General features: G+C 40.8%; 1 protein-coding gene and 1 long non-coding RNA gene across 4 annotated transcripts; one reads left to right on the top strand and one right to left on the bottom strand.

Moving 5' to 3' along the window:
- Positions 1 to 11,641: 11,641 nt before the first annotated feature.
- meis1b (Meis homeobox 1 b) lies at positions 11,642 to 88,976 on the bottom strand. Its single transcript, XM_026189899.1, has 13 exons — positions 88,253 to 88,976; positions 86,307 to 86,527; positions 85,082 to 85,223; positions 84,717 to 84,767; positions 84,101 to 84,151; positions 82,813 to 82,956; positions 73,802 to 73,913; positions 53,249 to 53,394; positions 35,192 to 35,268; positions 21,052 to 21,110; positions 19,184 to 19,273; positions 18,446 to 18,543; positions 11,642 to 13,583 (listed from the first exon to the last, which is right to left on the bottom strand). Exons 1-12 carry the CDS (start codon positions 88,262 to 88,264, stop codon positions 18,485 to 18,487), a joined length of 1,164 nt encoding a protein of 387 aa, XP_026045684.1. The 5' UTR covers positions 88,265 to 88,976; the 3' UTR covers positions 11,642 to 13,583; positions 18,446 to 18,484.
- Positions 82,916 to 97,114, top strand: LOC113034828 (uncharacterized). 3 transcript variants are annotated; one of them, XR_003274236.1, is made up of 4 exons: positions 82,916 to 82,979; positions 83,308 to 83,440; positions 90,843 to 91,136; positions 93,859 to 97,114. It is a non-coding gene; the product is annotated as an uncharacterized LOC113034828 (long non-coding RNA). The 3 variants fall into 3 exon arrangements; XR_003274237.1 differs by having other exon boundaries at positions 82,963 to 83,226; XR_003274238.1 differs by lacking the exons at positions 82,916 to 82,979; positions 83,308 to 83,440 and adding an exon at positions 89,075 to 89,278.
- Positions 97,115 to 144,179: the final 47,065 nt, after the last annotated feature.

Below are 144,179 nucleotides of genomic sequence, written 5' to 3' on the forward strand. Positions count from 1 at the left end.
ATAGCAGATCATTATAGAAAAAGTTCCATCAAAGCTGGTATTACAAACATTAGACATATACATCCAGACAGGAGCTACATTTCCGTTTCTGGAAATGTTTATAGAAGACTAAGTCTGGACTAAGTCCTGCTTTTCCTTCACAATGTAAGTTAGTCTCTCCGGAACAATACAACATGAAACCTGTCATGTCCATGTTTTCAACAGTGGTGCACATATACTGTCCCAACACAGTCCAGTAATAGTTTGGTCTGTTTTGATGTTACTGTGAAGTCATTTGAATATATTCCACATAAAGGGATTTCCATATGAACCATCTCTGACAAACATTTCATGTGCTTCCAAAATATTTTTATTTCTTTGGAAATTGCCACAGACAATTAAATAAAGTACCTTTTTTCATCCAGGCACTTAGCAGACACATCTGGAATATTAGCACACATATGATGTAGTTTAACTCATCTGAAATCTTGTATTTACCATCTGTGTTTATACTTTAAAACAGGCACAATTCCAGTCTGTGTCAGTGATATCTTCTTCCAAGTACTTAACTTATCATGTGATGATTAATTAAAATATCTAACTAATATTCCATAATATGTAGACACATCCTCTCCTTTCTAAACTTTAAAGACTCATTTGTTGATAAAGGTGGCATGTGCATTTTCTGTTTATTCTTTGAGGATATGCAGTTTTTTAAAACTGTGGAACAGTTTAAATCAATATTTCTGAGGCAACTGTTAAAAAAAAGTTAAACTTCATCTGATAAAGGTCCATTATTTTCTGAATCCCCGTTGTTTTTCCTTAAATTCTCCCTCGTTTGTGCCACATATTACCCCAGATAAGTGTAACATGACACAGTGAAGGTGCATCGCTTATATTTTTCTGTCCAATCTGCCAAATTGTAATTTTATGAAAGGATTCCCAGTACATTTCTTTAGTGTCTTAACAAGAATAGAGTTATAAATGTAATGGTGCTATTGTATGAAAATAGTGTGATGCTGAAAGCCCGACTCTCTTATAAAGCAAGTATAAGGGCCTAAGGTGGAGTCTATCAATCTGTATAAACCAACTAAATGATCTGTCAAGCTTATCACAGGGCATTTTGACAGAGGCAGTGGGATTGTTTAAAAATATTGCAGGAATTAGAAAATGGAGCAAACCGGTGTAAGTATGCCCTTTAGTTTATCTGTCACATAGGTGACTTTTACAAGAGCCATCCTTGCACAGATGTAACGCCAGCGAACATGCTTTTGAAAGCATCAAATGTCCCATGCTGAAGAGTTCGGGCTTTGCATTCTTTGAAGGGCACTTCTACATTCTACATGTTCCCAAATGGCATGAGAAGACGTGTTATTGAATCATGGGAGTATGCAGCGTTTTTAACTGAAGTCTTCACTGCACTTGATTACCCATTCTGTGGAGATAGGAGATGGAATGTCATGATTCATCACGTTTTAGTGCAAAAACTTGTTTACAAAATCATGTGAGTTGGGATTTCATTTTTTCCACACTGATTACGCTGGCACTGATACGTTCCTTCTTGTTTCTGAGCAAAGATGATAATGATAGTTTTCAGTTGTAGAAAGCTTGTAGCCTCTTTCGTTTAATGGTTTTCTAGCTGCAAATACAAAGTAAATATTAATTATTTCCTTTTTCTCTTTAATTTTGAATTTCCTGAAAGCCACATAATACAACTGAGGAGTTTAAATCTGTGCATTATATGCATAATAACTGTAAGGAATTAACCCCGCCTTGCTTATTATTACTTAGTGCACTTAGTGCTAAAGAGGCAGAGTTTAAACTGATTTTCATGAAACTGTTGGGAGGTGGAACACAGGCAAAGTAAGACACCATTAACTTGAGATTCACATGTGACCACCCAGTATATTTAAAAAGATAATACATTGTTACAAAACAGGAAAATGGCCTTGCTGGCGGTGTATCATTATGATATACATATGCTTTAAATTATTGTAAGACAGTATGTCACCCATGTTAAAACTTTCCCCTACACACAGCTGTATAAATGGCATATTATTTTTTTAACTAATGTTCACATTTTGATATGCTTGAAAATAATATTGTTACCTCCTCAAACAAGCATTTCATATTTGCCTTAAAAGTGTACATCACTGAATATCATTTGGAGCTGATGACGATCTTTATCCATACCCTAATAAATTCAGCTGTTTTACCGCTAACATGCCTCTGCTTCATCCATCATGGAGCATAACAATAGCCATGTCTTCAGCTCCTTCTGCACAGCTAAAAGCTTTTCATGTGAAGCCTGCAGACCTGCTGTGTGTGTGCTCTAGTGTGTATGTGTTCATGTGGTAAATCTTGAGTGTATGTTTGCTTTTGTGTCTGAGTGTGTGTGTGTGTGTGTGTGTGTGTGTATCATAGGGCCTGCAGCTCTCTTTTATACCTCTTATCAGATGGATGTGTTTGATATCTCCGCTACCAAGAATTTCCTACATATACATAAACAGCCCTCAGCCACTAGCAGGTTGAACTGAAACACTTAAATGTTTAGGAGTTCTGTTTCAGTCCTCTTGCTTTTCTGTTCCATCTCACCCCTTAAACTTCTTTTAGGCAACATAAAACCAGTTGGTGAAAAATGGCCTAATATATAGATTTGTCTCTCTCACTGACACCAGTGCTGGTTTATTTAAAAGCCACACAATGGTTGAATGGAGGAGCGTGTGATCAGCGACTTCTTGATTGATGTCAAGATAGCTAGCAGTATGGCTGGTCAGTGTCTCAAGGGGCTGCATCAACCATTTGCATAACAAGCCAGCCTGCTGACACCAACGCCTCGACAGATGTCAGGCTTGAGAGCAAAGTTTCTCTTTCCATCATTTTGAAGCTTTTTGCCAATTTTGTTTCAGCTTCGTTTTTGCAACAACTGTTATTTTGAGGTGAACCTTGTCTCATCAAGGTCTTGTTGCAATCGTCAGGGTTTGAGAGGTGACTTTACAGTCATGGATATCACATGACGGAATAATATGCAAGACTTTTTTTTGTTTCATGTTTCACTGGAATAAAAGAAATGTTTTAATTTGAGTTCAGAAAACAACTCACGGGGATGAAAATGTCATTATGATGATATGTGTAGGTAAAGCTGCATCTTCAACTAATATACACCTCTCACAGTATAGCTTGGAAAGTACAGATTTTTTTTACTCCTTTTTCTGATTCTGTGCTAGACAAGCACAAGATTCAAACATTTTTTTTTACAAATCCAACTGATTTTGCATTAGAAAATCACATCCCCATTGCACTGTTTGTAGGTCAAATAAGACTTGCAGCGTTGTGGTAATAAATACCGTGTGGTAGAAAAAGTCTTTGATAGTGACAGCAGATACTGGTGGTGCCTGTGGGGTTTTTATATGCTTGAATTGGGCTTGCACCTGTGTTCTTACACCGTAACTTTGCTGTATGATAAATAAACTATCCATGTCCTGATCTTTTCAGTTATTTAACTTTTCAGTTATTTTACTACTTGGCCTAAATGTTGCTGAAGATTTCATTTAGATACTAAACTGAGGGAACAGCCAAAATCTCCAGAGTCTGAAAATCTTAACATCTCATGTAAGGCTCAAAAGACTGGGAGGAAAAAAAAAACAAAAAAAACATGGCAGCTCACAGCTACTACTTCATATTTGGTTGGAAGAGTAAGTGGCCATTGGTGCTTCCTGCTGTTTTACGTCACGAGGGAAACATCTTTATCATGAAGTATATTATTCCAAAACACAGCTTCCTGCATGGCAACGATCCCCCCTGTCCTCAGTTCGCCTGCCTCTCTGATAGACTGCATTGCTTCTTATAAACTGTCCATGGTCCATAAATTGTGCCGCGTCGAACATAACACTGCACTGTGTCGGGACATGCACGTTCAGGGCCCCTGCCTCTTCGTTCTCTCTATGCGCTGGCTGAGTGAGATTTGCTTTGTAAATTGTGCAATGAGATCTCAAGGTTTAGAGAAAAGGCAGGGATAGCTTGGTGTGGAGAAATTTTGTAAACATGCCATTTCGCTGTGAGTGAGTGATAAATGAGTCTACAGTCTTACACTTCTGCAGAGAAGTGTAAGACTGTAGTTTTCAGTGAAAAATCTACTGTATATCTTTAGTGTTGATAAATAGAGTCTAAGCTTTAGTTCATGATTAACAAACAGGGTTCGGTAGTTCTGTGACGCATTAGTAGTAGTTTGATTATTTTCCACATTATAGTTTGTAGCCGCATTTCCATGAAAAGTATTTTTGCACAATACCACAACTTCTAAAGAGTCCTTTTTTTTTTTTAATTCGACTACATATGTATACTTTATTTTAATATATTTCTCTTAAGTATGCTCAGCCTCTCGTCAGAATCAAGTAAATATTTCTGTGAAGCTGTTTCCATTTTAAATAAACTCTGCTGCTTGACATGTTGAAAAACCTTATGCGATTGTTATAGTTGCTCATCTGCCAGTATGCAAGCATTTACTTTGGTGGAATTGCATCCATTTTTTTATTTATTTATTTTATCAGACTGTAAATGCATTTGTTGTGACCATGGAGTCTTGTACTTGTCCATGTCCACAGCTGTCCTTGTGGGCGTACACATGCAATATAATCCTACACATACGGTAATTCCAATTTATCTGGAATTACAAGGAGAGAGGTGTACAGTCACAGGTGGGGGAGGACGCTGTGGTGGTTGGACGAGTTGATAAAGCACTGCTGGCTTTTAGCCATTATTGTTCCATAACATTAAGTGTGTCTTATTATTTTAAACATCAACTGAACATGAACATTCTATGAAACTAGATGTTGCACTTTAACCCAAACCATGACTTTTGTATTCAAAGTGTTAGAGGACCTGTTGCTACATTTCAACTTTGAGTAGGTGTGTGGCTTTTATTTTTCTCTTAGAACTGCATGGATTCAAACACACTTGAATGATACTGAAAGATGCAGTTCCAACATTTAAAACCCCATATTTTAAAAGTTTGCCATATGAATAATTTCTTTTCTCTTTTCTTTCTTTCTTTTTTGACAGAATATATTTAAAGAAGCTCTATAAAAGACTTCTTGTTGAAAATCAACATGCTTTTTTTTCTGGAAGTGTGTAATCTGAACCAAATCAATGATTAACATCATGACTAAAGCTATGAAGAACCAAGGCCAAAGAAAAAAAGTGATGAATGTCTAAATTCGAGCACATGAGTTTGAGCTTGCTGAAAGTATTACAGCAATTAAAGTTTTACTTAACAGAGAAAAGTTTAAAGAAAGCTGAATCACAAGGGACACAGAGAAAAAAATGGCCTGCTGCAGAAGATTGAAGGTTTTTTGTTTTTTTTAACTGGCAGTATAGATTACTTATAGCAATGTGTCCATCTTGACATATTAAATCTAAATTGTTTAGGTTAAGGCAGCTTTCATTCTAAATGCTGCTCATATGTGCACACACACACTCACAGACTAATACACACACATTTGAGGCTGCATTTCTAGCAGGCAGAGAAACAGACAAAATAACAGTGAAGATGAAGACGCACATTGTCACAGTTGGAGGGTGGAAATCGGTTGACAGGGTGAGAGCGTGCAGAGCTGGCATTTTTCTTTACCCATCACTGATGTGAGACTGATGAATATGTGAGACGGCTAGCACATTCACAGCTTTGCATCCATCAGCTACTACAGTGAGAATGGTGAGGAACAAGTTTTTTTTAACTATTTCACTTTAGAGCTTTGTTAGACCAGATATTACGTGCAGATGTCCTGGTTTATAGTATGACTCCAATCTCAACATAAGAGATGTTTGGTTTTTTTAATGAAAAGCACCTCTTGTGCCTCTTTTGAAACGGTAGCATCTATGCCAACTGTGTCTGGCAGCAATATTAAATTTTTTTTTACTGTATCTTTTCTTATCAGTATGACAGTAAGAGAATCCACATCTCTACCATTTTCCTGCGCTGCACTTTTAAGTAGCAGAAAACCTTAAAGACGAACTGAACATCCATTTTTGTACATAATCAAGTCTACTATTTTTCAAAAAGTATTTTATCTAGCCCCCAAAAGCCTTTAAAAAACACTTGCTACCACAACAACCGCCCAAAACACATCTTGAGATTAGAGCGCAGATTGGTTTGTGTGATGTATGCTGGAGCGGCCTCAATATATAAGTAAACTAATAAGAGAAGTGGCTTGGGGCCAGTACTTTATCAGTATTGCGTTGAAGCTGGAATTCAGCCCCACTGTCCTGTCTGGACTCGCTTCCTCACTGTTTACCTTTAGAGGCCAAGCAGTCAGCGCCTGCAGCCACTCAGTCCTGTGCAGAGAGGCAGAGCAGCACGTTGAAAAACAACAGAATTAAAACTCGTCCATGCAGTCATGCGCGGGCTTATTAATGAGGGCGACTTCGCAACAAAAATGCAACGATGCACAGTTGTGCAATACTGCTACCGTTATTGATAAGAATATTAATAATAATTCGATAATAATTTTCTTTAGATTTTTCAAATTAGGCCAGTGGTGGGGTGCTTTTTGACACCCATCCAAAAACAGTGTTTTATCCTGACACCGCGTACCATTTACTGTGTCCAAGTCTCTTCTTTCGGTGACTCGAACTTCCAGATGAAGGGCTCACGGTTTCGTGTTTCAGGGGATCAAAATTCTGGGAAAATATTTAATTAACTATTGAATTGGTGGAAAAGATAAGAAGAAAGAAAGGAACGTGTTGAGTTTAATGCAGTACTTTACAGGCAGTAAACGGATGGTTTCAAAGTATTTGCTCTGTTCTGTGTCAGAGACCGCATGGGCAATGGAGGGCGTGTGCTTGAGGAGCGGCAGGTCGCATTATTAGATCAGACCGCACCAGGTGAACTTTGAGGAGTCGACACTCCCCACCTGCCAACCCAGTGCTCCTCTGGCTCATCTGACCTGCCCTGCCGGATGCTGCTAAGGTGACCTTCCAAACAGAGATGGAGAGAGAGGGGGGCGAGGGGAGGAGGTGAGTATTGAGAAAGGTGCTGACAGAAACATCTCTGGTTATGAACTAGTCGCGGTTTGCTTCCCTGGAAGCAAACCGCGACTAGTTCCGCTGGAAAGGTGTGCTGCCAGCGGCCTCTCCTTCCCCGCAGCCGGAGCACCTAGCGGGGAACACACGGAGGCCAAAAACATGATATCCAAAGCACCGGATGTCTCTGGTAATAAGCTGCAGAGAAGAGAAACACACCACACAGCCACAAGAGATCCAGAACTTAAGATTCCTGGTCTGAATGAGCTGTGTAGTTTCTCCGCAAACCAGTAGCTTAAGTATTTACCTTGTATCTCTCTGCGCCAGGCTCTCTGTCACTGCCTGTGTCTAGCACACTCTAGCACGCATGTCTCTAATTCTTGGCTCACATATCCACACTCATACCTGCTGACAAGCCCTCCCTGTGCGCCATGACGCGCAGCGCGTTCACTACAAGATTGCAGAACTTCATCCAGCAGTCGCAGCTGTCACGTCTTCCACAGAAACCAAACTAGGACGTTTACAACGAGCCTGGAAAATGATATGTATATTTCTGTTGTAAGCCAGTGAAATATTCAAAAGAAGCGAAGCAAGCTTTACATTCATGCTTGAGTCATTTCCAATTTTCTCCAGATACTTTTAACGTGTGACTGTATATGTGCGACAGCTGAAGATATAGAAAACTTTCGACAACTTTCGTACTTCAGTGCGTCTTTTTTCATAATTTTTTAGTTACTTTTCCCTCTGAACAGGTGATTTATTTTTCAGATGAAAACCTCTAAATGTTTTCTCTACAAATATAATCAAAACATTTTTAAAAGTTGTCTTAAATCGGGCTTATTTGGAAAATCAAAATGAGCTTTTTAACAGAATTTGCCTATGCTCTTTATTAACTACGATGCACGTAATAGCAAATTTGCTTGCCATGTGCGTGAAGGTGGGAGCCACGCCAGTTCTTCACGTCATAGTAATTATGTCGGTATTCCTTAAGGTTGTTTGGAAAAGGTTAGTATCGCATTTTGTTTGACGCAGGGGCCTCAGTCGGGCTCTGAAACCGGATCTCATGACTTCCCCCCCCCCCCCCCCGACAAGAACCTCTGCTAAAGGCATCGTCTGAACCGAAGCTAGTGCGAGATCTCAAACTTTATAATACCAAAGTCATGATTTCTGACCACGGAGCAAACAGCACTTCATCATCAGCTACATTATGCAGCCTGAAATAACTTTTCATTTGTTTCTTGCACGCGCTTTAGGTCGATTTGAACGCTCAAACCAAGAGAGCAGATTGTTATAGATAAGTTTAATCACCAAAACTTATATGACTATTAAAGACTGATGCCCAAAAGCCCAGAGCTGTGCGCTTAAATTCAGAGTCTCGTTTGTCAGATGTAATGGAACTGATAACAAAAGGCTTAATCGCGTTACTTTCCCTCTCCTTTCTCTCCTTTGCATTTATATTTATTTATTTCTTTTTTCTGCTGTGGCTTAGGGTTAAACAAATGAAACGCGCAGTTTCTCCCCTCCTCTTCTTCCTCGCTGCTATGTAAAACCTCAGAGGGGAGCAGACGAGAACGTTACTTATTCTGAAAGCAGAGAGGCTGCAGATAATGAGAGCCTGGTTGCATTAAATGGACAAACAGCAATCCGGCATCTCCTGACCCCTCGATGCTCCTCTCGGCTCCATTGATCATCCCCCCTTATGAGATAATGCAATTACAAACATCAATAAGGAGCTGCGAGGGGAATCATTATGTGGTGACAGTGATAAATGATGCTGCAGAAAATAGCGGGCTCCTCTCAAACAATCCGTGCGCCCAAGGGGCTTTTGAGGGCCGGGGCCCCGTCGCCAAGGAGACAGATGACATCCAAAATGGCCCCTGCTCAACAGTCATCCTCTCTTCTTTTTCCTGTCTCGCTCTCTTTCTCCCACCAACCAACAGATTTTTCTTTTCTCTCCCCCCTTTTTCTTCCTTCTTTTGTTTCCAAACCAGCTGCCACGCGACGTTTGCAAGTGGAGGTTTTTTTTTTTTCTTTTGGTTTGGTGTTGTGTTTTTTTTTCGGAGGGGGTGTTGGAAAGTTTGGAAACTGCGGTGCAATTTGTGTTCTTGTTCATATTGATTTCATTAAGTAGCTAGATATTGACACATCACCGCAGCTATATATGTATTTCCTGTGCAACGATTTTCGCTTTGGAAACTATAGAAAATTGATTGATGCAGTATTGCATTGCTGGGAGCTCATGTCATATCTATTCTTTAAGCTTTTCCCTTCGAATTGGGACCTGTGCTTGTGAGAGACGACGGTAATAAAGGGCACTTAATTAATCAGCATTTAAAAACCTGGTTCGCGTAAAGAAAGAGAAAAATAAAATAACGTGCAGTGTTTTAATTTTAAGCAAGTACTTTTAGTCTTATGGCTTCAAGGCCTAAGTTGTTATTTTATTTGTTTTATTATTTTTAAAAGATACATTTATTTAAAAAGAAAACCTCAAGACTTGTGTTATTTTTAGAACCAAATTTCCACAAACATTCCAGTAATTTCCAGTTCGTGTACACGCTTTAAATGAAGAAATTTAGAATGAAATAAAAATAAAATTAGTTCCATCTCATTAGGTATCGAGAAATGCAGTTTGACAAGGTCGTCGTTTAGGAATAAGTGACTAAAAGGTGTTTTTGGGTGAAAAACACACACTGCCGCCGAGATTTGTCATGGCTTGTATCGTAACACGGAACAAGAGGCACAGGGTTGCTTGTTCCCTGCTTCAAACATAAAGACACATAAATGTTTGCGTTGTGGGAGGAAGACAGGCCTGCCCGGACACCTCATGCTCTGGAACATATTTCTGCTCCATTCATTACTCTGACGATTCACTTCGCGGTCAGACTGTGTTTGTAAGACAGAGAGGAGTGGTTAGGCCTAAAATCATCATTAGCTACCAATTACGTTATAAATTCACAGTTTTTGAAATTAACACAGGCGAAAATTCGCGTGGTTTCATGAGTAAAAAAAAGTGACAGCAGGTCAGTCAGAAGGCGTTTTGCATTAAAATCTCAAGAGTTTGATATATAGGTCAGGTGTGAAAAAATTATTCAGAGAGACCCTGAATCTCTTTAATGTAAAGGCGTTTTGCACTTCCTAAAAAAAGGGAACAAATTTAGGCTATTAGTGCGCACAGTGGAGAAACATATTTCTGGATACCTTTATGCAAACACGTTTATATCACGTCAAGCACCGAGTCTTCTAAATATTTACAAATGTTAAAATGTCAACAGGGTGTAAGAAAAGCTAAAAAAATATTTCAATAATTGGATCAAAAATATTTATGATTAATCAGACGTTACTTGTCTGTTTTTAAGACAACTGTATTCTTTATATATAAATACTGGTATTAAATTCAGGGATGATTGTCAGCGACAGTTATTTCTGTCACCTGGTATTTATACTTATACTTATTCATATAATAAGAAACATCTGATTTTCCCATTAAACATAGGGATGGCACGGTATTGATTCATTCAAAACAAATTTATTTTGAATGCACTTTTGCTGTGCTCTCTTTTGATGCAGCCACGCGCTCCCTGTAACCTGTCTTTGATTTTCTACTTTTATCACGTGGCCAAAAAGTGTTTTGGTACACTTTGCGTCCGTGCGTAAAAGGAGATGTGGTACTGTGCGCCATCTCCAAACGTCCCTGCCCCAGACAGTTACCAGGCCTCCCTAAAGAGGGCAGTCAAGCATGGGCTTTCTCCTCTTGTCTCCACAGCTCCCAGCGGCTACAGGCTTAGGAATTCACATTTCACAGCCTCGGATTTTCCAGCCATGGTGGAGAGGCGAAGCAATTAAAACGTCGCCCGGGTTTTTTAAGAGCGTGTCTTTTTTCCCTTTTCCCTTCTTTAGTGTAAATAGCGTTCACTTCGGCAAAGGCAGTAAAAACACAATAGTTGCTCGGAGGAGTGATAGAGAGAAAGAAGGGTAGAGTATTGATTTATACGCACATATTGTTATGGATAAAACAGACTCTCTCTTGTTCGCGGGTATGAGGGGGGGAGGGGGGGGGGGGGGAGACATTGACTTTGGGATGCAGGGCTGCTCTCTGAAATGTATCAATTAGAAAAAGAACTCGCTCGGCTCTTACGCGCTCGCCTGCTCAATCGGCTCAGCCTTTTTCTCCTGAAGCGCGTAGTATCCCGGAGACAACCTCGGCTGCAGAGCGCCGGGCTTCATGCGGAGCCCTTTGACTGCGGGCAACAAGGCATGAGGGAGAACTAATCACCCCATTTACACGTTTGTAGCAATTTTACCTAAATGAATTTTAATGCTAAATGAAGGATAATTCGCTTTCTTATCGAGACCCTCTTTCCTCTCTTCTCTTCTGTGTGAGAAAATTACAGCATAACGCATGCATTAGCTGCACATTATCCGCAGCAATGGGAGGAGGGTTGACTTAAGTGCATGTTCTTTAAGTATAAATGATCCTCTACCTTTCTTTAGTGGGCATTTGACATGTTTGTGACTAATCTAGTTTAACAAAAATCAGTTGAGGTTATTTGCTTTTTTTTTGTTAAAACTCCTAAACGACTAATAATGTGTTTTATATGTCATACCTGTGTATCGGAAGATAATTTGAGACTATAGTTAGGAATTCTGTTATTTGACAAAAAGTATTTATTTACAACACAGATGTACATATACACCCTTCAAAGGAAAAGCATACGAAACATGTCTTCAAATGAATCTTAAAGATGTGCATAATACATGTATGAAGCAATGGATAATGGAAGCATTGATAGCACACACACACACTCATTCTCATACATGCACGGTACCGCTCACATGCATCCTGACACGCACAGTGACTTTTACATTCTCTCCTGTCTGTTGATCAGCATTACATCATCTGGTTAAATCAAAATGAATGGACTGTGGCATAAATGGTGTTTCCCCATAGCCTTTGCCTCTCCCTGTTATCAGGCTGCATCAAACGAAAAGGGGAAGAGAATCCATTGGCCATGCGAGTGTTCAACCATGTGACATAAACATCACTAAAACACTGCAAATAGACTTCCAGAAGCCCTCAATCACAGACACACATGGAGAAAAACAGGAAACAACATGTTTGTGGGACACATACTTGTAGTTTCATATCCACAATGATTTTTTTAGATTGTTTGTGAGCATAAACAGGAGTTGTGTATCATGTCTGTTCCCCATCTTTACAATTACACTGTTTCTTTATAAAACAAACCAACAACAACAAAAAAAAAACACAGCATAGTGGCAACCAGATTAAAAATCTTGTTTGTCCAAAATGTTGGCTACTAGAAATTTTGTGTAGCTCGAGTTCACTGAGGTTGGATATTAAATGAGCTTGATTACCCCAAACATCATCAGAATTTTTTTTATACTAATAGAAACAGTCCACCAGTAGAGGAGGGTATAATAAATTGATATGAAAATAATATTAATTTTAAAAAAATATGGAGTGACAAGGTGTAGACAATGTAACATAAATACAATTAGCTGCACCAGCTTTTGCTGTGTTCCATGAAAGGGCTGTGTGTCCTATGCAGAGGAAAAAAGATCTGTCAGTATTGTACTCCAAGCAATCCAAATAAAGGCCCTTCAAGAAATGACGGATTGATCGAATTGTTCATTTATTTACTTTTTTCTTTTAAAACTGCAGTGTGATTGAGTAGGGAGAGGGGACAGGAGGTCAAATTTGATGGAGAGACGGCGCTCACACACAGTGTGGAAAAGAAACAGAAAAAAAGAGAAAAAAAAGAGAAAAAAGTTCACATCCTTTTTTAAAAAAATCTATTAGAAACAACATAATATGCAGAACAATACAATAGCATTTACAATACTTAAATTCCCAGTTCTTGTGAGAGTCCAGCGTAATTTTACAACAGTATACAGTATATTTTCTTTCTCCACTTGCTTCCCATACTAGGGGTTGATATAGTTATACTTTTAATTTCATTACTCTTGCTTTCCCTCCTTCCAGGTTTCAATCCACTATATTATTTAAAGGGCACCTCTTTTGCTTTGTTAGTGTCTTATCAGATACAGACATTGGCTTCTCTTTGGTCCAATTCCATCGTCCCAAAGAGTGGAGTGCTCCTCACAGGAAGTCTCTTTTGTTTGCCAAAGAGTCAAGACTAAATCAACAGGTGCCACATTCACCAAGGGTACAGGCAAATAGCCCAGCATGTCTTGTGGGTCATGTACGTTTGCAATCACAATCACTTTAATGGAGGAATCCATGTTAACTGGGTGGGCAGCAGCAGGGTGGGCGAGGTCTGGTGCCCTCCAGAGAAGAAGCAGGAGTCTGTCAGGACAGGGGTTCATCTGACTGGAGTGAAGTTTGGTTTTCTGTGTATCACCTTTGCTAGATATATAGACGAGGATTGTTGGCAGTCATGGAAGTTCCCATGCTGCAGATACCAGCCAAATAAAATGTGTTGGATCTTGGAGGTGAACAGAGGGACTGCCATTTGTTGTCCCCATCAGGAAGTCCGGAAGTCCCCCTCCATAGCTCTATAGGCCTCTGTGAGACACAAGATCCCCTGGTTTGCCCTGCGCGTCTATGGAAAGAGAAGATGAAAATGGTTAATGGTTTTCCACTAAAAAATGTCTTCTGTATGAAGTTTTTTTTAAAAACTCCACTTTATTAGGAAATGTTAGTCAGGTCATAAAAATATTAAGACTGGAGCGAGTTAGCATACTGCCTGCACCACATGGGCAGAAAATATTTAACTACAAAATACATGAAATTGACATTAACTGTTCATTTAATACAACACTGGATCACATAATACTTGCTCTCACGTTACACTTATAGTATGTGAACACTGAAACAGTATAGTATGTCGCAACTACTGCAAACTCAAAGTAGTGTTAATCTGGGTCAGAAAAAGACCAAACTGTGGCCTTCACTGACACTGTGTGGCTGTATGAGTGAGAGGGAGCGCATTGGAAGGTTTAGTGAGTTAATCCTACACCAGCAGTAATGCTTCTTTAACAGTAGGAGAGGGCTTAGAAACCAAACACACATGATCGACTTGAAGTGATACCAAGGCCTGTGCTTAGCATTTCCTGGATAATCTCTTTAACTGAACTCTGAGAAAACTTAAAATTACCTTTTGATTGTTCGCCAGTCAACATTTGATTAATGATGACTACATAAGACTATTTCAGGTCAGTACTAACATGGCATGCAGTTTAATCTTGCTTTAAAGTGTAATATGCCTGGACAAGACTTGTTTGTGTCACATATTAACCAAAACAACTTAAACTGGTGCAACCTGCTGCACACCATCAAACCTGCTCATACAATAGAAAAACTATGTAAAGAAAACCATCTTTACTGGCACCTCTCACTGCATTCCTCTCTTTAAAGCCAACAAAAGCAGTAATCTATCTTTGCAAGTGGAAAGTCACCATTGAGGATCTACGGCCATTGTAGTCAAAAACCAAAGGAGAGGTGAGGCTCGCAGTCGCCTGTCACCTGAGTATGCCCCGGGCCTGTCCACGTGTTCACCACACAAATGAGAGGACCACTACAGATGACACAAAGGAAGGCAGGGAACAGGACAAGGAGGTGCAGCGGGAGTAGGACAATAGAGAAGTGAACGCAAGGGCCCTCGATTGTTATTCCCCTCATACATCATTTTTCACCTGAAGAGAAAAGGCGCCACTTGCGTAAGGGAAGGGTGAGCTATTATGTTAGCTGTGTTAGATTCATTTACCTTGTTTTCAAGGGAGGGGGTGGTAGGAGTTATTCAGCCAGTGGCATCCAGCCTGTAACCTTTCTATTTTGAAACATAACCTGTGGCACTACCATAAATCAAACTATTATGGATGCGACTTTAAAAGCAGCACAGGCCAGTGTTAAGGAAATGATCTATGAAATTTCCCTAATATTAAATATCTACGATGCAGTTTTTGGAAAAGGGTAGTAGAAATCAGAAAGCATGCTGTATGTCTAATAACCACAGGACAACAATCCATTCATCTGTTGATTCTCGCCCTTAGTTTGTTTGGCTTTCTTACAGTTTCTCCCCCTGGTTAACAAGATTGTCCTCATTACTGCGGTAAATACATGTCAAGGGTCTAATAAATGGTATGCGTGCTTGAGAGAGAGCACACATTGCTAATAAGGTTTTTCAGTTAATAAGCCAATCAATACATTGAGCTGGAACCCTCATTTCTTAGCCTCTGAGAAGGATTCCAGAAGGGCCAAATCAACAGTGACACACATTCACATGGACAATACAAGGGGGCGCAAAATCCCCATTGGGACCTGTTTTTTTTCTCTTTTTTCCCCCCAGTGTTCGTTTATAGTAAAAGTTCATCCAGCAGAAAAATAAGTTTAGGGTGGGGTGGAGGGGGTGACAGTGGGAAGGTTTGTGGTAGTTGATGGGATGAGGGAAGGGATCTTGACCTCTGCGTAGAAGGTTAACAAATTTGTGCTTAATGATTGGAGCAATGAATCCTGGGACAAAGGGTCTCCAGCCAAGACTGGCAGCAAAGGGGTTACAGACAGCGTTCACTCAAGCATTCTGCCCGACATTTTGGGAAAAGCTCCAAGTGGGCAGGCCCAGAAAAATTCCATACGCTCTGTGCTATAATTAATTGTCATGAAACTAAAAATTACAGTTTTCCGGGGCTACCCCTGGCTAATTTTGTGGAAGAGAAAAAGCAAGGGGGAGGAAGAAGGGAAAGGGGGTAAGGGTCATCTGAGAGTCACTCTTGTCACTATCAAAGGCTCAGTTCACTTCTGCTTCAGTTGCTGGACTTCATCTCTGCTGACAGGTGTATTGTTTCGCAAGGGGATAGAAGCTCTGTAATCATCATTGGGTGGAAAGCATAATGCTCTTCACTAAGCAGGACTAATTGGCTTTAGTTTTAACTAATGTTGCAATGTGACTGCTAGGCACACCTTCTGTATCAACGCTCAGCACTCCTCAGCACAATAACCGCTCAATTTAGCCCCGCGGAAACAAAATCTCAACTCTGCTAATGAAAATTGCTTATAAAATATAATGAACCTGTGCTCTCTTAATCAAATAAGATAACCCCCCCCCCCCCCCCCCCCCATGTAATAACCTATTAATTTAATTGGTCATGAAAGAATATAACACATCACTTACATTTAATTGACCTAGAAAGGAAAATAGCAATATTTGACAGAGACAAGCTAGAAGCTAGTAATGGCTAGCTGATGAAGCTGTAAAGAAACGTTCCGTTTGTGAAGAAAAGTAGAAATATTTCTGTCACCATCCCTCTCCCATCTACTCTCTTCTTCCCTCCCTCATTCCTTCCTTCCTCCCTTTACCCCTCCCCTCTTTTCATTTACTCTTTTCTCTCTCGCCATCTCTTTATTCGCCCCTCCCTCTTTCTCCCTCTTTTTTTCCTTCCTCTGTCTACTCGTCTTCTATGTGCTTTGCCTGTCTCACGGAGGATTCCTCTGGTGGCCCAATTACGAGATTCAGCAGGCAAATTGAGGCTGTTTAAAGCAAGGTCTGCTGGGAAGGCTAGCAGCTGCTTGAAAGAGGCTGCTTGGACACAGCGAACCAGCCCTGATGTTTACACACTTGCACATAAACAGGCACACATGTCTCATTCTGAGGCATACTCTTTCTATTACAGTGTCTTCCAGCTTTTCAAACCTGGAATATGCCATTTGACGCAAGAATGTCTGCTATTGTTTCAGTTGTGGACATTTGTGACAGAAACAAGGGTGATATATTTTCACTATAGCACACACAAGCACACGCGTTGTGTGGAGGGTTAATGGTCTCTATTTTTGTAAACTGAATAAGTCAAATCCATTGGTCACACCTCTAGTGATGGCATATTTAATTTGGATCTAGTCAATTAGGCCCAGCTAAGCTCCATACCCTGCTGGCTACCTCCTCCATTTTTGCACTAGTTTGTGTCCCCTCCCTGTGCCAGGAGTAATCCTATTACCATACACACACATGCACATACATGCACACAGTTATAAACACCCACATTCAGCACATGTTTGTGTATAGTATCCATGTAGCCAGAAAGGCTGGTACACACAGGTATGCGCACATATGGCGTACAAACGGGCTAATTCGTACACATACACACATATAACAATGATGTTTACTACGATTGGACCCATAGCCACTTTATACACACTGTGCACTGTGACAACACCAAGCCTGTATACATCCAGAATTATGTGGGAGTCTGTTTGGCCCTGGGGCGAAAGAGAGAAGGAAGGAAAGAGAAGGAAGGAAAGAGAAGGGGGATTGGGGGGGAGGGGGGTGGGAGAAAGAGAAAGAAAGAGAGAGAGAGGGCAAGAGAATTAGAGAGAAAGAGAGAAACAGAGAAAAAGGTGTTGTGTGAAAGAGATGGAGGAGCAAAATTGACAGTGAGAAAAACCACAAAGAGGGAGTGAGACAGAGCAAGCATTAGAAAGACAGAGGGAATGGAAGGGTTGGGTTGGGGGTGGGGGTGGGGGTGGCACGGGGGGTGTGGGGGGGGGGGGGGCTCCTCTAGCTGGTTAGTGTGTGTATTAATGTGGCTCATGCATCAACAGCAACCCGGCAGATTTATGACACTTAAGGGGCGCTCACTTCTCGCTCTCTTTCTCTCTCCCTCTCCTTGCACCACAACTGCTTACATTTTTGCCAATCAGTCTGTTGCCATAGCAACGTCGTACCTGCCCCCCAATTTCCCCCACCCCATCGCACCACCAACTCCCTGTCCCAACCCATCCCCGCCTTCCTTCCTCCTCATCACCCCTCTCTCCTCCTCTGCCCCATGTTTAATAAAAAAAAAATGTGGACAAAACAGTTCATATAGAATAGAATTTTTTGTAATCAGTGAATATTGCATGACAGCTTTTCACCTGCCTTCCTTTCTCTCATTCTTTTTTTCCCCCCCTTAAACCTTCTTCTCTTAACTCCCCTGCCTGACATTAAAAAAAAAAGGTCTTGTAGGTTTTGGATATGTGAGAAAGTGAAGCAGCTACACGCACATGCACAGGCATTACATACACAAAGAGTTACAAGGTTGTGATCAAAGGCTCTTATCACCAGACCAAGGGGTGGGAGAGTTAGACAGAGAGTAACAGAGAAAAATCAGCCTGGGAAGAAAAGGAGTCTGTTTGTAACAAAAACCCATTTGCTTAAAAAAAAAAAAAAAAGCCTAAATATATCAGTTTGGAAAATAGCCATTTTCCAAACAGTGACCTTTGACATCTCACAGACACTCCCATTGTACTTATATTTTTGTAATTATCTTGTGGGAGAATATTTCTACAAGATGAACATCTTACTGTAAATTGCACCCTCCATACTTCCTCGTGGTGAACTGTATTTTAATAATATACTCCAAGTCCAAAAAAGTCTTGGGCAAGAAAGCCTGTGTGTTTGTGTGTGTGTGACAAAGTGAGCATATTACTTACATCCCCCTGTGTGTTGTGATTGGTCGCACTGGAGTAGGGCTACATGTAGTGCCACTGACCTTCCATGCCCATGTTCATGCCCATTCCACCCATTGGTCCTAAGAAACAGAGATAAGTTGTTAATTTTTTATTTATTTAATCCAAGTGTAACTAGGAAATGGTTTGCAGACACCGAGCGAAATAATATGATGGTTTAACTGTGACAGACAACATGCTGGATCTGCCGTGGTGAGGTGTGTGAAGGTGATGGGGAGGAGTGAGGGGTGGTTAAGTAGCCTGGCAGTTTATCCAAACCTGCTGACTTTGAGTGGAGGGTGCGATAGGGTTAGGGACTTGGGAGAATCCCAGAAAACAGGGGATAGAGGAGGAGGAGAGGAGCTTAAGGACAAACTCTGGGATTAAACCTGATGGCGTGAGAGAGAGGGACTGTGTGAGAAGGAGTAGGAGTGAGGAAGGAGATGGTTGTGTAATGTGATTGACCACACCTGTTCTGGTGTATTCGGGGAGGGCTAGATAACAGTGTGTTTGTGTATGTAGTGCGTGTATCCTCATTCTGGTGTAGGAGCATTGCACAGCATAAACTTAAAATACTAAACAGCAAACAGAGACAAAAAAAGTCAAGAATGACGCTGGTAACATAAGAATCGAGAAGACAAAGGCAAGAAGATGAGCTGAGAAAGGAAAGATGGGAAGAGCAAGAGAGGAAAGAAAGGGACAGACACGCTGCGCAAGCCTTACCAGGTGGTCTGATTCCCATGTGCTGCTGGCCGTCCATGACGAAACCCCCCATCGGCTGGCCATCTGGATTGTAGGGAGCTCCTTGACTTACTGTGGATGGAAGAGAAGACAGGGAGGAAGGGAACAGAGTGGTCAATTAGTGCTTTTAATTAAGGCTCAGTGGCCGAGGCGGGATCATCTGTTGACTGGTGCACGCACGGGAAGCCGCTGTTGTCTTTCAACGTCATTCTACTCCATGTCTCTGCAACTGAGTCTCCACTGTAAGCCCCTGGTAGACTTTAATACGTCTAAATGTTCTAAAAGGGATTGGACTGGGTGTTTAGCGCACATATGCAAGGACTGTTGTTTCAAGACTAGATTTAGACCATCTGGAAGAGTTGAGGAGCTGCTTTTATAGACTGACTAATTATGAACCAGTGTAACATATTAGCATGACTCAACTGGGCTAGTGCAAATAAAAATTACTCTTAAATTTTAGGCCATAACATACGGTTGTTTCGTCTTTTTACCGCGCTTTGCTCTCTGGGGATCGTCTAAAGGTTTGTTTTTGTGCATTTGATGTTTACATTCATAACATGGGAATAACTTTAATTTCTAGTATGTTATGTTATATATTTATGGAAAATTCAGACTGATATATTTGGCGTGTTTGGAAACTGGTATCTTCACTGGAATTTTAGAAGTCAAAGTTTTGAGCTCAAACCAATGGCTAAGTTTTAAGGGGTAGAACATTTGTGGTTAGGAACTGTGGAATCCAGAAAAGACATAAAAATACTGCCGGTGATTTTTAATACTAAAGTACTGAACAGTTTAGACTCAAAGGTCTCAAACTAATTGTATGCTTCTCTAAGTAATTTTGACACTTAACACTGCAATGTTTGCAGCGCATTGTTACTGTGCACATACATTTAAAGAACGAAAAAGCGCTCTAATCAGTTTTCCTTTGGAACAATAGAAAGTCATTCTTGCTGAATAATGCCCAAACATTGCCTCTGCCTAGGGAGGAATGACAAGTGAAACCTGATAGGGTTCCTACTTTTTGCTCACTTCTATTGTCCCAGTTTCATAGAAATCCACTTACCTTCGATTTAGCCTGTTAGGGGGTCAGTCAAGCAAAAGCAAGACCTCGGCCCCGCTGAATGTCTTTGAACTTTACTGCGCCCCTACTGCCACCCTGACCTTTGACCCCTATTACAGGTAATAAAGTTTACGGCAGCCCAAACCAAGCCATGCACCAGAGGAACCGCTCACTCACTCCCCTCGCTGCCTGGACCAGCCACAAATAGGGTAGAGGGAGGGTGTTGAGAGGAGCGAGAGGGGTGTGTGTGCGTGGGTAAAAACAGGTCTGGAGCCAAAAAGCCAAACAACGGTCACCCAAAAAAAGAAAGGGGTGTAGTTGTCTCTCGGTTTGAGCCAGGGACGAAGGGCCGAGTGTTTTTTTCCCCTTCCTCAACTCCTTCGGCTCACTGGAAAAAAACAAAAAGTTGGCGGTGGGATGGGTGGGGGGGACTGGTTAAGAGCAAGGCTTACCAAGAACACAGCTAGTTTTGTTTGGACGATAAAAGGAAAAATAAATCCACTCATCATTAACTTGCTTTCAGCCAAATTATATTTTATAATTAACAAATAGCTTTCACTCCAAATGCCATGTCATAGTTGATTAATGATTGCTGTTAATGTTGTAACATTTTGGTTTTGATTTTAGTGCTCAGTCACAACAGTGAGGGGGGGGGGAGCCCCTGGATCTTTTGGACATTCCAGGGTCGGGGCATCAGTCCTGTATTTACCAGATGAGGGGCCTCCGGGTGCATGGAGTGTGGATGGTTTTTGCCTGCGCGACTTGAATACAGTAACTATAGAAGACTTGCCTGCACGGTTTGACTGGTCGATCATGGGCTGCACTATTCTCCTCCTCGCATTAATGAACCTGAAGTAGATGAAGAGTAGGGAGGAAAAGGGCAATAAAGGAAGAAGGGACAAAGACAGAAACAAAGTTAGTGTATTTTTCAAGACAAGATCAGGCAAAAATGCTGACTAATACCTAGAAATCATGGCACACAGCACGAAAACAAACATATTGCCAAATCAGCCTCTCTTTCTTAGCTAACCATAATAATGATATGGAGTAATTACTCTCCCATAAGCATCTCTGATCCCTGGTAAAGCCCCACTAGAGGCACAGCGAAAGTCACATCTTAACAACCTTAATAATCAAGGCAGCTGTCTTTGAAAATGCAGAACTCTACAACTTGTACAAACTTGCACAGCCTCGGCATATACGCAGACATCAGCCTGAACACTGGGGTCTTTGTGGGGCGAGGCTTGGCCACGATTTTTTTCCCTGCCTCTGAAACATTTTAACCCATCTTGCCTTGTTGGAGATGTTCCACCTCACAACGAGCTGAGATTGCTGACTGTTTAACACACTTGGCTTCGCGTGTAGCAGTGTGGGAAGTATTGCTGACAGAAACATGTCATGTTGCCACCAGTGAGAAGCACTGTTTTGGGTGATACTGTGTTAAGACAGGTGACCATTTGTTACTCTGTGACAGCAGGAGGTGTGTGTGTGTGTGTGTGTGTGTGTGTGTGTGTGTGTATAGTCTTAGACTAAAATCTTTTATACTTCATTACATCCTACAAAAGCAAGTAGGCCATTTATTGTGTACACACAAGCACTGTTACTTACTCACACACTCTTAATCCCTCTCTCACTCCTAACATTTATTCACATACATTCGCACCCACACACACACTTATAGGTGGCGCTCCGGCCTTGGTCATCTTAAACTCTTGTGAAATGAACCTTTGACCCTCGGTGACCCAAAGGACAGAGGACTCTTGGGGCTTCTGACTTGATTTATGTGTTCCTGCTGTTACCCCACCGGACTCTTCCATTTCATCTCTGAAAGGGGAGCATTCACTGAACTTTAAGGAAACAATAGTCCTGCTACACTTCTAAAGCTGGAACACAGTGCAGTTAAGAGCTTTGGGAAGGGACAGCAGGGGAACAGAAGCAAAACGACACTAGGATGCTGCGTCTGTTAATTAGTGAATGGAAGCCTCTCGCCTTATATGTATCCTGCATTATCTTGTAAGGACAGCGCTGTAGGGAAATAAACAAACAGAAGGTGGCAAAGGCAGATACCAAGAGAAAAATGAAATGATTAACAGCCTAATTGCTCCATTATATTTTGCAAGCTGCTTTAGAAAAACTGTTCGCTTTGGCAGGGATGCAGGCAGAGCTTCCTGTGAAGTGAAATTTTTTTTACATTGGGAAAAAAAAAGTTGCAGAGATTCTGTCAACCTTTGAACTTGAAGCTTTGGGGCATTTTTTCTGTATTTGTTACAATAAAGTATACAACCTTGGAATTTCAAGGGGTAGAAAGAAATAGAAGGAGGTAGGGAGGAATGCAAGAATGCACTGACATGGCAGAGAACCATCAAATGAGGGAACGTCTGGAGTTTTATCACCACCACCACCCCCCCTCTCTCTTCCTCCCCCACTGCCCTGTTTTGTTGGGGGAGATATGAGAGGAGGAGCAAGGGAGAGGGCGAGGAGGGTTGAGGAGGCCTGAGCATTCCTTTAACTTTGCTCTCCTCTCCTCTGCTCTCCAAACCCTTTACAAGGTTAACTGGAGGCCAGTGCAAGCTCACTGTTGATCTCTCCCTCCTCTTGTCATCCATAGCTGTCTTATTGTCACCATTTTTATTCTTTGACTCTTTTCTGTCTCTTTGTTTTCCTTTTCCAACATGGCTTCTACCTCTTTTAAACATACACTGATGCAACAAAGGAGGATTTTTCAGCAATAGGTGTACACTTCTTAGAAAGTCAGGTATTCATTCCTTGCGCAATAGGGCTTAAGGCATATGTGGACTTCAAACTTGATGTGAAATATGGCAAAAAGAATTTATTTACTCTAAGGATTAAACAGGCAATGTATTAATGAAATAATAATCCTACTCCTACTGCTGCTACTAGACCTACAGGTGATGTTATTATTGTGACTCCTAAAAAAACAACAGTGTCCATGCCTCTCTTTCTTGTATCTGTTTCCTTCTCCAGCTTGCTCCCTTCTTATCACTCCTTCCCTGTATGGTGGAAACTGGCAGCCCACCTCACAGCAACAAATCTACAGTCTAACCCACCAAATCCCCTCCTCCTTTCAAAAACTCTTGCCGGTTTCCTGTCCCTGTCGTCCCTATATCTGAGGCCAGATGCACCATGGGGGCTGGAACAAAGGATAAAATGCTTCTCATAATAGCAGCCAGGGGAACGGAGCGATGGAGAGCGGGAGAATGGAAGGGAAGGAGGAGTGAGAGAATCAGAAAAAAAAAAAGCAAGGGGATCTGGTCTGCAAACCAGACACTCTTGCTGTGACCGTTAATAAGCAGACAGAGAGAAAGACTGGGGGGGTGGTTGGTGGGGTTAGGGTGAGGGAGATGGAGAGAAAGGAGGGAAAGGAAGATGGATGAAATAAGAGAGAGACACAACTCTGAGAGAGATGGAATGATGGAGAGAGAGAAAAGAAAAAGAGAAACAGAGAAGAGAAAAAATGGAGCGGGGCTTCACCTTTTCACGACCCCTGGGTGCTATAGGGCCTGTGTGTTATGGCCTGTTCATTCCCCTGGCTCCCATCACAACACAATGAGCTGCACTATTCAGCTCCACTCAGTACAACAATAGCTGGGCTATTTTGGCGTGACACACCACTGGTGGTACGCCTAAAGTTGGGCAAAGGAAAGAACACGACTTGAAATAAAATTTGTTGGAATCCAACATGAACACCGTCAGGATGTGAGCTGGATTCACACCAAGAGCACACATGTTTGACATATGCATGCACCCATGACACAGTGGATCAAGACGCATGTCGGCCACGTGTTATGCCAGAGTTGAAGGCACTAAAGTCATTTAAGGAGACAGAGTTTTATTGTTTTTTTTTTTTGTTTCTTTCTTTTTTGTCGGATCCATTTCTCCTTCTGAGATTGCTCATGTCTGGATTAATCCTCCTACCCCTCTCCCTCCTCCTCTAGAAAGAGTGGAACTGATTGCGACGGCGTCTGCCAAGCCCTTGCTAATGTCCTATTCTCATTACGTGCGACACACACACACATACACAGACATACTGAGCCGAGTCAGCTGCACACAGGTGTACACGAAGCACACGTGAAATGCCCAATTAAAAGCAAGAAATTGTCTTTTTCATCAGCTGCCTTTGTTGCGTGACCAATTAGGGGATAATTTAATAACGAGCAGTGGAAAGATGCAGATTGGATATACAAAAGGTTACTCCACAAGCTCATTGATTTAAATTCATGTGGAGTTCTCAATATCTGTGGCACACATACTCACACATGCATATCTCCTGAGCCAACTACCGATATTATATTAGTAATATGAGACGCACAGAAACACACAAATACGCACATACAGCGCACACATCCACCCCGCGTTCTCAACACTCACTTACATACTATTACATTAGTAATCTGAGAGAATTTTGCACACGCGGCCTGCACACATCTCATATTTTTACACCGCTGGATATTTCAGCATCACATACATTCATCAGGATCCAGCGGTGTATTTCTGCGCACGCCGACAGAGGTTTACATGCATATTCAAATCTGACAGCCACTTAAAATAACTCTGCAACCACACATTCCTCTTAGCTGCCAATCAATGTGATTTAGACGCAGTAAAAGAAAGCAAGCTTTGACGGGTAGAATCATGTAGCTTATCATCAGGCTGTCACTGCATGGATACCATTGATTGTCTCCTGCTCCACCACAATTAACGCATGGCCCATATATCCTTCAGATACACACTGATGGTGTGCCCGCGCGCTCTTTCTCTCTCTCATTCACCCATGTAATGTAAAAAAATAATCTCTCTTTTTTAACTCTTTATTTGTTTACTCAAAACTTGCTGTTTTTAAAAAAGTGACTTTAACACATTACTCTTGCTTAATATTATCCAAAATAATAATTGCACATTTTCACACACATAAATTCAGTAACAGTTATCCCAGCCTAAGCCAAGCCACACATTTATTTCTGCAGAACTTTATTATCCCGTCCTATGTCCCAGAACATCACCATCTTCTTAAGTAATTAGTTATTTTATTATACAGCTCACATATTCTCTTATGCACAGCCGGGGGTGGCAGGGCATTCCCGTGCTTGTACCTGCACTGTATGTGTGTATGTGTGTGAGTATACTGCATGTGGGTGTGCAAGGGAATTACAGTTATGAGTTTTTCCTTTTGTTCTCCTCGGTTGATGACTTAACTCATAAATCACCTCCTTCTCATTTCCCCATACTCTATCTCCATCCCGCCTTCTCTTTCTCTCCTCCTCTGTGTCGTTTTCAGGTCAGATGCTTGGATTAGATGCTTCAGATTAGTTTAAATAAACTATCGGAGCTGCTTGCAAAATGCCTAGTTGCAACACAAACAGTTACAGCATGGGAACAGTTTTAAACAAGACTAATTCAAATATGACTCAGCTTTATTTGTTGTGTTTACATGACTTTTTTATGGACTAATGCCCCTAAATAAGCACAGACGGTACTTAATGAAGGGTGAATTTCATTAATCCCCAGAGTAGTGGCACAGGTTAAGTTTGGGTAAATATTAAAGTTCATTGAGAAAAATTGTCTTATTAAAAATTTGCAGAAAAAAAAGGTAAAAAAACCCAAAACTATTTAATAATTACAATTATATTATTTTTGTACTTGTGATGCCTTAAAATAATGTTTCCTTGTAGGAATAGAGACATATTCACAAAGCAGTGATGCATTTAGGATCATCATGTTGTTTTCTCTCTTATCCCATCAGTCTTGCAGTCATCTCAGCTGCATCTGAGACCACTTGCAGGGAACCAGGACTGGTGCAGTTTATCTTGGGAAGTATGGTTTTGAGCTAAGCTCTAGACTGTGCCAAAAGGAAAAAAGGCTACTGCAACTATCTATGTGTAAGCCTTATATTGTGCAAAATTACTGGATTTGTCTTAATTGTCTACGCAGCTTTCAGCAAGTACAAACACTCACATGAGTACAAACAGTTAATGCATAGCAATACTTGCCCTGCATGTGCCCACTTGCCAGTTCAAAGCACCGTTGTCTTATTTGCACCATTTTTCCTAATGCTGCTCAGACAGATCAACCAGCAAAATATACCTATGACAACCTGCAGCCAGATGACGACATGTGTATTTCATTTAAATGTCCAAACTGAAGAGGAAAACAACAAAGGCACATCACTGCTGGCGAGCAGAAATGTTAATGCAGACCCTTCAGAAAACACAGTCAAAGCACCTCCGTGTGGTGGCATGAACTACTAACAAGATGAGAGACCCACAAACAAAAATGCACAGGTGTCCAAACTGAATAATGCTGCTAAGACAATGTGAGCCAAGCAGAGGGGCAAAACTCTGGGATGCTGTCACTCAGTATGCTACATGTGCAGCAAGCATTTTGTCACTGATTATTCAAATATCCATAGGTCACTATTAGGCTACTCTATTTCTTTAAGTTAAGCTAAAACAGCATGCGTCTGGTATTGTAGTGGATTGTGCATCATTCAGAGAACTCTGAAAAGCTAAAACATTGCAACCACCTAACTACAGCAGTTTGCAAACAAATAGCTAATATTAGCTTTCTAATGTTGCTTACATTTGGAAAGCAAAAGGTGTTTTTTGAGTTTCGAGACCTGCGTTGCTTGTTGTGGGGGCCAATGTTTTCTTCTTTAGAGACAGTGTAATGATTATATTACACTGTCTCTAAAGGCCCTACGCACTGGGTCTGTAGAGAAGATGTGTTAACCTTGGGGTTAGCTGTGACACTACGATGAACATGGAGCTATAAAAACAATATAGAAAACAGCCTACAAGTAGGGTTGAAGTAAGGTCATGCAGGAGTAATGTGATCAGATTGTTTGTCTGTAGCTTTCTTGTTATTAATTATGAGGCCTGTATTTCAATTTAGCTTAACATAAGTATTTACCAGGAGCCAGTCTCCAAATGCATGCACAGCTATTTACAGACACACCCACTGAAAAACATACACATTAAGTAAATGCAGGTCTGCAAATATAGCCCCTAATAACACGAGGTGGATTAGCAGGATCCAGCGCCGCATATGGAGGAAAACTTAAGAAAACAGTGTGAAATTTAAAAGGAGCTTTAGACTGAGAACAACCACGGGGTCACTTAATCCCCATTACGGCACACACATAAAATACAAGCATGTAAGGATACACGCACACATACACACACTCCCTGTTGCTCTCCTCCCCAAGAGCCCAGTGTCCATTAAGAGAGCCATGAATCTAGCACTAAAGCTGGTTTTACAGAGTGGAGCAACAGGACGGGTAACCATTCACACACAAACTGGAGAGGAGCGCTGTGTGTGTTTAGTGTGTTATGTGTGTGTGTGTCCATGACAACCAGGTGCCTCTCAGATGTATATGGAGGAAATGTTGGCCACTTGAAAAACATACATGAACTCACTGGCTCTGACTTTGCTGGCTTTGCAATTCCTGTCGACTTCTATATAGGACTTGCCAAAAAGCAAAATCTAAATAGAGGGTGGGAGAAACAGGATAAAGAAAAAAAGTGCTCACAATACCAGAAGACAAAAAAACAAGACAAAGACAGAGAAAAGAAATTAAAAGGGAGTCTGCAGCTGTCACACGTGACCCCAGTCCCTCTCTTTATCTCTGTTCCTGCTTCCCTTCACACACATTCAGACAGTCTTGGACTCAGTGAGCCAGTCATCCATCAATGCCAAAGAGAGGGTATGGCTTGAAGCCTGGCTTTACCCAGAAACAACATGGCTGTCCTGCACACTGCCCACTCCGCAAACACCAGTGGACAGAGCATGTGTCCTTTAGCCTTTGGGCTTAGATCGAAATGTGTTTATGTGTTTATGTGTGTGTGTGTGTGTGTGTGTGAGTCTCTGCGTGTTGCTCTTTGTGAATGTGCAACTCTCTGTTAGCAGCACTCCACTTTTCTGTGTTTATGAAGGTTTCATGGGCAAGGTTGCATATGTATTTGCTTTAAAAAAAAAACAAATACAGTGTGTGTTTTTCTTCCCCGTGTACACAAACACACCAACTTAACATGCACACACAAACACACAAAAATCTCAGTCAGAGAGAGATGACCACCGTGTCACACAGAGACAGTATTGCTGACAGGGCTTGCAGTGGGGACTGTTGCAAACACACAGTGGTTGACCTAAATCCCCCCATACTGCCCGTGTCATATCCTGTCTCTGCGCGTGTCACTTCCACCCGCTGGCTCACAGCGGCTATCGCTATGGGGATCCCTCTGAGTGCCCAGAAACTAGCAGCAGACATCTACAGTCAGCAAATACAAAAGAAGGAGTGAAAGTAAAGAAAAGGAGCAATATTTTGACATGACAGCTTCTAATGCATTTTTAAAATTTACATATTGACATTTCAATTTACCTTTTTAATGTCAGCTTACCTACTTTAGTAAATGCATATACAATTTCAGGATTTAATTAAAAAAAAAATCCAGTTGCTAGAACATTTTACCACTACTGTAATAATCATTAAACACGGGTGTCCGATCCAGTTCATCTCACCAACACTGGCTGGCAACTGCCACGTGTGTCAGTGCCGGCAGAAACATTCTCATTTTATGCTTTGTCAACAAATCCCCTACATGGAACCGTCACATATTTTAATTGCATAAAATCACTGTCAGTCCTCTGTCTGTTAATTGTGGGAGAAGCTGTCCTATTTTCCTCGATATTTAACTTTGGCACGCAGCACTTGATCGCCGTCCTGCTGGTTCACTTCACAGTAGTGTTTGATCAACATGAGAAAACATTAGCGTGAGAACAACAACAACTGACTAATGGTGGCGAGTACGACAGCGACCATGTGTGCTTCAACACAGATCCCGGGCATTCACATTGCGCCGCCTTTCATGTTTTGGACTACCCCCTCCTCTACAACAAAAGGAGGTTTAAAAAGCAAGAGAGAGGAGTGGGGATAAAAAGAGGAAGAGAGTAAAAAAAAGAAAGGGAGAGGGGCGAATGAAGGGAAATGCAGGTTTGGCCTAGGGCAGCGTGCTGTGATGTAAGAGAAATAGAGAAAGTGAGGGGAAGAAAGAGGGCAGTAGGGGTGAGGAGAAATGGTGTTATTTGTAGTCAGTCATTGCACATGGACACCTATTTGAGTGTGCAGACACACACACGCGCGTGTGTCTGCACACACTTTTGTTGACATAATACAGTAAAGACAGGGTTGTGTCTGCACAGGCTAAAGTTTCCTGTATGGAACTATTGTTAGCAACAGACTTCAAACCAAGGGAAGAAAATATTGTTCTTGAAATTATTTTCACATTTTTCCTCAGTGTTGAAAACTTAGGCTGAGGTCACATCTAGTGAAAAGTGTGCAAGTGCGTGTGTGTCTTTTGGGGGGGGGGTTCCTGTAATGTCAAGGAGTTTCAGGCTGAAGCAACTTGACACAGCTGCAGTGTACGAAACGAGCTTCGGGGCATAGACTGAAACTTGGCCTGCTAATTCCAAAACACACAAACACACACCTCAGAAGACTTTCTGTGAACAAGTTCTAGCATCTCTCTCTTAAGCCTGTCAGCTTGCAGAACACTGAAACATGTTGTCATCTGCTCTCATTATTTCAACTGTTTAACACAGTTTATTATTCTTGCAATAGGTGGATCTTTTTTAGTAATCAACTCTTCCAGATATTAAAACATTTCCTTCAAAGTGAGTCCTTTCGTGTGTGTTTGTGTATGTATTTGTGTATTTGATGACAACGTTTGCCAGATGCATTAATGACATTTTTAACTACTTTAAGTAGTGACAAAACAGACTGGACACACAATATGAATGCCTTATTGAGCAGGAAATATGCATGGCAAATAGAGGAGGTAAGATTTAAACCTAGATTTTCCTTCATATGCTTCAGAGGCCTTCACACCACCTAACCTGACATTCTTGTTCTTCCAATAACGTTTTTTGTGGTCTAACCACATCTCAGTTCCAGAGCAACATTACTGTAACTCGAAAACAAACCAAAAACAAAATTAGATCTTCAACCTAAGTTGAATTAACCAATTTATTAGGTAAAAATTATAAACAGCAAGTGCTTCTTGTCATTCTTCTTTGCATGTTTTTCCTCTCACCTTGCTCCACTTATCTGTCCTCCCTTACTTGCTCCCCTTCCCTTCTTTCACCTCTTCCTCTATGTTCCCCCTGCCTGTGCTTTCAGAAACCCGATAAGCAGCATATGTATGTGCCATGCCCCCCTTTCCTAAGTAGCCCGAACGTCCGTCCACTCTGCCCTTTTAAATACTACCTCTCTTTCTCATTCTCTCTCCCTCACTCTCACTCTGTGCATGCTTTTAAGACGTTCGTAAAAGGAGGTCTTATTGACAAAACAATTGCTCGGCGGGGCTTAAACACTGCCTTTAAAGGGGTATTATTAAATTGCAGGCAGGAAGGGGAGGGGCAGCCAACAAGGGAAACCTGATGACCTCGCCATCGATTTTTACATCACTGGAGCGTTAGGAGAACTTAGCACAGAGATACTGACTGTATCCAGAGAAACAGAGAGTAGAGAGATTGAGAGAGAGAGAAAAAAAAAAGACATTTTATATGTTACGCATGGAGCTTTTAGCTCCTGGCTCAGTCCAGAATGATGTAATTGTTCGAGCAGGTAAAAGGTTGTATTGTGAAAGAACATGTCCATACTATGGTTGCCGACAGATATAAACACGGGTCTATCGGCAGATCTAAATCGAATTATTCCTCGACTTCTTTCTTTACCAATCAACTGATACAGCTATTTTTATATCGCATGCTGAGGAGAGGTCAGTTATGAATTCGTCTCCTTGAGACATGAGAATTCTTTCCCCCTATTGCTCCATCCCAGGATTGCTTTTGTTTTGTTGACATGCCTCTGAAAAACATAACCAAACAGTTTGGACAGTGTAATCCAGCTCTCACTTAGTGGAACATATGCACTTGTGTTCCTAAAGTACATGCACTCGAAGGAACAAAAGAACTTCTCCTTTTGGAGATCCTTTTGAATTTTTTTTCAGTATCATAATTGCAATGCAAATAAAAGCCTGAAAGATTTGTTTGATTTTGCACACAGATTGTATCTTTTCTGTCACGCTGTTTGCTTTTGTCATGCAACACCAGGCCTGTGAGGTGGCAGCAGTTTGTGTGTAAGTTTTACAGCTCAGTGAAATAAGATGAGATAAAAAGCAAAAACTTTTTGTAGCCCAAAATTATTAGAAGACTAAAATAATACAGGAACAAAAAACAGATTAAATTTACTTTGTTTTTTTAAACAACACAACATAATGCATACTATAAACTACTAAAAACTATAAAAAAAAAATACTTTCTTTGTGGTTGATTTATTCTTTAGAATTTACAGTACAGGTTTGTTAATGAACTTTTAACGTCATAAGCATTCACATGGGTGAGTGCTCTTTGTGACATACTATACTGCTCTATAAAGTCTATGGGAGACTTTGCACTTATGTTTTAATGTACATCATTCTGTTACTCGTTTATGCCAGAGGGCGTGAGAAATTTCCGTTTGCTATAGAATATTCTTAAATTCTCTGTATATGATTCTGCTTTGTAAATGTGAACATGTATTGCCACACACACACACGCACACTTTTGCCATTCAAATTGAGATTCCCTGGTGCAGCGTATTTCTGCCAATAATTCATGAGTGATCTGCGCCCCTTGCCGGCCTTTAGCATTTTTATTTAATCTGCTGAGCCCTACCGCGTGCTCACTCATCAATAATGCACACCAACATGTGTGTTAACACATCTATGGTGCGGGAGACAGAGGGAGAGTATATGGTTATATTGCAGTGTGCGATTATGCAATATATGTGAGGTAACACACATTGTACAGTACAATAAAGAGATTGTATGTGTCTATGTTGATGCAGGGGAAGAAAGGAAGAGTGTGTGTTCTTAATGTTCTGACAAGAGTTTTTCTTTGTCAGTTGTTAAGTCATCCCCTGTTGGGACAATAAGCACGGATCATGGATGACCCCGGTACATCCTGAGCTGTTTAACATGAATTCATTGCCCATGGCCTGCATGTGACTGTGAAACACACTCCCACTAGGTGTTTTATACTTTCGGAAGTCTTCTTTTGCACCCATTTTGCAAGCGAACACACGAGATGTGAAGCGCGTTTGTGTACTCATTTGTATATATGTCTGTGAGTACGGTTTTCCAAAGCACTGACAAACAGAATCACATCTAGGAAAATTGACTTCACTAAATCAGTAGGTCAGGAGGTAACATCACTGGGGGTTGCTATGGAGACACCCAATGACGGGGCTTCCCAACCAGCACAACAACATGACTGTGAAATGGCAGTTCCCCTAACGTAACCCCTCGCTCTCTATTACTCTGTCATTGTCTTTCTTTCGTTTGTTTCTATCATCTTTTTCCCCCTCTTCCATTTCTGCTTATCCTCCTTTTCTCTTCTCTCTTTTTTTGGTCAGTTTCTTTGTCTTTATCTCTTTGTCACTCCATGTTTTCACTTTATTGTTTTCCTTGATCGCCCTTCCATGCCACACTGTACTGCTCGCTTGCTCAAACAACCGAACCATGCATGGAAATATGCCTGTGGACAAGCGTGTACACACATACACACGCACGTATACAACAAAATGTGAGGGGGCAGCGGGATCCCAGCATGGAGGGTTTAACAGCTAATACCCCTTAGATTAACCACCCCCGGTCCCTCTCTTTTAAACACACACACAGACACACACATCTTCTACAAACCAAGATTAACCTCCTACGATTTACACAGTGTGTGTTGGTATTGCACAAATACACATGCATACACACCTTCGGGGTGTGTTGCTATTCCCCTACCAATAAATATAACAAACAGATTGAGAACACACAGTCAGTATTAAGTGACCAAGCTACTGTTCATGTGACTGTCTGTGACTCACACACAGACACAGGCGTGTGTGCAGACAGAGTTTGGCTTTATCTCAGCTGTAAGGATTGATCCCCATGGATTTCAGAGGGGTCACGTGATCTGATAACCTCTAGGATTCCCCCTGGTCCGGAGACCTTTTTTCACCAGTATGTGTGTGTATTGTTTTTGGCCTGGTATAAAATGAATTCTCCAAAGACTGATACATCATACCCTAATCTAACGTCTGTCTGTCTCTGAGGTCTCAGATTAAACAATGGCTGGGAATAATGTTAACATCATTAGGCCACTGGTAATGGGGAGTTATCATGTCTCATCTCCTTTTCTTCCCTTCTCCCTTTCTCCTTCTCTTCATCTATTTTTCACTGTCTGCCTCTTCAACTCTCACTCCTCCTCTTTGCTTTTTCTGCAGTCTCCACTTTCATGCTCCTACCAAGCAAACTCACTGATACTTTCAAGGATTATTTTAAGGGCTGCTTAGATCAAAAACCCTCTGCAAGGGCCCTGCCTTGGTTACCCAGACTTGAGCCCCTTTAATTAGACATGGCTAATAACACTAAGCATGTGCTGATAGCCATCTCTCTGATAAGACTAGCCGCAAAAGGACACAGGGCCTCCTTTTACCTTTTACAGTATTACCTAAGGTTAAAATGGATACTTAGCAACCTTATTTTATGGCTCAGTCCATGCCCAATTAACAGGCCAGTTGGCACTTACAGAGCAGTAATTTGCAGAGGCTAGTTAGCAATCAGCCTGTCCGTTAATATGCTAGGCTCCTTGCTAACAAGGACATCTTCAAATGCCTTGTTAAAAAATAAGTACTAAATAATAACAATAATATATGGTCATTTTGTTCTCTGACTGACTTTCGTTCACTTTGTACTCTGACTGCAGGCTTTTGGTTCCCAGAGTTTGCAAAAGTAATTGGATGCAGTTCCTTTGGCTATCACGCTGTTCTCCCATAGAATCAGCTCCCAGTTTAAATTCAGAAGACAGGCCTTAAAATTTTCCCTTTTTAATCACAGGGCTGGAGCAGGTGACCCTGCCCATGCCTTAGTATGCTGATGCGGGTTTGGGCTGCTGGGGACTTCCCATCTTCTCCACTCCCTTATTTTCACTCTTGATGCATTTATATGCCACTATTGGATCATTAACCTTTATCTACTCTCTTCCATAGTTTGTGCTTTATCTTTGTCTCTTTGGACTCTTTTCCCCCTTTTCTTTTACTCCTCACCTTCATGTTAAAAGAGAGTTTGTCTGGTCTCTGGTATTTTCTGTCTAATATTGTTGGATCCATACCTTAGTATATAAAGCACCTTAAGGTGACCATTGTTGGGATTTGGAACTACACAGATACATTTGTATTGGACTGAACTGAGTTGTTAAGACAAAGGTAACTAAGCTTCTTAGAGGATTTTTTTTAATCCAAATCAGAATATACAGTGTTTCCTGTTCATATTTTACTTTTCAAATAATATGCAGTACTACAGACTTCAGGATAATTTGCAAAAGAAAAAAAGAGGAAAATTGTATAAACTGAATAAATGTATGTTTTAAAAATTTACAAAGAGCAGATGAATGTTAAATGATGTTCTCCAAGTGTTTAAAACAAATGCTAATCACAGTTAAAGGTAAGCCTACAAAAAGCCGCAAACCCCAAAATAAGACAACCAAAGTAAAACCCTATAATTAGTCTCAGAGCAGTAATCATTCTTTTATAAGTTGTGCATCTTGGATGATTTTATTGGATGTTTTCAGATAGTAGTTTGATTCTTAATTAACATGGATTCTCATGTTTGGGCCGAGTTAGGCTGTTGGTTTGGAAAATCACTCCAGGCCATATCTCTTTAGATGGATTGATCTAGGTGAGGATGATTCAGTAAATGGTGTGTGCGTGTGCGTGATGAAAATAGAGGTGGAGTGGAGGCATTAATTCTAATCATCAAGAACTGGGATAGCCTGGGGGGTCAAACTCCTGAAATCGACTGCATGTAAACTCTGAAATGACTTACCAGTTGTTCACTTGTAGGATCGTGAGTCCTGTGTCCTGCGCCAGCTGTTTCTTCTGTTCTTCCGATGGGTAGGGATGCTGCAGGAGACAGAGACACTTTGAGAAAAGGCTGACCACAAATTGTTTAATGAAGCTTCTTGTGTTTTTAAAAGGGCTTTGATGTGTCTTTTAGCAGGGAAAGAGATGTTGCAGGGCACAGGTTGCACATACACAGTCGCACATACAAAACCATGCGCTGTAATGAGACCTAGAAAATGAGATGTGTGCTCATGCTCATTGGTGCATAGGTGTCAGTATGTGCCTGTGTGTATGTCTATGTATACTGTAAGTACATCTGAGTGTGTGCACATTAATGTGCCACCCCCTCCGATCATTAATGGAATATGAAATCTTGTAATTAATGGCAGCCAAAAAGGCAAGCCAATTAGAAAGTTAAGTGAAGTGGAGAACCAGCTCTAGTAATTAGGCAGCCTCTTACACAAATATATTCGCGTCAATGGCCCCCCTTTCACCCCGCTGCATATGTAATCAGAGAGTGGGGAATATGTAACATTAAGCCGATGGAATAGAGACAAGAGGATGTAAAACTCACGTCTTTATTGCTGCTGGTTTCTTTTATCCTTATTACAGTGTGTACAATAACATGACTCTGTTAAGTTTGTCTTTTTGTTGCAATTATTTCTATGGCTTAACTGCACAATATGATCCCTATCCCCAAAATTAAAGAATGCCACCAAAACATATCATTCAATGCTGTGTCGAGTCTTATATCGGGTGGAGGGCGAAGAAGTTATACGCATACACCCAATAAACTTTCATTTTTCGTAACTCTTAATATGTTTTAATCAAACTGCATCACCTTGATTTTAGAAGACATCCCTTTTTCACTCATTTGTGCAACAATAATATTAACAGGTAAAAGATAAAAGATCCTTCCTCCTTATTCGAGGATCCAAATTGGAATCTGAATGATTTTTTATTCATCTGAAGACTAACGAATGCATCATGGACACGAAAAGCCCGAAGTGACTTCTAAAGTCAATGTTTAAATATAAACCAGTGACTGTGACCCCTCCTATCAAGAAGCCAGCTGAGAACAGTTAAATTTGAGCCACCTGTTTAAATATATAGAATGAATAAATGGGATAAATGCGAACTTGGGGAGTGTGTTGATTTATATTGGAGTAGGGGGTATCACAGTTGCACGGAGCCTTGTTCATGGAGTACAATGTGCTGTTCATGACTCAGACAAGACATGGACTGTGCAGTACGGCATAGGCAGGCCGTAACAGAGGAGAAGAGGAGGGAGGGGAAAGGGAGCGATGGAGAGAATAGATTGTTGAAAGGCTAGCACAAACTGGAGGACTATCTATAATCCAAAAGCTGTGTATACATTTACAGAAGGGATACATCAAAAACTAAACAGCATAAGGATAATCTGGCTTAATGATCCAGTCAGCACTATTTTAGAGCACTGCTTTTCAATGATTAAGTAGTAGTATTTAACAATGACTGTCTAAAAACTTAGAAAATCTTATGCTACTGACTTTAAAGAACAAATTCAAATATTTTTAGGTTAATTTGCTCTCTTAAAAATAGGCCGAGTCGAGCTTAGAGTTACTCGCTTCGATAAAAATCCCAAGTTATTGTGTTCAAAAACAGGCACCACACATATGGCTGCTGTATGATATTTGCAGTACATCTATCAAGGGTATGTCTCCTTGTTAGTCAATCAGATGTGCAAAATTAGTGCGGCGCCAGCTTTTTCATTTTTTCATTAAAGCTTTTTCAGTGCATAATGAACAGGATTGTGTTTAATGCTGGAACCACCCGGCACAGCGAGGGGAGACAGATTTTTTCCCAGTCTTCCCTTGTCCATGTGATTGGTTGCAGGGAATGGGAACACAAGGAGGCTAATTTCATGCACAAAGTTATAATTGCATGTCGCCTCTGGCCAAATTTGTGTCCAGTTCTTTTTTTACAACCATTTTTGTTCGCCTGTACGTGTGTGTGTTAGTGTGCATATATGCATGTGAACTGCCCATACATATGCACACACATATACACACAGTGCTGTTTCAGTGTGCGTGCAAGTTGCCTCCATATTTTTGCCCAATCAGATAAAAACCAAAGGAAAATAACTGCAGAAAATCTGAGGCAGCACTTGCCTTCCTCTGTGGGTGAAAGTGAGAAAACATTATTCTTACGGCTTGTGTCATCCGATGCCCTGATGCATTGCTTTATATATCATATCTACACATACACTTCTGACATTTTAATCTCAGCTAATCATGTGAAAAACATGTCTCTCTTTGCAACAAAAAAGATGATTGAACATGAAAAGATCAATGTGTCTATTCTGCTTGTCACAGATCTGTGGAGTGTCTGCCTCGTGATATCAGGGGGATGCAGCCATGCCAGAGGCCACAATACAGCACAAATACACCCTGTTTCAATGTTTCCCTTCCTTCTAGCTTACCAGCACAGATACGCACTTACACAGACAGATGCATAAATAAAATACACAAACAGACAGTGTGTGTGACTATCTCGGTCTCAGCCTACAGTACTGGAAGAAAAATGTTCTTACAGCATTTCATTTGACACAAATCCTGCTAGTGGTAGAATGTAATAAGTACATTTACTTAAGAATAAACATAAGCATAAGGTTGAGGTTCTTTTAATTTTTATACAATAATTAAATTAAATATATAAAGAAATGGTTAAAAGAAATCAGTCAGAAATAACGTAATTTATTCATTTATTCAGTGTCAATTAAAAAAAAAGAAAAAAAAAAGAGTATTTTTATTGTTTACAGTTAAACGCATATTATGCTGATAACACAACTTCCAGGACAATCACTAGAACTTCAGTATGTGAGCACTGAGACTTCTACTTTACATAAGCAAACTCCTTTACAAGTTTTCACATACAAAAAAGTCCTCACTTAATTTAAGAGTTTAGAGGAAGAGATAGCCATGAAGCCAGAACATTAAAACTGTTTTTCTCCTCCTTTTTTCCCTAAACCTCCAAATTAGCTCCTATCTGTCAAAACACTGTGATTTAGTTTCTTGCTGAGCAACAAGTCGGCCAGTTTTAATATTGTCTGTGAGCGATTCTGGTGTCTTAACGGCCTTTGGCTCAGGTTCAGCGGGTTGAGAGAGAGAGAGAAAGAGAGAGAGAGGCCTTTAGTGAGAAAAGCAATAACATGTTCTTTAAAAGAGCAGATGGAAAGTTTCTGCGCATCCTTCCCTCCCTTCCCTCTTTCCTCCGCCTATCTTAATGATATGTCTTCTCCAAATATACAGCTCCTTTCATGAGAATTTCCACCCTGCTCTCCACTGGGCTCTGAGCATGTGGGTGCCAGGAGGGGTGTGCGTTTTTGCTTCCTTCTCTTCTTCATGTCTTATCAATCTGAGTATGTAAGAGTATGGGTGTACATTTCCGTTGTACATTTTGTTTGTCCGATAGAGTCAAAGATTTTACTTTGCTTTGCCCTGCAAGTTAATATGTGCACAGAATTGAATATGTTTCCTTGTTCTTATTTGAGCCACTGAGCTTGCATGGTTTACAAGTAAGTTTAGCTGTGCATGGTCTGAATATGGTGTGTGTATGTATCTTTGCGTGCAGATCTGTGTGTGGGGGTGAGTAACAGAGCATCAGTAACATCCCCTCCCTGTCTGACCGTCTTCCTCTCTGACCTCCTCAGACAAGAACAAGAGCGGGTTAGATAGAAGAAAGAAAGAGGAAGAGGGAAGGGGGAGGCAGGAGAGGAGACATGGAAATGGATATCTGGAGCCCCAGGGTTTAAAAAAGAGATAAGAGCATGAATATTCTGTAGGCCCCCTTTTTACTCCCCCGTTCCAACCATAACCCAAGAGAAAACTATTCTAGGCATGACGGTAGAAAAAAAAAGTGAACTGCTACAGTTAACAATTAAACATACAACAAAATAGGAATTATATTACTTTTTCCAGATTTGTAAAAATATATTAAATAATTTTTAAAAAAAACACTTGAAATAAAGTATCATCAGTTTGAGCTGGTAATAAGGCTCTGAACACATACCACTGAAGTAAAATTTTAATTTCGTGAGGACTCGCATAGAAAAACTCCACGGATCTAAAAGTGACTTAAAGTAGCCATAATAAATTACTTAAGATATTATGAAAGGGATGAAAAGTTGTTCTGTTAAAGACTAACATTTTTAAAGTTACCCGACCTAAGCTTCACACTAGCTACCCTGGTAAAAGTCTGATTTCATGTCCCGCATGTTTATTTAGTTATAAGAAACATTAAGTTATGGTAGCTTAGTATATGGGAACAAGCATTTGCTTGGTGTCATTCCCTAGTTCCCTTCATGATGACTGAACTTTTGACCTTTACAGCACAAAGTGTCTCTTGATCTCATCTGCTGGAGTAAAAATTCTGATAAACTTTGACACAAAAAAAAAGAACAGAATTCCTAAAAGGTCACAGCTCCCCAATTCTTGTTTTGTGCCGTGCAAGTCTCACCTGAATGTGTTGGTAGTAATAAATGGGCAAAAGGAAAAAGTAGTCTCTTTTGCTGGGGAAGCACTATATGACCATGAAAGGTGGAACATTTTAAAAATGTCTTTATCGTGCTGTTGTTCTTCTCTCTTTATCTTGCCTCCTCAACAAAAACAATTCTTTGTTATTATCTCTGTCTCGCTGCCTTTTCCTCTTCTGTATAAAAACATTTTCTTTCCTTGTTTTACTTTTGATGGAAATTTGATGGAAATTTGTCTACAATTGTTTCCATTTTCTATATATAGCTTAAAATCAGCATCTTTACTAAACATGTGTGATTACACTTTTATAACCAGTTTCACTGTGGCCACACTTCTCTGTGTTTCTTCTTTAGCCATTTGCATTAGGGTGTTATCATTGCATATATTTCTATTTAAAGCTACACTTCCCAAACCTCTGCGCTTCCCATTAAAAAGGCTTGACACGCCACATTAGCTTTATAAAACTGCAACCATGAAACAGGATGGAGAGAGGAAGAGGAGAGAGGAAAATCATATGTTGTCACAGCCATGTGACGTCCCCTCAAAAAAGAGGCCATGACACTGCACAATCTGTGGATAACAGACATGGGTCAGTGGTATTTTCAGTTAGCTTATTTTAACACCAGATGGTTGCAGAAGGCCACAAGGCACAAAGATGTTAGCAAATGCAATGATAACAGTAAACAAATTGGTAATATGCAACACTTTCCCCTAGTGCACCACTGTAACCAACAAGATACCCTTGGAAATATTTGTAAGCAGGCTTGTGAAAGTAGCATAACTCTCCTGACCTGAAACCAAGCAAGTTAAACACCAACAAAATAATGGACGGTAACCGACTTGCATGTACCACTTAAGGTAAAAAGTAAACAGCCTTGACTTGGCCAGATCTCTTCCCCTCACTGTTCCCAGGTCAAATCTCTGTGGAAACCGAGCTGCCTATCAGGAATGCCTGACGGCTAATCCGGAGGCCTTTTTGGCTAGAAGGGCATCACTGTATCAAACCAAACTGTCTTCCACAAACATGTATGCACACATGCACACTCTAAAACATAGGGTTTACTGGAAGTGTGGCCTTGCTCCTGACAGACGAGCATGAGATTACCTTAAATATTTGGAGAGCCGAGCACATTGTTATGCTAACAACAAATACCCTGAACCCTGCGCACGAGCAGACTTTAAAACAAGCGTTCCAAACTGTAAGCCTGTTCTATCTCATACAGCAAGCTTCCAATTTCTCAGTTTTATTTTATTTTATAATTTTTTTTTTCTCATAGAGTCAAAGTTTCATCTACACTGTTTGTGTGTGTGTGTGTGTGTGTGTGTGTGTGTGTGTGTGTGTGTGTGTGTGTGTGTGTGTGTGTTCATGCTGTGCTGTGAGAGCTACGCCATTTCAAATTCCTTTCTGTGTAGGTGGCATCGACTGACATCCCTTTGACTTCATTAGGGAGCAGGGACCCAGCAACAAAGCTGGCTCTGGGAGAAAGGGGGGATTAAAGAAAAAAAGAAAAGGGAGTGAGAGTGAACAAAACAACAACAGAAGAAAAACAAAGCACCCCTAACCTAATTTCCTCTGATTCAGGCTGCTCCGACGCAAAATAACTAAACAGTGCAAAAACAGATCTTTTGAGAAACTCAAAATGAACCAACTACGAGATGAGAGATGCAGAGTCTCTTCTGTCTGAAAAGCCTGTGCAAAATTAAATGTCCCCTTCTTAGCGCTACCCAAAAAAAGCAGGAACAGCCTTTTTTATCATACTGGTCTTCAGTAAACTAGCTCAAAGCTTGTATGAATAATTCATAAACCTTTTTTTCTGTTTTTTTTTTTTTTGGGGGGGGGGGTCTCGATATATGCACCATAAATTGCAAAGAAACCCCCTTTCAAACTGTTTTTGTCATCAAATCTCTCCATCTCTTTTCGGGATGAAAAAGAAATGTGGAAAAGCAGATGTTCTTGGGTTTTTTATTCATTAATGAGCATTGCCCTCTCAAAAAACAGCTTTTGTTGATTTAGGGAAATCTCACAGCGCTCTTGCCTATGGGAATGAGATAAATCTAGTTAGCTGGTGACGCAAAGGGTGAAAAGTATGTCATTAAAGCTCCGGTACAAAGTGGATTAGACAATGTACAGCATTGCCAGCTTCCACAGAATGATAATTGATGATTAGAATCATCCATCACTCTCAGGGCACAATGCAGGACAGCAGCCACTGTGTTGCAATATAACTGGGTGTTAAAAACCTACAACAACTGTGTGCTGTGTACAGTAGGGTGTGTCTCTAATGTATGTGTAGACTTAAGCTTATAGCATGTAGGTACATGACAAGTCTTTAGAAAGTGCCATATATACGTATAATATAAAGGGTGAGGTCTGTTGGTGCTGATGGAAAGAATCGTGTGTGTGTGTGTGTGTGTGTGTGTGTGTGTGTGTGTGTGTGTGTGTGTGTGTGTGTGTGTGTGTGTGTGTGTGTGTGTGTGTGTACTTTCTGGTTGTTTTCACTATGAAGGCGTGCTTCATTAGTCCTCCCTATTCCAGCACAGGGAAGGCTAAATTTATTAAGGGGGCCGGATGTTGCACAACACCTGCTGCTGTGCTTCCCTCTGTGCAATAAAGAGAAGGGAGTGCAGCATGCTAGCTAATGCTAGTGGTAAGCACTGCTCGTTGGACTGAGGCTGATGAGCTGAGGCTAATTCAAGGGGTGATTATGTAGTTTGCTGGACCACTAAACCTCTTTAAGCCCGTAATTACCGCCTATTTGAGCGAGGGGAGGCACTCCAAAGCAATCGGCACTTGCACCAAGCAGTGCAGAGAACGGCAGCCACAGCTGGAGGTGGGCTGCCTCAGGGCTGCCTGGGAATGAGGGGGTGTGTAAATAGGGAGTAACAGGGATCCAAAAAAGCATCATCCTAGTAAGGTACCATAGAAAGCTGAGAGAAACCAGTGGGATGCCCCTTGGAGCACAAGCATGCTAGCTCCAAGCTACAGTGCTCGGAGCTACCATTCTAGCACTGATCTCTAAGCTTGCAAACAAATGTTCTCTTGTTATACGCAACTACAATACATGGAAGTTTTTACACAGGGCTGTAAGAAACTATGAGCTATTACTGGTGAGTTCAAAGAAAGAAAACAAAAACTACTGCACTAAAACGTAGACTTTCTAAACACATAAACCCTCAGTATAGACTAAGGATGAAGGTAAGAGGAGAACAGAGACATGTCATTGTGGTGAGAAACTGTAAAGCTTTTTTTAGACTCATGTCCATGACATACAAGAGGGAATCAGATTCTCAGATTGCACTTCGACCATGGGGGAATACATTTCATTTCACCTGACTTTCAAGGAAATTTGACTTTACGTAATGCAACTGAAATCTGATCTCTCAGAGGAAGCAATTTGGGGACCACGGCACATTCTAATAACCCCGGCGATATTATTATGTTATTATCATAATTACCCTTTTGCCCCCAACGTTTTAATTAGAAACTCACCACTGGCCCCTAGGGGGGTGAAAAGAACCTGGATTGGGGGGAATACTGAAACTAGGTAAAGGTATTTCACAATTGCTCCCTTATGCTCTTTAAAGCAGGTAGCAGATAGAGGAAGGTTACAGCCACTGTTATTATAAGATGAAGCTTTCACATTCACCTCCTCTTTCTCCCTCTGACATCTCTGTCATTCAGAGTGCACCTACACCCCTCTCTCCTTCCTCTCCGAGTCCCTCTAGTTTCCTATCCTTTTCACCCGTCACCGCCCCCTCCATCCCTCTGTTCTATATTTAGCTTTTTCCTTAACTATCTGGGGCTGCCTCTGTTTCTACCTTCTTTTCTCCCACCTTCATTTAACTTTTCCCTTTACAATTAGCTCCCATCTTTTCTGTCTTCTCTTTCTCCTTTGTGAAATGCCTCCTCCCCCCTCCCCAATTTCCTCCTTCTGCTTCATTCATCTCTCTCTACCTCCACATCTTCAGCAGCAGAGGGCCTTCACCATCAGTGCACCGCTTTTGCAAATCAATGACTTAATCTGTCGTAACAAACAAGTGAGCAGCATCCTCAGTCCTGTCCACGTTCTGCTAACAATATAGACAGCCTCGGAAAGAGTGAAATGAGCAATTAGAGAAGAAAGCCGGCAAATATAGTGTGAAATATGCTGCCTATAAATAAAAGGATGACTTTAAAGACAAGAGTACAGAAATACATGAGGATCTTACTCTGTGTTACAAATATGTTTGGAGAAGACGTAAAAGAAAGACAAGTCAGTGGAAAAGTGAGAAAAATGACAGGGTATGTGCATTGGTATAGGTTTTCCCAACACATCTTCTCTGCCAGCCCTCAGCTCTGCTCGACTCCTCTACCATGAGTTATTGCCTGTCTGCATTCACCACCTGGTTCACTAGCTATGATTTCCCTCACTCCAATGGACACACAAATACACATAAACGTACACATGCATGCTTGTTTGTGTGGGTGTGTGCGTCACAGATGAGCGTACAACACACACCTGATTGAGGCACCCTGGATCAGCTGGTCAATAGTACACTACCAACCTATAGCCATACTATCCATGCCACCTGCCGCTAATGGATCATAATCCTGACAGGGGTTATTTTTCTCCCCAATGTAAAAATATGAAAAAAAAAAACCTTTATCACAGGATTATGAGACAAGTGATTAGGATATCACCAGATCTCATCTATAAATCATGGTTCTCTCCCCTGTGCTCTTGTGCCATTTCCCCTTTGAAACAGCACAAGAGCACCAATATTTCCATGACATCGGGGTTCAAGACCATTAAAATGTAAGGAAACACAGCTGTACATTATAGAAAAAAAAGGAAGTAAAAAGGGAGTGAAGAAAGGAGGAGAAGGAGGGAGAAGTCAGGGAGGCAGAAGGCATGCATAAAAGATAGGAAACCCTTATGGTTTTTCAGAAAGAAGTGTTTTGTCAGAAAGGGACACAGAGTGTGGGGGAAAGAGAGAGGGTTCACGCATGGGAGAGAATACAAGTGGGAGGAACTGAATTGATAAATTAGTTCAGCCAACGCGCAAACTGATTACCACAATGGCAAAGCCACAACGTCTATCGAGCACACGCATGGAATGAGACACAAAGGCATGCACACATTCACTCGGCATTTACAAAAGAGACATGAGGCTGACAGATACAAATAATTGCACAACTGCATATGCAATCACACACAGGCGTGCGCGCGCACACACACACGCACATCCACACCAAATGTATCTAGGGCAAGCTGCAGCAGTTGCTGTAAGTAAAAGGTATTGAGCTGCTGACTCCAGCCAGAAAATATCCCACAATCCTCTGGATCACCAAACACAGCCTAATGGATAATGGCTAACAGCTAGCGCTAATGTGATTTCACACTTAGCAGAGTTAATATATCACTGGCTAGACAAAATCATGCTACACAGAGCCTATGCTAAACTCAGTTACTTGAAGGGCGGTGAACATTTTTCTGCCAAAAGTCTCATTTGAGGAGTTTTAAACAAAAAAGCCACTCGGAGGTTATGCATTTGCTTAGAGAGTGCATGAGAGGATAGCTTTGCTAATCTCTTGCAAAGCAATGGATAGAAGCATTTCATCAAGTTAACCACAGATTTATGACAATATTTTTCCCTGACTCTTCCATATGTCAACTTGCCACTCACTCTCCAATAAATACCACAGTGATGGTGGGGAACTCCACACCCTACCCAGCTACTGACGTCATGGATGTGGTCCTATGTAAAAGAGTGTGCAACTTGAGTGTGTCTGTGTGCGACTTAGAGCTGAGAGCGAACCTCTTCTCTGGATTTACAGATCACTGTAAACTGATTAGTGGGTACCAAACCAAGAATGGTTTCACATATCTGAGTTACTGGGCCTGTATCCACCCAGCACACACACAAACACTCTTCACATGCAGGTGATAATGAAAAAAAGAACTAGCGTGAAGCACAGGTTCAGTATGAAGCCATCAATCATCGTGACATGCAACAATGAAACCACACACTGAACTGTTTCATAGTTTCCCAACTATGAAATTATATGAGAGTTGGAGGGAGGAGAAAAAAAAAGCAGAAGGTTTAGCCAAAAGAAAAGAACAGATGGTAGATAGTAATAACAGTAATGATGTATAAAGGCTCAAATTAAATATTCAATTAAACTTGATATTTAATGTCATTGACATAAATATTGCATTTTAATACACTGAAAAACACCCACTGATATGTTGTTCAGTGAGAATGAGTTTCTATATATAGGATAAAAAGCTTTAATTGCAACTTATAAACATTTTTGAATTTCCCCTCCAAAAAAATCTAATCTAATGCTAAACTAAAAAAGAAGCTGGAACAGTTTAAGCAGATGATTCTGTGCGTGTTTGCGTGCATGTGTGTGCATTTAGTCCTGCAGCCACGCTGGGGCTCTGAGGCTCGTGATCTCCTTCACTGCTACTGACCGACCTTGAGGGTCTGTAAAGTTCTCACGTTCTCAAGGAAACACACTGACCCGCCCCTTGACTGAAGCCAGATCAACACACGCACACACATAAGCGTGGTTTTGGTCTAGATCTATGGCAGACATTTTAGAAAAGATCAAAGGTGACATGAATTAAAAGTTAACTGCCCTTGAGGGCTTTTAAATAGAGGAGTAAAACGATACAAGAAGCAGTTGGGAGAAAATGGGAGGAAAGGTACACCTAAAGTATTGTCAGAAATGTAAATGGACTTTGACCCAAGGCAGGTCCTAGTTCATATAAGTATTTCCAAAAAAATTCTTCAGCCTGCTTAGAGTATGGGAATAATGTGAATATCCTTAGATGACAATTTTTAAAAAGAAGGATTGTCTAACTGGATTCTTTCCTATATTCCTATATCACTTCTCAGCAAAAGGGTCACGCTTCTGTGATATAAATGCAAACTGTATTTTGATTTGTAACAGGTTTATGACATTATATGTGAGAAAACATGACCCACTCAAATGTAAAGAATGAAAGATATGCTGCCAAGATTGAACCTATGTGGAGATCTGATTTTCTGAACCTTCAAAGAATGCATCCCAGCATAGGATTATTGCTATTAGTGATGGTAAAATTCATGTGGAAATGGATGATATTTTAGTATATATATGTTTCAAGCTGCCAAGATGAACCATGTGTCAGTCTTTTTGATAGATACTGTATCCATCTGTTCATCTGCTCATCCATCCATCAATCATGACACAGATGGCCTTTCAGGAGTCCATGTCAGGACTGATGCCTTTCCTTTGCCCTAGCCATACCACTACCCCCACCTCGCTCCCACACAACACCCTCCCTAGCCTCCCACATAACACACATACTCACACCTCCTGCCCCCCTGCACCTCCACCAGATGGACTGGTCTCGCTATTTCCAGCTCCCAAAACCCACTATCTACTTGGCAAAGATGGGTCATATCATTAGCCTATCACCTTTTAATAAAACAGATAAACAGATAAATAAATAAACATCTAAAATTCTGACGTGTCCTTCCTGAAATGGTCGCAAAGTGTAAGTGTTGTGTGCAACAAATCTATTTGTCTGTAAGGGTCAGTCCACAAAGAGAAGCCCCAAAAGAGAGCTGTCTGCCTTTGGTCCCTGGGGCCTGTCAAGAGGGATAATTGATGATGTTTTCATTACAAGGTGTGGGGTAATGTGGGGGTTGGGGCACAGTATGTGTGTGCATGTGTGTGTGAATGTGTAGTGGGGGTAGGCAGGTTGACTCAGCTGCCTCCCTCTTTGACACCAACCACTCTTGGATTGGTACGGACAAGTCATTGCTTCCAAATGCCCTCGTACAAACACACACCAGCGCAATCACACACCCACATTTACACAAACATAGGTCCTCGCAGACAAATGCACACACAAACACACAGCCCAAAGCCAATTCCATTCCCAGAGATAGAGTATCTGAAACTGAATAAAACCGCTGAGAATAAGCCTAACTTGTTCTCTTGTTTTCCTCTGCTACCCTGTCTCGTCACAGTGTCACGCCAGGCCTTTGGCAGATCTGTCCATCTGTCTGTCGTCTCTTAGGACCTCTTTGAAATCCCAATGCAGTGGCGCCTAAGATTCTGACTGCCGCTAAGATTGAATTAAGACCTAATCGGAGACACCAGGCCACATAGGCCACTATATTACTTTATAGTATCAAGATGGACATCATGCCTTTGTTGTAGTTTATGAATAAATGAATGAAAACACATAAAAAGTCAGCTGATGTCTTCCTTTTTAGCTTGCTTCCTGATGTCTTTTCAAAACCATTAACAAGGCGTCTTGGTGGCTTCAATGGTTAATTGAAATTATTTTTCATGAGAAGCTTAAGTTGTGCAAGATATAACTAAGACAAACAAGTGTAATGATAATCATGAGACCCCCATAACCATAAATATGAAAAAGTCCATGTCAGTGTCGGTTTCCTGAATTTAATTCAAAGGTGTACCTTCGTCATACTGTATTTCTTGCTATTCTGCATTTTCTTATCACTATAACGGTATAAAAAGTATGAAGTATGACTGAACTAGAAGGAAAAAAATACCATCCCAGCAATGGGCTGCTGCGGTGGGTCAGGGCTGCAGCGGGTGACCAGGGTGCTGACATATTCAGGCTCCAGCAATAAACAGACGAAGAATAATGGCATCTGAGGCAAGGGCGAACTCTGACCTCAAACGCTTTTCCCTCCCTTGCCTTCTGTTGTTTAGATGAGGCTTTGAGTATCTGGTTTGTGTTCTCTTAGGTGAGAAGTTCAGGAACTGCAAAGTGTTTAGTTTACAGAGCGCTGTGAATTTAAATATTAATTCTAAATGTTGGTTATGCACAACTCTGCCCTGTTGTTTGGTTCAATCGCAACCCGAACGAGGAGTTGCGATTGAGACGAGGAGGAAATTATCTTGCTTCTAATGAGTAGTGTAGCTAGCCATCCATGTATCCATCCACTCCTCTCACTCGCCTCCCATTCTGCACACCCAGTCTAGATTACTCCACCACCCAGGGCCCACGACAGCAAGGCTCCTGGCCTCCTCTGCCAGCACAGAAATGAATTATATCGCTTTTCACACCTGTTTCTGCTCAAACCCCCACTGCATGCTGCTGTGTTGAGGGTAAAAAAGCATTTCCAAGGAGGTGGGGGGGCAGCACTCCCCAAGCTAAGCTACATCTGCGTACGCAAGTGGTTAAATTGGACTCTAATTGTATTAACGGCGGATTATGCCTTCAAGTTGGATTTTTTTATACGCGCTCTCTCTCTGCATTTTACACATTTTAAGAGGAGAAAGGAGGAGGGGGAGAAAGGCAGCTCATTGAGGGTTTGCGGGTTGGCTTCTTTTATGAGCTGCGATCATGGCTGCCCCTCGTTACACTGCATCTGTGTACAAATAGGAGGGGAGGAGAGCCAGAATGAGAGGGCGTTAGCGATAATGTGTGTGAGAGTGTGTGTCCCACTCTGTGAATATACCAATATGAACACTAAAAATACCAAAACCCTCTGCCCTTTCTTTTTACACACACACACACACACACACACACACACACACACACACACACACACACACACACACACACACACACACACACACACACACCTACTTCAGTTTAGCACAGCAGCAGTCTAAATGGGAATATGGGTAGTGTGTATAGTGGGGAGGCGGGGGTGAATTCCATCTAATTACTCTATCACATAATTTCACAAATTGCCTTTTCATAAGGGAGTGGAGAGCAGAGCACAGGGCGCGTTGGGGATTTGAGGCTTGAGCTTTCATTTACTACTCATTTCTTGTTAAATTAAACAAGAAAATACCATTTGTGTGGAGGGGAGGGTACGGGCGGGATGTGGGTGTATTCCAACCACACAATGGGAGGGTTGGAAGAAAGAGAGATTGGAGAGAAGCTTTTTCTTTATTTCAAGATTTGTCTCTTACATAAAGCAATCAGGCAGCTCAGCCGGTTATGAGTTTAGAATTGATTCTGCAATTATTTTCTTAAACACAGTTTATAGTTATTTCCAGGGAAAAGTCATTAGCACACTTCAGAGTTATATCTACATCTTTAAACACATCCTTATTGATGTCAAACACATCTAGAAAGAGAGAAAGCAGGTTACGCTTACAAATATCCCGTTTAGTTTAGTCAGTAAAACCAACAGAGAGCTAGTAGCCGCAACATATGTTTAATTAAGGATGTCAAATGCAAACAAACATCAAAATGAGATGAGGACACAAGTGGAAAATCCCTCCCCTCTCCTTTATTTTGGTTCCCTACCAAGTTTACAGCTGCATGTCAAGCTGGCAGCGACTTTGGTCATTGGTGACAGGCGGTAAACGCTAATGTTTTGTAGTCGCTCCAAGTCAGCACAGCCAAATTCTTCCGATGAACTTGTCTCACAAGCATCGTCAACAACATATGAGCTCATTGGGTGTGTTGGAGAGAACTCGGTGAGCTGCAACTGTTGTCATCATCACAAATTCAATGCCCACTCTCTATCCCTTACTCTACACCTCACACTGTACATACCTCTTGTCACCATGCATATACCCAAAAACACTGTGGCTTAGACCCATCTAACAACACCAGCAAACTTGGGAATTAGAAGTTTTCCAAATGTTACCCTTTCCACATGGAACAAGACATAAGAAATTAGCATCCTTGATGGATAAGGAAGCAGACATGCATAAAAGTCTTCAAAAAAACCCTGTAAGAACAGCTGTATCAATGCCACCTACCAGCTACCCTGCTGGTGTACTCACAGCCTCACTGCGCCACCCACCTTCCTTTCCGCTTCAGTACAATGAGAACTCCCAAGGGTCTAAGTGTGAGGGCGAATAACAGAAGGGATTACAGAACACTAAGGTTGGGTGTCTTCTACTATAATTCATTCTTAATTCACCATATTCTGTTTTGTGGTCTGTCTGCACCTGTGTCAAATACTTTTAGATGTATTATTCTTAAGAAAAGCAAGCCCTGATTGGCTTTTTAAAGACTGTGTAGCGCTACAGCAGCCCTTCATATATTGTGTATATGTCTATGTGTTCATCTCTGAGGGGGTCAGGCACATCTTTCATCCTCTTTCTTTGAAACAAAGAGTCAAGCCGTGATGAAATGTGGATCAGCTATCCATGCTTATATTGCTATCAGCAGAGGCAGAGAAGCATACTACCAGTGTGAGAAAAACTGTAAATGTTTTTGCATTATAGGTGCTATGTGTAGCATTCGTAAACATTGACATATGGTGAATAAATTAATGGTGACACTGAAGAGTAAGCAGATGAAACCACAGCAAGCATTTATCTGACACCAGCGGTATTGTTAATGCCAGTGTTTCCCAAAATTAAGACCACATTTCCCATAAACAAAGAAAATGTTGGCTCCTCTCTGCCTGGGTTTCATTTCTGTTTGGCTTCATTGAAGAGAATAAACAAATTGGAAGTGATTTTTCCATCAACCTTTCAGTTTACTTCAGTTTCAGGCTGAACTGAAGGAGCTTCTTTTGTGTAATAAGGTAAAATGGCCACATGTCCAATTGTATGCCTGCATGTTTTTGCTCTTCTTTCCATTTTGTTCTGGAAAAGAAAAAGACTGATGAATCCTCCTTATCCCTGTCTTCACCTCCTCACCTTCTTCTCCTTTCCTTTGCTCCCATGGCACTCACTTATATCCTTCTCACTGTTTGAGATCTAACAGAGTAGGAGCTTCCCATAAGTCGTGCTCACAGTGTAATATGACACAGGAGGTGTGTTGCCGGGTGTGTGTTTTCACTAGGCATTTGTGTGTTGAACTGTATTTCCACAGACAGGATGTGTGTATGTTTCAAACACCTTTCCTCTGTGGCCCCGAAGGTTTTGGGAGTGTATGGGTTGAGGTCAGGGAGTTGGAGTATGTGTGTATGATGTGTGTTTGCAGGGTGATGGAGAACTGGTGGTATATGAAAGATGGTGATAGTCAGATGGGAAGCAGGGAGTACAAAGGAAAAAAGTCTTGAGAGTATATAGAGTCTGTGTACGCACACACAATGTTGCCTACATACCTGCAGACAATTGGACACGGTAAAAAAGTTCCTCTGATTTTCCGGTAACTGTTGAAAACCAACAAATGCACTGAGCGATGAATACCATCGACATCAAAGACAAGCTACAAATAAATAAAAAGTTGAGCCCATGCAATAGCCATCATCCAACAACCAAATTGCTTTCGTTAACATCATCACTGTTGTGCAATTCAAACCAACACCCACAAAGCCAGAGCGTATCAAGTTCTCCACAAACTCCTGACATAGGCAGAATGTGTGTGACGCAAGGTTTTCCCCTAGCGTAGCTGTGTATGCTGAAATGAAAAATGTAACGAAAGACTTCATCTGTCACACAAAAAAGCTGTTTCACTTACTGTATTTTTTATATTTTTAAAAGGTTAGCGGTACAGTGTAGGACTATCTTAATATTAATTCCGGGTGGCCATATTGTGCCCTGTTCATACTTTATCTGAATCAATACAAAAACAGATGTGAGAGGTGAGGTCTCAAACCAACGTTAAGGAAAATGTATTAACTATTTGTTGACTGAAAACATATCAGATCTTTTTAAAAAAAATACCATTTAAAACTATAATAAAAACAGCAAAGCTTCTCATTCTTGGCAATGATTATTGCAGATACTAGCTGTGTAATATGCACTCATAGGGACTAAGGAGACTATAATCACTCTGAGTTAGTAAGCTGTACCAACACTGAAGCTCAAGCAGGGCATAAGTGACTCTTTATGGGGTAAAAAAAATAAATAAATAAATAAAACACTGAAGAATTTCATTTCATGACAGACCATGTAAACTATCGTACACTGTTCTTTAACTAGACATCTTTAATAAGTCGAATGATTCGGCTTGAACGGAATCAAAATTGTGTTGGCCAAGGGAGCATTCAGCTCACTGTTGGTTCCATCCCAGCAGTCACATTGGCACCCTCCATTGCCTAAATACATTTTTCCCCACAAAGTATCTGTGATGCAGTCAGATGGTGTTAACGGCATTTGTATTCTCTGCTATAATTGAGGAAAAATGGAGCCAAACCACAGGCCTTTGCAGCATCCCCGGCATCTGTTAAATAATGACAGATTTGTTTTTAATAAGGTTCATCTATGTATCTGCAGTTATGGCCAGGGGCATCTCTCCTTGGCTTCAACCTTATTCAGTTTCAGCAGATGAGAAGTGAGAACGCAGGCTGCAGAGATCGCCAGCAGATTACACAGGCCTCCGTCTTTGAAGTGTGCACCGTACGAACAAGGATACACTATGAAGAAGAGGGGCTGTGGTGTGTGTGTGTGTGTGTGTGAGAGAGTGTGTGAGAGAGAGAGAGAAAGAGTGGCTCAGTGTGTTCTTTTGAGTAGTACAGAAAGACAGAGCGTATCTGTGTGTCTATGTGCAAGTATAACAGTACAGACAGCCCGTGGCTGTAAAATGAAGTTGAGTGTGCACTCGTGATATGAAACTGAGAGTGAACGAATAATGTTTGGCTCAACTCACCGTTAGGTGCTGGAAGAGCCATGCTCTCATGATGTTGGTGGCCACCTTAGGGAAAATCCCTCTCTTCTTGTTGTGTTTCTTTTCTTTATCCGGGTCATCGTCATCCCCTGTGCTCGGCGAAGCCACACTGTTGTCCAGACCATCACCTGTCACATGACAAGAAACAGGAAGAGACAGTGGAGATCAGACACACAGTTTGTTTACTTCCTGCATTTGCTGCGCCTCTGTGTTCAAAGGGAATAAATACGATTTCGAGGGAATTCTGGAGGGCTTTGTATGCACAGAAGGATGGATATAGAGACACAACAATGGCAAGAAGAGAATGGCTGGAAAACAGCACCTCATAAATGCATTCATTTTTAATACATTTATAAATAACCCTCCCTTTCATTTTGCTCCCCCCGTCACTTGAAAACAGAGCAAGCGCTTGCATCTTCCTGGGAGAAAGACAGGGAGAAGGGGAGCACAAAGGACTTGTAAGGTCGCATTTCCCCACTCTCCCATCCAAGCCCACGCAGAATTGAAAATGACAGAGAGATTTAGTCTTTATTATCCTGAGGGGAAAATAGTTATTGAAGCGTTGCCCCAGCGCATTCTGCCATTTTACCTGAGGTGGAAAGAGTAACACGGCACTACAAAAGGCAAGGTTGCAAGGAGGGGGAAGGCAGAAAATAAAAGGAAAATAGGTAGAAAAAAGGAAGTCAGAGGCACATACAGAGCTAACAAAGCTAACTGCTTTTCATAACAATGGCGTCATGGCTGCTTACAGCAACCTGTAGGGCTTCGATAAGACTCTATTAAGGCCAGTTAACCTCACCTAAGGGGAACACTGAGAAAGCTCAGCGTATTTGAGCACTGAGAGAAAGAGAGAAAGGAAGGCGCTCCACGGGCCTTTTCTCTGCATTCAGACTCAACAACATGAACCCATACTCACACTCACACACACGCAGCACATATTCAAAACCATCCAATTATGGTACGTTTTCTATACAGCTCCAGTGGAGAGAAAGGGCCTCTTCCCATCCGTGGCTGTGAAAAGCCTAATTGTTATTATCATTATTCAAAAATGTGAGCCACCCTCAATGAAGATGATAATCATAAAAGAAACATGAGGCGAGGTAAACAAGTGGCACCTTCACTGCTAAACATTTCAGAGGCAAATAACTGACTTTTGTCCTGTATTGCCTCTCTCGACTGGAAGTGAGGGGAAATAAAAATGTGAGAAAAAAGCAAAACAAAAAACAAAAAAACCCCACTAAAGCAGTGCACACAATTGGATCCAGTTATTTATTGATTACACACAAAGCACTTCTAAAGCTTCTAGGTCTATTCACTGTGGCAGGGATAGATAACTGCAATGAAATGGGCCTGCGTTCCACTAACTTGCAGAGGGCGACACCCAGCACCTAGCTAAACCCTAAGCCCCGATTCATCGATAATTAATAGGCATGTTGGCGCTAATCCGGTTGGAGATGACTTTTTTCCAGCCTGCCACATCAATGGAATAATCAAGGGCCTAAAACCCAGGCCTTTGCTCCCCATTACCTCAGGCAAAAGAATTCCTGAAAGCATGCCTGGAGGGCACCTGAATTATATACACCATTAGGAGAGAGAGAGAGCCTCAACGATCCATACGAAACAACGCTCTCAGCTAGCTCTCACTCTCTCGCTCTGTTCTAGCAGAAGGAGATACATATGCACACATATTGAAGGGTTTTTAATGAACCTCATGTGAAAGTGGAGGGGATGCTATCGAGGGTGAAGAAGGGATAAAACAAGAGACAGCTTATTATAGATGGCCTGACAGTGATGCAAACACCTGCCATTGTGAGGCAGGTAAACCAGCTGGTTGAACTGTACTGTCACATCACCAAAATGTAATGGTTGAGCTACTAGTCACTGGATGATGTTATGGACTGGATAAAAGGATGAAAATCTGCTATAAAGAAAGAATTAGTAAAAATGCTCACAAATGTTCCAGAGCTTAAATAATATTACATTTGTGTGTTTCCACAGCACAAAATCCATATATATTTAATTTACAATGATGTAAAACAAACACACATCAAACCAGAACTAAATAATCTTTACCCAATTAATCACTTATGGCCAATCCATTAATTGATTAACAGACTAACCACGCAAGCGCCATTAAACGTAGCTTCTCTTCCTCTCTGTCCTTAAAAAATGCTTTGTTTTGGGTTTTTTTAAATGTGGGCTTTGGTTACATCATTAGTCTGGGACAAATGCAGCCGGAGCTTAACAAGTGAGTTTTTTTCTTCCTACTGTTTCAGGACTAAAATACACCCACCCTTCTGTCTACATCTCTCTGCCTGGTGGAAAAGAGGGGTGAGCCGAGCCGTGGCCCTGTAATCTAAGACCAGATTTTCATTGGAAGCAAATGCTTTCAATCCGTTGTAAAGACCGGCTCATGTTCAGCAAAGCCTACAATAACAAACCCAGGGGCTTGTCCCATGCGAGTTGGGAAAACAGAAGCAAACGGCCAGAGTACCAGCTCAGTGTGGGTGAGCGAGTGAGTATTCATGCAGGTGAGCAAGTGGGAAAGAGTTGGTGTGCATGGAATCTCAGGGAAGAGGTGAGAATCATGAGAAGCATAGAGAACAGGGAAAACAAGGGAGGATACAAAAAGGGGAGCAAATGAAGTACAAAAGTACTAAAAGAGTGTATGCTCAGAAAAACTGCATGATTCTCTGTGTGTTCTTGCTGCAATTTTTTTGTCACCCATCACCCTAAGCCAGGGAAACCTTAACACTTACCAATATTAATCCTCCCCCCCTTATCTCTCGTTGCTTATACCTCTGAGTCTGACCTATACACGCTTATTTTTACCTAGAAGGGGGAAAGGAAAGAGAGCTGGAGAAGGGCTGTCAATTTTATTGGCATTTCCATTTTCAGTGCAATTTGATACCAATCACCTCTACATGGTCTGGGGCTAATTTCTGCTTTTCTTTAACCCCAGCAAGTGAGGAAAGAGTGGGAGGTGGGAAGAGAGAAAAAGGGAGAAAGGAAGGGTGAAACTGGAAAGGTGCTGAAGCTGTGTCTGGCAGCCATGTTGGGGAAATGTCAACTGTGTTACCAGAGCCCGTCGGAGAAAGAGAGGCAAAAACAGGGAGAGACAGTGAGGGAGAGATAGTGAAGGACCATAAGAAAATAGAAGGAGACAGTGTTAGGGGAAATGAAGTGAGAGAGAAAGAGAGAATGAAAAAGTGGAAGACCAAACTCAAGCCACTGACTGGAGCAGTACAGAGCGAGAAAATAATTGGTAAGAAAGGGAAAAGATGCAGTGGTGCACTGGAGTTAATCAGCTGGAAAATAATAATAATGATAATAATACACAGACAGAATTGTCAGCTTTCATAATGCAGATCTATATTTTTCATTTATTGGGTCTTTGAGGTGAAATTTTCAGAAAAAGGTCCTCCAGAGACATTCTGTACCATCCATTTCACTATAAAGAGAGGTGTGATTTAAAATAGATAAAAATTTGGCTTACAGTGAAACAAACATCAGCAGAGTACAGTGTATCATTTGATGCTCGTCAACTGACGTTTGTAGCCCAAGCTGAACATACCACACAGATGCGAGAAGTGAATACTATAAAACTGCCATTTTTCTTGCTGGGAAATATGGTATTGCATTGCCATATCCCGATACATGTCGAGATGTGGCTGGTGTGGAGGCTAACAAAAACACGGGTCTGTTTGTTATGACATGTGGTTACACACTGGTGCATGTCGCCCTCAAAGCAGATGACTCAAGCATCTTGGGCATACTCAATAGACCAAATGCAAACATTTCTGTAGTCTTTTGTGGTGTCAGTATGGATCACTGGTATGCTTGAATGGGCAGAAAACATGGGCTATGCAAGCACTGATTTCAAATTCATCTTCATTAGTATAGAAGTGGCCACAGTGACATCATAATCCGTCCACCACTTAGCCAATAGCCCTTTTGGTGGTCAGTCAGATGGTTGTTCACACCGCTTTTCAGTCACCCACTAAACTATCCAGTCAACTAGTCAGCCTATAAAGCCAGTGAGCAAGTATAACAGTCAGTCATAAAGCAGCCCTGCTTGTCGTGTGCTTTGTCAGTCTGTCAATCAGTTATTTAGAATTCTAGCCATGCAACTAGCTAACCACTCAACCAATGAACAAGCCAGTCATTCTACATACATGGCCTGTGAGCCTTATTAAGAGCATCAGCAGGCTCTAACCCTGCGCTGCATGCATACAGCATGTGGATGCTAGGCTAGCAAGCTCCAGTCTCCCCACAGGCACAACTCAGGGCCTACTGATCGGCCATGACAACATCTTTGTAACTATTGGTGAGGTGGGGGTGCTGGGAAGATGGAGAAGGGTGAATCAATGCAGGACAGTGGGGGTGCATGTTTGTGTGTTAAGAATGTTTGCATGCATGGATGTGCATTTGTCTGTATGTGTGTGTCTATCTTTGCCTTTCTTTATTCATGTGCGTTTCCTGGTGTGTGTGTGTGTGTGTGTGTGTGTGTGTGTGTGTGTGTGTGTGTGTGTGTGTGTGTGTGTGTGTGTGGCAATTAGGAGCAGGCCACTGACTGGAAGGAGCCAGGGGCAGTTGAAATGCCCCGGGGCCAACCAAGGGAAGGAATATTTTATCAGTCCCCTCACACGCTGTATACACAAATACACACTTGCACACGAGCATGCACAGACTCACACACACACTGCAAGCAAACAGATAATGACGTAAAAATTAGGTTAGCTTTCTTTGTGCATTTTCACTAGCTTTGTCAGCGCTAGCTAAACTGACTTAAAGTCTGTTTTATTCAGCTTCGATGGTTTTTATTTAAGTCTTTCTGCCACTCTGTGTTTCATTATTGCATTCCCTCCCCTCCTACTTCATTACCCTTCTTCTTCTTTCTCTCTGTCTGCTGGACTGTGGAGTTTGGATGGGGGATATCTGCACAGTATTTGCTCGATGCAAGACTGAGGCGTTGTTATTTTTCCTTCATTTTTTGCTTTTTTTGTCTTCCTATGCAAATCAAAAGTGTACCGCTTCAAATTCTGGGTAGAAATTAAGCTTCCACTTCTCAGTTTCTTTACTTCCCTCTTTTGTGTCTTTATCGCTCCTCTACATCTGTCTCAAGGCATACCGTGACATTATCAAACAGTATCTAGGCTAATCTGTTATGATCTGATTATAAACCATCTCTCAGCATAGGACAGACACTGGTACTAGCTGCCCCCTGTGCACGGGCACACGTGCCATTCAGAGGTGTCAGCCACTTTTCTGCTGCCTGGCAAATTAACAGCCACAGACTCACCAGTCATTCATCTGCGAATAGCAGTACTGTCAGACGTGTCGCTTCTAGCGCATTGCAAGATAATTATGACATTTAGCTTTCTAATAATTTATTTTTTCTTCGTAGAAGCACCGTTGAGATGAGAAGGGTTATGAATATTAGCTTTGTGCCAGATGTCATGAGTGGGATCCTGTGCGAGGAATGATTCACAGATGGCGAAACGTTTTTGGAACATACTGTGTGATGTTTTTGCTAGGTTTTATAGGCTGTGGATGGACTGAGAAGAAAAGGAGTGGAGACAGGTTTTTGAGTTTATGACACTGCATTTAGTCTAAGGGCTATTGCTTGCAGGAGAGAGTGTCTTTTGCTGAAAGTGTGAGTGACCTGAAGCTGATCTCTCATAGACCAGTCCTAGAGTTTCACACCCCAGAAAGCTCACATGACCCTGGGTTGGTTACCCAGGCAAGGCCCAGGCCTCAGGGACCTGATATCCTGTTCCACATGGGATCCACACATTTCGTACTGGCAGATGAGAAATTCATACATACATACACAAACTCCAAACATGAAACACACACACACAAAGTGCAGACACTCTTGATGTACATTCACAATAGTGCCCTCACTCGTTTTCTCTCTAGCACTCACACACAAGACACTCACACAAATACACATACGTTACATTCCCAGAAATCCTCAGAGGGGTAAAGAAGGGCTTGCAAGAGGGAGGGAGAAAAAGAAAAAAAGCAGCGTTTATTGTATTCAGGCCATTCATAAGCTCTAGACGTGAGGAAGGGGGAGTACAGGGGGGCTTGCAGGCAGTGGGGGGTTCCCTTTGCATGGCTCTGAAGGGCCCCTCCCACCTCCAGATATTCTGAACATGCAGGAATTCCTCGCGACGCAATTAGGGGCACATTTTCAAAAGCATCTCTCCCTTTACCGCACACATACTTGAACATACTCACATGCACCCATTTCCTATGATCTATCATGAGGCATCTTTCCAATAATGACCACTGAAGTATTCTAAACTAACACACACACACACACTTCAGTACAAAACACTCTCTGTGACCAATGCTGCTTCGCCTCCCTTTTATTCCCGAGGAGGAGGAGAGACGGAGAGAAATCCCCATGACTATTCTGCGGATAATGACATGCGCTGTCGACAAAACAATATGGCTAGTCTAGACTTCCCTTCTGCTTTTGCCAGAGAGACTACTGTTTTGGGGTCTTTGCTTTAAAGTCCAGTAATTGAATCTCGATCATAGCACTCTGAAGCATGTATTAATCTGTACAGAACATTCACCAACTTAATATAAGGCCTTATTAGATTAGGCAGACAAAAAAAGTTGCCATTATTACAAACTATAAAAAAAAAAATCAGGCTTTCCAGGTAAATAAAAGGGAGTGGGCTAAGTAATTGCTTCCTGCAATTAAAGACATTTCCATTGAAGTAATTACAGTAAATAATGAGTGCTTTGCAATTACAAAGCCAGTTACTTTGAATGATGACAGTTTTGTGGATCAGCACTGACAGATTCAATAATGACAGTAACTAGTGATTCATTCACAAGGGTGATTTGTAATTAAAACACACTAGAGACTTATTGTTGTGAGATTCCGAGCCAAGTTTGCTGCAATTATTTCGACTGCGGTGATCCAATGAGGAGGGTATCAGTAAGTCAGAGACAGGGAATGTGTTTAACAACAACGAATAAAGCAGCACAGAGCAGTTATCAGAGTAATCAGTTAATTAAAACTGTTTAAACCTCAAGTCTGTGGAGGTTCATGTGGCTTTTTACTGGAGTGTTGCATTATTGGTAATCATACGGAATGTAAGTTTCCATTCATGCTCGCCTTCTCACGTGTTTCATGTTAGCATGTCTACTGATGGAATTGAAAATGTAAAGTTAGACAGAAAGACAAGGTTTGGTCGGTGCACAAAAACAATGTTTATTTCAAATTAGGCAACTGTGTTGGGTATTTCTCGCAGTTTTATGGCGTTTTATAGGCCAAATGATAAACCTTTTCTAATATACTGAATATTAGACCTTTGTTAATGGTCATACTCTCTGTGAAAGTGTTCCTGTGCTTCTGTGTTATAGCTGAGACCCACCCACTGTTGGCTATTGGGGGGGAAGGAGGGATCAGGCCTGTTGACATAGCCATAGGTGATGGCAAAAATGTCAGTGTAAATGTGACTGCTCTCTCTGTGCCATTTTCCCGTACAGGGTCATCACCACAGGCTGCCCGACACGCTGGAAACTGCCTCAAGCACAGGGCAGCGACACGACATTAAACTGCAGTATGCCTCCACGCACAGGAACACACGTCTACGCACACACCGACTGCTTTTTATTCCCACTTCCAGATCAGTTGAGGAAGAAAGAATGAGTGAGAAAGAGACAGACGGTACAAGCTAAAATGAAAGTGTAGGGCGATGAATTCACCCTTTCATGTCGAGCACTTTTGCTGTGTAACTATTGATTTTTCCCTTCTTGCCTTTGTGCTGAAGTTTTCTCTTTTTTTCCCCCTAACCTAGAGATAGAAGGCCAGACTCGGTTCAAATGGGGGCACTTGTAAGGGGGGTCCGCATTCAAGTCGGGGAAGAGAAGTCCTCAAAAACCCACACACAAACACACAAAAGGGTAACATTCCTGAAATTTTGCCTCTTTTTCTTCTTTCTCACTCTTAACACTCACTTCCAATTGTTTCACTGCCTCTCACGTGGCTTTTGACACCTTCGACTCACCGAGCTTCAGTCAAACTCAGCTCACAGTGAACAGCTAGAGAGAAAAGGGGAGAGTCAAATGGACTATGAGAGAGGAGGGGAAGGGGGGAAGGGATTGTAGAGAGGACAAGGACTATAACAAAAGCGAAGAGCACTTAACAGCACAATGGCACGGCAGTCCTTTCCAAAAGTCAGCTGATGTGCTGAAGGGCGTTCAAAAGTCCTTCAATGTATGTGCGGGACAAAGAGAAGGAACCTTTAGCTAATCTCAAGGAAAAACATCCCATTGGACTTTGTTGTGGACTTAAACTCAGTAAATGTATATATATTCTGCAGGAGAAAACCTGTACTCACTAAAGTCTGCTATTAAACCATCAAAATATCCTTTCAATAAACTCAAAGTGACAGTAACTGCATCTTTCTTTCAAGAGTTCTCTACTAAGCTGTAGTATCAAGGTGTAATTTTTAGCCAACATGACTTTCCAGAAAATACATCCTTTCAAATTATATTTTATAAAAAAAGCTACATTTTGCAAAATTATATCTTACTGCAGGGCTAACTTGTTTAACTTCAAGCCATCAGTCTGGAAATATATAATTTCAGCACCAACAACTAGCGTGTTCTGTCTTTAATCTTGTCTTTATGATCAGGGTACAGTTCAACTAACCAAACTGAAGCTTCTCAGTTTATTTATTCAGACTTCCGTGTTTAGCACTTGTTTGCGTCTGCATTTTTCCACATGGTAACTATCTGAATGACACAGCCTCTGATAAACGCTTTTAATACACATGGATTTTCCCACTCATGCTAACCTATCAGCACCAGCCAAACTGCATGTAGTTAGATAATACAGGCACGCTAACCCTGCGGTGGTAAGTGCTAATAATAGCGCATTAGCTTCCAGGGAGGGTTTTTTTTTTTTTTTTTGGAATAACAGACGGTTTCAGTATTATGAGGGAGTATAATATGCTCTTCGCCCACAAGCTCAGGTTACTGAAGGGGTGGTTTTGAAAACAGGATAACTTATTATCCGAGCTACAACCTACTCTATTTAAATTATTTAGGATCTATTTAGGATTTTAGCTTATTTTTTATGAGTAAACAGGGCAAAAGGAGTAGGAGAGATTGAGTGTATGACTTTTTTAATGATAGGATGCCCTCTTAATCACTCCTACATAAAAAAAAATAATAATAAATTTTAAAAAAATGCATTGCAGATTCTTTCTATAAAGGAATGTTACATCCTCACTTCCTACTTCTTGTCATGTCCTTGATAGGGAAAGGATGTGGTGCTATGGGGATGTGGGGGATTTGTAGTCCTATCAGGCGACCCATACACAGCCCTGATAAGACTTCTGGGACAGGGACAGAGGAAGAGGAAGTGAGTGGGTTTACAGCCGCCTACTTCCTGTGGAGCATGGGCCCATGTGGACAGGAGTGATATGCCCCCCGTGGATGCTGGCACTCTCGCCGCACAGTCCCACCAAGTCATTTCCTGAAAGAGGCAGCTCTCTCTGGGGGTGACTTCCTGTAAAAGTATGACCTCTTTGTTGCTTAAGAGTATCTCAGAGGAACAAAGACCTGGGAGAGCCCTTGGGAGCTAATGTGTACAATATATTGGCAGTTTGTGTGTTTAACACCACCATTCATGCTTTTGCTCTAAAGGTTATCACTACTAAGAATCTTTGCCCCAACTCCTGCTCATCTCTTTGAGTTTCACCAGTTTGGAGTAGGAAGGGACGATTGGGTTACGTCTAAATGTATGTGTTCACAAGTGTGTGTACCACAAGTGGGATGCTTTGTGTTGCTTTGCAAACACACTAAGTAAACCCCCGAGTTTCCCTTCAGCCCACCCTGCTGCTCTTGTGCTGCTCTACAACTATTTGTTATCTAGCCTTCTCTTTCCTCCTTCTGTCTCTAAACTCTTAGAAAAGCTTGCTGAGGTCTTTATCTCTCACTCAAATCCCTACAGCAGGTATACATGTCAAAGGGACCAAGGGGAGGAGGTCTCTGGGGGCAGCATGTTTGGTCTAGGTCAGCCTTGGGTCAAGCTTTGGCCTAGCTCTCTCATTCTATACTTCCAGCTTCCCACATGCCAGATTACCTGGACTCACAGCATGCCACCTCAGCCATGGCATTTCACACCTTTATGCTCTTAAACACAATTATCGCCAAAAGTTGAACAAATAATTTAAATTGTAGGTGTTCAATATAACTACAGCAGGAAATACTGTGGCAAAAAGACACAGTAATCAAATCTGTGACCATACAATATGGTGATTTTAGTCACTTTTCCACTTCCAAATGAGTGAATGTTTGTGTGGATACAGGTTTGATAGAAGCATTGCATGTGTCATATGAAGGTTACAAAATGAGCCTCAACAGAAATTAAGGTAGCATCGACCTATATCTAATAATAAAGAACCTCCACAGGGAAGCAGGTTGTGACCACAAATGGCGCTTCACTGGTGTTTCCCTGGCATGAAATTGGCTTTGTGTGGGTGTTGTTGGGAGAGCCGGCTGGTAAATTCTCCCCTTCTTTTGTTAGAAAAGGGGGGGTGAGCTTCATGCATAATGGTCTTAGCCAGGGAGGTCTGGAACTGTCCATAAATTGAATTATTTCAATTTGAGGCAGAGAGCGAGGGAATAATAGAGAGTTGCATTTACATGTGAACATATGAATGTGTGTTGATGGAGAGAGGCTCATTTTTATTCTTCTACAGGCCTCATATTGGCAAGTGAGTATATAAGCCAAGTTGCAGAAGATTACAGTGGAGGCCACATGTTACCTTGCAGCAGGAAGCTATGCTAATGGGGGGGGGGGGGGGGGAGAAAGCTGACTGATGCCAAAATAACCGTTTCCCTTGTGAATATTACAGTTTGTCATATATTTCTATTCTTACAAAGATATCAACTGTAATTAAAACAACTTGTCTATGTTAAAGTGTTTTGTTCGTTTGTTAAGTCTTTTAAAAGCGAAGCTCCAAACTTCATGAATGCTGAAACATCGAATATGCACTTGTGTTTGTTTAGAAATGTGTTTTAGGGAAATGGTGTGCGGGTGTGGGGTGAAAATATTCCTGACACAATGTATTCGGCAGGGGAACATATGGCATACTGGCAGCAAGCTAGTTATCCTTATCCTCTTTGGAGGCTAAAATTAGCACTTCACTGTTTGTAGCTTTAAGCTGGACTCTAACCACTGTGATGGGGCTAATAATAAAGGAAAACAAAATGCTCAGTTGGCACAAGTACTTCGCATCCTCTGCCTTCTTTTTCGCTCTCTAGCCAACCTCCTGTTCCCCTCTCTGCCCTGTCTTTCACCACTCCCTTTTAGCTCCTAATACTATTTCGACTAATCACTCCAAATTCAAAGACTAAATCATACTAAACATACCCACATGAAATGCATTGTTATCATATAAACGTTACTTGATCAAGATTCCCCCGTAAGCCTGTGTGTCAGGAAAGCCAGGATTTCCTGAACATGGACCCCTTGGCTAGCTTAAGAGCATGGGATGATGGGGCTAATCTCTTTATCAAAAGCTTAAATAAATAATGTGCTCTGTTCATGTGAGTGTTGCCCATTACTGTGTTTTTGTGTGTGCCAAGGAGTTAAACAATGATTCTCCTTTGAACAAAGTGTTGATAACCTTTTGCTTTGCGTTGCCTCTCCTTGCTTTTTTCCTTCACTCCCATTCTATAATTCTGCCCAAGTGAATGCTCAAACTACGTCTCTGACATACAAAAAAATAAAAAATAAATAAAAAGGAGATGTTACTTGTAGCTTTTCCTCCAATACTTACAAAAATAAAATGCTCACAAAAACTCAGTTGGCCGTTGACTCCTGGCGTCTACTGGCAGAGATGACTAAATTCTGTGGTCTTCCAGTCTGCTATCAGGGTTTTCCCTGAAAAGTTAACATCTATCTGATCAGAGGCCTCCTGGGCCCTGAGCTCAGCTCTTTTTCAAGTGAAGAGGAGGTGTGGGAGGAGTAGGAAGAGGAGGCAGAAAGAGTTAGCAGGGAGAGGAAGACTGAAGCAGAGAGAGTTTAAGGTCGTTTTCTGGGCCAGATATAATGTGTTGTGACACATAAGCGATGAGTTGCTGTGATTTTACTGTCAGACTCTCTGTGAACCACGATTAAGAACCGAGGCATGCTCTTGCTCCTAAGAGCTTGTTGGTGTGCGTTTGGTCCTGAATCTGCTGTGTTTGTGGGTCTCTGTATGATTTAATGCAATTTTGATCTGAACTGAAAACAGAAAACTGTAAGGAATGCACAACGTAAAGAAATTTATTTTGTCACCATTTAGATTCACTAGTTTCCCCTACACATGCACAGAAACACACAGACACACGTGCATGAGCGTGCTTTAACTTTTTCCCCATTCATTTGCATGACAAGTGCATTGCCACATTTCCACCAGTTTAGGTTTGCAAATCAAACATGAAAGGGGATATATACACACACATTTTCTATATATAGACAGATAGCGAGAGAAAAGAAAGAAAGATATCAATTTAACCAAAGTGGCATCTTTAAGGAACAGTGATACTACAATTGTGCAAATTATGGTGCTTTGCAAAAAATAAACCCAAAAGGAGTTCTCAATTGACACTTTTCAAACAAAATCTTGAATTTATGGGTGCTGATTCAAAACGATTTAAGTCTGAAAACTTGAGGCATGTGTGAAAAATCTCTCTCTTATATGAATTTAATTTCCTACCCACAGAAAAAATATTCCAGTCTTCCTCTTTTATATATTTAACTTTTCTTATCATAATCTCCCCACCCTGACACACAAGAGACACATACAAGGCAAAGAGGGGTGAGTAAATAGTATCTTTTAGCAAATACCAGTAATTAGATATAAGCATTTGGCATTCACGCCAGTCACAAATTAAAGAAGAGCCTTTCCTGTAAACAGACAGTGAGAATGTGTCTACATCATTAGTGTGCCACAATTATAACATGGGAGCTAAAGATACATTTCCCTCCCGCTTGCACTCCCTCTGTGGAACAAATGAAGTAGAACCCTTTTCTCTCTTGAAACGACAGCAAACTACATGATCTGACCTAAGTGCATTTGTCTGTGAAATGAGAGAGATAAAATGCAACACAGGCAACTTTAAAATAAATAAAAGCAACGCATTAAGTGAGCACTTTTTGTCTCATGTCATTTTAAAGACTTAAGCAGACCACATCCTGAACTAGCACAAAGACTGAGTGAAGGCACATAACAGCCAATGGAGTGAAGGGAAAGAGAAGCTAGTTGGTGTGCATGCAAGTGCACTTATGCACTTATGAATATGTATTTCATGTAAATTGTGAAAGACATATTGTGATGGTCTCTAGACTTTGCATTTCTTTGGTCATGCAAACATGGTCATATGTAACCAACAGACAGGCTGAGATTCAGACAAAGAGAACTATTTCTTCTCTTCTGTTTCTTTAAGTTAAGTCTCCATTAAATAAGACAGAAGCAGTGGTAGAAAAAAAATCAGTATGTACAAATATGAAACCAACACTCAGAAACACACAGCACACAATTCCCAGAGTCAAGGAGTCAAAAAGGTTCTGACATCTTATCAGAAAAGGTTTTATAACAATTACTTTATTACACACAAGACACATTTGTGCCAATAAAACAAAGATAGCGAAGCTGACTGACAAATTAGACGATCATTTCACGTGTGAAACGATGCAGAGGGGAGGAGACGACTTTGTTTACCTATACCTCAGACCCTTGCTTCCTCACAAACTCAGCGGCTGTGTGACACCAGCCCTAATCCTAAAAGCAAACTGGCCTCTCACTGTGGGAACCTGATACAATTTCCTCTTTTTGAGGGGGGGAAAACTCCGGCCACTCTGAGTTTTCTTATTGCCTATGAGGCAATAAAAAGCCATCAAGGGCTATCATTTTCTGCAAGGCGAGTCATAACATGTTGGCCGACGCATCAGCCACTGAGATATAGCGAGGCTGTAAAGATCTCTGTGAATCCGAGAGAGGAAGGTTGTGATTGAACACCAAGAGGCCAAACATCTCTTTTCCCAGGTAACCACAGATAATAATGTTTATAATGCAGTAATCCAGTTTAGACTGAATAAACATAGCGACCAGCAACACTCAGTTGTTGAAGGATGTTTCCCCAAGGTGTTCTGTGATGCAATTACCCTTTATATAAGTCTTCCATGCATTAATTTTATTAAACAGAAACTTTAAGCTCATGTGACCCTGTAGATATGAAACTCTTTTTGACGCGTTAGCACATGCTTGCACACTTTCCTTTAACCTCCTATGGGACAAAGACAAGCTTAAGGTGGCACGGCCAAAACTTTTTCACCTCTGGACTGACTGAAGATTTTATTTGCTAGAAGTGGCATATTTTCCTCAATAGACTCCCAAACAGCACTCTGCATCATTTAACACACTAATCAGGGGTAACTGTTCTGCCCCTCTTTTTCACACAACAAAGCATCGAGATGGTTTCCCAGCATTCACCCTGAGAATCTCTCCCTTCCTCCTCATCGCACTCTCTCGTTTTGCTCCGTTTCTGTTCCTCGCTGTCTTTTTCTTCCACTTTCATCTTCTCCTCTTTTCCCTGTGTTCACGCTCTGAAGATATCAAAGACTGAATCCTGTTTATGTCTGCCAGCTACTGTACTTACACACCTCCAGTAATACGGACTACAGTCTAATCAAGGGAGCCACAAACCTTTTATCTACCCACAGAGCCTCACATTTAAACAGATTACCGGTAAAGCTGGACACCAGTAAGACAATTACCGGACCTAGGATCTTCCTCGATAACGTCTAGACAATGTCTAGACAATATATGCATTCACAAAATGAAATACAGTTTTTTTTAAGGTATGTCTATAAGTTCTTTAATATTGTTATGAATAATCTACAAATTTTGCATGAATGAATAAAATCACTGTGGGCCTGTGTTGTAAATACACTGTAACTGCCTTCCAGGACTTATTTATTAAAGTGCATCTGATTCCCTCAGTTATTAGTCTTTAGCTCATTATTGCAACAAAAAATTGAAAAGAAAAGTGCATTTATGAACTCCTGGAAGAGAAAAGAAAGTCGGGGAGGGGATTATTTCACACAGACACACAGAGTTCTCTCTTCCAGTCTACTGGACAATCGGACCAATTAATCAGTGACTCTGAGGGCACCACGTGAAGCTGAATGATTGGACGAGGAGAGCAGGCTGCTGATTGCCTGGCACCTCTGTCTATGTCCCTGTTTGCCCACCCCAGGACTGAAGACTGCCCAATGAGACAACAGAAAGCAGCAGCTCCTGTGTGGCCTGACCTTGTTGGAGGGCACAGAGATTGGAGAGTGAATAAATGGATAAATGAATGGATCACAACAACAGGAATATTCCACATTGATCAATGGGAATTTGCGGCCACTGGAGGTTATACGCAGTGATTAACAGCGAATGCAAGGATGATCTATTCATTCAAATACATATCAAACCAGCGAAGTTGACTATCCAAATGTTTTTAGAGCCACATCCTCAAGAAGTGGTAGGCCAAATGCCACATCCTTCACCAGGCTAATCCCAGCTGGGACTGGGCAAATGTTGCCTTCGTCAGTACTCGCAGTCTTCACAAAGATGACATCTATCTAATCATAATGTACAATAAGCATACAGGAATTTTAAAGTGAAAACTAGAAACATTAGTTTAAACATCAGCGTGTGCAAAATAGATGAACTGGTTTATTGGACTATGAAAACATTTTAGACTTGGTTTTACAGACTTTCGGTTGGTTACACAGAATAATATGAGCATAAATTAAATTATTCCAAATATACAAGCCAATTAAAAAAAAAAAAAAAGAGCTAGGCATCACACAACATCCCTAAATCTCAGACTACTACTCAGACACATAAAATGCATGCAGACACCAACACATAGCCTTACAGGGAGCTATTTGTCTTGGCGCGGCACACTGTACTCTTTACAAACGGTCTGGGTAATTGGTGATACATATCTAATATCACCAGTCATCGCCTCACTCCCTGGATGTTTCTGACAAGCAGAGAAGGAAACCCTGTAGCTTTCAAAAACAGAGCAAACACTTTGCTCCGCTCCTCTGCTGAACTCACATACCACATCGCTGCAGCTGCCCAATTCAGTGCCTGAATGTTATTCTGTTTCCTTTGCACGCCAGACCCTCAGAGAAGCCAAGGGGTGTCCTCACAAATTCACACAGGCAAAGAGGAGTATTTTATACTGGGAGAAAATGAGAAGGCCCGCTCATGTCCATGAGGGACACCCCTCCATCGCAGGCATATATGATCTGCTAGGTTTTCCTCTGCCCTTCGAGCATTATACTTTTCACAGAAAAGCAAGATCCAAGGCTGCAGAAAAGCTTCTCCAGAGGGCTTCTGGGTATTAAACAAAGGAGCCTGTTGGTAGGAACTAGCGAGCAAACAGCTGGGCTAATAGAGCGGGACTAATTAACTACAGGGTCGCTCTCCGACTCTACTTGTCGATGCTTGCTGGATGTTTACAAAGACATCCCAGAGAAAGGGAGGAGAAAAATAAGAGGCTTTCTTCTTTGTCTGCTCTTTAGGGAGAAAGGAGACACCCAGGACTGATTTTAATGACATATGTGAAGCAAATGTGATCCTCCCTCCATTTTTTTTTTAAACTGCCAATGGAATTTAGTGCTAAAAAATACCATCGGCATTGTGGTCAAAGCACAAACACCATAACTAAGAACGCAGCATGTGAGCATTGTCACCACACGCAAAAATAAAAAAGGGTTGTTTTTTTCACATTGTCACTGTGGCACTGAGAGCACTGCAAAACATCTGCTGGTTTAAGAGTTATTATTAACTAGCTTATTATTAAAAGTACATTATATAATTATCATTTAATTTGCTTTGTGAAAAATATTTTTCCCACAAATGAATTCAACAAGATTCACATGGTGAACACCAACTTTATATAATGCAAATCCCTTCTCATGAGTCTTACACTGTTGAATCTGGGAACGAGTACACTTCCGGATAGAGAGAAATTTTTATACCAGTGGCCAGTGAACCCTTAAGAAAAGAGGAAAGAGTGAAGCATGTGTTTGTCACAGGAATAGCCTCAGAAAAAAAGAGAGAGAGGAGAGTTCACTAGTTAAAGGCCCTCAAACTCAAACAGCATCGCTCTTTTGCTCCACTATAGGAGGAGGATTAAGAAGAGATGAACGTGGGGTAGACGATAAGAAGACCAGATACAAGGAATTATACAAAGATTGAGTGCTAAAGGAGGTATAGAAAGTGTGAGGACATGGACTGATGTACTTGAAAGAAATGGAGTAAAGGAGGTGAGTTGAAGGATAGATGAAATGAAAATGGAGGGAATGAGCAAAGAAGAGAAAGATGGCCATTAGCTGTGCAGCTCTACAGGCAGTGGGGAAGAAAGAGACATGAGAGAGAAAGGTCAGTGAGAAAGCAATCTGTAAAAGGTAGAAAGGAGGAAAAGGTAAAGGAAAGGGATCAGAAATAACAGAGAAACAAAGAAGTGATCAAAGAGAAAAGGAAGAAAAAAGGTTAAAGAAAGGTGCAAAAGGAAGTGGAAATAAAGTGAAAATTGAGAAATGGGGCAGATTGAATAAATGAGTGTAAAAATCTGAAAAATTGTATTATTCACGGAGAAAGAAATAGCAACAGAAGAAAAGATAAGCAAAAAGCATTGCAAAATGTACAACACAGAGGGAAAACAGAGCTGTGAAAAATGTAAGAGGGAATGATGGGGAAGAATTAGAGCGCCAAAGGAACAAAGAGAGGTGAGAGAACGGGAAAGAAGAAGGATAAACAAAGGTGGTGTTTTAGAGCGAGTGGGAGGCAAGGAAGAAAAAAAGAGGGAGGAGAGAGAGAAAAACATAAGGATACACAAGGAGGGAGAGAGAAACCGACTGACAGTAAAATGAAAGAGAGACAGGAGAGTAGGTGGGAGACAAGGGAAAACTGGAGAAGAGAGGGAGGATGTTGAGATGAAAGAGAGAGGGGGGGTGAAGCTGTTGGGGAGAGAGAGTGAGTAAAGTGCCAAACAGATAAATAACCAGCTTACTGGGATTACCAAGTGACTGACACAGAATTTGCCAGAGCCAATATGACGTGGCACTGATAGCTCTTAACCCATATAAACCTGAAACTGGTCCAAGATGTCCTCCAGTATTTACTGTTGTCACTGCATTCTAATGCTCACCACTGTGTGTGTGCTACATACATGTGGACTTACATATACGGGCACATAGCAGGAGAGTTGTCAGCTTTGAAAAGACATTATTAGAGCTGGTTAAACGTTACCTGGATAAAAAATACAAATGAAGTAAAAATGCACAACATGTCCAAATGAATGCAGACATGTTATCGTCCCTACGAGTTCTCCAACTAAACAGTAGAACTTGATTGTGCCTCGAATCTCAAACAATTGATTATAAGTATTCCTGAAAGGACATATAGGAGTGCTTTCACTTCAAACAAGCAAAAACAAGACTGACAAGTTGTAACAAGGAAAAAAACAACAACAACTAAACACATTAAAAAGGCTGGCACAGTCATACTTAGCTATTGTGCAATTTTATATGTATTTATTCACATGGATGTGTGACATCACTCTGCTTTAAAAACTATATATCATAATAGCACTTTGCACCATCAACCTCTGGAGGTTTTTTCTGAGGAAAGAAGTTTCCATTCTTGAAATGCCAATGGGCTAAAACTAGAATCACATGCTGTAACAGCCTCCACTTTTTCCAAGAGCCTCTCCACCAAACCTTGATGGAGTTTTATACAGTTTGATGTGTCTTATTGCACCTCCTGGTTAAATAGAATAAATAAAATGCTAGCAATCATGTTTGACGGCCTCATACACATATACATGCATGATGTTTAGCTGCCATTGTGCAACACTTGGACGAATCAAAGCACATCATTCATTTTGCTGAAGCACATACACATTCTCACACACACAACACACCCTGCATTATACTCTGTAATTACTTTAATAACAAACAAAAATCTGCAACAGCCTGGAAAAGGAGTTGGGGAAACAGATATGAAGAGATAGAGGGTGATGCGAGAGAGTCGGAGAAGGTGGGCAGACATAAGGAGCGGGTCTATAATTGGAAAGATGTGAAAAATGAAGTGTCAGTTTGGTCAATAGAGGGCAAAGGCCACAGAAGCAGGAGCCCAAACTCTGCACAGAGCACACTCATTAGAGCGACCAATCAGATCTTGCCTGGTTGCCCCAGACCATTACTCATCACAGGCAGAGGAGTGCACACACATTTCCACAATATCTCTTTGTCTTCCCCCGTTTTACTGTAATTTCACTCTTATTGTATCAATTTGGTCTCCTCCTCCATATTATTTCAATTTTGTCTCAACTCGTGTCTGACCTCTCAGTCCTGAGCATTACTGAAGAGGGAGAGTCAAGCGCATACATATACAAGACAGAAAATGTGCCCGAATTAAAAAAAAATAAAAAAAGGAGAGACAACAAGACCAAGTGTGAGACAGACTGAGACAAAGAGAGACAGAGTATGTGTGTGTGTGTGTGTGTGTGTGTGTGTGTGTGTGTGTGTGTGTGTGTGTGTGTGTGTGTGTGTGTGTGTGTGTGTGTGTGTGTGTGTTGACTATATAAATGGCTGCTCGTTGGAGTGGAAGGCATGGCGGCGCTCTCTGCTCCCACCCAGGCTCTGCCTCCTGGCACTGGCAACCCTGCAAACTGCTCGCCTTGACATCGCCTTCAATAATATATGAAGTTGCTTTTTTGACTACAGTTTGTTTGCAGCGCCTTCCCACCGCCACCATTTTCCCACTGCTGCCTCTCTCTCACAGCCTCTTTAACACACTCAGAGGCACACACATATTTTCTGATTGCATGTAGATATCCAACTCTGGCAGATTTGTCCAGTGGAAGGGAGAGTATGTACTGGAAGTGTATGCACAATAACAATAAAAAAAATAGGATTAAATTATGATGTTTTACATGCAATATTCTTCCAGATTAGTTCAGAATAGAAGCGGCATGAATCCAAAGACTGTTGTAAATATAAGTAACCTCTAATAAAGGTCTCAAGCTTCACAGCATAAGTTATTTTAACAAGTTATTAATGTGGGGGATTTTACACTCTCTAAACACTTTCAAGTGCATGAATTCCCAAAGAGAGGAGCGTAAAGCAAAAACAAAAAAGTTGCTGCACTCAGGTAAAGACTATCTACCAAAATATGTCTACACTGTTTATGTGTTCCTATGCAAAATGAAAAGTCCCTACTAGATCCCAGAGGAGCTTTCACATACTTGACCGTGACCTCTGACCCCTCTGTGAGTTCTGTTGCAAAAACCAATCCCCTTTCCAAATACTCTGAATCAGCCTCTCTCACTTCGTCCTCACACATAATAAAGTTTTCTCTGACGGATGTCGTATAATATACTCTGCATCTTGGTCAACACATAAACGGTGCCCCTGTCCTCTGTCACATGATCTCTTACCTTGTTCGCTGCTGTTGTCACCACTGTGCGATGTGTGTCCCCCGCTGGATGGTCCCGGCGTGCCTCCAGAGCGCGTGGACGCCGTGTCATCGTGATCTCTGTTCCAGGACGTCTGAGAAAAGGAGAGACAAAATCGAAAGGTTAATCAGCTAATCGAATACTCAACTTTCACTGATTTAAAATTTCATTATCATCTTTTGAAAGCTCTGGTCTAGATGTAATGTCCATTACATTCAAGAGAGCCAGTCAAACTCAAATGAAATCAATCTCTGCCAACTCTCAGCCCAGTCATCCAGTGTGTGTGAGGCCCTGCAACAGTCTTATGGAATAAGGATTATTGGGGCTTGATAAAGAGAAAAGCTCAAACAAATAGAAAGTGAACATGTTGTATTAGTTCCCAGCTTTCTGAGGCATGCAATCTGCGGCTGCCTCCATTTGGCTCAAACCACTAGCAGATGAAAATACAAAACAGCTACAACTTAAGATAGGCTTCAGCAAGCGCCAGGGAGTGATGTCATCCGAGCAGAGTGGAGAAAGAGGGAGAGAGAGAGCGCGAGGTAAATAACTCAAAGTATTGCTACATAAGTATAATTCCTCCCTTTTGTCCAAAAGGGAAAGGGGGGAAAAATGGATGACCAGTCCCACTAATGTTGAATTAAACTTCATCTGAGGCAGCAGAGCCAAGACTGGGACATAATCAAATAAGCTAAAGTTTCCCACAGTTGAGCAAAAAAAAAAATAGAAACAAAAGTATTGCATGACAAACCAAACTAAGGCTGATTTTAAAGAAATGAAAAAGTCTAAGCAACGCAAAAGTATAAAAACGCATTCCTTTTTCTATACGTTTTTTTTTTAAAATAGATAAACTTGACTGACAGCAGACTAAGATTCATTTTACTCTTACTAGTTTGTGTCATCAAAACACAAGCAGCTGACTAGACAGAGAGACTCAGGAGACAGGGTTTTATTTATATATAGTTATTTGTGCGTGTGTCTTAGGCCAGATGAGTGTCAGCTGCACACTGGATGGTAGAGAGCTAATGGCCCAGAAAGAAGTAAAAACCGAAGTCACACACACACACACACACACACACACACACACACACACACACACACACACACACACACACACACACACACACACACACACACAATATTGTCCACAGATGCAGGCAGACAAAAAATAGAGGAGTCAAGTTTTCTCCCATATATACAGGTCCGATGCTTACAAACAGACATACACTCTGCATACAGCCTGCAAAGAAAACACAGAAATCTCACCCTGCCCCATACAAAGCTGCTGCATACTATTGAAACTAAACCAGATGTTACTTCTTATCTCTGAGTGCCTCTGAAAAGCAACATTAGCGCTGAGGACAGGAGAGAAAGAGACTTCAGAATAGAAGGAAATGGAATCTAATGTGTTATCACACACAGTTTGCTATCACAAAAAAACAACGCAACAAACAAAACACACGCAGACAAACACTTATCGAGCCTCCTCTACCGCCTGCATGAGCCTATCTTTGCTCGGTGAAATCAAATGAAGGAGATATCAAGGGGCAATGTGGTGTTTGCATCACGCTTTTAGGGCTTTGCGACGAAATGACTGATAGAAACCCACACGGAGGAAGCAAGGAAGGAGACGAGAGGAGCACACTGGGGAACAACTGGTTTCAATTGGGACACTACAATTGGCTCTGCCGCAGCAAGAGGGTTTCAAGTTGAGTTTAGCATTATAAAAAGGCAGACACTAATTCATGACTCAGGTTTGTTTTAAACAAAATATAGAAGGAATAGAATAACAGAAAAGAAAAGAAAAGTCAGCAAATTCAACACATTTGGGGTCTGTTAGAGCTCTTTTGATGTTCCTGGGCTATGAAATTATATTCCAGTGCTTACATGGACAATATAATTGTTGTTTTCCAAATTAGGCTTTGAGGCTTTGCAATAAAGAGGGGAGTCACTGCACAAAGGCATGACTAGGATGGCGACTGGTTAGATAAACGCTGATTTTAACAGGGATAAGATACCAAAAAGATCCCTTCTCCACCTCTTACAAATTCTTTTTTGCCGACCGTAGAACATTGAAAAATGAAACACCCGTGCATGACCAAGTTAACTCCAGAGAACATCAGAAGTGAGGTAATCCAGACCACATGCTCAGCGAGAAAAAACTTAACTCCGGCTTTTGCCATTTTTTTTCAAAAGTGAAGCATTTAAAATATGAGCAGAACTTGTTTATTCAGAGCGCAATGAAAAAGAATAGTACAGTACCCCAGGGATGTCGAACAGCAAGTATTAAAAACCCAAGAGCCTCAGCTTGCAAAAAGGATATTCCCCCCCATGTTCTTTTTTTGTTAATTCTATAACAAATTCCATTTGAAAATATAATTAGAAAGTGGAGGCGGAAATGGCAAACTACTGCATTAGCTGTAATTGAACAAAAGAGCGCTTTGCCTGCTGGGAGGTGGCCACTGAGGCCCCACGGGAAACGGGGCGGGGCTGAGACAGGACCTGGTGGCATCTCCGCGGGGATGAGGAGTTTATTTATAATCGCAGGCCGCGCTTGGATGGAAAGGGCTTAGCACTGATCTAACACACAATTATTGCACACACGGCTGAAAACACACAACCAACAAACACTCGTAGCAGTGCCCCACAGGTCATGCAGTGCATTTGCACACACACCCAGTCACAAGTAAATTTTTTTTGATCACTTGGTTTGTGTGCACACACACACACACACACTCACAAACACGCTTTTCATTTACCTTATACAAACACATCACATCGCTGCCATACCCACAGCCTCTATTTAACAAAAGCACACACCTTGACCGCAAGACACAGGGAAACAAAACAATACACACCCTGTGCCAGCAAGACTACGGCACACAATAAAGATCTTCACCTTCAAAATATGGGGTATGTAAATTTTCAAGATGAATAGATGCATAAATAGAAAGCTTGAGGTAGTGGAAAGAAGGAGAAACTTGTCCTTCTGCACACATAGCAGCACGCTTGATTTATTCTGTCCCTTAATGAGCCGCCATAGTCTCTCACTACCTCTCCGTTCCCCTCTCTTTAACTCTTCCCTTTACCCACCGTCTCCTGTGCAGGATGCACATTAATTCAATGCTTAATTGTTTAGTAAATTCAATTTTCCACATTCTATTCTGCCTATCTTTAGGTAAAGTTCTTAAATCGGTGCCGCCAAGCTGTGGGAACCCTGTTTTTGAGCCATGCATACCTTTTTTTTTCATTACCATTTTTCTTCCCTACACCACCCTAATTCGCCATGAAAAGATTTTCCTTGCTGGAAATTCTGATTCCACTATGATCGGTGAGGCATTCCAATCCAATGCATTCTCATTGTGCCGTGTCTTAGATGCAAGAGGGGCTTCCCTTTCTGGCTGTGCCAGGCCCCATATCATACAAGCACTCATGCAAGAAATGTTGCCTTGCCAATTCATTTGCAATAATAAAGAAAACGGTTAAGGTTGTTGTGCTTTGCCCCCCCACCTACGCTTCTCCCTTTCTTCACTCTGAAATATCTTTTGTGATGATATGGATATTTACTTTTCACTCTGTGCCAGTGAGCGTGCGGAAATAATCATATGTGCATACTTACAGGCACAGACATAAATATCCAAATAACCCCCCACACATACACTCTTCACTGGTGGTACATCTGAATCAAAGATGACAGTTGAGCTACTCCATCCCCCAGAATTCTTTGGTGCATCTACTCTCTGTGGTAGTTTTCTTTAACACCATTTTTGACCTTTGCAACAGCACTGCTTTCTCAAGTTGAAACCGGCGAGAATGCCATGTGTTGCAGCAGCAAGATGGCATGCAATAACTCCAGACATATTCTGCCACTCAGCTGAATGCTGGTGGGAAAGCTGTAAGTGAAAGGGGCTGAAAGGCCAGCTATTGTAAACTCTTGTTTACTTTGCTTTTCACTGTAACTAGATAAAGCAGGACCTGCCTCTCTGATAACCTGCCAGGCAAGTGCTTGCCCGACTACTTCGGTTTTCTGTGCTCTCTCCACCCCTCTCCTCCCCTTGTTGCAATATTACTGCTTCCAAAATGAAAAGAGGGGCTGATAATGGTATGCGTGTGGAAAAAAAAAAAGTGGGGGGTGTAGAGAGAAAAGACCCCTCACTCCCTCCCATTCTGTTCAACACTCCCCCTTCCTCCCTAACTCTTCACAATAGACAAAGAAAGAAGAAATAACCTTATAATTGCTAAAGGGGGTGAGGGAGAAAACTGGATTTGGTCTCTTGAGTAAGTAAAGTATGCTACACTCAATAGCCGTCAGGTACTCTTCAAACGGCTTTTTAAAACCGGTGGGTTAACCTCATAGAGACAACCAAAGATAATTACATGTTTAAGATAATTACCAGAGCTTTCAAAGTCCATTTAGATGACACTCGTGGAAACTGACAAACTGATTTCCCTTCCTCTGTGGCCTCTTCTACTGCAGCTCTTACTATAGACTCCTTGGTTACCCTCTATGAGCTGAAATCCAAACAAAAACATTAGCTCAAGTGCTTTCCCCTCTCCACGCCATCGAACCCCAAACAAAGCAATGGAAAGGTGGGCATTATTAGTTAACGACACGTTTTGCTGTGGTTTCTTCGTTAGCCTAGCCTGACTTGGAGCCACTGCGCTGGGATGTTCTCGGTGGATTCCTTGGAGACGGGTTGTTTGTGATGGTGGCCATTGTCAGAGGCTTGCAGGGGGTTAAGGGGGAGAGGAACTTTCCATTAGCTAAGTACACATGTGTTAAGCCAGGTTATTGTTTACTTAGCCAAAGAAACCACAGCAGGCCTCAGGGACAGACATGGCCGCCCATCATAAGTAACAGCAGACACAAACCAAAAACTTTATTTGTAACTGGGAAATTCTGACTATCATAGTGTGTCTGTGACACAGTGAGGCCGCACTAAGCACTAGTTTTAAAAACAACTCATAAATCAACTTTAACAAAAAAAGGCCATAACACCAAAAAAAACAAAAAACAAACATATGCACTTTAGATGTGTGAAAAAAATTATGAAGGCATGAGAGAGGCTCCTGACATTCTAGTTCTTTGAAGTTACTTCAGTCTTGAGTTGCTCAATCATAATCACCCCTACTTGCTATTCCACCACAATTATAAAGAGGCTAAGAAACACACAAGTCACGTGGTCACCTCTTTGTATCACTTGTTGAATCCCCAACAGCCGCCCTGCATTCACTACCGAATGGAAGAAAAGGGGGAGTTTAGGCAAAGGGGGAGTAGAGGAGAGAAGGGGTGAGTGGGGGTCAAACCTCTCTTCTATTCAACTACAAAAGCTGCTATTACCAACAATCACTACAATGATTCAAAAGTTTGTATTAAGAACAGCAGTGTGCCACTGTAGGAGAGAGAGGGGGATGAAAAAAACAGAGCGAGTGTGTGCGCCTGTTAAGTCGGGTGAAACTCGATCCATACTTCAACGAGAAGCGGATAGATTAGCGATAGCGGTGTACTGATTAGGAAAATAGTGGCTGACCCTGGCAGTCATGGTTTCCATTGAGCTAGGAGTGGGGAGGGAGCAGGGGTCACTCTTTGACCGCCAGAGTTACCTAAACCAACACTGCTGGGTCTCACTGACCTGGAAACCCGTACTTGTATGGCATAACAGTGCCAATTGTTGGGAAAAAGATACCGCGATAGCGCTATCAGGAGCAAATTCTTACACAGTGACCACAACACAAAGCTCAAACAAGCCGGGTTTGTTTAGAAAAGATTGTGCAGGTTAGAAGCACAACAGCAACGGGTCCCTAATGTATACTGTAGATGTTATTTCAGATTGCAGCCAATTTCACCTTATTTTCACATTATTTCAACTTCTCAGGAAAAGACTCAGCATTCATAATCAAAGAAAAAGTCAGGCAGTAAATATTTTTAAAAGGAAATTTCAATTATTTCCAGTCCCACTTCAGCCTGCATAGCTCAATCAAGTAGAGGAGCTCTTGAGATTTGTAGTGAGTCCTCATCACTATTAGTACTGTTGTCCTCTACAGCAGAAAGCCTGGGCCCTCAGAGTTCATTAGCAAATTGCTACACCCCTCCCCATACGCTCTGTGCAATTAAAGGCAAATGTGTAAATGACGTACAGCAGCGCAGAAATACCTCCCCACTTCTTTAGACTGAGGTGAATGTGTGTGCCAGGCAAATAGGGACACAATCAGCAGAGTAACTCTTGCCATATTTTCACAGCAAGAAGAAGATTGAGACAGACGCGGCAATATTCGCGATCACATTAAAGGCCTGCACGAAATTAACTTCTTGTGTTTTTTATGTCTGCATACTGATTAGCTCAAAGTAGATCTAATGGGGCAAAAACATTCAGCTCAAAGGGAGGAAATCAACGTGAATGTGGTGGAAAGCTCTCCAGAGACCAGCAAGGAAAGAGTTAAGAAAGTCCAACTGGTGCTAACCAGTCACTCCACTCACATAGCACCTGAGGGGGGTGCTGCATTTATCAAGCCAGTCTGAACACACACACACACACGCGTGCGCACACAGCAGCACACGCACAAATACACACATATATATATATACACGCACAGAGCGTGTGCCTGCGCACACACACCCACACCGAAAGACACACACAAACATAGGAGGGTATGCCCAAACTGGCTGGGCTGCATTCACAAGCCAGTGCAGAGCCTCTGACTTTTTCACCTCTCAGCTATGCTCTGCTTTCTTTTGAAAGAGGCGCTCGGTGTCCTTTCATATTTCCTCACATAGGCAGGAAAACAAAAAAAGGAAAAAAAAAATGTAAAGACATGTAAAGAATATTCAGAAAAATCACTGTTATGACGCAAGGGTACATAATGCAGCAAGAAAGTCAGCGTTGTTGAATTGTTGAGTTTAATAAATTCAAAGTAGTTTTTTCCTCTGACATTTTTTTCCTCTGCTACAGTCGCCTCACTGGAATAAATTGGTTTATGAATAAATGAGCCTGCTTTCTCCATCTTGTTAACATTGTTCTTTTGTGCAAATTCTCAGCATTTTTTTCCAGTCCACTTCAACTTTATGCCCGAGGGCATATATTAAAAATACATATGGAAAGAGATAATGCACACACAATGCAAATCCGTTAAGGATGTCACCACCTAACAACTGCAGATAAGATGCCACACAAAAATAGCCCATAAAAAATTTTAAAAAATATATATTCTGCCACAAGTAAGTCATGAAGTGCAGTGCCATTGGATTGACAATGTAAGTATTCAGCGGTGAGAGGCATGCACCCTCTGCCTGTTTGGATATGCTCATTTACACACAGACTGCTCTTGTGGACAGTCTCCACATTAGGCCATCCTACCAGAACATCAGCCCATCCCTCAGTATTACAAATCTGTCAAAAAAGTTTGCTCTGTGTTTTAATACAAACTGTGCCTGTAGGTCATTTTTTACGATTCTTTCAGTGTAAACATAAGCTTGTATGGTTTTGGCCTGAATTGGCTATATGTAGGCAACCGTCATTATATTAAAATAGGCCACGTCTTCATCTTACAGTCAATTAAAGATCTGCATCAGTGCCGCAAGCACAACATCATTTTCTTCATATACCTAGAATCCCAAGGGTTTTAACACACTATTTCAATATCTATATACCATAAGGCTTCATTCCATGTTCTGACCTATCTATAAAAAATTTGACAACTGAATCCCTGAGAGAATACAACAGGCTGTTTAAAGAGACACTTAAAAGCACAAGTGGTGTCTGTGTTATTTAATTCTGTTCCTGGATTAAATGAAGTATTATCTTCTGGGTGATCTTTCTCATTTCCATAATCAGACATAAGGGCCAGGGATGGAGTAGTGCATGCGCAGCAGAGTCAGGCTCTTCCCAGTTGGGCCCCAATCGGCTCCCAGTCCTCCCATTCAGCACAGAACATAAAAGCCGCTGGCTGTCTCTCTCTTCTGAGACCAGCCACTCAACCATATGGAAGTCCGCGGATTTAAATTATTTAGCCTAATCGCTTCATTACTTTTTATGTCGGACTATCCAACTAATCCCTTTAATTTGGACACTTGATTCCCCCTCCCCCGCGCTGTCTATAGGTTATTGCCGCCACACTCCGAAGTAATTTCTTAAAACTCTGGTATAACTTAGCGAAACGTGCATGCAGCCCGCTTTCCTGCATACAGGGCGTGAGCTATTAATGGCCGCAAGTCCAGATTTGCATAGTTATAATGATCGGTTGCTGTTATCATTATTTAACGGCAGTGTAAGGACCATTAGGGTCATGCCTGTGCGCACACTACAATGTCCCCGGAGTGCAAACAGTCAGTGAAGCACATAATGAAGGCTGTGGTTATCTCTGATATCTGCACAAAAGGAAACACTTCTTAATCTACCTTTAATGCCCCCTGCTTCTATAGCTTTCGAAAATAAACCGTCTTATTGGCGCTGAATCTGTGCGCTCTGAGCGAAACAAAAGAGGGGGAGAGGAGGGGTCTCGATAAGCAGTGTGCACTCATGTCTAAGGAAAAATACTGACAAGACGCGAAATGAACCGTGAACTCTAGCTACAGTGGAGAAACCAAGGCATCTAAACCACAGTGTGCAGCCCATGCTGCTGCTGCTCTCTTCTGGGCTGCAAAACAGAGAGGAGCTGATAAGGCTTTAGGTTCAAAAAGAGAAAGAGAGAAGAGCGGGAGAAATGGAGAGAGGAACTAAATTAAAATCGACATGGAACAGGTCAAGTTTATGGCGATGCTTTTTCAAGCTAATCTTCCCAGGTCGGTTCCGGGTTCAAGTCTTAATGGGCCAATAATAGCAACATTATTCCGATTTTTCTTTTCTTTTTTCATTCCGAAGGATGGAATGGAAACCGTCTTTAATCATATGCAAATAGCAGCGCAGCACAGTAGTGACCCAGAATAGCTAAATGGCCAGCAGGGAGAACGCGCGCGTGCGCACACACACGCACACACACGCGCAGATGGAGAGATGTACCTGATCAAGGGCCACCGATCTCGTGATTTCCTCGCTGTCTGATTTGGAACCGCCCTCCCTGTCGTCTATGACCAAGTCGATGGGCATCTTGCCTTTCAAGCAGCTGATGTACCGGTGACAGAAATTATCACACAGCTCGTGCACCTAAAGGGAGAAAGAAGGCAGAGGTGTTACACACTCACCCAAACTACACGACAGTGCCATGCGCAACCACGACACCGATTCGAAGCGCAAAAGTGCCCCGAAGACTTTTTGTGCATTTTGACACAGCTAAAAATTACATTTGTGAATCTGTATTTAAACGTTATAGACGTATATATAAACTTTCTTTTAAACTTATGTTTACGGGTTTATATTAACTTATTGTTAATTTTCTTTCGTCTGTAAAAACTGAAAGATCACTTTGGATTCAGGGTAAGGTTCCCGCGCCTTTTGTGGCAGTGGACTGTCCTGCATGGAATAGTCAACTTCATTTTTTTTCTCCTCTCAAAATAGAGATATCGTCGAAAATTGACAGTGACAAGAGGGCTCTGAGGCTACAACGCACTCAACACCCGTGTTAAATTCATCATCAGTGCCCTGGGTTGTGGCCATTAGAGGAGGGTGACCCGCTTGACTGACATTTAAGGTAAACTGTTTAATTTCATCAACTTATTATATTATCACTGCCAATGTGACGCATTCGACTGCTTGAGAAACAAACAGAAAAAGGATAAACGCATGCGCAAAAAATGCTACTTCAAACTTTATTTAGGCTACTGAGTTTATATGTACAGAATATATAGCTTTCCGTAGAGAAGCAAGATCTGTAGGGAAAGAAGTGCATGCACGGAGATAAGTTTAAAAACGAAAACTTTTTAACAGTTTTGATTATGTTTGAGAATGTCAACGTTTAGGCTAAAGTTGGCTTTAGAGGCTATCGCAGTCCATCTGAAACGAAGACAAATCAGAGTTTTACACCCACTACTGCCTCTATCCACAGATGGTTGCCTGGGGCCTTTTGCCCTCCACAAAGAATCATTTTTTTTAAACCCGCAAAATTCGCCTATATGTTTCACCTTGCACGCAATTTCTGCCAGCATTAAACTTCATTAAAACATGGGAGAGACTGGGCACAGAGATATCTGTTCCAGTTGTAACAGCTTGCGTCGTGATTAAACGCGGAAGAGAAATGGCCCCATGATTGATTTTGACGCTAATTATAACCGACTAGCAAAAATACATTTATGCAAATACAGCCCATAGGTCTGAAGTGGCACAGTGGACAGAAATGGCGAGAGAATATTACCTTCTCCAGCTCCAGAAGATGAAATCGTAAAACTTGAATGGCTTGAATCATCTGAAAAATTAAAATAACAATAAAAAATGAGCTGTTCACATCTCTTGATATTAAACAGACGCGTTTTTCTCAATACAAGTAACTGTAGATGAGGAAAATATTCATGTGAATGGATTTTATGTGGAACTGATATTAAACTTGGATGTTATTGCAATATGGAGAGCAGGCGTACAGTACAGACTGAAGCTGCAATAAGCCTCAGAGTCAGAGATCTATTAGTCACCAACTAGTCGAGGGGAAGCGTTACTCTAACATTACATTTAAAGTATCAAACTGAACAAAGTGGAAAGACTGAATAGAATAAGTTTCCAGGCAGGGTTCAAAGGTGTGTGACAGCTGTCTGACAGCAGCCCTTCATCTGCAGATACAACCGGGGGCCATCATGATATCAAACAGCCCAAAAAAAGGGATATCAGCTGCAATCCTGCTTTAACTTTTCAGCACCACGTGGCTGCCTGACACAGATGAAAAGCCCGCCACATCCAAACAACAGCTGACATATTCAAAAATGCAGTACGAAAATGCAGAAAATGTCATTTGTGCAATAATAAAATATAGAGCTTACCAGATTATCCAATTCTGGATTCGATGAAAATAAAGGTTTTTCTGCCCGAATCTAAAACCCAAAACATTTCTTTATAAAATATATGAATAGAAAACGTCACACTGATATTTTTAACATATAATGTAATATTAAATTCACATACACGCATTAAACGGAACACTAGTTACTTCTTCGCAAAGACAGTGCACAATATGAAATTAGAACATTGTAAAAATCGCGTTAATTTGAATGGTAGATGTCTCTTTAATTCATTTCAGTGCAGAATTAAGTGTAAGCACAAAAGCCAGAATTGCACATTTCGGACTGTCAGGTGAGAGCTCACGCTGCTCGAGCATGCAGATTAAGAAGAGTCAAAGTTTCCTGACCTGTTTTGCAAACACTGCTATGTCTTCATTGAAAGATTCCGATGAACAAACGTCTCCTCCCGCCACCCCGGGCTCTCTGGGGGTGCAAGTCGCTAATTCACATTTCTCAAAAATCAGTGCAAGCAAGGGGAACAGGGGGTGCCTGGGAACACACACAATAGCAAATGTCACCAGAGAGAACAGCGCCGGGGTCAAGACTACTCCAGGCTAGATTTAGCCAGCCATGGTACTCTTCAACAACTCACCCATGGGGACTGCTGCTGCAGCCCATGCTATTATATTATGCAGAGGCTCGGAGAAAGGCTTCAAACAGCGGACAGACTTTTGTGATTAAATCTAGGCGCGCCTAATAGCATAAAAGCTTTAGAGTCTGTCAAACAATTTCTTGCACAGGTCTCCGTTTGCATCACAGGCGTGTGTTTGTTTGGCAAAGAAAAAGAAAGAAAAAAAAAACTCGACGGTTAAATGTGCACACATTTATTATTTATTGCTCAAGTCCTTAGAATAAATATGTGCAGCCTGGTAATGCGGAGGTGAACGCGCTACCTGAAGTTGTGCCACTGTGGCAAAAGGTGGTAAAACTGCAACTGGCCTGAAAACGCTCTTCTTAGATTTTAATAAACTCACGTAAATTAATAAATGATTTTCTTTGAACAGTTTTTTTTAATTTGCTGAAGCTTTGCAAATTAATACAATTAATTCAAAATGTTAAAAAGCAGAATCTATTTTTATTTGCACTTTTTTTACTTATAATAAACGGCAGAGCTTTAAATGGAATATAAGCGGGAAAACTTGGGGGTGGAAAAGGCTCTGCGTATAGGTGAGCTTGTTTCAGAAATATTCAAGTCAAAAAATAATTGGAACAACGGGAGATTGGCGAGTCTTCCAAGTACAAAAGATATTGCTATATCTTTCACCCAATAGAAACACGCAACAGACATGACTGGACTGAAAAGTACAACACTCCAAATTATGCCAAAAAATAAAAGAGCAGGAGAAGCCCGCTTAGCCTCTCTCCTCCCCAGCGCCTCTGCATCAGTTTGGGTTCCAGTGTGTCTTAAACTCTTCACCGGGACAGATTGCTGTCCCTGGCATCGAGCCTGTGTTTTCTTTTGTATGAGGCTGATTTTGCATCCACTTGCCCACCCCAGCTGGCCCCTCCAGGCCTGGATACACGCCTGCCCGACAGAGTGAGTTTCCCCACGGAACGAAGGCGTGCACCTACCCGTATATAGCGTCTTTATCTCTCTTGAGAGCGTCGTTAACGGAGGAGCCCATACTAGGAGGCATGGTGTTGGTGTGGGCGGTGTGCGGGTACTGGTGAGTGTGCATCTGGGGACCGTGGTTGAGGTGAACCGCCTGCATGGACCGGGCGCCGTGCGGGTCTCCGTACATGGTGGTCGGGATGCCCACACCGTCCATCCCGTAGTGGGGCAAGTCTTCGTACTGCACACAACAAACACCCGGGTCAACAGTGAATATAGACGTACAAGACTATATTAGACTGATTAAAACTTTAGTGTAAAAACAGCGAAGTGTAAAAGTGAGTAGCAGGCGAAGTAACACTTGTAGTGTTGTTGTTTTTTCTTCTAAGAAAAAGTTCGGTCAAACTGAAGAAATAATTTAATTAATTTTACAAAATTAAGAACGTGTTTTTAAAAAAAATCCAAAATTTTCAGGTACACATACGCTTAGCTGCCCTTTTAAAAATAAATGTTCTTAAAAATTGAGGAGGGGAGAAAAACAAACAAATGTAAAGCAAAAGAGAGACAAATTCACGTCTGTGTTTTTGATTTTATAATCAGAGAAAGTTTTAAAGACTTGAGTCTAAAACTGAGTTGTCTCCAGTAAGAAAACTGCACTGATAATTCTGAAGTGCAAGCTAGTTTTTGTTCTCGTCTCATTCCCAGTGACCCTTGAAGCCCGGAGGAAAAACACATATGAATTATTCAATATGTTCGAAATTACTGGGAGTACAAAAACTGTAGCAACACGGCTCGGTTATTATTATCGCCATTAACCAGGCGGTTGTTGGGCTTTAACACCATAAACCCGGAGTCCTGTGTTGTCACAGTGTACAACAACAAAAGTCTTAAAGTTGTTAATTGCGGCGTTTCTCATTTTAAAGGCTCGTAACTGTGCAGCATGTTCTTACTTATCAAGCACGCTATGATTAGTGCAAACAAAACTAAACAACACAAGTCGCGTGCTGTTTTTCATGTTGTTAACCGAAGGTGAATATTCAAACTTTTTTCATGCGTCGCTTTTGAGTGAATTTACCACCCAGCCTTTACGTTTTGGTTTGTAACTACTCAGAAATGTTGCTTCTGGTCTGAGAAAGGTCAAATTAAGCAACTTATTTGAGGTTTGCTTTTTCATATACAAGAAAATATGCTTGAAATATTAATGACGTTCTTTTAGACGTGACAAACAAGTGCCGGTGGAAGAGTAAAATGCATTATCACTTAAGGCTGAGCATGTCGAGCCTAAAGGCAAAGAGGTGCAAACCCCAGCGTGGTGTAGCCCCAGTGCCAAATTCTGCAGCTAAATGTGTCCAGTGTCCCTAACATCCCCGCTTTTACGCTGTTTATTATCCGTGTGAAGATTCAGCTGCTGCTCTAAAGAAAAGAAGTCCCTGGATTGTGCGAATCAGAGCGTTTGTCATCACCTCGTTATTAGGGAAAAAGTGCCTTACTTGCTCGAGGCTTATTTTTTGCATATTTAAACACATTCTACGACGTGCCGTCGATTGACGAACAACCGACGGAATTTTTATTTTGATCGTAAATACTCGATAAGTAACCTTGATGGAGCAGTCAACAGAGAAAAGTAGAGATTTGTTTTGCCTCCATGCCCTCCCCCATTTTGCTTCCAGTAACTGGCCTGTCATAACTAATCTAAAAAACACAGCCAATGTGAGATATGATCACGCTCCCAGTGTCTCTCACTGGGCCGGTTTGTGGGACAAACGAGAGCGACCGTGCGTAATACCGGGCCAAAAACACGCCAAACATGAAACCGTCCCTCCGTGTGTCAGAAAGACGACAGAAACTTTCGCCGCGAATGTGTGTCCGTGTGGGTATGTGTGTCATTAAGCCACGTTACAGCGCAGCATAGCATTCAAGCGCAGCAGACTTGGAGAAACTTTTTAGGGGGGATTGCCCTACGTACCCGTTGCGCCATAACCCTCCTCACTCCCTGATCGTCCTTTCACTTTAGGTAAATCCCCTCTGCGGCCAGGGTGGAGACGAAATAAAGAAAGAAAATCCAAATAAATGAGAAGATGTTTCAGCCAAAATCCCGTTTGCCTTTTCTTTTTTTCCACGGAACGATGAAGCCAGCTCCCGCTTTCTGTGCAAGTTTAGCCCAGGCGCGGCAAATAGGTCCTCGGCTATCCTCGGGGCAGCAGCACCGGGCTCCTTTTCCAAAACCAGGATGAAAATAAAAAAGCCCCTCAAACAAAACTGGCGACTCTCATGGCTTTTTGCCACTCCGCCTGTCAGTCAAAACGCGAGGGCTTGTCAAAAGTACCGGATGAATGATGGTCCGACGTGCGTCTCCACGGGATCGGCACCACCTAAATGTTAATGGTCACAATCACAGTTAAAAAATGAAGCAGCTCTCCCCTCGTTTTCTTTGATCACTCTCGGCTCCCGGCTTGATTTTCTTATGCAAAAGCGTCTAGAGGAGATCAAGAGGAGGTGGGGTGATAATTCTGGCTTAGGCTTTCTTAAAGGAGCCACGATCGATGCTGTGCGCGTGTATGCGTCTGCATGTGTGTGAGTGCGTGTGTATGCGTGAGCCGCCTGCCCGTTTGTGTACAATGGATGTGTGTGTTGAGCTGAGGAGGAGCGGAGGATCTGGACCAGACTGCCGAAACCCGGAAGTAGTGGTGGCCATAACAGGTCGCGTCTCTTACACAACGCACCGGGCTGCAGCAAGTCGTGCGGAGAGGAGGGGGGGTGGGAGGACCCTGTGAGCCCAGCCAGCCAGCCGCACTGCGAGCTGGAACAACACTAAACACAGAATATTCATCTATGACTTCGACTTCATGTCTCATCCTCACAAACTGACTTTATTCTGCAGTCTGGAAAACACGTGAATTCGGGACTGACACGTCCAGCACCCACTTCTCTTCTTATAGTTTGTAAACGAGTTACTGAACCAACTTTCTACTCTGAAGTGAGCTGTTCTCAGGTACGTTATTAAGAGCCTGTAAGTTAATAATATTTTTATAATGAAAGAAAATGAGCTGTAGAATAAAACAAGTCGAGCTCATCCCAGTAATGTTGCAGTCAACCGAAGCCTCTGAGAGGCTGTCATCATTCTTTATGCATGAAATCCACTGCAGCCAAACATCCAGTTTTGCAGGTTTTCGGCCTTGCAGCTCGACTTCTGTGCAGTCGATTTGCTTCCCGTGTTTGATTTTATAACTGAAAGACTAGAAGCAAACAACATATAAAAACCTTGGAGAAATTGTCCAGTCTAAATAGAAAGAACAACAAAGCAACTTTAAACACGTCATTTGGAACATTTATACTTATTTTAAAAGTTGGTTGCTTTTCAAACGAAAGCAGCTTAATTACTCCGGATGTTGATGAGAGTCGTCATGAGAAAAGGGGATACTGAAATAAGTATATAAAACATTAAAGTCGTCGTCAAAGCATCTTTTATGTCTAAATAACAGTAAACGTTATCCACTTTTCTCCCCCACAGTAGTGCCGAATGGGTCGCTCCAGTCAGCCCGGGCTGTCCAATGGCAGGGAGGCAAAGAGATGGGAGCCCCCTATTGGCTCCCCACATGATCGATCCCGAGCTGATTGATCGGTTTTAGGCCACATTGGCGAGGAGGTGCAAAACAAAACGTCGGCCGCGGATACATAACACACACTTTACGCTTCTGTCAGCTTATACAGTGCACAATTTAGCCAAAACTCAAAATATCTGACCAAGACACCCCCTTTCCTCTCTACCTTTCCATTTACCCCCCTACCAAACACACACAAATTTTCACATCTCCAACTTAATTACGTCCCTCTAAACGCACTTACACTTTCACTTAACTTTCCCTAACCAAACAGAACTACTCCTAAGATATGATAATGTCTCTCCTCTCGGAATCCTTATTAATTTAACTTTTGTCTTTTTTTATAATGAAGCGTTCACTTGAGTTTCACGATTTGCCGTACAGAGATTATAAAAGTTTGGTCAAATATTTATGAGCTTTAATATATGAAAGGGAACTTGGATTCTTGAGGAATTTCAGAAAAGTAATGATACCACTGAATAATGTCTGGGTATAAATTAACCAAATTGTTTGAATTTTCTATTTTATCTTATTATATATGATTCCTCACCGGGAGGAGAAGAACTACAAATCTTATTTAATTTAGCTGATATTTTTTAATTAAAAATGAACTTTGATTACCTATTTCTACATAAATATTAATGAGATATTCCGTGGCATATGAAGAAATATAATAAAAACGGATTAAGGTGGACATGATTAGTTTTAAGAGATAAGCTATTAGTTTTTTCCCCCTGAAGTTACAAAAGGATATTTGCAGATTTTGTCACTCTTTGTCACATGACGATGACCGACACAACTTTTTCATTTATTTTTCAGCCCATCACACGTGAATGGAGAGTGTCTAAAAGATCCATTTTATCTCCTGATTATGCTCATGAGGCGTTAAGGTGTTGCTGGTCTGTGACAGCCTGCTTTAAGTTTTTTCACCCCTCTTCTTTTTTCCCCGTGCAGTGCGTCCAGTCATCGATCATCTGCCCCGATGCCAGAAACGGTGTCATAATACGATAATGCGGCTTCACACATTCAGCGGTGATTCCTGTGGTAAAACCCGAGCGTTAGGATCCGATGGGACAGTTTTACAGGCATGAAATGACTATCAAAGGCTCCCGCAGTCTGGCCGCTGAGGCTTCGAGGCACGGACACAGGGAAGCCAGAAGGCACGGACCTTTACGCACAGAACACGGGATCAAATAATAAACTGTGCTGACTTGTTTTCGTCCACTTTGCTGATTTATTTATTTAATGGTGAGTAGAAGTTCTCATTCTCGCATTTTCTTCTTCATTTTACGGCAAAGCAAATAATTAGTTGTAAGAATGCCACATGAATATTCACGTTCAGTTATTACTAATTAAAGAGGATGTTGCGGTTAAAATCAGCTTTCAGCTAAATTTATATTTATTGGAATACAAAAGATTATAATGCAGCTCACCTACACTGAATTTTCGCGAGTCATTGGGAAGAAGTAAGGTTAAATCAACATGAAAGGGGGTCACATTAGCACTTGTTCACTTAAAAAAAACTATAGCATTATAAAGCAATTAAGCTACGACAATTAGCATCCATAAAAGCAAACTGGAGCTCCACTTTCTTTCTCGGAGCTGTTCCTTCGTTAGGGTCAGCGCATTTTGGTATCCTGAAAGAGAGCAGGGGGGCAAATACCGTCACTTCTGTTTAATCCGCTTTGCGATGACGATAATGCTTTGAGTCGTTTCAATAAAATCAGCAGGTATTACTTTCAAACCACTGAATGCAAATTGACAGCATGTTTGACTGCGGAAACAAATGAAAGCGTTGTTAGACGGCCTCTGCGTCTTGACTCGTGCAGAGTGAACACAAAGAGAAACTGCACACCTTATGCACTACAAACACACGCTATACTTAATTCGGTTAAAACTCAAAATGCAGAGAAGGAGTATCCAAAGTGTTTATTCCAAACTATGTCAAGTTAATCGCGATTATTTTTCGCTTTTTATGTAAATATGTAAAGAGAGAAAAATGACTAATTTGAATCTTAGCCTAATAAATAACAAACTAAACCCCTCCAGGTCAGAGATATGAATCATCGCTTGGCTCTTGGTGATCCCTTGTATCACTGCTTGTCTGTAGCTGTTTGAAAAAACAAGGAGCAACTGGCAGCCTGCGGAGTCAAACTGAGGTCAAACTTTTTGCAGCTCCGCAGCTTTGCGCCTAAACATGTTGGGATCTGCAAAAAGGCCATTGAGCCTCTCTGCTTTGTGTCACTGCTTCAGAACACAGACAGACCTGCTGCAAAGTTTTCACAGTTTATCTAATTTTATGCAACTACTAGTTTATTAACGCCTGTCAGAAAACCCAACAAGATACATTAGGGCGCAATTAGGTTCTGTGAGCTCCAGTTAGAAACTATTCAGTCAGAAAAGGGCACTCATTTTTTTATACAAGTAAATCATTTATTTTGCTTATATATGATTAAAACGTTAGTGCAACAAGAAATAATATGATGTAACATGCAGGTATGACTCATTATAAAAAGGCTAATTTATTATACACACATTATCCAGCATCGTTTATAAAATACTGATCATATATGAAAGTGCAGCATTTGTTTTTATATGGTCTACAGTTCGTTTTAATCATTGTAAGCGTGTTTGGGCTGTGATTTATGTGAAAGCTTGGTGCTTTTCTTTCTAGAGTGACACTAATATGTTTGCAGTATAATTAAGGTGCCCAAACATCTTGGTAAATACTTTGGCTTAGGTAATGATATAAGCTTGACTTTGGTATGATCACAGTATTTAAACGATTCGCAATATTAATTTCATGAAATCAGCTCAGGGAGTATTCACTCCTGCTGGATCCTGCGCTTTGGCCCAAATGTTAATCTCAGCTGCTCTCGCCTCTCACACACATTAATGCTTAATCATTTGCGCCTTCTACCGGAGTTGTTGGAAATTACATGTGATGCAGAAGGACGGGAAGATTCCTGACCAGATCATTCAAATAACATACTAAAGTCGCGCAGCGTAAAGGCTCTATTAAATTTCACGCGTTCTTCTGTTGCACTGTGAGCATTTTATGGTCCAAACGTTGGACTAAAGGCAGAATAAAATTGTTTGACTCTATAAAGAAGTGACTTGTCATATTTATGTCATTATTTATGTGAATAACTTAATATGTTAATAAAATATATAACGGTGTGAGAAGGATTTTGGTGCGTTGTCACTGATTATAGAGTGGTTGTTTTATTTTAAGGTGGATTAGAAATGTTGATATTACATGAACCAGATCTGCTCATTTATTGTCAAAGTGTCACAGGTAACATTTTAAGAGAAACACTTTTCAAATAAAGTCTTAAACATAACAAATCAACACTTTCAGTATTCAAACCTTAGATAAAATGTTGTGCAGAAATCACTCAGCTGTGTTTTTTAATAAACCGTCTACATCAAGATGTTACTAGGTGTAAGATTCTAATTTTCAAAATGTAGAAAGATATTCAAAGCTTCATCAAATTTCAACACTAAGGGAACTGCTACTGCTTTCTCTATGAATTGCGTTGATGGCAATGCATAATTAATATTAGCATGTGGATTAATGATAAACAACTGCAAATGACTGATCAAGAACTGACACAACAGCACCTTGGATCTCACACTCAAACTGCATAACACTTATGGATACATAATGTGATAAACAGCTGTTTTCCTATACAGTGAGAAGTGTGTGAAAATAGATGCACTGTTACATATGGCATATAAACCTCTAAACATGTGCGTTCAAGTGCGCAAACACAGAGAGAACAGGTTCCTGTAATGCTGCCCGTCAATTTTCACATTGTGCCATTGGTCACCAGGTCAGCAGCTCCACTATTACTCTGAAGGGCTGCAGAATCTGAATTAACACCACAGGCAGATAGAGAGCTCACTGCTCTATCACACACAGACACACCTCCTTAACTCTCTCCCTCTTTCTGTCTTTCCCTCTCAGCGTCTCTCTCAACCAGCCCTTCCAGCAGCATTTGTCACCGGCACTATTATTTCAGGTGTGCTAATGGTGTCACAGACACTTTTGCAGAGAGAGGAAGAGACATGATGAAGTGAAAAAGGAGGACAGGAGAAACTGAAGAACAGGAGGAAAAGAGTATCATCGGCATCATCATCATCACTTGAACTCCCCACTCCCTGTAACCCAAAAAAAAAAAAAAATCCAGGGATGAATGATCTGAAAGGTGATCCATTCAGGGTTGGAGGGGTAAGGGTGGCTGCGGGTGGATGGGTGAGGATGAGCGGGGGCTTTTCTCACACCTCCCAGGGAGACTGTGAATTGATCAGCACCTAAGAGAGGGAGAAAGAGAGGGAGGGAGGGAAAGTGAGAAGAAAGGAGAGCGGCAAAGCAGAGAAATGAAGGATGACGATGAGAAGAGGGCGAGTGGAAAAAGCTGGGTGTTGGAGCTAAGCTATAAAACCAGGAGGGGGGAAAACAGAGTGATAGGAAGGGAGGAGTGAGGCAAGGCTGCAGAAGAGGTGTGAAGACTCATCTTTTTCTGGATGGGTGTGAGTTTAGGCCGGAGCAGAGAGAGGCCTGGGAGCACAGCATAGCCTAGTGGTAATAAACCAGGAAACCCCAGTAGAGAAACAGACAACATCAGCTATAAGGAAGCTATAAAGTGTTTTTAAAATCAAAATATAGTCTTCAGTCTGAGCTTGATATCTTTAAAGTTGATTGCTAGCTAGTTTACTCTTATATGGAAATCTGTTAAAAGGGACCGTTTCAGAAATTTTAGAAGTCATGTTTGTTTTTGTACATTTTATGAGATATTTAATTCATATAATACACATATCAAGGGAAATTCCAGTCCCCTTGACATATTTTGTTTTAAATTGTATAAAACAGTATTGTGTCCATAGCATAAAATGCAGTGTACGGTAAAGGAAACAGTTGGGTAATCAATTTAATCTAAATAGGGTTCAGTATTGAACAGCATTACAGCAAATATACAGATGTTTTTCTCAGGCTTTGCAGCCAAATTGTACTTTTTAAAAATCTTTTCTTGTACAGCCGTTCCTCCAGATGATAGCCAGTTTCTTGCCACAGTGGCTGCTAGAATAGAAAAACCCTAACCACGGCCAGTGTTGGCTTGTGGCTGTTCTTTATCTCCCAGGCAGCAGTAAACACATGGTCACTACAAAATGCAGCTGTAACATTCACCACAAAACCACTGTGAAGTACTCATATCGTATGTCAATGAAGGTGATAAAAGCTGCAGCTTTCCACTTACCTCTTTGACATGGCCACCCAGTTAATAGCAAACCAATTCATTTCTTAACAAAGTGTTTTGCAAAGTGTTTCAGAATTAATTCTGAGAGATCCCTTTACTTTGTTTTATTGCAATTGCAAAATAAAAAATACGGCAATATAAAACTTTTCATATATAATGTAAAAATGTGAAATCAGAACAATACTTAAACCAACATCACATAAATATGAATAAATCTTGAATTTTATTTTGTCATCCTTTACATTTTAAAGCATTTGATGTTTTCCTTATCACAGTTTAATTAAGATAAAACATGGAGAGACATATGCAACAACTAGATACAACATCAATTTACAGTAGGCTGTATATAAATATCAAGTTTGTTTTTTAAAAAAGTGTGGATTTCATTAGACTGTGATGCCTTCAGGTTCTGGCGTAACACCTTTCCAACAGTGAAAAAAGTTTATGCCCCACGCAACATAATTGTTAACTTTAGTTAAATATAGATACATTGTAATTTCCTTACAAAAGTTCTATTCATTCAACTGTGTTTTACTCCATAACTCCCCCAGGTCATTAATAGCACCCTGCAGTGGCCCTTTGCCCCCAAAAGAGGGCCCACCCCACAGTTTGAGAGCCACTAGCTTACGAGACATATTGTCAATATGCCAATGATCGTTATGACTTGGACTTCAAAATAATTTCACATTTGTTAGGAAAATGTTGAGATGAAATGTAGAGCAAATATTTGGCATAACAGGTCAGACGTGTGCACTCCAGTTCAGCAGCAGGGCACTCGTTCATCCCTGCAGCAGCGAATCAGATTACTAAACATACTGATTGACTGCAGCGGTTTCTAGTGAACCTACTGCCATCTCTTCTAAACAAAGTTATCTCTACTGAAGTTCAAGAGGAGGTCAGCGGTCAGCTCTCATCTAAGATCCTTTGTATACTGTATGACCCTAAGGATCCTAATAAAGAAGCTTTCAAAGCATAAATTCATCTCATAACAACAAATGTCAGCGATATGGTGAAAGCTTGCTCTACTGTGCACTAACTGTGGCTTCATAGTAAATGGAGGCAATTTAAAAAGAGAAAATCCACCAAGGTTTTTCAAAGAATGAGACAAACTTGTTTTCTGGGAAAAGTTTTTCTAAACCCACATGAAAACTGTCAAAGAATCAAGGTAGCGTGATTTGTTGTAAATGCCTTCCACTAAGCTTTTGTTAATTATCACATGTGTCATAACCATCAAAAGACAACAACAGATGACTTGGCACACGCTAATGTTTGACATTTCTATCTTTGTACCCTTTGTTCCGTCACTCTCTTTTTCCTCATTTGTTTATGACACATTATACCACACCTGCCTCCAATAATTACTCTTCCCTCGCACTTTTCTTGCTTTGTCCTTGAGTTTCTAAATGCAGACAGAACCTGTGAATTACGAAGCCTCCGTTCTAAAAAGCCTCATATAGCATCACCTCTCGGGTGAGAATTAATCATTAATCTTTACTGTGCAATGTTTGGTTTTCTTTAAAACTATTTTTTATGACAGTTAAACTGTTCCCAGGAATGTAATGGGTTACAGTGATTTCTACTGAAACACTTATCTGCAAGTGTCCATTGACACTTATATGCTAATATAAAGACTCATTTGCACTCACTGCAGCTCATTTTTCCTGTACTTTTATTTACTATTAGTGATCACATATGGGTACAAAAGAAGACACATTAGACAAGATAAATATCTATAGCTGTGTACAGACATATTTTAGTGTAGTTTAAGTGTCAATCTCTGAACTCGAGTTTGCAAAAGCATCTTGGTTTTATAACTTCTATGGAAATGTACATGAGTACCATGTGGATACATTGGTTAAACAAATGAAAAAAGAAATGTGGTTTCTCCTCAGCAAACTCAAATAAAAAAATCTTCTGAAGTTACGGCTGGGAATACATGTTTTAGTCACTGAACATTTATGTCTGTTTTCTCTGACATGCATAATTTTAAAATACCACAACTCCTACATTTTAAAATGTTTTGAAATCAGTTTGAGCCTAAAAAAACAAAACAAAAAAAAAGCTGTGATCGAGTTTTCATTCAGCAGAAGAAATTTCATTTCGGATGACCCATTTTCAAATAAACATAACTAAAATGGAAAACAGATTCTAAATATTTCTGTCATTTAACAACAAAGACAGGAAAAGGGCAGCTGTGGCTGACCGCTTCTGCTTTCCGCACAGGGAAGAAAAAACTGTTTCCATCCAAAAGCAGTGACAGAACTGATCAGTCTGGATTGACATGTGAGCAATGATTACACTGTGCCTGGATTCCCTCCTCACCACCAAACCACCAGAACTTCCCCTGCAGCTGGCTATTGTGTTCCTTTTATTTTCACCAAATTCTGAAAAATAACCAACGTATGAACATAAATGTGGATTAAACTCCTAAATAGTCCAGAATCAACAGACTGATACAGCATTTGCAGGTAATGGTGCATACATCTGTTGCTTCCGTACAATATTGACAAAATGCTCTTGGCAGTTGATTGCAGCTCATTTTAAATATCAGATGAGCATGCTCAAGTATCAGGAAGACGTGGCAAAAAAAGTAGTCTACAGTGATGAAAAAGTAAGCAGATTTGGACATAATTACTCCTTTGTTGTACTTTATACATTTTTCTTTACATTAATCAAGCAGCTTTGGATTCTTTCAAAGGGTTTATGTCGTAGGTAATACATTTGATCAAAGTAGTGCACTTCAAATTACTATTTAAGGTTAGTTTTTAATAGCAATAATCCTTCAATACACAAGCAAATTTTACTAGATTACATTTTTATGAAATTATGCATTCATCACAATTAATATTTTCAATTAATATTCGTCAGTATATTTAGATTTTTATTCCTAATGTTTAATGATAACAATTTTTGAATACAGAACTTTTACTTGCACTGTGGTATCTCTGCTTTCCATGAAATACCTCTACCACTGGACATTTGTTACACAAACCTAATTAGCAAACATTAATATTAATTATTGATTTTATTTACTTTTTACTGTAATACTTTTATTTTTCTCAACTTTAGAAAAAAACTAAATACAATGGTGATTTAGGATCGGTGTGGGTTAAGCCGAGCCTCCCTTGGGAGTCAGCATTATAGGGCTGCAGACAAACAATTTAGAGATTGACCTTTCACCTATCAGACACTAGAAAATAAAAAAAGCCTGGTGGGGTCATATCCCCATAACCATTATGGATCACATGCAATTTCCTTCAGCCATTTAGACAGGTAAATTACATATGCGTGTGTCACATACTTATGAAGAAAGTCACATTGCCGGTAACCAAAACTGCTCCTCAAAGAAACACAGGTAACTGTTTCCTCTGATATAATATTACCTACATTTCAATCAAAACATGCACATAAAACATGCCTGCATGCAAACACATACGCTTGGACACACCTACAAACACACTCACAGGCTGTCTGAGAGCCTGTCTCCAGCTGACAACATCAGTGGAACCTGATCTGGCTTAATACAGGCCCTTACCTGCATTTACTGCTCCGTTAAAACGCCCTCTTGTTGTCCTACCAATTCACCACACTATAATTGCACTGAGGCTGCATATGGTCCTCATCTACTGCCCAGCACAAGATAAAAGCTAACAGACTGTGGGTGTACAGCGCAGTAGAGAAGTAAGTGTGTGTGTGTGTGTGTGTGTGTGTGTGTGTGTGTGTGTGCATGCGCTCGCACAACTTCATATATGTGACTGTGTGTACATACGTATGCAAGCATTTTAGGGCAAATTGGACTCACCATAACTCAGGGGATAGTTAGGAAAACTGCATGATGTCACTGTTATTATACTGTAAATGCAGTTGATTTGGCTTTGAGGTGGAGTTCTGACATGTGCGCCGAGGCTGCCTCGCTGATCCTACCTCCACATCCAGACTTTGAACTGAGAATCATTGTGACGTATTAACATATCAGGCCAAGTCTCTCTGCTAATTACTCACTAACTGTGTCCATTTTATTACTTTCCAGGAATATTTGGGACAGTTTTACTTTAAATGAGATAAGAAAAAGCTACTGCAGAGTAATTAAAATGGCAAAATTAATCATCTTCACATTATTTTTAAATGCTAGTAGGTCACTTATATCCTGATAAAACTTTACCACGTGTTCAGATGGAGCTTTCTTTATTTTCTCACTGATGAAGTTGAGATGATGACTTTGGCAAGAAACTAAGGATACTAAATAAACAGCTGAGTAACAGGATTAGTAATGACAGAAGATTGGCTTGTACACAGCCTCACAGTGATTCTTTCGTGCTAATGCCAATGCTTGTGGCTGCTCTGCCCAGTCAGGTTTATGAAAGTCAGTCGGATTAGAGCCCAGCTGGGGCTCAGTAAACCAACACTCAGCCTTCGCACTCATACCGCCATACATGACTTCCCAAACAGACCTTGACATCCACCCCGCCCTGCTTTATTCTGAGGTTCTTCATCATTCTCCCCTCATTGTTTTTCCTTTTCGCAGACACTGCTAGCATGGCCTTGCACTGCATCCCACACAATACTTTTTCAAACACAACACACGCTCTGCTCCAAATTAAAATACCAAGGCTTATTGAGCAATACTCTTCTAATGGTTTCATCCACCAATGGGTTTATCTTTGCTCACATAAACTCTGCTCCGACCAAAAGAAGCTGCTCTCCTCTCTTCTTACGTAAGCTGGCAGAAAATCTCCTAAATCCCTCTCTTTTGCTGTTGTTGTGTTGCGTTTCGGCTGGCGCTCCCTCTAAAAGAGCATCTGAGACCGGGGCAATTAGAACCTGAGCAGGGTCTTGGCGCATCAGACCATTTAGCACTAATAAGGCTGACTATAGAAAAACCCAGACCCATTGACACTGTAGCACTGTTTGGTATTGACGGTGATTTGATGGCACTGAATCGTATCAAAGAGTTTCAAGATGTTTGATTTTCCCAGTGAGAGCTCAATTTCTTGGTCGTTTTTCTGGAGTAAATGTGAAGAATTCTGTCTCCGAGGACTTAAAACAGAGTCATTTTCTGTTTGTATTATTATTATTTGTGAAAATAAAATGTTCAGATCTCAAACTAGAAGATACAGAAGATTGTTTTTTAGAAAAGTCACACATAGAAATTGAAGAATTTAGCATCACAATGAAAGTTATAATGATAGCCTGATATATCACATCATGAGCTTGAATGGTGAAGTCTGAAAATGTAAAACTTATGCGAACCTTTAATGTATACGTTGAAGTTTATATAGATACAATACCAATAAACCCAAAAGGGTCAGATATCTGCTGACATCTAAACAATCATTTAAGCTAAAATATAAAGACAAAGTGTCCCCAGTCTAAAGGGAAAGTTTATGCAATTTGAAACAATGGTGAGCATTTGTGTATTCTAAACGCACAAAGGTGCATGAGTGGATGCACTTGTCTGAAAGCAGTTATGGAAAGCATCAATGTGTTATAAGACATCCAGAGACAAAGACTATGCAAGAGACAATGAGAAAGGTCATAAAGACAGAAGAAGAGAGAAGGAGGGAACAAGGCAGGAGAAAAGCTAAAGAGAAAGAAAGAGCAATGCAAGGTTGCTGTTAATTCTTCCATATCTAAGCCTCTTTGCAGAAACTCCCTTTGTCTTCCAAGTCCCAGTCATTAGAGCCTAATCCTATCAACCAGGGGCTAATCTGAGGGCAGAGGGTTCAGCCCCCTCAGCTCCACAGGCCAACACACACGCGCACAAGTACACACATAAATGTTAAAGGCACACAAACACAGACATGCTTGGACAAGTACACACTCGTGTTCAAAACACTAACAGAAATGTAGATGTTTGGGCACGTACACATGCACGCTTGTGTAGATATATTTGTGAGGACATAATACTGTAACAGAATACTGTAACTTTAAGTGGCTGACCCCAACACTAATGCTAAGGCCAAGTATTCTTCATCAAACAGACCTCTGATGGACTGTGAGAAAGAGATGGGAACTGCGCGACAGTGCTCTAAAACTTAAAGTAGTTCTCACAAAGATAGTTGTTTAAGTAAAATCACTCTCCCCACCTCTCTCTGCCTCTCTCTCTCTCTCTCTCTCTCTCTCTCTCACACACACACACACACACACACACACACACACACACACACACACACACGCATAACACAAAATCAATCATTTACCTCTAAAAAGTACACTTCCACCCATACTTTACATGGTTTGTGATGAACTACTTGGTGGAGAAGAGACCTGTATGTGTGTGTGTGTGTGTGTACTGCGGGTGGGTGTGAGGGGTGGTGGGGGGTGATGGGGCATCACATTCCCACACATTCCAGCAGAGCCTCTCCCCCTGCCATCATCATTCTCCTCTTTATTTCAGTGCTGACTATGCCCAAGATTAGTTATTGATCAGGAAGGATATAAATTATTCTAAAGTGAAAGCCCAACAACACAGTCATTATAGATCGACTATTGACCAACGCCAATATATCATTCCATTTCCACTGCACTGCACCCCTGCCACTAGCCAGAAAAATGCTCAAATAATGAGATGGGGAATTTTTATGACTTGGGCACACTTTACTTGACCTTTCGGGGAAGGTAGATGGATAATATTAGCGTTGGGTTCTCAAATGCGATAGCATTTAGAGAATTTGGCCACAATGACTTGATAATTTATGACAAAGACGGATTTTGATGGAGTCGAATAGCTCGTACGAGGGGTTTTCTAAGGTTACTTTTTGGTTTCAACTCTGTGTGAAAAGTTTGTAAAAGTTGCAACCGCTTGTCTTTGGTTGTCAAAGTTAAGTGCGGTGTAAGATGATGGATTTAATGTAATATTTAAAGATTCTTTAGTCCAATCAGGTTCAGAACTCAAGACATCTAGCATCTTAGTAGCAAATACGAATAAATTCATTTAAATTCAAAATAAGGATTCACAATAAGGACTTAATTCAAATTCTGCCACTGTATTTTAGATGGCATCAGCTTGTTCTTATTCATCATTTTTGAAAGCACAAAAGGCTTTTCTCATATTGCTTATTTGTGCTTCCTCGTCTCTTCCGTCCTCTTGGCTGTGACCTGGAAATCAATCTCAATATGCCATGCTGAAGGATGTCTCGGCTCCTAAAATGCATCTGGAGGTCAAAAAGAGGTGGGGATGAAGTATAATCGAGGATGCACGAGTATATTTTTTGCAGAAGTGCTTTTTCCTTCAAGTCAGAAAAGAGACATGGCACACAGCTGGAATCAAATAACCAAGGTGAGAGGAGGACTCTAAATGACTCATCTTTTATATACATATGTTAGTTCTCTAATACGATCAAATGTTAAAAAAAGGTATCTAATCACATGTTATAAATTTTATTGAAAGTGGCTGAGCTGCGATAGAATGAGAGGCCATTAAAATGATGTAAACTATTTTAAGTAACTAGTACGTGCATCTCAACAAATGTAGGCCCAGTAATCACAATTTGTTCCAAACTACCTTGAGAGTTTTACAATTTGCTTTCTAACATTGAACAAGAAGCCAATCATCTGCAAACCACCGCTTCGTGCCTGCACACTTCACTTACGGTGCGCACGTGTGTTCACACCTGAGAAACATCATGCTGACATTCCGCCCTGGCAAGGAAAACAACCTAGCATTACAATAAACATAACCACAGTGCTAACAGCTTATTTTATTGGGCGTTCCTAACCTGAATCTGTTTAATGTACAACATTGTTCCTTTGCCTTCAAGCGATTCCTATTTTCCATTCCCAACCGTCACGCCAAGTTTCAGTATACAATAGAAAGATGAGCGTTGTCTGGGGTTGCAGAAGAGATGCATCTTGCTGTGGTGAGGTGACCATGCAAACTGCACAGTAATCAAACCATGTCTGATTAGCCTGTTGCTATTTTATGCTCTACGAATAGGTGTAAAACACTCATATAGCATTATCTAATAAATAAAATCTATTATATCTATTATATTACACTCAATTAAATAATTAACCTTCTTACTACTACATTCCTGATTATGTAGAGTAAAAGTCTCTGGAATATTGATTTATTAACCTGTTCATCGGAGTGAACCCCTGTAGGAAACAAGATGTCATAGCACCCAATAAACAGACTTTACTGCTAGCAGATTACCACGACAGCCCATAGTTTGTATGGGAGATCTTGACTGTCTGCAAAGACTCACCATTTACTTTCCAAATGTTAGTGAAACTTAAAAAATGTAACGCAAACTGGAAACGGAGAACATTCAAGTTCAAAGAAAAATATACGTTTCTTTGCTGCAACCAACAAATTTCCAAAGGCAAAACTTTTCTTACTATTCTTAGTTTGTGTCGCACTTTTTAGTTTCACTACCTGTGCCTGCACAGGCAAGTCAGTGTCATCCACGACTTCCAATCTACTGGCAACTGCTAGCAATCAAAGCAATCACAAATATGATTTCTGTGCACCACCGTATACCTCTTTACAATCACTTTCACACTAGTGACTGCCAGCAACCTTCAGCACTAACACTAGCACTAACATCACTAACTTTTTCCCCTATCAGCTAGTGTTTATCAGGTGGTTGTGGTCAGGTCTCTAGGCCTGTGTGACTGAAGCCTTAATTGTTCAGTTCCATTAAACTTTTTTGGCATGTTTATCAAGGTCTTTGAACTGTCAATACTTTGTGCCATCTAACCCATTCATCTAGTCTATGCTGTGAATTGAACTAATTGGCATAAAAAACACAGAAAAAAGAAGAAAGCAATGCATGTTTACGGTACCATTGAGGACACTTAAGCCCTGGACACTGCTGTGATTAAGGTTTAGCTTGGACTTGGGTACAGTAACTACTTCATCATTGCCCTCAACCAAACAAACAGCAGTCCTCTTGGTTTTCTGATGCTTTATTGATGCTCCTACCAGACCTCCTCCATCTGAAGACTTGTCTCAATATTAAGATCAACTAAATTCTTTCGTTGCTGCTAGTGAATCAGAGTCATAATTAATGTGGCCACTAGAGGGCTTTGTCACTTGAACGTAAACAATGATCATCTTGGGCCAAAGGCTGTAGACTCTTCCATCACGTTATGCTCATTAGTTGTAGAACAGTGTTGTTTTTTTTCTATGTTAAGATATAATGGAGCAAATACATTATTATCTCCTCTGACTTGCGTTGCTATGACGAGGTTTGATCCCACTTTGTTTTGTTGTCGCTTAGTGCAGAGTTTCTTAGAGGCGGAGATGGGGCTGGTACAAATGGGGGATTTTATCCCTGGAGGTGTCAGAGAGTTTAGCAAAGTGTAAAATACTTAAAGCATCAGGGCAACACAATCCCCTGCTGGTCACAGTATAAATCACCATATATTCTTATTGGCCTAAGCCCTTGTTATGAGTAAATACATCCACAGGCAAGGGCGGCTGGCAAGGTTCACAGGAGATTCATCCAGCAATAGCAGAGGGAAAGTCACTGTCTGTGTGCCTGTCTGTGTGCATGCACCACATGCTGCTTAGGGAGCCTAAGGAGAGGATAAGGAGATCAGCAGAGGAGGGATATCACGCCTCTTAAGCATGTATACACTTTCTAACTTTTACTTTTTCCACCCAGAACCTAAATAAATCCCCACTCATCTAAGCATGATAGACTTCCTTCCCCCATGTATTTTTCTTCTAAATTATTAAAAACATTTTTTTTCTTGGGAATTTGGCATTGCAACAATACCCTTGAAGAAACACATTTCAAAGAAAGCCAAATATATTTAATGACTACAGTATATATCATTTCCAATCAGTGATACTTGTTTACACCATTTCCTGCACACTGTGTTGGAAGTCTCGCTCCGTATTATCCAAAACCACACAAAATCAAGTCATTTTCCATCCCCAGCCCAAATTATTTGTTGCTTTCAGTTCCTTGTCTATTTAATGGATGAATTTGGTTAACGGATAGGGCGGGGGGTTGAGGGGAGAGGAAAGGAAAGGGAAGGGAGTAAGGGACAGAGACTGAGGGAGAGAAAAAAACCGTTTCATATTTCTGTAAGCCTCAAACTTTTGGCAAACAGAAGAAAAGAGAACTTGGCCCTAATTCCATCTCACGCTGGCGTTTGTGCATTCTAAGTTCTCGGGGGCTGCTCTGGCGGAGGGCCTGAGCCCGTAAATTGGATATTAGGGGGCGATATAAAGGAGCCTGTGTGTGCTCCCGTCCCGGGGAATTATTGCCTCCAATATCCCTGCGTATGCGTCTACGGCTTCCGAAGCCAGGCCAGATAGATCCTCATCTCATAAGGGGGCCAAGACTATATCCATCGCTCCTTAACTTTTATGAAGCTCCCAAGCTCTACAATGGGATTTGCCAGGGTGTCTTTTCCCCTTATCCAAGCAAGGGGGATGTGACAATGCAGATATAGCTGCATTCTTTGGGCTCCAAAGCTCCGACCTCTTATTTGAATACAAGCATTCCAAATTGTAAAGTGACATTCTCCTTTTTTCTCTGTGAAGCCAAGATTTTCTCTCTGGTTTTGGAAACGCTTTTTTACCTCACTTTTCACTCCTGTCTTTATAACTCTTACTCTTTCCTCTGTGTATATGTAGCATTTTTCTCTTTTTCTCATATCTTTTTCTGTTCTTTGCCATCCCTCTCTTCCCTTACTTGAACAGCTCTTGAGTGCCTTTTCTCTCTCTCCTTCTGTCTTTCCTAAGTCTTGCTTTCTCTTACGAAGAGCTTCAGTGACTGCCCCCTCCTCTCTCGCTATGCCCCCGTGCCCCCCCCCCCACCCCTTCCTCCCTTGGGTAATCCTAAGAAGGGGCAACACCATCAGAGGGTGTGAAATTAAATACATTACAGCATTGCGGATTAAAGTGTTTCATAGGCAGTTGCTCATCCACATCAAACTTTAGCTTTTTAAAGCCTAACATTTGATCTAGGTTAGAAACCGAGGCCAGAGGAAGGGATTGGGACACTTGTAGACCCCAGAGAGCAGAGCCATACTTACTACAGGAGAGGATGGTGTTTAGAGGCAGACAGCGGCAAAGTAGAAGGTGGTTTAAGTCTGATCCTGTTGCCGACACAGGGGGAAAAAAAGAGAAAAAAAAACGCACTTCCAAGTTGCAGTGAAAAGAAAAGTTGGACTAAAAATTTACTGCAGTTACTGGAAATGTCAGCAAGCAGGAAAATAAAGAAGTCGTGTGTTCTGTTTCACAAGCCATATATATATGAGGATAGCGTAATCTGGGAATTAAAAGCGCCTGCACGCAGGGCTGTGCTCAACCAATGCAAGTGCAGGTAATCATACCTCTTTCAGAAGTAATAAATGTTAATGTGCCATTTCCCAGTTAATGAGAATTACTCACATCATCCATCACATCATCACAATCTGGGCCACACATTGCTGCCATCTCACGCTGGACCAGTGCACCAGGCTGGACTGAAAAAAAGTGAGACTTTATGGACTTTTGCAGTATGTACTCTCAGGTTGCTAAAAACAGTCTGTTGAAATTTAAATGTTTAGGAAGCAAAGACTATTAAAGATGTCCAAGATCATACAGACTTTTAATCAAAACAAACAGTGCAGCAGTTTGCTCGCATACTTTCATCTCAGCTCACAATATTTAAACCATATACTGTCACGTTCTGTAAGAGGAGATTTTTTTAAGTACAAATCGTAATTCATCTTATACAATGTGTAAAACTACTCATATATAGTATACACAATATCATAGATTATTAAACAATATTATACATATTTGCAACAATAAATGTGAAGCTAAGGCAACAATGTCTGTGAACAAGGCTTCCAAAGTCAGTGATAATTCTCAAAACAGGAAATTCTGGAAAAAGTTTGTGAGTTTAACTCTATAAGAATGAATCAAATACTTTGAATTTTTAATAAAATAAAATACAAATGAACGTGTTCATTTCTAGCTTCCGCTTTGCTCTGTATAATAATATTGCAGATAAAATACAGTACTCGGGGATCATCAGATGGATAGAAAGACACCACTGTCTAATTGTGGAGTTGGAATTGTTCTTATACTTTCTAAGCAAACTAAGAATTTCCATTAACCAATAATATCTTGGACTCAATATTTGAATTGTCATTTTTTTGTATTTAAAAGGTACAACTGCCAAGTCAAGCCAATTAAATCACTTAAAATGTAAACATGCAGTAGAGTTTCTTTTACACATAGGAGTTGGCTGCACACAGCACAGCTTCTTCTGGTGTCTTGCGTGTGTACCTGACCAGATGGATGTCTTTTAAGATTTTCCTGGTGATGAGGTCAGACATAAAGGGAAGTCAGCCCAGCTGGGATCGGTCCTGATTTCTCTCTCTGTCCTTATTCCTCTCCTATTCTAATGAGTCTCCGGGGATGTCAGCTCTCACTTAATCCAGTCATCTATTTTGACTTCCTTTGTAACCTCAGAACTCAAGTAAAGGTCGTGTTTTGTTAGATTTGTTTAATGACACCTATTGATTCCACTCTCATGTAGGAAAACTGAGTTTGGGTTACGCTGCATCAAGAAATCTGCAGATCATCAAAGACATTCAGATATTTTGTTATTAAACAACCATCTGAGGCATTTATAAGTTGAGCCACAAAAAAAGTGTTAGGATGCATTTGTGTCTATTTATCACAGTTAGTCCATTTGAATGAAAGGATGCAAGAGAAGCATGAGCACAGAAACGAACAGCAGCTGCCTGTAAGACTAAACACAATATCTACTTAAAGATCTAACAGACACAGCTGAAACATCTGTTGGTGCCTAGACATAGCAACTAATTGAGAAAACCCGAGACCACGACAAGGTCGCAGAGTCTACTCTAACAATAAGAGGTGAAGTTTTTGGGGAATTTACTAAAGAGGTGCTGGTAGCAATTTCAGGAAGTGTCAGAGTACAGTATGAAAGATTTACTGCCAGTAAAATGTTTCTACTTAAGGCTTGTTAAAATAAATCCTTAGAGTGAGACAAATAGTAGTGATGCTTGTTGTCTACAACCAAATTTTCACACTTTCTATTTACACAAACATACCAGTTAACCAGCGTTTATTGAGATGTCTCTTAACCTTAAAGTCAGAGCTTGGGAACTAGATAAGGGTGAATTTAGGATTTAGTGTCATTTCATGAAATGCATCTTTCTTGGTCTTTTAAATAGGGTCGGTTCATTGGTAAAGCACAGGTGGTAAAGCAGAGGGGCTCTGGGTATACAGCACAGGTCATCTGACAAAAAAGACAAACCAGGGTAATGATCATCCAGCAATGGATAGCTGGTTTTATCCAGTACTATGTTCCTAAACAGGGTCAGCAGAGACTATATGAACTGGTCAGGTTACCAACTCTGACAAGGGGACATTCAGCTCAAGTCACTTTGCTATTTACTTTAAAAATAAAATGCGCTTGCACTCATATACACTATGCCTCATTTCTACCATACATGCACAGTACACTCACAGAGACCACGTAGCCACATTTATAAAAGTGCAAAAATATCTGTCTTACATTGCAGGAGACAAAAGTGAAATAATTTTTCTCTAAGTGCAAAGGTGGATCAATGAACTCAACAGGACAGCTGACCGTGAGCACACAATATCCTCAATGCCTTTCCAATTGTTTTGCAATTTTTGAGCAGGATAACGCTTTAGCTCCACGAGCTGATGAGTTTGGTTTCAAAGAGACATGATGGGTACGTCCCAAAGCCTGACCTGTTGACCTGACCTGATCTGCTCATTGCCCTCTGTTATACTGGTTACCACAGTTGCTGCAGAAGCACTAAACTACTGCTTAATGAGCAGTTACATTAAGCTTGCACTACAATAACTTATTGGCAAAATCAGTGTTTAAGTTTCTCATTGCCAAATTGTGTAATTTATAGTTAGATTTTAGCTGAAGGGGCACAGTGACCTTATTAAGTGGGCCTGGACCCACGAGGCCTGTCCATAACGCCAATGCCCTTCATAGACAATATAAAAGAATCACATGTCTACTGTGATATCATCCATTGGTTAGTGAAGTCCCATTATGAAGACTTAAGCAGTTTGCTGATTTCAAAACAGGCGCAATGAGGCCCGGGTGGATCTGACTGTGAACTGAGGGACACCGCACATTCATTGGCTAATGACTTGTCAGTCACAAGTCATTAGCCAATGATTTTTCTCTGTATAATCCGTCTTCTTCCATCAATCCATTTTGTTAACTACTTATCCAATTCAGAGAAGCTCAAGACTATCCAAGCGGTCACTGGGAAAAAGGCAGGACACTCTGCACTGGCCACCTGTTTATTGGAGGGCACACAGAGACCAACAACCACTGGAAACCCCAATGTGCCTAACATTCATGTTTTTAGACTGTAGGAGGAAGCAAGAATACTTAGAGAGAACTCACGCAAGCTCAAAGAGAACATGCAAACTCCACACAGAGGCACCAGTCAACCAGCAGGTTCAAACCCTCTTGCTGTGAGGTGCCAGTGCCAATTACAGTAGCACCATATCAACCTAAGCCTCCTTTCTGACTCTTATAATGACCATAATTTACAAAATTAACTTCATTTCTTACAGCACCTGGTATTCACAGACAGTCTTCCACCCAAGTTCTAGCTAGGCTCAGCCTTGCTTAGTTTCGAAGAGCAAATGAGGCTGGATGGACTGGATGGATGTTACTTAATAGAATGAAAAACTAGCAGCTGTACCAATAACGTGATCAAAGTGTAAACAAGAAAGTTTCCTAAATATATCCAATATATCAATATATCTAATCTTTTTGCAGTGAGAGCAGTGGTGCTGGTCATTAAAAAGAATGCCTTTAAGGCACTTCCATGCTAACTTCAATTTGCAGACACAAAAGCTATGGCCATCCTCCAACTAGCAATAAGCATGGACTCTGTACAAGCAGGACACACTGAGTGCTGAACCAAAATAACAGCAAACAGGAAGCAAAAGTTGTACACCTTTCGCCTTTATTTATGCATATGAATGTGGTTTCAAGCATAAGCTGGTGTTTTTTATGTAGCACTTTTACAAATTACATAAAAGAATTGCTATATACACCCAAGCTATATCCACATTTTTTCATATATAGTCTTATTGTTTAGCCTTGCATTTTTAGTAAATATTCCAGGCTTTCTACCATACCTTTCTACCAATGATGGCAATAAATTTGACTGACAGATATAATTAAGTCCAAATCCTCTATCGGCATTTGAGTCACGGTGAGATTGTTGTTGATTGTGGTACTGGGAAAAGGTAGTAAATATGCACAAAAATGGAATCAATCCCATGAGAGCTTCTTCTTACCTGAGCATGAATGACCAAAATGACATATCATAAGTTCACACTGAAGCTAACCTGCCAAATGTATTTACATTGTTACCTAGTAGATGAAAGCTGGCTAGGCCTTTGTGTACAGGCTGACTGAAACATTTAGGCTGATGCTTCTGTCATCCTACATCCAATGTACAAAAAAGCTTTTGCCAGCGACAAGTCAATCATCCTCAATGTTCCTTGGGTAAACAAGCAGAGATAAAAGAGCTGCCACGTGCTAACCAGCCAACATGCCAGGACACTCGCTGACAATAACACTGAAGAAAAAACAGATTAATAAAGAGAGAAGGGGAGTAAAATAAAGATAAACACAAACAGAAAGGAGAGCAGTTGGAGGTGGTTGGAGGGAAAGGGGGTTAAGAATGGTGCCTGGCTGTGTCTCTTTGGTGAAATAAGAGTGTATAATATGGGCCCTTCATAGGATTGATCCAGAACATCCCCCCTTCACTGGGCTTTTCTTCCTGCTCAAATTGAGGGATTACCCCAGGAGGAAGTGCTTTGATTACGCACAATAGGCATCTATCCTCTGTTGATTTGTGGGATTGAGCAGGCAAATCCCCGACAAAAAGCTGATACAGAGAGCAAGGGCCACTGGATGATGCCTAGCTAAGAGGGGGGGTGGGAGGATAGGATAGTTCCATAGAGAAACAGCCAGGGATGGCCTCTTCCCCAAAAAGTTGGCAAATAGTTAAAAAGGACAAATCAAGGTTGGGGTCAGAGGTCATGGGTGAGAGAGCGGAGAATGGGTGTCTTATGAAGTTGGTCACAAATGAAGAGTGGTAAGACAAGCAGATTTTATATTCTTTAACACACTTATCTAACTCTGTGGCTTCTTGAGATGGTGTTCTTTAACTATATATAGTTGAGTTTCAGTTAGTTTTCATAAAAAACAAAACAGAAATTTAATTAATACATAAACATTAGCATGTTTTTGCCTTTTTTTATTGCCTGCTTTTAACTTGTGTTTTCTTCACTTATTTTTACAATGGACAGAATTATATAGAAGCACCTTGAAAACTTATTGGCAAAAACTTTCAGATGAAACTTGTGTTTTATTTCTTTATCTTTATTATTGCAAAAAAAAAAAAAAAGGTTAGTACACACAACTCTCCTTTAACTAACACTTTTACAAACTTAAATTGGTGTATGCACAGGCACTGACATTGACACAGTAGGCATAATCAAACACTACTGTCTTGTGTTTTCAACCAAAAGTGGCGGTTAGTTAAATGAGAGGATAAGAGAACTCTTTGGCAAAACAGTTACCTAAAGTCCTCATTGAAAGTCTCTAATCTGCACTCTTTCACCCGCCTCTCTCTGGTTACTGTTGCAAGAGTCCCTGGGCCTGTCAGGCAAGCTCTGTTATCCCAAATGAATCCCAAGCTTCTCTAAACATTGCTGTTATCCAGTTTCCGTGGGGACCTGGAGCTACAAGGCACAGACAAACAAGGGCTGGGTGGGAGTGTTGGATGGGGGATTTTTGTCGGATTTACACATATATGATTTCAGGGTTTTAAACTCCCCAAGGTCAGAGTCCAAGCAAAAAGGGCCATCAGTGTCAGCTCAAACAGCCGGTGTGATGCCCAAAGGTGTAGTAGAGGCAGCACGGAGTACTTAATGAAGAAGCACTGAGAAAGTGGGCGTGTTATACCTGTTAGAGGCTACAAGTGCAGCTCCAGCTACGGTGAGCTGAAAGGGGCAAAACTTCAAAGGAGGGGGGCAGGGGAGTTCTCATTTAAATTCTTCAGTCCAGTCCCTGGGATTTGGTTTAATGAGCTGAGAAGCAGGAGTAGACAGCTGACTCCTGACTATGTGTGTGCGCGCGCCTGTGTGTCTGTGTGTTTTTGCGTGCTCATGTGTTAGGAGTTTTCCCACCACTAAGCCCCTATGTGCACGTATGCAAGTTCTGTTTGCCAGACTACTGTGGCAATGCTCTGACACACAAACACACACTTTCTCTTCTCTCTGAAGCCTCTCCAGCACTGGAGACTCTGTACACACACACACACACACTCATGCTCAAACTGTAAAGGCGCAGAGGTTTGCCAAACTGAAGCAAACTGGGTTTCTACTTAGAAGCAATACTCACTCTGTCACTGTTGCCACCGAAACTGGTCAAAGCTGGCTGTTTTAGTGGCTCTAGGACTGCTGGCAGTGAGTTTTGGCAGCCTTGTAATGCTGGATTTCTTTACTCCTACTCATTCCTGCTTCTGTGCATGTCTACATTTTTATTCACTAAAACTAGTGGCACCTAAAATATGGAAATGGAGGGCCTCACACATACTCTGGCTAATAGACATTTTGATTGTAATGCCAGCCAGTCCTGTTTATTTACTTTTACCTTGTGCCAATTTGACAAAGAATCAGCTGCCGTCATCCAGCACCTTTTCTTTCATTTGTTGCTCTTTTTTTTCCACAGACATCATCAGCCTAAAGGAAATTATGTTGTAGGCCCTTTGTTCTCTGGCACAAAAAGCAGACTTGGAAAAATAAGTAAGACACAGGAGCAAAGCCCATACAGGGTTCTCATATGACATCATCCGCGCATTGTTCGAGACTGGTCCACAATATTGGATGTGATGCAACCACTGGTGGCAAGGGAAAAACATATATTTCCTGACTGGCTGAAAAGAGGTTCCTGGAGGTTTCTGGCAGTCTCTAGGTGAAATTGGTTACAAAGAGGGTGCTGCACCAACATCCTCCTTACGGTTGCCTTGGTCACTATAGCTAATTGCTGTAATCTCTTGTAGTTTGCATGGAAGACAGGAGACAGAGAACATTATTCTTCAGAATAAAAGTTGTGCCTCAGTGCTGCAGCAACCGCATTTCAAAAGGCTCAACCTTTACTTTAAAGGCAAAATTCTCCATTTCCTGCTTGTGTTGCACTTATTGCTAAGTGGTTAATAAAACTCAGTGTCTTCCATGCAAACTACTGTGCAAATTACCAATTGGCAACCATGCCAATCTGTTAGTGGTCAAAGCAATTAAAAGAAGGTTTTCACTAACCGGTTGGGAATACATATTTCTCCCTTGTAACTTCCAGTGAAGACTGATAGGTCTCTAGGCCTTTGTTAGTGGGACTTTAACACTAAATTAAAGAAAAACAACGATTCACCAACTGGTCAGGGAATGGTCACATTTTCCACTCACAACTGGTGGTTGCCAGATGGTCTTGAAGCAGTCTGTATGCCTTTGCGAGTGGTCTAGTCACTTCACAGCTACATTGTGACACATCCAAAATGACAGACAAGTTAAAATCACATGGTATACTTCTCTGTGTATATGTGAGTTATCTGTGTAGGACAGTGACATTGGTATGTGTATATATATACTGTACAAATACAGATAATGTTCAAAACTCAGTTTTGATAAGTTTTACATTAAAGTAGCAAATATAAATTAAGAAATTTCTATGCTAAAAAAAATGTCCAGTCATATTAGCAGATATTTGTCTCAAACCTGTGAAATGTTCAGGCTTGTAAGAGAGTGTGATGAAGAGACGTAGCTGTGGCAGACAGAGCCGAATTTGACACTAGTGTTAATCTCTAACCCTGCAAGGAAAGCAGGCATACAGAGGGATCCCATTACATCTTTCATTTGGCCCCAGCGGGGCCCATCTCGAACAGAGGGATTATTAGGCGCTCTTGCAGTCACTTAGCTATAAGCTGCCCCCGACCAAAACCCACAATCAACCTCTGACATCATCAAGTAGACAAAGGCAAAGGAATTTTTGTGCGAGTGTATGTGTCAACAAGAAAGCAACATCACACATGTTTACGAGAGGCAAGCTATTTCGTGTCAAATTCTTTGCCTTGGTGTAGCAAATAGATTGCGGATCATTATTCGTTAATGAACAGCAATTGAGTGAAATTAAACTTATCATGAGCAGATGTGGTGGCTGGAACTGGGATGGTGGCACATTGCCCAGAGATGGGTGGAGGTGTGGCAGTGAAGTGTAAAAGAAAAAAGAAACAGAGGAAATAAAACAAGTGAATGAGTTCAACGAGAATGAGGATGTGGACTCATTTGAATGGAAGAGACTGCAAAAGAGAACGAGGGGAAGGGAGAAGAAGAAAGAAAAGAGAGTTAGCTGTTGGCAGTTAACAGCTGCTCGAGCCTCAATGCCCAAAGTTTCAGACTGAACTAGAGGCTTGTACTGTATGACAGCGTGTTAGAGTGCCACCATATGCACCGTCGCCTGTGTTCTATCGTGTGCAAGCTAGATCATGAAGATAAAGCGACAGCTCTATTGAGCAGATCTGTTGTGCACCTGTCTAGCAGTACTTTTTTTTCTGGCATCATTCTCCTGGATTCCTCTGTGATTACCCAGCAACATGCATCTCTGCAGTGACATCAGCCTGCAATTTACATCCAAATTAGAATCAGATGAATAAGAAATGGCTCTTTTCTTGTCTTCTGGCCGTCCCTCCCTCATGTGCTTCCTCTCTTCATTCTCTCTCTTTTATTTTCCTGGGCGAATTGAGGGCAGGTTAGCACAAATGTGACATGACTTCCACTGAAAGCGAGCTGGATGTCTCTATCAAAGTGTTCTCTAAAGTGGCCAGGAGCCTGGGTTTGGAAGAACTTCTGGGAAAAAAGGAGACTTATCTGATTCTAATCAGAGTTCCTATGGGGCCAGTAAACTCGAGTACAATAACTACACTGATTAAACACTTGAAAACTGGAAAATAAACTGACATAAACTGAGTCATACTCAAAAGAAAATAATCACTAGAGCTAAAGTTCAGGCTGTCCTTGAGGTTTCATTTTCTTTTTTAAGGAGGTTTATTTTTTTGACCACATTTCAGCAAGTCATGCTCAGCTGCAATGATCCTGACCCCCTCTTCTGGAAAAATATTCACAAAGGGTTGAAAATAAGTTTACCATTTAACTTTTGTCAAGTATTGCTGACTGAATTAAAAAATACTGGCATTTACTGTACATTTCCTGCGCTTTGTGTAACAGTAAATGTTAATCAGCAGTTATTGTCCTGCTGTTGTTTTTACAGAGTAACATGAATCCAGGGGGGAGTAAAACTGAGCTTGATCTATCAAAAGATATTTTATGTAAAATCCTGCTACTTATGATAATCAGCTTGTGGACTTTCAGTGGTGCAAGCACACAACCACAGCCCACATTTTAGTATATAAATACAACTTTCTGAGTGGTTAGTTTTGCTGCTATTTATTGTTGTCGTTTCCCTTTTTTTTTTTTTACCATTTACTGAAGTTTGAACACCATTCACTCTCATTTAAGATGTTTTCTGGACATCTGAAGGATATATTGGGCTTTTTAGCAAATAAATGTTGCCATGTGTTCACAAAATAGTTAGTAAATATTTCCATGTGCTCTTTGATTCATTCAAGGTTTTCTTTTTCACTAAAATCATAAAGTTGTTAAGAGCAAAAAGTAAAGGTGTATAGATTAAAAGTAAAATCAGTGAGACTGAAATCACAACCCTGATTGTTTAACATATTTAACATATTGATTAGAGTAGCTGTAACTGAAATTGTTCAATTTTCCGATAATATGCTGAACCTTTGAATTTTGTACACTGCACTATTTATGCCATGTGTCACAGTCAGGGTGTAGCTGTTATCTTATTCAGCAGACTCTTACACCATTAACCTCAGTTTAAAGTTTGAAATACAATTTTAAGTTAGTGTTTCCTCATGTTGCAATCAAAACACTTGGAAGAAGACAAAAGTTAGGTTTCCGTGATGAAACCAGTTTCCCTCTCTCTCTCTTTTCTTTCTTGTGGGGGGATTTATATAATCCACTTGATCTATAATCAGATCTGGATCGAACAGAAACGCAACAATATGAACCACAACTTTAAATCAGACCACCCTTGTTGAGTAGAAAGGGTGTTGTAAAACAACAGCAGACTAAAGGTTTAAACCTCACTACATCAAGTAGCTGCCACGGTTCCTTTTTGGATGCAGCTCCCTCATCTTTGCTCAGACTCCACATCAACATGTTTGCTCTCCTGGCACTAGCAGAGTCTGTGGGGACGCACACTGTGAGCATATATGGCTGGTGGGCTAAGAGATCACAGAGATAAACATATGTTCATTGGCAGTCTGGAACCCTGGAGGAAGGAGACTGGCAACCTTTTAACCCCTGCACACTTTTTCTCTCTAAGCACGTACAAACACAATAAAACATAAGGATGTGCACAAAATAAACTCACAGGTGCAAAAGTAGGGAAAGACTGCAATGCACAAAATACTTGCTTGCTTATGCGCAGGTGCACATGTATGCACACTTTCATGCAAACACGGGGATAGAGAGTGAAAAAAAAAGAAAGAGAGAGAGAGAGAGATCCCCGTCCAGCAAGCAATATTTTGTATTATTCATGAGGGAGAAAATATTCAAATAATCATGAGCTTCTGCTTCTGTGCCAAACACAGTTTCTGTGGTTCATACTGCACCACGAGAGCAAGCGAGACAGAGCGAGAGTGAGAAGCTCTAACTGAGTCTAACCTCCACTGCCTTTCCCTCCAGCTCGTCCAGATAAAGTTTTCTTAAAAAGTGAAGTTACAGTTGTGAGAAGGACATGTGTCTGATGGAAACAATCTAGAGTGGAATAATATTGGATAGAATGATTTGATTTGATGATTTAAACCACAAAAATAAACTACGGGACATCACTTCAGTAAAGCAGAGCGTGTCCAAGCACCAAGGTGTCACTCAACCTCCTTCGCCACCAAACCGACTAAAACAAACCGACTCAGTGGACCTCATCTTTGTTCCCACCGTGTTAGCTGTCCATCACTTTGATTGGCAGACAAGTGTCAGGGTGAGGGAATGTCGCGGGAAGCTGGGAAGAGCGCAAAATCCATTGCAGCAATCTCAATATTTCATCTCGACCCCTGAAGAAGGGCTCCACGGTTTCATAGTTTAAATTCTAATCGTGTTAGGCCACAGGGGCATGTCATTTAGAAACCCAGCCTCCAGCTCACCATCCCTTTACTTTCCTCCCTGGCCCAAACAAATTATTAGACGGTTCCATTATTTCTCCATTATGCATATGTGTTTGCGTGTGGCTGGCTGTTACAGACTGGGAAGAAAGTGCATGGATAAATAGGCTTGGTTAAGCTCATCATGGGGCAATACGTCTGGTGCAGGACACAGCTGAGGTCCTCAGGGGTCTTCAAATTGGTCATCATTAGGGCCATAATGCCACTGTTTTGCTTCTACTAATGCCTCAATGCAGCTAATCAGTGTGCAAAAAGGATACTTCTATGTCTGCTTTTCTGTCTCTCATTGCTTTTAGTCTGATCCACTTGTGATATGTGAGAACATCACATAATTAACAAATTACCCTCTAACCTCTGCACTGTGTAAGAAATAAATAAACAAAAAGAAAGATTACATTTGTCTTTTTGTTTTCTTTGTTTACCTTTTCTGAACCAGGAAAAATAAATTTGATTTTTATGCTTCATACCATGCAGTAAACATGTCTTCTCAGTTGCTGTATTCAAGGCCAGGAATGAGCTTTCAAACCAAAATTATCAAGGAAACATGCAAAAGGAGTACTCAAGGATAGGATAACATGAGCATGTCACAAATCCTATTTTTGATGACTTACAGTAGTTTGAAGTGTTGTATAATGCAGTCTGGAACGATCCATCACTGATGGGGTGTGACCCTGTGTGCAAAAAACGTCTATCCCGGTCAAACGCTGTAGATGCAGTGAGGTGAAGTGCAATTTTACAATACTAAACAACCCGAGACCTTAAAACTGACTTTGTAGCTCCGTTCGCTGGTTTCACATGGCAAAATGTAGAAAAATGCAGAATTTTCTCATTTTCACAGTGACTTTAACATATTAATATGGCCAAAGTCATGCAGGATTCATGTTTTTTTGTCCAATTACCTGTGGACATATTAAATGAAATTATAGTAGCCCCTCTTGATAATAACTATTCTGCCTTAAATTTACTTCAGTCTTTATCTACCTATGATTCAACTGACACAAACTCTCACAGGCAGTAGGGACAAACACTCAACAACACACAAAAGCACACACAGCAGTAAAGCCACCCTCCATGGACATCATCAGCATAGCATAAAACACGCTGTACATAAGGTTTTTCCATTCATTATAAATGAGAGCAGAGGGAGTTTTACAGATCATGAAAGATATAAAGAGAATTGTATTGCATGAGGCGATAATCCATATTTCTGCCTTGGACAGTGTGTTAGGGTTATTTTTGGCAATGTCAGCTGGCTGTTTTTAATGGGTTGCATATTTACAATGTCATGGTTTTATATTTTACAGCCTCAAACGGATTTCCTGCAGTCTCTCGGCAATAATCATGGTCAGTTCATAACTCACCAGGGATTATTGATGCACTTTCACATCAGCATAACAGATCCCATTTGGTGCAGCAGATGCTATTAGCCAGTGCACCTTACAGGATCAGGGGGAAATGCATTCTCAGTGTGGGTGGCAGCAGACCAAAACCACTAAAGCGGGAAGTCTTGATGTTACCATTTTACCACTGTCAGGAACAGAGATGAAAGATTTTGGGCCCTACATGTTCAGTAAAAATTGTAGTTACAAATAAATTATTGCTACAGCACAGTTTTTTAATGTATATGCTAGAAATCCATATTTTTTTTATAAATATGGATGAAATAATAATAATAATGAAAAAGTGATTCCTGAAACTAATCATTAAGATGACAAAATTACTAATGAAAACTAAATTAGGTAGCATGTCAATTCTGTGTGCAGAAAAACAATTTTATTTCAAACTGACTGAAATAATTTGGCTCATATACAATAGGCCTCCACGGGCCTTTTAAAGCCTCTTTTGCTTTGCTTTAAATATTAATATTGCATATTTAGACACCAATTCAAGTTACTGGTGTTTACAAATAAAAATTACTTAAACTTGACAACTGGCCTTTACTCCAATGTTATAGCAGCATTTGTGGTTATAAGTTCAATTTCAAAGTTTAGGTGTTTTCTCTGTCATGGCTGTATTATCTGTAATAATATGTTGCATATAGATGTATCAGTACATGCATACATAGCACCCAGCTTGAATTTCATTGGTCATTGTTTAATAAATATTTGAATTTGTTATTGACTCCCCCATTGTCACACAAATTTAAGAATAGAGATGCTACAATCCAATTATTTTTCAGTGCTACAAATGAACTTATTAAGCTGATCCACATAGTAACCAATCCATTTTAACTGCAGTTTCTTCTAAAATATTACTTTAAAATTGTGTTTTTAGGTTATTGCTTAGATTTTTTGTTTGTTTGTTTGCTTTTTAGTTACCGTAATAAATCACTTGAGTTTTAGTTCCGCAACAAAAGCTTAGGTTACCAAACATAGAACTGATTTTAATGAAATACATTCAGCAGGGTGAACAATTTTTACTTGCTCTAAGGGGGTTGTTTGATTGTTGAGGTATTCTCTCCGTTATTTTAGGGTTTTGACCTTACAATATGTATTCTGGTCCCACTTTGACACTGTATACTATACCTATAGAGACTTAATTGTTGTTTAAGATGTGTCTGACTGGCTGAAATTGGGCTAGTAAGGCTATTTGTTGGCTTTAGGAAGCATAGAACCTGAGACACCAGCTCAAAGAGAGACAGGAAAAAAACTCCTACACCCCCGTTCTCTGCAGCCTGCTGGAGCAGGGACTCTGGGAGGAGGAGTTGGCCGTCCGATTGGGGTCTGGAATGTGGGGCCTCCCTGCTGCTGCGGAGTCGGGGCAGTCTGCTTCTCTCCACCCCAGGGAAAAGGGTAACACTACCTGGGTCTGGGTGCAGTTTCCCCCTCCAGGGGCAAGGGTACCTAGACCTGGGGTATAGAGTACGCTTGGGGAGTGTGATTGTGTGTACAGTGTCTCTTTGTGTCTGTCTCCACATTGGGTGAGTGTTGAGTAATTGCATATGAGAGCATGAGGGTGGGAATGGATGTCTGTATCTGTGTGTGCCTGTATGTCTGTGTCTATATGTCAGGTTGGGTGTCAGACGCCACCTCTCTGGGGACATCTCAGGCCCTCCAAGGTTTGGAGGCCTATCTCCCCCCACCACTTCCCCTACCAGTGGCAGACGCCCTCAGACATCGGTGCGTTGGTGGTTCTTTGTGTCCAGGGATGGGTGTCCAGGTACACACCGGCTCACTCCTTGGTGGCTGCTTGTCGGGGCCTGGAGCCTGGGGCCTGCTCGGGCCACTTCGGGGGTGGGGTGCCATCGGCCTCTCGGTCTGGGGCTCGGTCACTCAGGCACAGCTGGCTGCCGGCGGAGCTCACAGGCACGTCACTGCAACACCCCCTAACTTCTGCTCTGCAGCTGCTGAGTGACCCCTCATCTGGGACTCTCCTCAGCTCTTTCTGGGATAGTGGCGCAGCTGCCCCTCTGTTGGTCTTCCTTGGTCTCTTGTGCTCTGAGGGCCTCTGGATGTCTGGAGTTTTGATCTCCTCCATACCTGCTTCATGCCCTGGAGGACGAGGATGTGGTCCCCCCACACCCTCTAGCAGATCATTACATGAAGGAAACTTTTAATACAAGCGTGCTTCTTCTGCTTGTTTTCTCTTTTTTCTTTCTCAACAGGTGATCCAGGTGATCGATATATGTATTTTTTGTCTGCTTATTTTGTTGGTTTTTGTTTTTTGCCCTTTATCCCCATCCCCACTGTTTTTCTTTCCCTCTTTCTTTCTCCCCTTTCTTTCCCCCAGTCAAATCTGTCCCGTATTTAGCAAGTGAAAATAAAATAAAATAAACAATAAAAGGTGAATCAAATAGACCGTTACGGCAAGGCTGGGGTGGTCCATTTGGTAAAGTAAATCCGTTGGGCATCTTTCTTTGCCTTTAGACAACAATTCTGATGGCAAAAGAGCCAAACGGGACAGGCCAAAAAAAAAAAAAAAAGGGAAAAAAAAGGAAAAAAACTCCTAAACTTTTGCAGAAAACTTTAGTTAAGTAAATATTTTTTTAAAAAAAATAGAATAGTTAGATTTTAAATTCTGCTAATCGTGCAATACTGCAGCTTTGATCACAAAAAAAACTATTTTTTAAAAATGGAGGGAACCAAAAACCTTTAGACCTGTAGACATAACAGAACCTGTATCACATGATCAAGACAAGACTGAGATGCATTAAGTTTGAACACATTTGGTCCAAGCAACAACAGCACCACCATTCATGTCCCTCACCTTCCAGTGTGCTCTGTCCACACTACTTACAATGTGAAGACTCCCGTCAGTAAATCAAGTCAGAGGGGATCATTTAGCCCTAATGGCTCCTCTACAACTGGACCCCCTGTCTATCCAACAACAGTGCACCCTGAGCACTGCAGCCCAATGTGGTAAAATGTCACCTCTGAAAATTAGCCATCAAGCGGGGGCAATTTTCCCCCTAGCTAAATTGCTAAATAAGTAGCGGGGCTGTAATAGGTAGCAATCTGGGGCTAATCTGATGAGATCATTTGGAAAAAGCTGGACTGGGGGTTGAGAGTATCAGAGGAGAGCTTTGTATGTGTATGTGTGTGCGCCAGTGATAGCACACGCAGGCATGCGCGAGTGAAGTTGTCTATGGCTACAGAAATCAGGATTTGTACGCAACAATGTTAAGCAACCTTTTATGTATTTACAGGTCAATAGATGCATATTGTACAGCGTGACACACTAGCCTTAGTAGACCTCTTCGTTCCCACAATGCATGTGGGATGTACACAGTTTACATTAAATATATGTGTTTGTTCTTTGTGCATATGAATGCAGGTGTGACCAAAACGAAGTGCAGCCTAAACTTCTATGATGACTGAGGAATTGTGTGTACACAGCTGGAGGGTCATGTGACCATTCATGTAGATAGAGTAAAGTGGCATGTGATACTGTGTGTGTGTGTGTGTGTGTGTGTGTGTGTATGTGGGGGAGGGGGCATGGTGACGTGGCAGAGGGTGAATATTATTGTCGGTGGCCTCCAGATGCCAGCTGGCAGGGGCACAAAGAGAACAGACAGGGAGTGGGTTGAACAATTACTGTTATTCATAGCTGAGCCAACAGAGGTCTGTGCCATTAAAAAGCACATAGCGCTGGATTCATGGATTCAGTACAAATACAGAATATAGCCATACGCGTTAAGCTAAAAACACACAATCAAGCAATCCAAGAAAAAAACAAAGATCAAACTTGTGTAAACAATCATTACACAGGCTATAAAAATAAATGCATAGCTGTGTGTTTTACACAATTTCTGCATCATTATGATTGTCAGATAACGCTGAACTGAGAAAACTTTGGCTCTAAAGTCTTTCTTAAATGAAATTGGACCATGGTTTTTCCTTTGTTTCAATAGTTAAGTTGCTTGTCACAGTACAGCCTCATTTTCCCTTAACCCACTTTTGCAGGGAACTACAGTAATTGTTATTAAGTTCAATCAGAATGGGGTCAGTACTGGAAGCCACTCGGCCCTGTGTTTAGTAATTAACATTTTGCAGAGAATATCTCATTAGGGGAGACAAAGGTTGCTAATAGGCAGTTCATCTAGTGAGAACATGGAGCTGAAGTAACAAAACCATCCAGTTTTAGTCTGATGCAATCAGTCATGGAATTCAATTACAGGGCAGATATTTTTGGAAAGGGTTGTAATACAATGTTTTTAAGTTCCTTAATGATAATACGAGGGTAAAATTCCCACAAGAGGACTTAAAGTATGCAGATAAGATTTTAAATTGTTTTTATTAGAAAATACGGCTTCTCAGACACTCCAGCTTACATGCTAACCTGGTCTTGTTTTAATTCTAGTAGCAACTGGAATGGAAACGCTGGCCAGTCTATGACTTTGATCCAGACTGAACTGCTTTCTGAGAGCCTAGGTCCTCACATTTGATTATGTGAACATTACATTTTGGCTTTTTTGAACCTTATATTTCATTTTGCCCAATGAAAGTTTTTTATAGTTTGCTTAAAACTTGTTGTCTTTATTGTGTTATACTGTATGTTATATAAAATAAACGTATTATACTCCTTTCTGATCCACGATGAAGCTTAATTTTTATGCCTAACTAATCCCAATTAGGCAGGACAAATTAAAAATAGACGTAAAATAAGAGCTTGGGTCTCGGAGGATATATATATATTTTTATATTCAGATAGTTCAGCATGAAATTTTATACATCTATCACACAGTTCCTAGATTTTAACTGACTATGGTGTTGCCAGTGGTGCAACCAGCTTTTTGACATTTAAGCTCTGATGAAAACTTCTCACCAACTGTTGAATAGCACTTTTTTATTTTCTTAATGGTGAACATTGCATTCTTACCAAGTATCCTCTTAGAACATGGCTCTACACTGACTCTCATAAATTAATATTGTGCTGTAAAGTGGAGACTAGGTGAAAAAAATTAATGAACACAGTGGCTAGCATCCAGGATTAACATCGTCCAGTCCCCTGTGTAAAAAAATAAATAAATAAAATCTAACATTTTCTGCTCTTTCTTTTAATATTTATATGTATTTACAGAAAAAACTGTTTTTTGGACTTCTGAAATGATTAGTGAATCATGAGTGACTGGTAAGTATTAAAGGAGCCAGTCAGTTACACTTGAGTTAAGACTTAGCAACATAAAAGCTTGAAATTTATACTAGTTTGAGACATGAAATATAACAAATAACAGCTTATGAAAGTCAACACACACACAAACCAAATTTCTGGCCTAGTACTAGAACATAATTTTGAGTTCAAAGACCAGGAGAGAAAAACCTGGCGCCTAATATGTGGAGTTTTATTCTGACTTTCTGTAAACCTTTTGGCACATCTCAGTTATTTCTCGTGCCCACATGCATGGTCTTAGAGTGTAAGTTTAATTCTGGGAACACTGAGTGCTACAGTTACCTACAATGCCTCTCTTGGTTTGGGCTTGTATCTTCACAGAAGCCTTACTCCAGCAATGTTTGAAAGCAACTGTACAAATACCAGTAGAAACTGCATGCATTCATCATCTGCTGCCGCCCTGCCTGTGGTGCCTTCATAAATACTGGTCAGTTTGTTTTAAGTTGAGCTGACACTTCAAGAAGACAGCTTTTCAGCATGTATGGCAAATTTTGTAGCAGGAAGCTAACCATATGAGGGTCAGGAGGACGGTATCCAAAGCAAAAAGTTGGATCACCTTCAAACAAAAACCCATCCACATGTGGCATCCCATCAGAGGCCTGTATGTGTTGAGCACCATCACTGATTATCTTTCCAAAGAGGTTTTTTAATGGAGAAACTATGATAATAGCGAAAGGAAGGAAATTTAAAAAAGCCCCCATTAAAGATTGAAGTTTGGAAGTTGTTTGAACACTGTAATAGACAATAATTCAGACACAGAGAAAAGTAAGTCAGATAACAACTTAGTGTGATCTAAACAGATGGAAGGGGGGAAACCAAGCAAAACCTCATATGCTTCCAATATGGTGAAATACAATGTACTCACATGTTACCCCCTACCTAGTACAGGAAAATGACTGTCAGTCTCACTTTTCTTTAGCTGTATCTCTCTTTCTCCTCTATGAATAGAGAGAAAGGGATTGTGCATTTGGATGACTGCCTCCATTGGAAAAGTGCCTTCTTTGATCTGCCAGACCTATGCTAGACCTCAGAGGCCTCATCTCCCTCGATAACAAGACAAAGAGGGTAAATGTGTTGATAGTGGCAGACGGTGCTGGAATTCTGGGCAAATGTGTCAAATTAGTTCTCACGTCTGGGTCTCATTCCTCTCCACCTTGCTGTGATCTACTGCTCACTTCTCTCTGCTGCTCTTTACACCCCAGTCATTCTATCCCTCGCTCCTCCCACATCCACTTCTCCATTCCTCTTGTGACCCTGTCCCTTGTTTCTCTCCTCTACATCCATACACAGCAAGTTAGAGAGACTGGGCTAAATGGTATGCAGGAGAAAGGTAGAGCTCCTAGAGTGGTGCAAGCTCTTCATCCACATATGGATCCTCATTAAAACTGGTTTTGGACTGCAGTCAAACAAAATCGGAACACCTATCTTTATGTGCGCTTGATTTTTCATAATAGTAGCCATGTTCACATCTCATCTTTGAGTGACAACTGCCAAATGCTGAAGGCGTAGCGAAGGAATAGACGATTAAGAGAGTATTAGCATTGCATTAGCATTACAAAAACAACTCTTTTATAAGCTATACTTAAAATCTTATAAAATATTAAACCATAGAACATCAGAAGACCCAATGTTTAAATAATATTTAAAAATCAACGTTATTACTGTGTTACTGATTTACTTTATGCCTGTAGTTTATTTATGATATACTTTCATAAATAATTTTTGCTGTTTATTTTGAAAATTGGCAAACAAGAACAGCATGCAGTAAACAAAGCAATGAAATTTGGATGCATTATTGCTTCCAATGTTCCTATGTTATCATTTCAGTCACATGCAAGACTGTAACATGAAGGTGCTACAGCAGTAAATGTATTCATCACACCCCTGTGGTTGCTTTTCACTTATTTCCAGCCTCAAATCAGTGTAATATTTAATCCAGGGAAACACTTGGTTTAAAGGGGCCCCGTGGGTTTTTTGTCCACTATGAGTGTAATGGAGCAATATTTCAATGAGCCCTTGTTTTATTTGTTCTTAGGCACACACAATCACATAGGTGACATAACACAGATTTTTCTAAATGTACTTCTCCACTGATCTACAGCCATGACTAACATCCTAAGAAGCACCAAAACTGCACCAACAAAGGCAGAAAACAAAAAAACAATGCAGGACTTTGCACTTTATATGTTTTATGTGAACTGTAATCAGCAACACTGAACACCCACTGAAACCTTTAAATTACTACTACTGTAAGGCTGGTAAAATATTCTGTTATGCAGATAGATAGAGAGCAGCAACATACACTGTCTCATGCAACAAATCAGTATTGTGTTTATATCCACATATAGCAAAAAATCACAGTTTTCAAAAGCTAAAAACAAGTGAAGGTATGCAGAAGCATGCTGTTGTGCGTCCCGAGTTTCTGAGTTTGCTTTAAATGTATTCTCCTCCAACTCAGCCCCGCTTTCTAAAGGCCCAGTTATAAAGCATAGCCTTACAGCCTCTATATGATACAGTATAAAACCTCTAAGTAATGTGCTCTGTGCTTCCAGCAAAACCCCTGAGCAAGGTTATAGTGCTCGCATGTACTGTATACTTTATTTATGCATGAGCCACCTTCCCCTATCCGGGGGAATTCTGATTCTTTTCCCGCGATAAAAGTTGCATGGCCTGACCCACTCCAAAGGGAGTAAATGATTTAACATGAAGGCTCATGGTATGGTAAGCAAGCAACTAATGTTAATTCAGCCATTTTCTGATAAGATGTCAAGTGGGGGCTGCTGCTCATTTATCGCTTTCTCTCCTTAAAACATGTGCAATGGCTACACAGGGGGTGAGAGCGAGGGAACCTCACTGTGTCACGCCATCAGTCATCACATGCAATGAATATTTAGGTATACAGTAAAGTTGTGGTATCAACTGGTACAGGTTAGGGAAGAAAGAACTTTACTTGTAAACACATTGAAGAAACAACAAATTTGTGATGAACTTTTTTATTCAGTTACAAAAAGGTAGGATTTTAAAGACATTCGTCTTCATTTAAACCTCTTTAGTCGTGTTTTTTTGCATCTTTAAAGCTATACATGCTATTTATACACTCATGTGCATCCATTTACCACTGTGAGCTTGTGCTAATGTGTTTATGAGCCAACCCATCCTCCCCTGCCCTGATCAGGGCTGAGGCAAAGCAGGCCACATGTGCTACTTAAGCCCCCCTCACTCGCCGCATCAGGAATCCTCAAAAATTCAAATCAACATTAAAACAGTTTTATGTGTAAGTAAGATTCAGTGAACTCCATTATTTTCCCCACTATTTGCTTGAATAATTCAGGATAGATAGCTGAATTATGGATAAAGTGTACAGTTTGAAGAAGGGGTTCATGCGCAGCCTGGGGCTATAGCCGAGCTTTAATGATGTCTGGAGATGGTGGACGGGTGGAGGGAGAAGTCGTTAGCTTCACAGTCATTTTCTCAAGGATTAAAAACACACTCTTAAAGCAGCAGGGTGGACCGGTAAACTAAAAGAGTCTAAGAGGAGTGAAAACGTAAAATTCTGCCAGATTTGGAGAATTTCCTGACTCATATTCTCATAAAAAGGAGGAGCAAAAAAAAAAAAGCATTTATTTTATTCTGGAGGGTGATCATTGATTTAGGTCATCATGTGACTATGTTTTAATACAAAGTAAAGTAAAAGCCAAAAGTAACACAGCTGATGTTTTTTTGAAGTGTTTCATACAAATGTATGACTTGACATCTCTAAAACATAAAGACTTAAATAATATTTTTAAATTTCAGGGTTTTTTTTCTATTATTTTATTTGATCTTTTTATAGATGTTTTCTCTGGTTTGGGACACTGGTCCTAATAAGAAGCATTAGAATATGCTAATTAGCATAATATTATACATTTGTAATACTAAGTGATTAAAACAAGTGGTAAACAGTGGACACTGGACATGTGATCAAAAAACAACAGAAAATAAAAGTCTTTTTGCTCCTATATGAACTAAACTCCTAAGAACATTAAGATTTTCAGTCATGCATTCACCCTTTAAAGGCTTTTGCATCACCCAGCTTTGCATTATATGCAGTAAGAACCACTTTTCTTGAACTCAGTGCTACCCTGTTTTAAAGTCTGGAATCTTAAACTGGCACAGCAAGGAATTATAATACTAGCCAGTAGCAATGACATCCAAAAACACACACTTCCCCGCTCACACACATAAACACCCCTCAACAGCCAGCATGAAGTCTTCCTGTTCCTACTCACTCCAGCAGAGAAGCCAAGCACAGACTACTCTCCTAATTACCCACCTTCCTCTAATTATCCAATCATAAAGCCATTAGCAGTCTCACACCATATTAACATGGTCCCGCCTACATGCCTGTTTGTGCAGTGCCAAGATGCAACTGGAAAGGATTTTTCAGTATATTACCTTACCAAGCATGGTATCATGCAGGGTGAGACTGCTTTTCTTGGCTTCTAAGAACAAAATAAAAGATCTGCAAATAGGATTTAACAGCAGCTGCATTTATTTAATGTCATAATCAAAGCTTATGAGCAGTTCAGTCACATGCTTTTAAATAATTCCTGCACCTACATCAATGCATTTTTGAAGGCAGTGATTAAAGTTCTTTGCAAGTGTATAAACCTTCAACGCTAAAAGTGGTGCTTTTTTTTATCTTTGTATCTAATGCTAGTTTATCAAATAACACAAGCAATGTCTTATATTCAAGCTCTCTTGCATCTCTTCTTCTGCTCTAATGCCTCTTTGCAACCCACCTACACTCCAGTTTCTCATTAACATACCATTTCTTTGCCATCAATGCCTGCCTTCTTGTGTTTGGCTGCTGCTCATCCTATGAGGGCAAGAAGAAGTGGTTGCCCTGCCTTGACCTCTCCACATATGTCAGGAAGGCGCTCACAGTTCCTAAAAAACGAGCGATGCCTCCAAATATAAATGACTGGAGATGGTATAACAATCCTCTTTGGTTTAAGTGGTCCTGACTAAAAGCTTTTAGGTACCTATAAATCATCCTTTGTGCCACTGACAAATGAGTGCCACAACAGTAATGGTAGAGAATACATAATGGGATTCGATTCAATTTTATTTATAAAGTCAAATCACAACAACAGTTGCCTCAAGGCGCTTTATATTGTAAGATAAAGACCCAATAATAATACAGAATAAACAGAAAAAACCCAACACCCTATGAGCAATCATTTATTAACAGAAAATACAGTGGTGTGCAGAACATTTGCATGTTTCTTTCCATACAAGGGAAGCATATCTCAAGGACACAGTATTTCTGAAAAATTCACACTAAGCTTTAAGACAAAATGACATGACACCAGTGCTTTAATCCTGATTGTATCTCATGGCTGTCAGAGAGACTGTAGCTGTCTGTGAAAATTATACTTCTCACTTTATGTATGACTTAACTAAATGCTTTCTTTTCCCATTAATTACTGGCCTAAAGGCCAATGTAAAGCCCTAGTTTATACAATACGATGTTTACTGTATAATTTATGGATTTAAAATTAAAGTAAAGCAGGGTATGCATTACGAAGATTACAAGGAAGAGGAATGTACAGAAAATGTTTGATAATCTGTGACCAGCATATGGTCTTTCTGGATTCTTGGCCACATCGGGGAGCTGTGATGGAGCGGCTAAGGTGTTAGACTCGAAATCCAACGGAATTTCCCCGCACAGGTTCAAATTCTGCTCACAGCGTCTGCTCTGCGAGTGTGTGGTATCCACAGGCCCTCATTCAGGTCCGCCACTTGCTTGAAATTTCTGGTTTAGTAACACCAAAATACCGTCTGTAAAATAAGCAAGCTAAGGATTAGCTTCATTAGCACTTCAAAGAAAACCTAGACAAGATGTTTGCTTCTGTTCAATCATCCGACAAAATAGTGGCTGCAACAATAATAATAGTGATCTATTTGCATATATTTATTTAGAGTAACATTTTCAGACATCACATTATAAGAGCATCTTAACAGCAAATATATAAGAAATTTAACCTGTTCAAAGGAAATTAAACTAAAAGAATATCATTTTTTTCTGCTATTACTGCTGCTTCTTTTGTTTTCAGGAGCAATATTTGGAAGAAGCCAACTTACGACTAGTAAATGAATACTTTCCTTCATCATGCTAAGAAAACATGAAGATGCAAACGTTAATTCACATTGGATTTCAAGCCCAAACCACTAGCGACTCATCATCACAGCATCCTGAGAAGCCATCAAACGTTTTCTGTACACTCTTCTTTCAAACACAGGCGCCTACGTTGCCTTAAACGTATCTCGATTGTAAAAAGTTAATTTGACTCTATGTAGCTTGAAAAAGGCTCAAGAAGAGATTTAAATAATAACAATGATAAACCATTTAGTACCAGTAGTGTGGGACCACTCAGGAAATGTGATACAAAAACAAACTAAGCAAAAGTTGAATGCTGGTAAATCTATTATTGATATTTGTTCAGTCCCAGAGGCATGTTGTGCAACAGAGTATCCAGATTGTTCCCTCCTTTATTCATACCCATCAGAGGGAGGGCAGGTTATTGGAGGGAATGGGGCGGATCAAGACGACAGTGAGCACAGATGTTGGCGCAGCTGCAGTGCCGAGGAGATGCTCGGGTTAACAGCTAGTGCTAGACGTGCACAGACTGTGTGAGTGGAATACTGGGGTGCTAACCGTAGCACTAGCTCATACACCTGACTGATTTGGAGGTCGAAATGGAGGTCAAATCTGCCAGAGTGAAGCAAAGCTATACAGAACAATGGTATAGCAATATACATATATATTAATATAGTAACGCTCAATGTTCAACTACATATATCCTCATCGTTTGTCTTATTCCCATGTGTCTGGTTGCATCAGTGCCATAATCCTATCCGGTAATAATTTACAAATCAAAATCTCCAAAGCAAACAATTTAAAAGTATAATCTCGTCTATAAACAGCTACATTTATTTATCTAATGCCTTACTTCCCCTTTGTTTTGCTTTGGCATCAGTGAGTGTTGCTGTATGCCAGCAGAGCAGCACATTACAGGATTTCAGATTTTTTCAAACTCTCTCTTATTGCCATTTGGAGCTGCAAACATGCAAAGTTGTCCAGGGTGCCCATAAAAACTGAATTATCTCCTCCATTATGTACTCACAATACACTTTAAAGCTACAATCAATTTTTCCCTATGCAGATTAAAACTTTCATTTTCCAGTATAACACATATTTCTTCTCCCTCTCCCAGAAATCACACTTGGTTTTCTATATCCCGCAAAGTCCAGAAAAGTCTACTGATGGTCGCGGGCGATAGGTCTTGCAGTGCAACATTTTAATAGACTCCAGCAGAAGCTTTGGCAGAAAGTCGAGCCAAGGCCGGGAATGAAACTGAGCCTGTCAACACTGGCAGAGACACAAACAACCCACAGAAAAAAAAGCTATCACCACACAAAATGTTCAGACAAATCCATTCATTCTGCCTCAACAGAAACGCTACAATGACATTGTTTTATGTGGTGACTCTCGCAGTCTGTTTTCTCCGTTTGCCTGTGAAAACATCCTCATTATCTGACCATGCGAGCAAGGTGACAGCGAATAATGGTGCTTTGTCAAAACAGATCTATGCCAAGGTATGGACTGACAATGGAGGATCTCAGCGTCTCGTCTTTATAAAGCCACACAGCTGTTCCCCCTACCCCCAGCCCCTCTGTACACAATCAAACCTCTGCCATTCAGTGCCACAAACCAATAAATGCTGCCTTTGTTTTAGCTTGACACCATTGTTTTGTCTTTATAAATATTTTTCTTCTATGGCACAGATGCTTTTTTGTTTAGTTTCCAACCAAACTGCACAGTTTCTTTTCTTTCTTTGGAACAATGACACTCACTTATTTGCTTGTTTGTCTGTTTTTCTCTCTGCACTCTGTGCAGATAGCTTTATCCACACATGTCCCCTTAAAATAAACCAAGAACAGTATTTATGCAATTAATACTTAAAACTGTTACAAAAACTACACTTTGAATTTCCAGGAACATTTTTCTACATGTTCATCACTAAAATAAGCTCATTAAAGTATCAAAGCTCAAACACACTTTAGGTGTAAAAGTGGGTTCTCTTTGGAGCAGCTATAGGTATTTTTCCCAGTTTGCAAGTATCTTCTTTTGTGTGTGGCTCTGAGAGAGAAGTGCTAATTAACACAAAACAGAAATAAAGCAGGAAGTTTGCAGCTTTGCAAACAGATGTTGGCAGTGTCTCTGTGCACACACTGCTTTTAGCAGCCTAATAAATGGGTAATCAAAAGACATTGGCTCTTTTACCCTTTATTCTTTAATCTGTAAGTGTAAAGTTAAGGTTAAGCTCATTAAGACTTGCAGAGGATTTCAGACACTTGAAAATCGCTCAAACCATTTTTTGGAGAGGCACGAACTCAGAGAGAGAGCACGAAAAAGCCACACACAGATAAAGATGCAGACGATGTAAAAATAGAATAAATCAAAAACATTTCCAATGAGAGAAAAAAACTATTAAAGTAACAGCTTAAATTTTCTCAAAGGATTAAGCAGCTGTGTAGCACCCCCTGTTGACGCGTTACTTACCCACAAAGTTTTTATTTATGTTTTTTTCAGCTAATTGAATCAAAAGCATACTGAAGAGTCAATGTGAAAACAGTTTTGCTTCTGCTTTACTGCAATCTTCTCACTGTATGATAAAAAATTACTTTGTTTCATATGTGAAAAATAATTCAAAAAGAAGAAAAAATATAAACTAGAATAACATTTCAAAACAAACAAAATTAAGACAACTGAACAGGCAAAATGAATAGAAATTCAGATGGAGAGTATTCAAATTTCTGCAGACAATTCTTCAACAATGTGCCGCTAAAAACTTACAAGTTTTGGATTATTACTTTAAATGACCTCAGCTGTGCGACTGCCACTCCTCACCCTGCCCTTCCTGTACCTCCTCCTCTTCCTCTCTCTCTCTCTCTCCTCTCTTTGGAGCAGCGTCGTCCCCCGTCATCTTCAGGTCATAATGTAACATGACACCGGTGGTTGCAACAAGGCCGGCCGGCCAACCCGACCGTTTAAGACCAATGAATATCATTTGCTCCCGGTAGGTTCCCTGGCGCTTTCAGATGCTACCACCGCCAGACTGAATCAGCGTTCGCGCCTGTCATGTCAGTGACATGACAGAACACACACACACACAGAGATGCACAACAGTCCAAAAATACCCCCATACACACATATAAACTGTGCACACATCCCATCTTGCAACGTGCACAAACACTTTCAAAAAGAGGCTCAGCTCAGAAGACAGGCACACATGCATCCTCACACACTACTGCACACACACAGGATATTGTCAGCCTCTGGAGACCACTTTGTTGTTTCTGATGCTTCTGTCATCCTTAATACACTTCACGCTGCTCTTACAAATCCAGAGATTTCTCACTTCGCACACTTCTTATTCCCTCTTTAAAAAAACCAATAGCTTTCAAAGGTTATCACCATGCAAACCACATTAAGACCCTTTCCAGGTGAAAGCAGCCTTGGTTAGATCCCCTCCCTCATTAAGGGGATTAAGGACAGGGCTGCCCCTCTCCTGGCTTACAAACAGCCACAATAACCCCCTCGCCTCTTACCTCAGCTCTGATTTCCTGGCTTAAACCACTGTTTAAATTCCCTCCTGCCTCTGAAAATGTCCTCCCTGGGGATCCCCAGGGCTTTGATCAGCCGCCCCCGTTGTATGCACCCGTCCACCTCCACTCACACCTCTAACCCCACCCATCCTACTACTGTGGGCTGAAGGGGGTCAGGGGCAACACTGCTGGAGATAAGAGAGAGGAGGAACAGAAGAATAAAAAGGAAGGCAGGTCTTGTAAAGATCAACTGTTGTTGGGGAAAGGGGTGGCTAAGTGGGGGTTAGGGCTAATGAACCCCACTAATACCTCTACGCACACAGACACACACACACGCACAAAAAAACCCCACCCCACATACACCCGCATTTAAGAAGACTAATTACCTGTCTGATCCGATGCAATGACAGAGGGGTCCAAGCACTTGGCTGGGAGGTGCTAACAACCTTGTTAAGGAATACCTCATGTTAATGAGAGCTAATCATGTTGCATATTTAGATTCATGGTACTGGGGCAGTATGTGAACTTAAAAGATTGTTAATAATCCATAGACTAGGCAATACCTTTTCATCTTTAAAGCAGTGCCGCACAGGACGCTGGCTTCACAAGACGGGTCCTGGTATTAGTGTTAGATGGGTGAATGTACTGTATATTACATGCATTCATACATAGCAATTATAATCAGGAGCTGATATGAGGAAAAAAAACATATAAGGTTAATTTGCATTTGCAGAAAAAATATGGGTGCAGACCTGAATTCTTTGATTTCTTGAATAACCCCAGAAAAAATCGCTGCTCTATTATTTCAATTTGAGTCACCAAAGTCCTGTTTCTCTAGAAAATGGATGAAATTTGGATTAGCTCAGTTTAAGACCCTAGTCCAAGGTCCTTACCTGTACAATATATTTAACTGTGTCATGTGATTGAAACTAATCCCTCATCCTTAAGTAAATCGTAAAGCAGCTTTTTTTATGCAGTAAATGTGCTGTAAATATGCAGGAAATGTATTCCTAGACATCCAAGATATCAGAGCAGATCATAGATAGAGAAGCTTCCAGACTGCATCTCATCTTCAAGCTTCCTAACTGAATCTCATCAAATTAAAGTTTATTATGATAAAATGATGTAGCGATAAAAAGTGTGTGACACCAGCAAAGTTAATCCTCATCTCACTTCAAGCAGGAGACTCCCTGAGGCCCTAAGCCGTGACCAAATACAAAGTTTTCAAAGGAAGTGATGAGGTAAATTTAGACAAAATTGGGATGGAAATGAAACAAAGAGCCAGTGTCATTTGGCAAAAGAGTCTTGCAGCCAAAACATTACTTTTCCCTCTTCGAAAATGGCAGGAGAGCCAATTTGGACTGAATTATGTTGTACATATAAGTCTGGAATATGCACATAAAGCTCTGAAATGTGGAGAGAGCTCGGGCACTTTCTACTCTTCATCCTAACCTTATCATACATTTATTCTCTATTGCAGCACATCTCATGAATAATGACACCATGCAGCAATCGCTACTAACTATTACTTCTAAGGTATGCTTATGTGAAAAATTATCCTCACATCGCCTGTGCATTGGCTGGGCTGCAGAAATGCTACGTCTTAACAGAACAACTCAATGAACAGCGGCATCAAGTTTTCAAGAGAAGAGAAAGAGGGATGAGTGGCTTTTTGCTCTGAACCGGAGTTTACCATTTCTTCAAAACACAATATAGAGAAACTAGAGAAGTAATCTTTCTCTGTCAAGCACAGAGGTATTTCAGGCAGACCATGAAGTCAACCTCAGCTGCTTTCCTGGCAGATCAACTGATGCCACATCAGCTAATAACTCGACTGATAGCTCATCATCTACTTATGCAGTTTGCTAATCTCATCTTGGGGGTCACAATTTAAGTTGCTTTAGCCTGCTTACAATATCCAAAACCTGCAAGCCACTTCAGAACCCATGTCCACCTCAGCTTCTCGTTTTATATTGGGTCTGATTTAGTCCACATAGGCCTAGAGACCAGTCAGCGACCTCCTTGTTGCAAAGGGAAAAATAAATGTGTTCCCAACCAATTGGAAATTGCTGATTGTTGCTAGGTAAAATCAGTTATAAAGAGGGTTTGTGCAGCAACCTCTTTGCATACCTGATGTTTTGGTTGAAAACAAATTTAATGTTAGCATTGACGAAAATTAAAATAGAAACCATAAGTAGAATTTGTCCTACTGCTGCTACTGCAAAAAAAATTTTAAAAATTAAAAAAAATCAAAAGGGGCGACCTTTATTTTGAAGGCAAGTGGTCTAACGTTTCTGCTTTGCATTAGCTTTCCACAGTTTCACTTTCAGTTCCTGTGGTTGACAGGGGTCATAACTTGTCTCGAGGCGTGTGACTGGGGCTTCAGCAGCAGTCACAACGACTGGCAGCAACTTCCAACAACTACTCACCAGCCGGTTGTAGGCATGGCAATGGACAGCTGAAGACCTGACAGCCAAGTAGTGATTCCCGGTATACTTCTTTGGAGTCTGCCTGAATCCCCTTCCATGGTCTGCCTGGATGCGTAATGCATTCTAATGGAAAATCTCTGCACACGAGTCTGTGTGGTCACAGAAAAACAGGCAATCATGTGGGTGTCGGCACAGACCCCTATGCTTACTGTCCAATGACACCATTTACGTCACTGGGACTCAAGCGGACCCTAGCGGACTTGCAGGTATGGAAACTATAAAACCTGTTTAAACCTTAGTATGATATTTGTTTGTACTGATGCCTGCTCTGTGCTGGGCTTTTGCTGCTGCTCATTCCACCTCAGCCTCTTACTCTTACATGGCCATAAAACAGCAGTGTGCTGTGCCCTCCCCCCATTAGGCATTCTATGTTTGTGCATGTAAGCATGGGGAGGCCCAAAACTGAACCATAACACCAAATATAAATTAATGCAGATCCAAACAGCGATCTTGACTGAAATAGTATATTTTCAAAACATTGAAGAATTCCTTTAAAAGTAGTTATGAAATGTGATGGGAAATTTACACCATGGTTCCTCAACATATTTGATCTACAACTAGACTTAATCTAAGTCTCGGACACTGAACCTCAAAGTTTTAGTTTAAAAGTTAGTTTGTCAGTAAACATAATACTCTGTGCAGTTAAATTTTAAATGCCAATGATATCATCAGCAGATCATACATAGATATTTGACTTGAACCCATCTCAACCCTAGTCAGCCTCCCCTGGTAATTGGCAGCGGCACTTAGTGTGGCTGTATTAATGTTATTCCTTTGATGCTAAGTGCTTGTTAAGGTCCTTGAGGTCAATTCATTTTTGAATGCCAACCATCTGCATTGAAACACACAAATTATACCCACATATCATAACATCGAGATAGATGAGCCAATTTAGTATAGCTCATCCCTCCAGCTTTGCCGATGATGCCGCGCTAAACAGCTCTAAACAAACTCTTTCAAAGCCCTGATGAATAACTTAAGGGATAAAAGCTACATCGATACCATTCTAACGCATTAACGTGCCAAATAAATAAATAAGTGGTGATGTGCAAGAGGAGGAGCAGGAGGGAGATGTTGCACATTCTTTTGTACATTGAATCTATCTTATCGGAGCATGTAAAAATAGCTTGACAGAGGCTAATTGTGCTTGGTGCTGAATAATGGATCATAGTGGAGAGGGCCTTCCTGGAATTGTGGCGGGCACGGCTGCTCCCTGCTGAACCTGCGGGTTCCTCTGCCTTCTCTTGCCTTCAGGTAAAAAATCTGCCACAACCCCCTCTTTTCCTTCCTAGCCCACCCCACCCCACCTCATCTTCTCTTCCTCTTCACTCTCGTTCCTCTTCATCTTCAGCCTTCATTTGTCTTTTCTCTCTGCTATGTTTACATAAGTTTTTAAATAGTAAACTGATGATAAAGTGGTTGATGGAAGCCAAAAACTTTCTTTAAAGAGGCAATTGTGAGATGATGCATTTAAAAAGAAGTACTCAAATACAAACTATGGAATAAAAATAAAAATGATAAACTTCTATAATGATCAGAAAGCAAAAAAGTGAAAAAAAATCGAATGACCGGCAAGGTGAAAGCACAGAGTAACATTACTTTGGAATTTTTGATTTCCTTGATCAATCGAACAACTTTTGCCTCATTTATGTGTATTTTTCTACCCTGAGAAAAACAGAGCTTTCACATAAGGAAAATGTCAGCCATCACTAAATGCCTAAAATAAGTATTTATGTACAAATACAATATATTTATGCTATCAAATTCACCCCTTTTATTATAGCATAAAGCCAGAGTCTTGTGTGTTTAAAACAACAGAACTACAATTAAATTCAAAAGTTGTAGTTTCTTAAATCCTGACAGCAAAAGAAGAAAAAAGAAAACAGGAAACTAATCCTCTTACTCTGCACCACGACAAGTGAGAACAGAGCTTTGTTGGTAAATACCCGTATCAAGTTTGTTGCCTCACGTCTAATATGGCATCCAAGTTGTCGTCCATGTGACTGGGAGAGTTGAAAGCGTGAGGTTGCATCTTTGCATAAACATCTTAGCCACTATCGTCTCATCAGAGGAATGTGTGCAGTTGATGGAAGACTGCTTACACTTATTCCCCTCAACAACTAAAGGCTTGTTAAAAACTGCTTTTCCCTATCTGTCGGGAAAAAAAGAATATGTGCAACTAATGAATCACGTTCTTTGAAAAGCTCGAAAAACAAAAAAAATCTCTGTTTTGATGTTGAAGAAATAAAATAGTTGTTTTCACTTTGACTGACAGTCATTTTTTAGCATGTGTAGATCTCATATCCTCTGGGTTTTTGAAACATATTCAAAATCTTTCCAAATAATGCAATATAAATTTATCAAAATTACAGAATTACTGCAGCCCCCCCCCCCCCAAAAAAATAAAAATAAAATAAGAATATATAAAAAATGTACTGTACTTTTAACGCAACTGTTATATCTTTAGATAAAATGCAGATAACAGCTACGATAATCTCTTTGACAGACATAACATTGTTTAGACTGATAAGTCTAGCTTTCATTACTGAGATTTTACACTCTGCAGCACAGATCAAGATAAAGATCTCTGATAAGACGAGTAGTGTGCATCAGTGTCTCTAAAATAAAAAATATTAAAAGAAGTTGTGGGCAAAATATCAATATGGACAAAATGTCAACAGTGTCCAAGACTTCATGTGTTTACATATGGGCAACTCAAATCTATGAAACTTCCCTGCAGTAACATCAAACCACAATATCTCCTTCATGCTGCTATCCTGAGTTTGCTCCCAGCATTCTGCAGAATATCAATTTAAAACATCCCAGATCAAACATTAGAATTTCATTAATTAATATAGGACAAGTACTAGTTTATCATTTTCCTTCTACACGTATTTATAATTATTTTTATTAAATTAACTGACTGATTCAAAAGAAAAGAAGAAAATCTAATTACTATACCATGTACTGTATGCATTATTTATTGTGAGATAGACATATGGGACTTATTATATTGTATTTTTTATCCATTACACTAATAAACTGGAAAGCCATAAAAAAACTAGTATGACACAATAAACAACCATAAAAGACAATAATACCTAAATAATAATGCCAAAAGATGAAAGATATCTGAAAATCTGCTCCAGAAAAGCTTTCAGTTGCTGTTTTCCTGTACTTTGTTTAGCTCTTATGCTCCTCGGTTCATTATACAAGCTGCTCAAGTCCAGCCAGCGCTGGTCAGTTGTCCATTTATTTGTCCATAAGGCCTGATGGGAGTGGAGACCACTCTTATCAATATTTCATAAAATCATATGATGTTGTGTTTGGTCAGTCTCTCTTTTATGGTCTCATGCTATCTTAAGCTGAAGCCGTCAGTACTTAGGGCCACAGAGGAAATCAATGGGCAGGATAACAATCAGTGGCCTGCTGGTTACTGTAAGTTCAGTATGACTATGTTAACGTTTCCTGTAATGTTGACATCAGAATGTTGTTATGACCCACTGAGGGAGGATTTAAGATAAAGCAATATGTTTTTTAACGGTAACTATGAGACTACAGAATCTCTTAATGTTTGACAGAAGAAAATTATTTTTGTTTTTTAAAATGTCCTATTCGAATAATCTTGAGGTAATAATAATAATAATAATAATAATAATAATATTATTAATAAAAATACAATGTAAAATATACATACCATTTGTGTGCCTTTAATTGACTAAATTTCTGTATGCATAGCATATCTTATTTTATAAAATCTTAAGAGAGGAATATCTGTCCATCTTCTCCCATGTAATTTACATGAGCTGTTTGGGTTGCCATCAGTGCATTCTAATGCTATCTGACATTTCTGAACTGTTTTTTTTATTCCAATAATATGATCAACGGCTCATAATGCAGGCTGCATGAATAATTTCGGTGCATTTGGTGGAGACCAGATTATTTGAAACAAGTTCTGTTCTGGGCTTGCGGGGAACTGGCGGATCCAAGAACACCATTAGCCAGGTGGTATCCCATGAATTAAAAATATCTGAACATGGTTTTCCAGTCAGGCTGCTTCACTGCCGTCCCCAAACCCACCCACATCCTCCCCAAACCCACCCGCACTACACAGCACATACTATGTTTCAAGGCAGAAGGCTGGCCTCCTTACAACCTGATGAAGAAATCTGCTGGAATGAAAGACAAAGAGGGGGAAGAAAAAAAATCTGCCAAGTGATCTGGACACAGATACATGACCCACATACCCTTTCACTTGCCCCACCCATCCGCTGCCATGGTTCGACTGTCATTTAAGGATGTTTTCACAATGTTTTACCATCCAATTTTTGTGGAGTGTACCTCAGGGAAGTGTGAATTAGATGGCAAACGGGAAGAAAATGTGGCAGAGACACCTCAGCGGAGCTGCGTTAGCGAGCTGTCACGAAGCCCAAGACGGCACCCAAACCAACCACCGCGAGAGCCGTTTCATAAAAGGTTGAATTAACATCGAGGTTAGCCTCAACTCAACTCAATTCGCATGAACTGGCTCCTGCCGCCAAGGACTCAAGGACTTATTCTAATAAAACATCTCCATTTAAACCCTGTGGCGGGATTCATCACTGATTTATGTTACAAAGGTGGCCATACATCCCAATGAGCATGCCAGGAGAGTAAAGGAGAAAGAGTAGATGGGAAATGCAAAAAAAAAAAAGACCATAAAAGAGAAGGGGGAAAGGAACTGAGGTAAAGCCAACACAAAGGCAGGAGAAGAATAGTATTATTATTCAAATATAAAGTGAAAAAAAAGATAAATATATAAACATATGATAAAGAATGTGATAGCATAATTATAAATAACTGGAGACGAGGAACAGATGAATGAAAGGAAAAAAGGTAACAAGAAACGATAATGAACAGGAAGAGCAACAGCATGAAAATAGAAGTAAAATCGCAAATGAGGGCAAAAGATGACAAAAAACAAAGAAACCTGGTACTAGTAAAGGAAAGAGCCAACAAAAAAATAAGTAATGGAAGAAATGGAAGAAAACAACAAAACCGTACCAAAAATGAAAGAAAACAAGCGCACAGAAGCTTCTACGATTCAGACGTCTCCCAACAACATCCCACATGCTCTTCACTGCCTGCTGTATATTTAATAGCCACTCCATCATTCTGCCTCCTTTCCTCTCTCTCCCCCCGTTTCTCTATCCCTCTTTCATTCCCCCGCTCATCCACGGTTTGCCCAAGCAGATGGAGATTGTAAGGCTAGGTGGCCCATTCCAGTATGACAATCTGTCTCTGTGAGCGGCACTCCGTTCCAGAGGAAAAAGCCGGAGTATTTCCCCACCCTGCGCACCACATATGCAGTGCTTTAGATTGTGTCTGCGTTAGGGAAATAAAAATTAGTGGAACGGCTTGGAGTGGCAGCATGTCAACAGAGACAGGGGAATAATTGTCGGGGAATTAATCAGTTGGGAATGCTTTTTCCTTATACCATCCTGCGTGGGTGAGAGTAATTGCAATGCAGGCCAAAGACAGAATTAAATCTACACCATTACAAACATGTTTATCTTTATCCCTGTGCTCTGTGGTGTGGGGGTAAAGCCTGTGTGACGCCAGTTCAAAGCATTGTCGTATTAAACTGTATCACAAACTTAGCCCCCCTCAGGGACTTTTTTTAGCCATTATTTTGTCAATGGCATAAAATAAAACGGGGATATTTTTTGGCCAAAAAAAGTCTAGCTGGTAAGCTCTCTTGTCTATATATATAGTTTTATTCCCTTCTTAAGAAAAAGTAAAAGAGGTGACAAGTCAAACAGCTGCCAGTGTGACTGATATTGTCACAATTGCTTAATTTTTGTGGATCAAGTTTTTAGTTTCTCAGAACTCCTCAACGGTGATCTTGTTTTGTTAAAAGCATTTCATAAATAAATTTGTCTCGACTTAACTTGCCCCGTGGGTCGCATAAACACATCATTTCCATATTCACCTAATTGTGTCAGTCACTCATTCTCACCAAAACAGCCTTTCCAGGTCAGAGAGATGCTTCTCTTGCAAGTTTCAGAGTTCAGTGGGAAACAGAAGAATAAGGGACAGAGAAAATAGCGAACGCAGCTTGTGAGGTGGCAACTTGTGACACTGACAATGCCAAAAACTTGGTGGTGTGAGCGGAGGGAAAAAAATTAACGACCCTAGACAATAAATTTTTCATTCACACTACACTCCCAAGGTGAAATATGTGATCTGCAGCTGCAGCTGCAGCGTGACGTGTAAAATGTGTTTGGATCTAGCCTGCAAACACTGCCGAGGAGCCCATGAAAGATGCATGGAGCCACTGGAGAGGTATAAAGAATTTAGAGATATAAAGGATATATGACAAATAAATCAGGATGCAAATCTCACCGGGTGCCACTGGGAGTTCTCCAATGAAAACGGCTTGAATAATTGAAGAGGAAGAGGAAACATTTCATCAATGAGAGGAGCACTGGAAAATGTTCTTCCCTCCTTTTTTTAAACCTTACTTAGAAGACTTTCAGATGTTTTGGATTTTAAAAAAAACAACAACAACAAAAAACAGAAAAGTAAAAGGGGGAACTCCACTGGAAGAGGCAAGCAGGCAGGTACATAAAACAGTTTTTTAATAGCACATTTCTTGCAACAAAGTTATCAAAAATATTGGGGCCTTTTGAGAGATTATCAAGGAGCACAAAGAAAGCAGTGTGAGACAAAAGCAACCAGAATTCAGTTGCATGTTTTCCCTAAACTGAAATGTCACAATTACTCAGACAGGCACCTCTATAGTCAAACCATCCTTACCTCAGTGTTTCAGCACAACCAAACATGTCAAAAGTTTTAAATACTACAGTGAATGTATACACGAGGAATCCCTTGTGAGAGTGGATATCGTTGATATATTCATCTCCGGCACACAGCTCTGTCAATAAGCTACGAAACCCCAGTGACCTTCAATTCAAAGCTGCAACCTCAACTATGAATCACGCAAAGCTGCACTAAAAGAGTCCAAGAATAGATAATATGAAGCTGGAAATAAGTATAAAAGTTCCTCCTTATGCTAAATTAAGACTAGTTTCCTTTTTGGGCAATTCACCTCACTATATTTAACACTCTATTCTTTATCACTCCCAACTCTGTCTCTCAGTTTTCCAGTTGTCACTTCACTGGCACTTATCATTAAAGCAATCCACGAGATATGAATTATCAAAACAGACTATATATTTGATCTCCACTGTTCTCTCCAGAGAGAACAAGCATGAGCAGAGGTTACATAATGACTCTGTTGCCAGTTCAACCAGACACTCCACAATGGAGGGGGGGGGGGGGGGGCTGTTCTAATAGGGTTTCATCACCATGGTGAACCTGGGTTGCCAAGCATGACTGTCTTTGCAACAGTGTCTCGGGGATACTGGCTCCCCATAGATGGGGTTCATTGATTAGACTTGGAGTTCACTCCAGAGTCCTTGGAATCATTAAACACTGTAGGTCGTTTTTTTGGAGAGGGGGGATGAGAGCTCAGGGATTTGCAGGAAGGACTCAGAGGTCATATTCATTAAGAGGTTGGAGACCCTGTTCTGAGTCCAAACTGTATTTCACTCCTTTTCATCCAGCTTCATGACATCACTGGTGAGATAATTATTGGATAACCTTCATTAAAGAGATGGAGTTTTAAGACGAAGTCGCCTCATGCTGCTGATACTGCGTAAACTTCAGCGCAACTTTAAAACACTTCAGTGAAGGTCACAGCTGAATTTATTCCAAAAGTGTTCCTCAATTTAATTATTAAAAAACTAAATTAATGTTTCAATATGACTATGTGGTTGCAGTTTGATAAGACAGAAAATAGACTGTAGATAAACAAGGGACACCGCTACCATGATGTCACCACTGCTTTATGAAGTCGCGTTTTGAAGCGTCAATACTGTCTGACTGTTGGGATTTTCTCTGTAATAGTGTAGGGACTTTTCCTTAAACTAAAGCCC

The sequence above is a fragment of the Astatotilapia calliptera genome, chromosome 13 (assembly GCF_900246225.1).
Source record: "Astatotilapia calliptera chromosome 13, fAstCal1.2, whole genome shotgun sequence".
Lineage (NCBI taxonomy): Eukaryota > Metazoa > Chordata > Actinopteri > Cichliformes > Cichlidae > Astatotilapia > Astatotilapia calliptera.

Excerpts from the sequence above, each read along its gene's own strand:
- meis1b (XM_026189899.1), bottom strand. Across the intron at positions 53,395-73,801 it reads TGACAACAGCAGCGAACAAG|GTGATGGTCTGGACAACAGT; the intron begins GTAAGAGATCAT and ends GTCATGTGACAG. Across the intron at positions 35,269-53,248 it reads GGCTCTTCCAGCACCTAACG|CATCCCTACCCATCGGAAGA; the intron begins GTGAGTTGAGCC and ends TGTCTCCTGCAG.